Source organism: Labeo rohita, chromosome 7 (genome assembly GCF_022985175.1).
Source record: "Labeo rohita strain BAU-BD-2019 chromosome 7, IGBB_LRoh.1.0, whole genome shotgun sequence".
In the NCBI taxonomy this organism is placed as follows: domain Eukaryota; kingdom Metazoa; phylum Chordata; class Actinopteri; order Cypriniformes; family Cyprinidae; genus Labeo; species Labeo rohita.
The window spans coordinates 13,005,014-13,138,751 of NC_066875.1; the positions used below are offsets into that span (position 1 = coordinate 13,005,014).

The window sequence follows — 133,738 nt, forward strand, 5'->3', positions numbered from 1 at the left end:
GTCACTTTCCAAACCATAACCAGAATGCATTTGGCAATGTTACGAACACATTAAGTCCGAACATGATGGGAAAAGATTGAACTGTCATGCATGCATTCACTTGTCCATTAACAGCTAAGTTTGTGTAAGATGTTGCACTACACGTTGCTGTCATAATACTTATTTCTATGAATAAGTATAAAATGTGTGTGTTGTAGTGTGTATCAGTTTTAAGGTTTGAAAACAAAGTTATGAATGGATTTGGATGGATCTCCATGATCTCTCTTACTTTCACCCAGTGCTGCTGCATCTGGAGGTCCTAAGGAATTTTTATGGTCGGTCACAGGCCAAACCCTTAGGAATCAGTCTCAAGGTGGGTGAAGGGCACAAACTGCATTTTGACCAATGGGAAGTTCTGTCCTTCCCGGGCTTTGTACCAAAGGTGGTTTTTGTGCTCTAAGAGAGGTCTGGCTGTTGTCCTGGCATCTTTATGTAAGGCCTCAGAGAAGAGAACAACTCAGAGTCTTCTGTGAGCCATTTGAGACGACCATAAAAACAGATTGGGAGTTTACATGACGCCAGCGCGTCTTGACCAGTTCCTGTCCTATGCTGACTTCTCACCACAGGGGTGAACCAGTGATAGATCAATATCAATTCAGGAGGACAGAGGACTCTTGTTTTCTGCTGGGACCACTTGAAGCAACAAATGCTTTATCATCACCTTTTGACCAGCCGCAGTCAAACCCATGCAAGAAACACAGTAAAAGACTAATTTACAGTGCTCCCCCTTTTCTGAGACTAGCCACGGAGCAGATGGTCAGTGTAACTGGTGACCAGCTATACATAAATTGGTAATCGAGTAAACACGAAAAGACAGATTTACATTGACACGTCCAGCCTGCAGGGCTCACAGGATCCATCCAGCATGACTCTTATGACCCTTTGGACCTCCACTGTCCCCCTCCTCTCACATTCCTCACGCACATTCTCCCTCTGCCCCATTGAAGAACGCATACAAATGCGCATCACGAATTACATTTACATTACGAATTTGGAAGGACAATTATTTGAGTATTGCTGTTAGAGCAACAATATGCATTAGTAGTATGTTTCTATACTTTTTATATGCTTAGTGTGTTTATTGTAACCTACAAAGCTAACCAATGTGTGTATAACCCGTTAGGTAGACAAAGTTATTAATATGTATGAAAGGTACCCGATGTTTAGTGTTAAATGACAGCTCATTTTATTTCCAAGATGTTGACGTGAATGAAAAGTTGATATAATGTATGATGCTTGCACTATAACACTTATTGAAGAGATTAACAAACTCTTGCAGAAAAGTTGCCTCCACGTGACAGAAAGACATTATGCTAAGGTATGCACAAATGGGCAACTGTATAGGGCGGAGCCCCGCCTTTGCAACCCAAATGATTGGAACACAACTTTATGGGACGGACTTCGTCGGCCCGGTTAAAATCAAAATGTTCCTAACAAACTTTGCCTTTCGCCGCCGCCTTTCGCCCGCCGCCTTTCGCCTTCTCACCGGCGATCCCAGCTTGACCAACTACGCGATTGTACCATCCAGAACTCTACAGAACCAGCTAAAGCTTCGTGGAAGTCTTTACGCCCCGCAACTCCGACTTTCAAAGAACTTCCAGCTCATCACGCTCTGTAACCAAGCAACCAACCGAAGCTTGAACTGACCTAACTGCGTGAAACACCGAACAGCGGAAGCAGCTTGAAACACCCTGTCGGCGTGAACAGCGTGAGACGCTCCCAAAGAGAGAAACACTTCGCCAGCACTCACCTGAGCTCCGAGAGCATCATCCGTGTAACCAAGCAACCAACTGAAGCTTCATCCAGCCTCGCCAACTGTCCAATCACCACTGAAGGCTTCCCAAAGACATCATCCAAAGAACCAGGCAACCAATCAGAAGTGGCGTGATTCCCTCTGCTAAGACGAGCCCGCAGAGGAAGAAAACCCGAACGCATGTAAAACAAGGTCTCCTTAAGGTCTCTTGCTGAACTGGTGCTAAATTTCCTTAAGTAGCTAAAAGATAAATCTCTGCTTTTATGGTTTTCTCAGGTTGCAATTGAAGAACTAGTAACAGATACTAGTAATTTTGGGTTTCCTTTCAATCTCCATAAATTCTCATTCCTTGAACTGTATGCATGTGTGTGTGTTTGTGTGTGTGTGTGTGTGTAATTGTTAGTAGTTTAGTTAATGTATCTTAGAGTAGTTCAATAAATTCTTGTTTCATTGGAAAGAACATTGTCTTGTTTCTCGTGTTCAGAAAGTTACTGCCTGTGCCTAAGATTTTGCTACCTAGCTCATAACAACCTAATACTGTGTTTATATAATAATCCAGTGGCCACGGAAATAATATAAATATTCAGAATTGGTAAGATATGCTAAGTGAAACTTTTCACTGGACGAACAGTTAATAAAGTGTAACCTATTAATTCTGAATCAATTAATTAAGTCGATTCTGAATCATTTGGATTCGATTCCCAATTGAATCAATTAAATTTTATCTAATTACCCTGAATGCACTACATTTATCTGATGGCGTTGGACAGTTTGTTTATGTTAGTTCATCAAGATCCAATCAAAATGTAGCAAACCTATGTTAAGTATTGTGGTCAGGGAGGGCCCCTGCCATAAACTGGGCCCTGGAATGTGCTGTCCACTACAGTGGACTTTGTTTTATTGTGTGTGGGCTCGCCGTTTACTGTGGGTGTCGCGGAGCAGGAACACGACAACGCGGTAATGGCGGCCGCAAAGTTTAATCCACCGCAGGCTCCGGGACACTCTAGTATCGTGATCGCTACTTCGGTGTTGAAACCCGCTGGGGAAAGGTTGGCCGCACCGGAACGCGCTCACGTAATGGCGGCAACGGCGGAGCCCGTTCACAAGATGGCGGCGACAACGACGCTCCGTCATGTCACTGCTGCCACCCCGGTGTCATGCAACTTCACAGCTGTGTTTCCTGAATCAAGTAAGGTCAGAGCTGCTGTTCCTGATTCAAGCAAAGTCAAAGCTACTGTTTCTGATTCAAGCAAAGTCAAAGCTGCTGTTCCTGAGTCAAGCAAAGTCAAAGCTGCTGTTCCTGAGTCAAGCAGGGTCAAAGCTGCTGTTCTTGATTCAAGCAACGTCACAGCTGCTGTTCCTGAGTTAAGCAGGGTCAAAGCTGTGGTTCCTGTATCAAGCAAAGTCAAAGCTGTGGTTCCTGTGTCAAGCAAAGTCAAAGCTGTGGTTCCTGTGTCAAGCAAAGTCAAAGCTGTGGTTCCTGTGTCAAGCAAAGTCAAAGCGGATTTTCCTGAGCCAAGTCAAGCCACAGCTGGTCTTAGTGAACCAAGTCACGTCACAGTTGGTCTTCATGAGCCAAGCCAAGTCACGGCTGTTGTTGCTGGGCCAAGTCTCGCCTCAGCTGGTCATCCAGAGTCAAGTCACGTCTCAGCTGGTCATCCAGAGTCAAGTCACTTCACAGTTGATCTTCATGAGCCAAGTCAAGTCAGAGTTGATCTTCATGAGCCAAGCCAAGTCATGGCTGTTGTTCCTGAGTCAAGTCACGTCTCGTCTGTCTGTCCAGAGCCCCGTCACGCCTCGTCTGACCTCCCAGAGCCCCATTACGTCTCATCTGACCTCCAAGAGCCTCGTCACGTCATGACTGCCAGTTCGATGGCAATCACCATTCTGAGTGTGTGGGTTGCACACTACACTCCAGAGGTCTTGTCGGTCCACAAGTCTGCTCCAGAGGTCTCGTCTGTGCACAAGTCTGCTCCAGAGGTCTCGTCTGTCCACAATTCTGCTCCAGAGGTCTCGTCTGTCCACGAGTTTGCTTCTGAGGCCTCATCTGACCAAGAGTCAGTGCCAGTGCCAGTGCCCCTGGAGGTGGCAGTGCCGGTTGCAGAACCTCCTAAAGGGGTCGCGGATACCACCATCGAGACTCCAAAGGTGGCAGCTTTCGCTGCAAAGCCTCTGGAGGTGGCAGCGTCAACTGCGGCTTCCTCAACGGAGGTGAAGCCTGCCGCAGTTTCCCCAGAGGTGGTGGCTGAGGCTGCGGAACCTCACAAAATGACGCAGCTTGAGTCCCTGAAGGGAAATTGTCTACTTTGAATCTGAAAAGCCAGATTACCCAATTAATGCTACACTAAGAATAGAAAAATAAATGTTTTAATAAATAATCTTTGTAGTCGAATGTGTTTTTTTATTTATTAATAAATTATTCGTAAAACACAAACATGAAAAATATTATTAATTTGATTTAAAATACTGGTACAGTGTAAAATGCAGGGACAGTGTAAGTAAACAGAAAATAAAAACAAACATTTTTTCAGTTAAAAATATTTCATTAAAATATTAAAGGTCAAAATATACATGACCCCACACATTAAAGTCAGTGCCAACATTTTCACATAACAGAAGGTGTTAATAAACCTCCGAATAAATAAATAAATAATAATAAAAAAAAAAATTCAAATGGAATTTTCCATGGTAAAGGAGCTTTTAAAACACTTTGCTAAGCTGCTTATTGCCAGTCAGTGCTTGATATACAAACAGCTTCAGCAGTTATGAGTACAATATCTGAACTGTATAAGAGCTTATCTGATGTTACACACCATTAGTATAATAAGATTGTCAGATTGTTTAGAAGCAAACATTTCGCATACAAATCAACTTCCCTACAGGCTGAATGGTTTGCCCACTGCAGGGAGCCACAAGCCAAGGCGCAGTTAACCTTTGCTTAAGTTGTGGGGGAGCTCCTTTCATCCAGAGACCAAAGGAATTGGAGTGAAGACAGGGCAGGTTCACATCAATAAAGCCTTTACAGCTTATTGCTGGGCAAAAAAAAAAAAAAAAAAAAGAAAGAAAGAAAAAAAGAATTAACCCTGCTGGACCAAAGACAACAAAGATATTGCATTTGAAGAGATGCTTTTTTGTTTTATTAACAATCCAACGCATTTATCCATCTAAATGTTTATACTGATTACATAACATTGCAAATATACAATTTAAATTTACCTCAAAGTCAAAGTGAAGCAGCTGTCAGTGAATATTTTGGACATGGACCAAGCCAAAACCCCACTGTTCCAACAGGATCTGGCTGGAGACACTGAATCTTGACTCTGTATTTTGAACAGTGTCAGTCACATTTGCAATGCAGATGTACATTAAAATATATATGAAACACCAGAAGTTGTGAACTCGAATCTGATAGCACTATATGTGGTGCTACTTTCGGTGGCAAAGCTCCCAACTGTCACCACATTTTGCAGTGTTTGCTACAGGTCTTAGAGATAGTTCAGTTCATCTCACTTGATGCCCCGTGCCTTGTTATGGGTGATTTTAATCATAGTCATTGTAACAAAACACTAAGCCACATTCATCAGTACAAAACTTGTCACACTCGTGGAAATAAGACTCTTGGTTTATGTTATGGATCCATATGAGGGGCATACAGATTCGTTGCTGAGCCCCCTTTAGGCTCTTCTGACCATAGCGTGGTGCACCTGTTTCCAACGTACAAGACTGTGCTGCGAAGGAGAGGCACAGAAATACGAAATTCAAGTATGGAATGAAGATTGTATATTGGCTTTACAAGGATGTTTTGAGTGCACAGACTGGTCTGTTTTTCAAGAATCAATGGACAATATTAATGAGTTAACAGATGTGGCGTGTAGTTATATTTCATTCTGTGTTGAGAATGTGATTGATAGTAAGATGGTTATTTGCCATTCAAACAATAAGCCTTGGTTTAATGCAGAATTGAAAAACCTTCTCAAGAAAAAAAGTGGTGATAAAGTTGCTTATTCTATGGTTAGGAAGGAAATAAGAACTGCTATTGCGAAGGCAAAATATAACTACAAAGAAAAAATAAAATATAAACTTTCACATTCTGATCAAAGGGCAGTGTGGAATGGGATGAAATTAATGACAGGCCTACAGGAATGTAATCGGACTATGGTTTTTTGAAATGGGTACACTTCTAATTGTCACGAATCTGGTCAATGTTCCGCGGTCCGCTCACCACCAGATGTCATTCTCACTCTATCATTACACATTGACTGTTGTTCTAGACCCCGGACTACTATTCCCATCACCCATCACGCTGTTTGCGTCAACACCCGTGACCAATCAGCAGCTCTATAAAAGCCCCGGACTTTCCCCATGCAAGCCTCGAAATATTGAGTTGTTGTTGTGTTCTATTGTTAGCGTTCTCTAGTTTCCTTGTTCCCGAGTTCCTAGTTCCCAGTGTTTTGTTCCCTCGCTGTCGTCTGTCTCGCCGCCTGCCCTTTTGGACTATCGCTTGTTATAAGGATTATTCTCTACGTCTTGCCTGTTATTTACCTGTTTGCTCCTGTTTGACCCTGCCTGTTCGACCATGCATCTGTCTCGTCCCTTAAATAAAGGCTCGCATATGGATCCGCTCGCCTCTCGCCTCTCACTCCCCGTTACAGAATACTCCGTCACTACAGGATCCAGCAGCTTCACCCCCCGGACATTCAGATATGGACACAGACAGAATTCTTTTCAGGATAAAACAGGGACCACGCACACTAGAACAACACATCCGTGAGTTTCTGGCCATTGCTAATCACTCCACCCTCCCGGACTGTATCATTATAGAGATTTTCTGTGATGGCATAAATGAGCCTTTAAAGGCGAGGCTGAGACGCGAGGGCCCGCGCTCATCTCTAGCTGCTTTTCTGGACTTTGCGTTACTGTGTGTGGGCTCTTCATTTACCGTGGGTGTCGCGGATGAGGAGCGCAACGCCACGGGACCGCTTACAAATAAAACTCCACAAAATTACAAAATGACAGCCGCACCGGAGCACGCTCATACCAGGGCGGCGACAACAGAGCCCGTGCACAAAATGGCGGCGACTGCGGTGCCCGTTCACAAGATGGCGGCAGCGCGCGCTCACAAGATGGCGGCGACGGCGGAGCCCGTTCACAAGATGACGGTGAAAACAGAGCTCCGTCACGTCACAGCTGCCATACCAGAGCCATATCAAGTTACAGCTGCGTTCCCTGAGTCAAGTCAAGTTTCCAAGTCAAGTCAAGCTACAGCTGTGTTCCCTGAGTCAAGTCAAGTTTCCAAGTCAAGTCAAGCTACAGCTGCGGTCCCTGAGTCGAGTCAAGTCAAGTTTCCAACTCAAGTCAAGTTGCAGCTGTGTTTCCTGAGTCAAGTCAATTTACAGCTGCATTTCCTGAGTCAAGTCAAGTTTCCAAGTCAAGTCAAGCTACGGCTGCTGTTCCAGGGTCAAGTCAAGCTACAGTCGTCGTTCCTGTGTGAAGTCAGGTTAAAGCTGTGTTTCCAGTGTCAAGTCAAGTCAGAGCTATCGCTCCTGTCTCAAGTCAAGTTACAGCCGTCTTTCCTGAGCCAAGTACTGTCAAGATGGCCGTCATGCCTGAGCCTGTTCACAAGATGGCCGCCTTCCCAGAGCCTGTTCACAAGATGGCCGCCATCCCCAAGCCTGTTCACAAGATGGCCGCTGTCTCCAAGCCATGCCACAAGATGGCCGCCATCCCAGAACTCTCTGCCAGCACTCGGACACCGCCTGTGGTCATGATGGCCCACGTGCTGGATTCACCCCTAATGGCTGTATGGGCAGCTAAAATGGCGCTCCTTCACGTCGCGGCTGCTACCCCAGGGTCAAGTCAAGCTCCAGGGTCAAGTCAGGCTTCCAAGTCCGGTCAAGCTTCCAAGTCCGGTCAAGCAACAGAGTCAAGTCAAGCAACAGAGTCAAGTCAAGCCAAAGCTGCTGTTCTCCATGAGTCAAGCCAAGACACAGCTGTTCCCCATGAATCAAGCCAAGATACAGCTGTTGTTCTCCATGAGTCAGGCCAAAACACAGCTGTCATTCTCCATGAGTCAAGCCAGGACATAGCTGTGCCCCACGAGTCAAGCCAAGTCACAGCTGTGCCCCACGAGTCAAGCCAAGTCACAGCTGTTCCCCACGAGTCAAGTCACATTACAGCTGTTGTTCCTGAGTCAAGCCATGTTGTTCCTGAGTCAAGTCACGTTACAGCTGTTGTTCCTGAGTCAAGTCACGTTACAGCTGATTCCATGAACCAAGCCAAGTTACAGCTGGTCATCACAAACCAAGTCAAGTTACTGCTGATTTTCATGAGCCAAGTCAATTCACTACTGATCTTCACAAGCCAGGTCAAGTCACCGCTGGTCTTCACGTGTCAGATCAAGTCACTGCTGATCTCCATGAGCCAAGTCAAGTCACCGCTGATCTCCATGAGTCAAATCAGGTCACTACTGATCTGCACGAGCCAAGTCAAGTCACTGCTAATCTCCAAGAGTCAAGTCAGTTCACTACTGGTCCTCACAAGCCAGGCCAAGCCACAACCGATTTTCACGAATCAAGTCAAGTCACAGCCAATCTCCACGAACCAAGTCAAACCACAGCTGATCTTCATGAGCCAAGTGAAGTTATTGCTGCTGTTCCAAAGTCAAGTCACGCCCCACCTGACGGCCCAGAGTCAAGTCACGCCCCGCCTGACGGCCCAGAGTCAAGTCACGCCCCGCCTGACGGCCCAGAGTCAAGTCTCGTCCCGCCTGACCTTCCAGAGCCCCGTCATGTCTCGTCTGACATCCCAAGGTCACGGCCTACTATGATGGCCAGCGTGCTGGACCCACCACTCATGTCAATGAGGGCAGCGAACATCTCAGTGGCATCAACATCGCCCAAATCCATCATCAAAAAGGTCCTGCCACCCGCCACTGCTCTTCCCTTAATGGCGGTTGCCATTTGTTGTGTGTGGTCTGCACACTGTGCTCCTGAGGTCACATCTGTTCACAAGTCAGCTCCTGAGGTCACGTCTGCTCACAAGTCAGCTCCTGAGGTCATGCCTGTTCACAAGCTCCAGAGCTCCCGTCTGATCTCAAGCCTGCTCCAGAGCTCCCGTCTGATCTCAAGCCTGCTCCAGAGCCCCCGTCTGATCTCAAACCTGCTCCAGAGCTCCCGTCTGATCTCAAGTCTGCTCCAGACGTCCCGTCTGGTCTCAAGTCTGCTTCAGAAGTCCCGTCTGGTCTCAAGTCTGCTCCAGAGGTCCCGTCTGGTCTCAAGTCTGCTCTTGAGGCCTTCCCCGTCAGAGAAGCTGCGCCAATGCCTCCAGAGGTGTCAGCGTGGACTGTAGAACCTCCTATGGAGGCGGCGTTATCCTTTGGTCTCTCTGCTTCTCTCCCTATTCTCTCTGCTCTCCCCAGGTCCCAGCCCATGACGCAGGTTCCTGCTCTGCCCTGGAGGGCCCCTGCGTCTCCGGCTCCGCCGTGGAGGGCTCCGGCACCTCTTGCTCCACCTCCTCCTCCGCCCTCTAGTCCTTTTGGACTATCACTTGTTATAAGGATTATTCTCTACGTCTTGCCTGTGATTTACCTGTTTGCTCCTGTTTGACCCTGCCTGTTCGACCATGTATCTGTCTCGTCCCTTAAATAAAGGCTCGCATATCGATCCGCTCGCCTCTCGCCTCTCACTCCCCGTTACACTAATATGTGTTTAGCTAATGAACTAAATACATTTTTCTTAAGATTTGATAAGGATGAGGATAATGTCAAGTATGATTTCTTGCAAAGTAGTAACACAGTGTTCAGTATTGATGTTCACACAGTGGCTGGGTTTTTCAAAAAGGAAATAAAAGCCCCGGACCAGATAACATTGTGTTGAAAGCATGTAGTGTACAGTTAAGTGGCATATTCACACAGATTTTTAACATGTCTTTAAAAATTCAAATTGTTCCACAAATCTGGAGACATGCTACAGTTGTTCCTGTGGCGAAATGCAGGACTCCAAAGGTTTTAAATGATTTTTGACCAGTAGCCCTCACCTATCTGGTGATGAAAATATTTGAGAAAATTGTGAGAGTGGAGATATTGAAGCATATAGAAGACAAGTTAGATCCCTTTCAGATTGTGTATAAAGCAGGGAGGGGTGTGGAAGATGCGGTAACTACTCTTGTGCATTTAGTAACTCAACACTTAGAGACCTCAAAAACAAGGGCACGGTTGGCTTTAATTGATTTTTCATCTGCATTCAACACAATTAAGCCACATGTATTAGCTGAGAAGCTTGTTAACTTATTCAACCCGGATCTTAATTTAGTAAGATGGATAGTTATTTTTTTAGTCAATGGTTTACTATCCTCCAAGTTATGCTCTTCTGCTGATTCCCCTCAGGGGTGTGTTCTTTCCCCTTTGCTTTTTATTTTATACACTAATGATTGTAGGAGTACATTTGACAATAGGTATATACTGAACTTGTGGATGAGTATAGACATCTGGGTACAGTGATTGATAATAAAACTAAATTTTGATGCTAATGATGCTTTTGATACTAAGGCCATCTGTAAAAAGGTCCAACAACGTCTGTTTTTCTTACAAAAATGAATTCTTTTAAAGTATGCACAGTGTTAATGACACTGTTTTATTGGAGTTTTATTGAATATGTCATTTCTTACTGTGTTATTGTATGGTTCGATTGTATTAGCTTGTCTGGTAGAAACAGATTGACTAAACTGATTAAGACTGCATCCAAGGTGATTGGAATTGAACAAATATAGCTCTAAAACATTTTTAAAGAACGTGTTCTTAAAAAAGCTCATGTGATAATTAATTGTCTATCTCATCCATTGCATAAAGAGTTTGTTGTCCTCCCATCAGGGTACAGATATAGAGCAATAGCGGGGAGAACAAGGAGGTTTAAGAAGTCATTTATAGCAGCTGCTATTTCTATTTTAAGTCATCTGTAAACATGCTGAATCTGAGGTGTTGGAATTTGAATTGATGATCATTGGAAATCCTATTCATCCCTTTGCCTTTTTTTTTACATTTACATCTGTAAAAATGCTGAATCTGAGGTGCTGGAATTTGAATTGATGATCATTGGAAATCCCAAGAAGAAGGGAACGGAGATGTTACATCGACTGATGTTCGGGGTCTCACTTGGGAGCCCCAATCACCTCTGAGCATTAGAAGAAAAGGCCAATGAAAAAGGGCGAGTGGAATTTGCATGCAAAGCCACTCCCCATACATACAGGTATATAAGATGGTGGCGTGCAGGTTTGTGCTGAGGAGCCGAGACGCATCCCGGCATTCAGCGCAGTTCAAGGTTGTGACATGAGGGACGTAACATTTCCGTTTCCTCCTTCAGGGAACGAGGGTTACATACATAACCAAGACATTCCCTTTCGGTCAGTCACGTTCAACATTACATCAACTGACGTTACTGTGTACAACCTGAACTGTGTTACATAAATTGACGATACAGCCGCTGACAGGCAAGCGTGTCAGAACAGATTATCTCAATTCATAACCTTCCCAATGCCCTGTAAACCAGATGAGTGGGCCTGCCAGGGGTGCAGCAGTTTTCTAAATTGCGCATCTGCACCTGTTGGGGGGGCAGAGGCACAATGACAGAATGTAAGGTCATGTCATTAAAGACAGAAAAACTTGGAAAGATGAAGGAAATTAAGGGAAAACATGGTGGACAGAGCAACTGTGGCAGAATCTGAGACATCGATGCCAGATCTGGACAGAAGAAGATGGTATTCTCTCCACCAGATGCAGTTACAGGCTTCTCCGACAAGTCTGGAATTGCAGGGCAATTGTGGACCTAGAGTTCACCAACGGGGAATAACTGGGAAATCATGCGCACATATCCTATCTAAAGAAATGGCGCAGCAAGCCGAACACTGAGGCAGAGACTCCACCCGAGGATATAAAATCTTGCAAAGGTGTTAGGTGTTGCCCAGCCCGCAGCTCTGCAAATGTCTGCAAGAGAGGCGCCATGACAGAACCACAGAAAGATCCCAAGAGGGGATGCACTCTAGAAGCATTTAAACTCCTCGCACTTCTCAGGAACCTGATGGTGATGGTGATGCTTTCCCAGGGACGTACCATCCACTGCATGATGGTGTGCCACAATAGCAACAACATACACCTTTAAAATGAAGGGGGGACAGCCTCCGCTCCAACTTTTTTCTGCAGGAAGGAAAGCACCATACCAATTGAGCATTTTTGAGGGTCCTCTCGATGAGAAAAACACTACTCAACGAACAGACCCCACTTCAAAGCATAGGCCTGGCTCATAGAGGGGGCTCTAGCTTGAGTGATAGTATCTATCACAGCCTGAGAAATGCCAGAGAGGTCTACTGCATCCTGTCCAGAAGCAAGACGTGCAGGCTCCATCGATCGGGGCACAGTTACCAAATTGTGCCCATCCCCTGAGAAAAAAAGGTCCCTCCTCAGGGGAATTCTCCAGGTAGGGGCTGTCACAAGAAGAGTGAGGACGGCAAACCAGGTCTGCGTGGGCCAAAATGGTCCAACCAACAGAACCTGCTGCTTGTCCTCCCTGATCTTGCACAGTCTGTTCAAGGAGGCTCTCCCGGGAACATGAACGGTACGCAGAGATTTGAGCCACGTTTGACTCCAGAGGAGGGCAAGATGCGACATGCGATGGGAGAGCACTCCCCTTTGGTTGATGTACACTACCATTGCTGCATTGTCAGTCCGGACAAGTACATTCTTGCCTTGCAGCAGCGGATGAAACTGGCAAAGATCAACCAGTACTGCTAGCAACTCAAGGCAATTGATGTGCCACTGCAGACGAGGTCCTGTCCAGGAGCCTGAAGCTGCATGCCTGTAGCATACAGTGCCCCCAGCCTGTCTTGGAAGCATCTGTGGTAACAACAACATGCCTTGACACCTGTACTAAGGGCACACCTGCCCGTAGAAATGCAGGGTCTGAACACGACTGAAAGGCAGCAACAAAACGGGGTAACGCCAATCCAAAGAGTGCCATGGTGTCATGCCCACCTCAGGATCCGGCCATGCAAGTAGTGCTGAAGCAGTCACATATGTAACAGGCCGACCAGCGTATCTGCGGCTACCATATGCCTTTGACACGATGTTTCATGATAACTAATAAAAAAGTACAGTATCTTAGCCACATTAGGAAAATGTTACAAGGATATCATTGAGGTCTGAGACAACGGAATGTTTTTACAAAACATTCTCATAATGTGATGTGTTAACAAAACTAAAACATTCTAACTGCATAATTTTGTGGATGTTTTGAGGATGTTTTTTAGGTAATAGATTATACAATATTCTTACTAAAACACTGATGTTTTATGTTAACTAATGAAGAACAGTATATCGTAATTGCATTACAGTTTTTTTTATGATTGCTTAGGCACAATTTTAAAAACAAGGCTCATTTTGTCACAACACTACACACAATGTACACATCTGCATGCACAAGTAGCAGAACATCTCAGATCTTTTGCAAAACAAAACACTTAATTTAAAACTTTACAATAATTTAACAAAACCCATTTGGTACCATATGGCTGTCACGCACAAACAGGGATGAGACCAGAAGCAGCGGTAAGTTGCAAACCAAGCCAGAGTTTTATTAACAGATTGATAAACAATGGAATGCAAGACTGGAATACATTACCCCCTCCAAGGATCTCATGAACTGTGTAGATTGATGGTTGGTCCAGGACTTCAGGAGGAGGGAGTTCTGCTTCAGCTCTAGTGGTGACTGTGGCAGAGGGAGAAAATGGTTTTAGAAGGGAAACGTGGAAGGTGGGGTGAATGTGATACCTGGGTGGGAGCTGAAGCTGGAATGTCACATCGTTGATCTGCCTCAGGATTCTGAATGGACCTATATAGTGGGGACTCAGCTTGCGACAGGGCAGTCGCAGGTGCAGGTCGCGGGTGGAGAGTCGGATTTGATCCCCTGGTTGGTAAATGGGTGCTGCCGTCCTTCTGGCATCGGCGAAACTCTTGTGTCGGTGAACTGCCCACTGGAGATGATGGTGTATGGAGTCCCACACTCTCTCGCTCTCTCGAAACCAGTGGTCGACAGCTGGAACATTAGGGTGTTAAGCCAGTGGTATCTTGGCGGAGGGAGTTCTGTGCGTACTCGGCCCACGGGAGGAACCTGCTCCAGCTGTGTTGGTCTTCGTGACAGTATGACCGGAGGTAACGTCCCAGCTCTTGGATCTTTCTCTCAGTCTGGCCATTAGTCTGTGGATGGTAACCGGAAAAGAGGTTAACAGAGATACCAAGTAGCTTGAAGAAAGCTTTCCAGACATGAGAGATGAATTGAGGACCCCGGTCCGACACAATCTCCTCCAGGAGACCGAAGTGACAGAATACTTGTTGGAATAGGTGCTCTGCAGTCTCCAGAGCTGTCGGTAGTCCCTTCAAAGGAACAAACTTACAGGATTTAGAAAATCTGTCGACAATGACCAGAACGCATGTGTTACCTTCAGAGTTCAGACAAAATCCACTCCGATGTGGGACCAGGGCCTCTGCGGGATGGGTAGTGGTACCAGTTTTCCTGTTGGTAATTGGCGAGGAGAGTTAGACATGGCACAGACTGAGCAGCTTTGGACGTACCTGATGGTATCACGGTGCATACTGGGCCACCAGTAACGAGTTTGAAGGAGCGAGAGGGTCCGTTTACTGGCTGGGTGTCCAGAGTCTGGACTGGCCCAGAAGGGGGTGACGCTGGGAGCGAGGCACGTAGATCTTTCCTTCTGGGCACTCCGGCGGAGCTGGCTCCTGGAGGGTGGCTTGCTGGATGTTCTGGTCCATGTCCCAAAGGATGGGACTGACTATCAGGTCAGATGGAATAATGAGTTCCGGTTCAGAGGGTGAATTGATGGAGAATTGGCGGGAGAGGGCATCAGCCATAACGTCCTTGGATCCTTGTCAGTAGGTGATCTTGAAATTGAACCTTGTCAAAAAGAGTGCCTAGCGGGCCTGTCTGGGGTTTAAATGTTTGGCTTCTCGTAGATATTGGAGGTTCTTGTGATCTGTGATGATGGTGAATTGATGAGTTGCCCCTTCCAGCCAATGACGCCACTCCTCCAGAGCCAACTTGATGGCCAGTAGTTCCTGATTACCTACGTCGTAATTTTGCTCCGCCAGAGACAGCTTATGGGAGAAGAAGGCACAGGGATGGAGGAGAGAAGACTCGCCGACTGCTTGAGAGAGCACCGCTCCAACTCCGATGGTGGAAGCGTCGACCTCAACCGTAAAGGGAAGTTCAGGATCTGGGTGATGTAATAATGGAGCAGTGCTAAAGATGGTCTTGAGCCGCTGGAAAGCTTTGTGGGCAGCGGGGTTCCAGGTGAGATGTTTTGGCTTGCCCCTCAGGAGGGAGGTTAACGGAGCCGTAATGGAACTGTAGTTCTTGATGAAGCGACGATAGAAACTGGAGAACCCAGGAAACGTTGTAGTTCCTTTACACTGCAAGGTTGGGGCCATTCCAGAATGGTGTTGACCCTTCCCTGGTCCATTTGCACACCCTCAGCATTGATGTTATAACCAAGGAACTGGACGGATGGTTGATGGAACTTGCATTTCTCCAATTTGAGACATAAACTGTGTTCTTTGAGTTTCTGGAGGACCTGCTGGACGTGCTGACAGGTCCAGCTTCGTGAAGGTATTCGCTCCACGAAGCTCTTTGAGGGTGGCGGGGACCAGGGGGAGAGGATAGGGTTGTTGGATGATCTGGGAGTTGAGTTGACGGTAGTCGATGCAGGAACGTAAACCGCCATCCTTCTTGCCCACGAAGAAGAAACTCGAAGCGGCGAGGTGGATGTTTGGATGAATCCTTGTTTCAGCGCTTCCGCTATGTACTCCTCCATCGCCTGGTGCTCTGGGATGGACAGAGGATAGATTCGTCCCTTGGGTAGTTGGACCCCAGGCAGCAGCTCAATGGCACAGTCCCATGGCCGATGAGGTGGAAGATGGGTGGCTGCTTGCTTACTAAACACATCCTGGAATGCCACATACTCCGCTGGGATTTCCGGAGAGATTTCAGGTTCTGGGCTTTCTTTTTTGTCAATGCCAGATGAACTGGAACGGGATGTGGACGAGGTAGGTTGGAAAGACACTGATCATAATACTGAATGACATCACAGGGGTCCCAGCAGAGTTCTGGAAGATGTTGACGAAGCCACGGGCGTCCCAGGACTATGCTTACGGTGGAATCCTCCAGTACCAGAAACCGAATATCCTCTGTGTGAAACAGTCCAACTTGCAGGGTGATGTAGGGTGAAGAGTGACGTACCTTCCCACGCCCAAGTGGTTTTCCCTGGATAGTCTTTACAGAATACACTTGAGAATGGCATTGGCATGAGAGTTGAAGTTGATTTAAGCATTCCTGTGAGATGAAGTTGCCGGAGGAGCCTGAATCAACAGATAGAGAATGTTCAGCAGTATAAAGAGTTACAGGCAACAGGGTAAGATGAGTGGTTTCAACTTCGGACGGAATGGTACTCACCACCGGGCATGGGGGTCTGACAGGGCAGTTGCGGATGAGATGACCTTGATTTCCACAATATAAGCATAAACCCAACAAATTACAGCGATTTCTTTCTGTACGTGAGAGACGAGTGGAGTCCACTTGCATCGGTTCTGGTACTGGATAACAAGCAGCCACCAAGGTGGGCTGAGGAGCGGTTACCGGTGGCTGGCAGGCGGCTAGTCGCTGGGAAACTCTGGTTGTTCGTTGTAAGAAGGACTCCAGTCCAATGGAATCCTCATACAGTGCCATAGCTGCGCGAATCTCTGGAGAGTGTACTTGTTCACCGAAGAAGATCCCTGTTGGAGACGGAACAACTGATCGGAAGTAGTGAGCGTGCTGGTAGCCATGCTGAAAACTTCAGAAAAGTGACTGGTAAACTGTTCAGAGGAGTTAATGATGGGATTATTTGACTTCCAGATCGCCTTTGCCCATTGCAGGGCCTTACCGGTGAGGAGAGATATTAAAAAGGCAACCTTGGCGTTTTCTGACGGGAACTATTGAGGTTGCATATGGATGTATAACCGCTACGCTCAGCTGCCTCACCAGCGAATGTTGCTGGCATGGCCATGGGACAACCTGAGGACGATGGCGGCGTTGGTGCCGGTCGTACAGCCGCCTTGAAGGCATTCACCAGTTCCGTGAGGGGATCGGATGCAGGTGGTGCCTCGGTGCTCATGTTCGGTTTTGGTCTGGTCTTCTGTCATGCACAAATAGGGATGAGACCAGAAGCAGCGATAAGTTGCAAACCAAGCCAGAGTTTTATTAACAGATTGATAAACAACGGAATGCAAGATGGAATGGTGTCTAGGAAATCTTATCTGACAGTCTGACAGGTTGGTGAGTAGAATGAAGTCCGAAGGGGTGAGCAACGTAGCAGCCAGTAGCACTGGAGAGTCCAACGGAGAAATGCATAGGGGTCTGGCGCTAGCGATAGGGATGTGAATGGTAGACCAGACAGATAAGGACTGAGGGAGAGAGTCTTATTTAGGGTGTGGCAGGATGGGATTCAGGTGAACATAATTAGAATTCCAGTGATGAGGAACGGGTGAGCGGTGCTACTTGTGAGGTGGTAGGTGGAAGTGGCTGTGGTGAATGCCTGACAATGGGACACACATGGTTCATACATTTGGATTTTGTTTGAACCACTTACACACTGCTGTGCTTAATCCTAAAGGGCTGTCACACCGACAGAGGCCGCTACCACGATAGTTGATTGACATGAGCATTTTACCTTAGACCAGCTCTCACAGTCCAGTAACTTGTTTTGATGCCAGAGCAGGGATGTAAGTTAGACAAGAATATCTCCGATTGAGCGATTGAGGTGTTGTGTTGCTAGATGTAATAATGAACATAGTGGTCGTCATTTACTCCCGACATCTGAGCTGCTGAAGATGCAGTAGATTATGTTTGTTTGTGAAGGGAATGCGCCTCCCGATCTGCATGTATCCGCGAATCATTCATTATCCAGCTTCACTTACAGCAGAAGTGTGTATAAGCGTCTTTTTATGAATCTTTGCGATCGCCTTTCCTTAAAACGTGGTAGTTAAGAAGTTTAGCAGCTAAATGTGGCTAAAATAAACAAGACCGTCTTTCCACAGAGAGAAGAGAGGGGTGGGGTGATAAGAGCTAATTTGCATTTAAAGGAACAACCCCTTAGAATGAGATGATTTTTGCAGAGCTCATTTTGACAAGGTAAAAAGGGTGTTGTTTTACAAAACCATTGGGAATTTTTAATCAAAGTATATTAGAGACTTTTCATTAAGACCCTAAAGAATCATATCAACTTGGGGAAAATGGGCATCCGATGAACCCTTTAAACACCTGTCACATTTCTAACTTTCTAGTGATACAGTCTGGGTTTGATTTTTCCCTTTTTTGAGATATTATTTAAGAACATGAATATATTGACAAAACACAACACACAAGACAAGTACTGCACCCTGATGAAAGTATTTATTTCTCACCACATTGTAAAATCCTTAAGTACTTTTTTGTGATTAGGCTGCATTTTGCACTGAAAATCTTGAACATATTCTAATTACAATATAGTACACAAACTTTTGTGCAGACAAAAAAATAAAAATAAAAATCATCATCTCTTTGTGTAGCTGGATATGGCCACTTCATCCACATTACAGACAATGTTCTCCCTCGCCAAGGCAGCAAGGGAAGAATCTTCTCGAATGGCGACTTCATCCTTACCCAGACTTGGCTTCTATTAGGTCACACAGGCCTCCTCCATAGCTTGAATGAGGGGTATAGCACCTTCCAGTGCCATGCAAAGCAAAAAAAAAAAAAAAAAAAGGAAAGTAAGGGAGAGTGTTGCGGGAGGTAATTGGAATAATGGAAGCAGTTTCTGGTTGCATTAGTCCAATACCTAGTCTGTCCAATACTTAGTCTGTCTAGAAATAGAAATGTGAGTATGTTCTCTGTGTTGTAAGAACCTATTTTGGCATGCCAGTGGAGGACCACATTCTGTGTGATTGCAGCATATATTGTGATGTTACGACCATGTTGGCCTTGGACATTCAAAATAGCTCTGTGGCCAAACACTTTTCAGTTTTGTTGAAGACAAAAATTCATCTGTTGCCTTTTTATAGTGAGTTCACAGTTAAGCACCTGAGTGTTTGCACACCAGATGACCGTGTTTGATCAATTGGTTCATATGTGTAGTATTTTGGAAAGCAGTGCCTTAAAATGGCAAAGAAGTGATGTTATGTTAGATTTCTGAATCTAATGTAGAGAAGTGTGTTTAGTGTATTGCAAAACAATGCGTGTGTGAGGCTGAGAATGTGCTTATAGTTGTGTAAGCAATCGTAAAAAAAAATTATAAGGATATCTTTGAGGTCTGAGATAACACTTTATTTTACAGTTTCTTAACTAGTTGCTTATTAACATGCATATTACTAGATTATAAGCCATTTATTAGTACTAATTAAGCACATATTAAAGCCTTATTCTACATGACCTTATTCTACATCTCTAATCCTACCCATTACCTAAACTTAACAACTACCCTACTAACTATTAATAAGCAGCAAATTAGGAATTTATTAAGGGAAAAGTCGTAGTTAATAGTGTATAAATGTTCCCTATCCTAAAGTGTTACCGAATGTTTTTATAAAATGTTCTCTTAATGTGATGTGTCAACAAAATTATAACATTTTAACTGCATCATTTTGAGGATGTTGTTTAAAGATTATAAAATATTCTTAATAAAATGTTGCCATAATATTCTAACAACAAATGAAGAACATTCTCACAGACACATTAGGAAAACGTTTTAAGGATATCACTGAGGTCTGACAGAATGTTTTTATAAAATGTACTCACAACGTGATGTGTTAGCAACAGTGTTGGGAGTAACGCGTTACAAAACAACTTTTTGCTGTAACGCATTAATATAACGCATTACTAATCAAATTTGGGTAATAATATTTCTCGTTACAATCTCAGTAACACAAGTTACAACAACATATTTCAACTCAAAATTAAGTGGTGAATTTACCAACACCGCAAAACAGCACCAGAGAAAAAAATCTGCGTGTAAAATAGTTTGTCTATTTCCTGTTGCTGGAATTCGATGGTTAAGATGACTGCCGAGATGGATTCTACATGTGTGAGATGGATACACTCCCGTTGTATTCATTTCATCAGAGAAAAAAAAATAAGAATGCATAAGCAGGTGTAATCTATCTGTGACACCAAACTCTCAACGAGGAGAAATAGCACGAATAACTCCTGGAAACACCTGGACTGGTGCCACTAGCACTAAGCTAACGAAGAGAGCGAGAGAGAGCTGCGGGTCGGGGAGAGAAAGAATGCGGCGGACGAGCGTAGACAAGCAACAAAAAATAAGTTAAACAAAACTTTTTATTGATAAAAAAAAAGTTTTTTTATCAGATAATAGTCTATATATAAAATGAATAAATACGCGAAATATATTTAACTTAAATAGCCTAATTAACAGATTAACAAAACGAAAGGAAAAGAGTGACATATGCTGCTGAGTTTGGTTCATGTTTGTGTGGCGTGGCGCTCTACGAAAGTTCAAAGAAAGAAAAACGAGATAACAGAAATAAAAGTAAACACACTGCAGTTTCGAATGATCTGTATGGCCAAAAATGACTGAGTATTTTGTTGTTGTTGTTGTTGTTGTTGTTTGTTTGTTTCCGTTGTTCGATCGCGCCAGCGCCACACGCGTTGCAGCCTGTTCATAATCAGAATAAAATACAGTCATCCAAACATATTGACTGATTAATTAAAATAGTGCGTACTGCGTAGTACAATCCGTGCCGTTCAGCCTGGCCAAACACATATTTGCTCATGTGAGGATGTTTTCACGCTCGTTAAATACAAAGCCTGGTTTATTAATAATAAATAGTTTAACATTAAAATACATCACGAATATGGACACATTCGTATTGACTTGTTTAGCAACTTATATATTTAATTCTTGTTTTGTTCTGAAAATCGTTCAAAAATGTCTATAGGCTAAGTATTGTGTTTATTGTTTGTACATTATAACATTTCGCTTTATTTACCAGCGTTAATAAATGTAATAATTTTGTGCTTATCTATGTTTAACCTAAACTAAAAGTAACGTAGACCTACTGTAACGTGGTGAAGGAGGGAAGCCAAGCCACGAAGCTATTTGTACAACTCCGGTACTGAAAGAAAATAGCGAGGCAGGAGACAAAGTGGAGGGATGTCCACATTGCACATTTATTCTTAGATACAGACCATACAAGCCAGGTCTCACGGCATATAAACTATTACCTTCGGCAAAATAATAACCGGACAGAACGTTCGGGGTCTGTAGCTTTCACCAGCGTCCACATTACTGGAGTCAAGGAAGTCGACTTGGGGTTAAAGGTGATACGCAGTGACAAAATAAAAAGGGGGCGCCACCGTGTGGCGTCAACTGGTAATGCTCTGCTGTACTCTGGCTGTTACACTACCTAAATATGATTTTATAATTTTATGCTATATAGACCTACCTCATTATCCCACTGGATGTATAATGAGCAGCAATAAATTACATTTTGGTATTTTATAATACCTAATCATACTTCTGTGGTAATTTTGGTGAAAGTAACTCAAAAGTAGTGTAATGCACTACAATTCAGAGACAGTAATATTGTAATGTAACTAATTACTTTTAAAAGATAGTAACTAGTAATTTATAATGTATTACGTTTTGGAAGTAACTTGCCCAACACTGGTTAGCAAAACTATAACATTTTAACTGCATCATTTTAAAGATGTTGTTGAGGTAACAGATAAAACTTTGACACAATATTGCATAAGAAAAAAGAAAGAACGATGCTTTGGAAAAATAATAAATAAATCTGCAGCTATGTATGTATGCTCGTATGTGTTTTAAGCACAGTATTGCTTGGTCTAAAGTGGCAGACGGGCCAATGCAATGATGTTTTTTGCAATGTATCTTGGAAATAGTAGTTGATTTACATCTACAGCGCTAAATACACTTTACAAAAAGGACTACTTTTCCCAGAGCGCACCCTGTGACAAGAAGCTGTTTGTAGCTGTTAGCCATCAACTAATTTTTGCCAACACAGTCTGGAGGTGAAATTTAAACTGCCGTTCAAACTTAGACGATCCTGCTACCTTGATTTTGTCTTTTGGAGCTTTAACACATCAAGGTAAGTTCCCTATCGATACTTCACTCATACTGCGTCTGCTAAGACGCTATGGGGAAAACTCATTTTTCTTTGATGCCTTTTTCAATCACGGAGTGTAACTGCACGCCCATTGGTTCCTGTGACCAAGAAGCCGAAGAAGGAAGAAGCTCAGCCTGCAGCTCACTGCTGTAGAAGAGCCTGTCAGTGGAAGAAGAAGGAATCCTTCCCCTGCTGCTATCCGGTGTGCTAAAAGAGCAAATTTCTGAGCAAATTTACTAACGACGTTGCTGCAAATGTCACGCTGCGAGTGTGTCTCATGCAGGGAATCCTGCATGATGCAGAAGGGCAGTGAGCGTGGCGCCTGTCTGGGCAACGCCCACGCAGACACTGCGCACTCACTGAGAGAGAATGCCTTCACTGAGGACATCATCTCGCTCTTCTCCGCTTCTGGACCACCTTCAACAAAAGCAGCTCTGCTCTCCCATTTCTCCTCTCTCAGTAAAGCTTGGAAAAAGAAACAATAGAGCCACGGAGCTGAGCAACCGGGATTGAGTGATCCCACGCTGGCACCCCGCAGTGCTCTGAAGGTGGCCCGGCCCCATCCCTCTCCTCTCTGCTACGAGCGGATCTGAGAGAATGCGCGTAGCACCTTTGATCTGCAAGTGTGTTTACACGTAAGGATCTTCAGCGCCCCTCTTCTAATGAGTAGTTTGATCTTTTTAGGCAGATTTTAAGAGAATGCTGGCACTAATGATTATTATCATTCACAGCTTCAGGGTTGGACGCGTCTGGGCCACGCCCTCGGGGGCTGACTGCTCTCGCTGTGACAGCAAAGCATTACAGCCTTTCTTACGCCTCCAAGCACCCTGTTCAATTCTGGGTGCTGACGGCAGTGTGTTTGCTGTAATTATAGTTGTGAACACTGGGCTCGTTCAAATAGGTAGTCGTGCCAGAACGTGCACTGGCCATTCAGCAGCTTGCCGCCTTACTCAAAGTCGGAGCCTCTCGCCTTCTAGAACTTCAGTGGATGGAACAGGGTGTGTCCCTGGAAATGGTCTACAGAAAGAAGGTGGTCTCGATGGATGCTTTCAACTCAGTTTAGGGAGCGCTGTGCGATGGCATACCTGCTTTCGGCCACTGGTCGAAAAGGGAAGTCACCTTCGCATCAGCTGCCTGGAAATGCTGGCAGTATGGTTGGGCCTTAACACCTTTGTGCCCGACCTGAGGGGACACCACGTCTTATTCCGCTCGGACAGCATGATGGTAGTGTCCTATATAATTCGCCAGGGCGGTCTCTCAGGGTGGTATGTTTACTTTAAAAGGTTAGGTGGTAATAAACACTTCAGATTGTTATGATTTCTGAATTCTGCACTGTAAAATCCAATAGTTTACCTTACTTAGATATAATTAGTTATCTTTACTTAGATGCTATACTTACTAGGTTTTAGCAAGTTACATCTACTTTCAAGGCAAGTAAAACAATTTACTTACTACTTTGAGTGACGCTTACTTAAAATATTCAAGTAGCCACAAAGGAACCAATGACATTAATAAACCAGTGAGAGGCAGCAGTGCACTAATATGTTGCTAATTTGCAAAATAAAAACAGAAAAAGAAGAAAAGAAAAGTTTTTGAGGTGGGCAATTTTTAATCTGCAATTATTTTTCACTAGTTATATTCACTCATTTCCCAAAGACATCTTGAATGTTGTTTCAATACAACTGAAATATTTGGTAGAACATCATATAAGCTGACTTCATAAATTGATGTTGATTTTCGTAAAATGTGGGTTTTTTTTTTTTTGTCTTTGTTTTTTACTTACCATTATAGTGATTAATGTTCCCTTTGGTTGGGCACTTGGAACTTTGTTTATCTTGTTATAATTTTTTTTTTTTTTTTTTTTTTGATGCAGCAATGCAACATGAAATCATAATTTTTGATTTCAAAGGAAGAAAAATAATAAGTAGATTACTTTTAGAAGGTAATCCACTCATTTTTCTTAATTAATAACTTAATTAATTAGCTAATGTTTTTTAATATATTTATAAATGATCTTTAACAATTTCAATGTTCATTATAAACACCTTGAGAAACTTAATTAGAGTAAGACAATCCTTTGATATTTGTGGTAATGTGCTCTAGTCAAAGTGAGACTTTAACATTCAGCATGTGAATCACAACAATGGTAACAATTCAATTTTATTTATTTTTATTAATTGTGACAATAACTGTTTTATTATTTTCTTTTCTTTTTTTTTTGTTGTGCTACTACTGACACAAAACAGTAAATAAAATTAGCAAATAAAAACAACAAAAACAAAGCAATTGCATAATTTATTCATGCCGCAATGCACTCTGGGAGTCAGTGAGTAGCTATACTAAGTCTAAAGTAAGTCTAAAGTAAAGGATCAAGTCCCCCCTACAGTTCTTTTTTAGTTACTAGAACTCTCGTGTAAGTAAACTATACTAAGCATTTGTCAGTACAATATACTATTCCTATTTCACTTTACTTGGTTTTTTTAAGGCAATCGGTTTGCCTGCTTTTTTTAAGTAAGATCAACTAATTAGATTTTACAGTGTGTCTTTCATAGACGGGTCCTCCTCTCTCAGGTGAACAGAACAATATGGCACCCCCTGTTTGTATGCTTCGGTGGCCGCACCAAGGGCTTCCAGTCATGAAGCAGAGTCTGTCCAAATGGCTAGTTGATGCTATTATGCTGGCATACTCCTCCTTGTGCCTAACATGCCCCATGGAAGTAAGAGCCCACTCGACTAGAGGCGTCGCCTCGTCCTGGGCTTGGTTTAGCTGTGTTTTTATTGCAGTAATTTGTGCAGCAGCTGGCTGGGCCTCTCCATTCACATTTGCCAGGTTCTATAATATGGATGTCCCGGGCTTGCAGGCCCGGGTCCTCTCTGCTTAAGATGGGCTTACTCTTTACAAATCCGGTACTTGGCAGTTGCCTCCTTCCTGTGCGCTCTTGGCCCTCAGGCGAGTTCCGAGGCTGTAGAAATTCCTTGGGACGAATATTTAGGCTGGGCCGACCGCTGTGAGTTTGGCCCTATTGTTTCCTGTGGGTTTCCCTGCAAAATACTCAGCCCCTATGAGCCCCTCTGGTGCTTAGAGCGAGATCAATTATTAGTTGTGATTGAAAAAGGCTTCAGTCATCTGAGAAAAAGGAGTTCCCATTCAGGAACTGCGTCAAAACGCTATGGGGAACGCCTCCAGCGTGACCACGCTCTGAAACACGTGTGCATGCAGTCCAATGGAGAAGCAAAACATCATGGGCAGGGTGGCTCGAGACCAAGCTGTTCTCCCTGAGGAGAAATCCGTTTCACAACATCAAGGTCACGCGGTGATACCTACGTGCCTTGGACATGTGGAGGAAGCCTTGGTTCCTGTCTCAGGGCCCGATGCTAGGAGATCCTTGTCGCCGTGTAATGGATGTGTCTCTCACCGGTTGGGGAGCGGCCATGAGTGGCCACCCTGCCCGTGGTCTGTGGTGTGGCTGCCATCTCACGTGGCACATCAACTGCCTGGAGATGCTGGCCGTGTTTCGGGGAAACACTTTCTCCCGGACCTAATAGACCATGATGTGTTGGTGTGCACCCACAACACAGCGTTGGTCTACCACGTCAACCACCAGGGAGATCTGCGTTCGCGCCCCTTGTACAAGCTGGCGCACCAGATCCTTGTGTGGTCCCAGGACAAACTCCTTTCACTGAGGGCAGTTCATGTCCCTGGGCATCTTATCATGGGAGCAGACATTCTATCGAGGCAGGGGCCGAGGCCTGGGGAATGGATCCTTCACCCCGAGATGGTGAAGCAGGTTTGGAGAGTGTTTAGCCAGGCCCAGGTGGACCTCTTTGCGACTCAGAAGACATCGCAATGTCCCCTTTGGTTCTCTCTGACTCATCCAGCTCCTCCCACACCCCTCTGGGTGGCTCCTCAGTGGGTAGGAACCCCCTGGTTACACGTTTCCTCCGTGGTGCGCTGAGGCCTCTGGCCAGGTGTAGCTTTGCTATGTGGTGATTGGGTTGTTATTCTATAACCTTGAGTCCCCTGATCCCCCCCTCTATTTGGGGTTCAAGGCTCACTCATCTCAAAGTCTGGCGGCTTCCAAGGCCTTCTCATCAGGAGTACCCCTCTCTGACATTTCGATGCTGCGGGTTGTTCCATGCCACTCACTTTCGTGAGATTCTCGGCCTCACATGTATGCCACTCTGGGCTCCTCTGTTCTCTCGTCCTAGCTGTGCTCAGTGATACACACTAGGCAGGAATTTGAAAGTCTGGCGACGTGGGCATATCGTTCCCCATAGCGTTTCGATGCAGCTCGAGTTCCTGAAGGGGAACGTCCCAGGTTACGTATGTAACCATGGTTCCCAGAGACACTGCCAGCTTTGTTGGCACTGAAGAAGTGGAGGTTGTGTCTACAATGTGGATGAGCAATTGTGTGTTTATGTCCTTCATACAAGGGTGAAGGAATTGAGAGGGCAGCCAAGTGTTTGGAGCAAACCCTGGAGTCTTTGTCTGCATATAAAGATATAATTATGTGTACTGCAAGTGTGTATAAATGCTTTTTGTATACAGTATGTTTACTTTAAAAGGTTAAATGGTAATAAACACTTCAGATTGTTATGATTTTTGAATTCTGTTCCCCCCCGTTTGGCTTATCGTTCGTTTTCCAGTCTTTTGTTTCCATTGTGTGTTTATTATGTATCACATTCGACCACAATTCATCCTCCTCCAGCTGAAGCAGGGGGATTTACTGCTTGAGGGATTTACCATCATGTTCCAGCTTGTAGCTCACACCACCAGCTACCCGGACGACGCGCTCTGTGCGTTTTATGACGCCAGCCTAAACCCGTCATGCAGAGCGCCGTCGTCTGAGGACGGCCCTCGAGCGGATTTCGCCGCATTTGTGGAGTGGACACTGGCGAGAAACAGACCCTCGTTCTCCGCCTGTTCCATGGATAATCTCGCCAGTGCCACTCCAGACCCAGAACCCAGCCAGCCACCCCGACCCGCGGAATTCCAGCCAGAGCCCACCGCGACCAGCGTGCCATCGCTGAGAGGAGCGACAGAGCAGCTGATCATCACAGAGCCAGAGTTGCACGAGCCGTCAGATCAGGTGCGTGAGCCGGCCACAATGACCGCGACGGTGGAGGGGTCAGTGGAAAATGAGAGTGCTGAGGACAGCATTACCCACTGCACCACCGCTGAGGGTGAGCTGAATTGGATTTTGGGACATTTTACAAAGAACGATATACCTGATAATAATTCTGAGGATGTTAATACTGGACTCTCTGTAATTTCCGAACTATCTACCTGCTCTGATTACCCACCCACCCACCCACCCTCCCTCCCTCCCTCCCTCCCTCCCTCCCTCAGTTACCTCAGTCTAAGAAGCAAAATGTTTCAGCCATGCCACCACTGCTGCCTGTCAGTCCCTCTGCTCACCCTCAGCCCACCATTTGTGCAGTGGGTTCACCGCAGGTCTGCCAGTCACCATCGGCGTTATGGCTGGAGGATCCCTCATCTCCACCTTCAGCCTCTGAGTCCTGGACTCCACCTCGGCCCTCCGACCCTGCGGCTCCACCCCGTCTCTCAGCTCCCTCGTCTCCACCGTCGCCCGTCGGTCCACCAGCTCCACTGGGCTCCATCGTCCTTTCGGCTCCGCCCCGGTCTGTCGTCATCCCATCTTCGCCTCAGGATTCTACTCCTCCGGCTGCGCCTCGTCGCTCTATCCCACCGGCTCCGTGGAACTCCTCCATCCCTCTGGCACAGCCTCAGCCCTCTGTCGCTCCAGCTGGGCCCTCCGGATCCTCTGTGTCACCAAGGATCATCGGCTCTCCGTCTCCGCCTCGGGCTCTACCACCACCTGCTCCGCCTCCGTCAGTCGGCCCCATGGATTCGCTAGCCTTTCCTCCACCATGGCTCCTCCCTCCATCGGCTCCACCGTGGGATTCCATCATGGCTGCGGTCTGGGTTTCACCTGGCTCCTCCTGCTCCAGCCCCTTCCGGTCACCTCCTTGGCTTCTTCCTCCGTCATCACCTCCATGGAATTTTCCGTCACCACCCTGGACTCTTTTGCCCTCCTCCCGGGAGTCCGTCCTCCGCCGAAGCCCCCTCCTAAGACTTTGTACATTTTGTTTTCCCTGTTTGTTGGCACGAGGATGTGCCTTCCGGGAGGGGGAGGTAATGTCACACCCCTGGACTCTTTAGTTGGTTTCTACCATCATTTCCCCCTGCAGCTCTGTGTGTTTTGGTTTCTCCCTCATTGTCTGCACCTGTGTGTGTTAATCAGTCTGTCTATTTAATGTGTGTGTTCACAAGCTTTGTCGGATGTTAATTTTACCTCCCTGTGTTTCCATTGTTCCTTGTGGATTATTAAAGACTGTTTGTTTCATTACGTCGTTGTTAGTCTGTTCCTGCCTGAAGCGTGACAGTTGGAAAGCTGCCTCTTGCAAAACAGCAGACTGATCTCCAATCTGAAACTACGCTTGACTCCCTGATGCCACCAAAACACTAAATTAAGTAAAATTGTGTGTATTATGTAATTTCTTGACACAGACCTGTCTAACAGGACTTTGTATCATTGTGCAGTTAAACATATTCATATACACATTTCTTTTTATCTTCACATAAATTTTATCACCACCCTTACTTTATCAAATTTAATAATCAATACATTTCTTGCGTTCTCTGAAGATGAAACAAGCGCCTACTAGGGTTAGAGCTCTTAATTTTTTCCTCTTATTTTCTTTCTATATATTTAGACAAGATCCATCCCATGACTCCCATGCATTAGACAGCTGATACACTGAGATATGCTCCTCACAGAGGGAGTCAGGTCAGTGTTAATAATTTGTTTAAAAGTAGAGATGTAACGATTACTGGTTTGATGATAAATTGTGATAAATGTCCCCACAGGTAGTATTACCATTTCTTATTTTAATTATCATTAAAACCATATTCGATTGCCATGATTTGAACAACTGAGGATACATAAATACTGTCCAGCATAAAGCAAGTAACAGTCTCATGTGCACAAAGCATGCAGATTTTGAAGTTTTATTTTGTGTGAAAACATGGCGGAAAAGCTGGGAGGTTTTAAAAGAGTGTTAAAGGAATTATATGAATTATGAAAATGCGTTAAATGAATATATGAATTAATTAATCATATGAATGTATCTCTGAAGGTTCTGATTGTCTTTAGAAAAGGTCATTTATTGGGTACTTTCAATTGGGAGGTAGCTGTCCTGAACTCTAACCCCTAAGTTTCAACTTATGGAAATACTGAAATAATTTTGGCCTTTTATTCCATTGTTGTTTTTAAAAATATCTTAGATTTTTTGATAGATTTTTTCAAAAAGTGAATCCCGCATTTTCATGTCACTACCGAAACAGTATATGTTTTAGTCCATTGGCTGAGACTGATTTTAGTAAATATTTATGTCACCCTCTCTCATAACTAAGATGTTATGATAGTGTTTGGTTCAGTGTATATTCAAACTAATGAATCCTTAACTTTCAAATCAGTATTATTCACCTTTTACCTTTTACAAATAAAAAAGATGCAAAATACAACAAATCTCATAAATTACACTTGAAATATTGTTAAAATTAGAATGATTGATTTACCTCTAAAAAAAAAAAAAAAAAAGCTAAAAATATATTTACAATGTAGATGTGAGCAAAATCTTAATAGGTCAATATAACCCTTCTATTTAAATTATTATTATTAAATTATTATTACTTTAAAATTATTAGTTGTTTCAGTAGTGACAGGTTTGTAGAGAGAAAACATATTCCAAAACTTTCTGAAAATACAATGTGAGAATTAACTGCACAATTACTAGAAATATGTACCTAGGATATTATACAATTTGCATACATACAAAATTTGTTAAAAAATACACTTTGTTCAAGATGTGACTGTTAAAAATGTGTTTGTCATTGAATCATTTATTCAAGAGAGTCTTTTAAAAACACTGATTCACGAAACAACTGAATAACAGTTTAAATGAATCATTAACTCAAACCAGTTTTACAAAAACATTATAACAGTTTTTACCTGTCAGGATCTTACATGTGTGCTCAAACATCATTTATGTACATTATGTGACAGTATATCAGGGTTTAACTCTCGCAAGATAGCAAATTAAGTTTTGCAATTTTGGATATACACTGACCAAAATTATAAACGCAACACTTTTGTTTTTGCCCCCATTTTTAATGAGCTGAACTCAAAGATCTAAGACTTTTTCTATGTACACAAAAGGCCTATTTCTCTTAAATATTGTTCACAAATCTGTCTAAATCTGTGTTAGTGAGCACTTCTCCTTCGCTGAGATAATCCATCCACCTCACAGGTGCGGCATATCAAGATGCTGATTAGACAGATCAGTGCATGATTATTGCACAGGTGTGCCTTAGGCTGGCCACAATAAAAGGCCACTCTGCAGTTTTATCACACAGCACAATGCCACGGATGTCACAAGTTTTGAGGGAGCATGTACTTGGCATGCTGACTGCAGGAATGTCCACCAGAGCTGTTGCCTGTGAACTGAATGTTAATTTCTCTATCATAAGTCGTCTCCAAAGGCGTTTCAGAGAAAATCCTGTACATATATACATGAGTAAATATATAAAAAATAAAATAAAAAGTGTTTTTTTTTTTGTTTGTTTGTTTTTTTTTACTTTTTTTTTATCAATTGTCACTGCTGTAATAAGAATTTGGTAATCATTTTCTTTTATTTTTTGATGTAATGACACATGCAACTTAAAAATGTGTTATATTGCAAACATTTATTTGCCTCGTTATATAGCATGTTATTTGCGTATATATAACAAGGCATATGCGAGAAACTAAAGCGATTAACTAGAGCATGGGAATCTACATCACTGCGCATTGCATTCTGGGTAGCCATGTTTTAGGACAAGCTAAATAGCGTACAATGACAATAAACACAAATCTAGTGGAAAAAACGACTGTATTTGCGTTAATATTTTTAAGAGTTGCTTGCACTTGCTTAGAATAAATGTACTAATATTGGAATCCATTGCGTTCATTTGAGCACTCAGTCGTGTGGCCAGAACACGACACATACACACTCACAGAAATCATACGGCCGCCTTCTACTGTACCACACACAGGACTGAATTAATTTCTCTTTTGCAGTTTTTAATAACTAGGTAGCACTGATATATCTGCCAGATAATAAAATAAACACACCATAGCTAGTTGATCATGTAAGTGAACCACCGCTCTGCACATTTTGTTTGTATCTCAGATGTCTGTTCTATTCAAAAGTAAGTGCCCTGCGAACTTTTTTCTGCCCTGCTTACAGTTTGAAGACAGCGTATATGTTCCATTCAATGAGCATTAAAGTGTGCAAGACATGAATTTAAATTGCCTTTATTCATAGAGGTATATTATGTCACGCTTCTCTAGTAAGTTTAGTATGTGTGTGAAGACGATGCAGGTGGTGGCGTAGCGCAAATCCATGAATGAATATTTCTAAGTAAAATAAATGCTGATGTATTTAATCATATAATTGATATATTTAATCAGATTAAATTACATTTCCAAACGTGTTATTCATAGCGTGAGCACTTACAAATTCACTAGACTTTAGTGTCCGTGTCCGAAAGTCCCAGAATGCCGTGCGTTGCTGACATCACGTTCCCATACTCTGTAGGCTAATACAGTGTTTACTCAAAAAAAAAAAAAAAAATACAGTATTTACTCAAATCACGAAGTGAACTAATAAGAAATGACAACAGCAAATACAATCTGGATTTTGATGCAGCAGGATAGTCAATGCAATCTGAATTTAACAGCTTTATTTCGGCAACTGGCAGCTTTATTTTTAACCCTGTGGAAGTCTCGACAGTTTACGGTTTGCATCCATTTTACACACAAAGTAAATTTCTGCTTATTACTTTCATGTTGACAAAGCTTCCATGTAGTATCCTTGGTGCTTGCTGTGTGGAACATCGAAAAATATTCGGTTAAAAAAAAAAACTATGAAAAAGCCGGACAAAATGCATTTAAAGTCGTTGTATTGTTTTACGCATTTTATTGTGTGAGACGCATGCACGCGAGGGGGTAAGATTTTCACGGGGGGCCAGATTTCAACACAAGTCAGACCAAGGCTACGCACAGGCTATGCATCGAACATGTCAAAGAAATGAAAACAAACACCATGTAAACGATGTTGACTTTGCTTACATGATGGAATATCATACATCTCACAAGTTATTTTGCCAAAAAAACGACATGTATCCAAATTCAGGGTTATTTGGGCTAGATCCCCATACGAAAATCTGATATATGGCAATATATGTAAAACACATATAGAATATGTCCATGTATGGATTACACAGATATACAAAATATATGTCAGATACTTGTACATATATGCAACATATATTTTAAAACATTAAAAAAAATGGCCGCTTTCAAATATGTCACAAATATTTTCCCAAATACACACATATATAGAACAATATATGTCTATATAATACATGTTCATATATGGGCAACAATGTATATGTAAATTAAATATATGTTAAATATAAGTTACATATATTTGAACTAAAAATTCAATGGCAAAATATAAATAGAAAAAACACAATAAGGGTAATGTTTCAAAAACTTTTAATTAACTGATCATCGCAGCTACAAAACACAGTAATATTAACACATTTATTTTAAAGTTATTTACAATGTATTAAAAGGGGTGGTTCCCCAAAAATGAAAATTATGTAATTATTTACTTACCATCATGTTGGTCCAAACCTGTATGAGCTTCTTTCTTCTGCTGACAAAGGATGATATTCTGAAGAATGTTTGTAACCAGACAGTTTTGGGGCTCCAATTACTTCCTTAGTATTTTCCTACCATGGAAGTGGACAGCAATACAAACATTCTTCACAATACCTTCTCGTGTTCAGCAGAAGAAAGAAGCTCATTCAGGTTTGAATCAACTTGATGACAATTAAATAATACAACATTTTTATTTTTGGCTGAAGTAACAGAAAACAATCAAGTGGCAATCAAGTGACAACTACTTTAATTCTGAACTTTTTAAAAAATTTTTGCTAATGCAGTTCAGAGCTCTGCCATTTTGCAGTTTAAGGCTGTACCAATTTGGCCAGAAGTGGATCATCATCACAGCATCTTAAAAAAATGCAGACAATTAAGTTAGAAGCACATTAATCCTAAAAAGGGCAAGACAATGAAGAGAAATCAGAAAATGAATTCATTGCTATTTTCCATCCTCTTAGGACACAAATAATGCAACTTCATTTTTTTTTTTTTTTTTTTTTTTAAACATGACTTTTATTAAAAGCGACCTTCACGTCAGCACTGCATAGAAATCAACATCTGTGAGAAACATTTAGGATTGTTTAGGCCGCACATCATATAAATGTCATCATAAAGTAATATTATCTTATAAAACACATATCGAAATTGAGGTAAAACACTTACTTTCGGTGTTTCCTTGATAAATACTCTGTCTGTCCCGCATCGTGAGTGAAAGGAAATAACGTTATCTCTCTGAGAAGAAGTTTAGGACAGCTCTCGTCTGTTCCGCATCGCGAGTGGAAAAAAATGTCTTTGAGAAAAGTTTAGCGCATACAGCACATTAATATCATTATACAACGATATGATATTACACATTTTGTGCGTAAGATTAAACACTTTAGCCGTTTCTCAATATGCGTTCTTTTCTGTACTTGCGTTCTTGTGGACTTGTGAAACGTCATCAGTTGTCGCCCAAGTACTGTTCCAATTCAAAGTTCACATCTAGTCAAGTACAGTTCAAATCCCCGGATGTGTTCTTGATTCGCCCGTTTTATCAAGGGTGCATCGAGAGCAGACTTGTGCGAACTTGCGGCAGCCATGTATCCCAGAATGCATTTCGCACCAATCAGCAAGCGTCAATGGCGGAGGCGAAAACCCGCAGAATTTTCAAAATATTGTGTCATGAAATGTAGTTTTAAGAGTATTTCAGGCGAGAATGTCATTATTTAAAACTCAAATGTGCGGTTTATTTACAAATACCGCGCCTATATGAAAATTTGTTTCGCCCGTTTTCGGAGATGTGAGTTCCAGGCGAACACCGGGTGCTCAGTGGTCATGCATCCCGCAGAGAGAGCCTCACCACGGCTAGTCCTTCTGATGTTTGCCGCTGGTCCTGACATCTCTGTATTGGTTAATCAAGAGGTATAATTCGTTTTGGGTAAATCTAACAGCTAATTTTTTATCTCGTGAATCTATTATTTATTCCAGGACATATGGAACATATGCTTCATAAATTATTTATCAATCGTAATTCAACGCTGACTTTTTAGCATCCATTTGACTGAATTGTTTGCTTTTGTCTTCATTTCCGATTACATACGTCTCTTATACTTTATACTTATACTTTTATAATGGCTAATATTGTTCATTAAAACTGACATTTAACAAAAAAGGCAGAGTTGTGCTTGTCATGTTTCATTTTAGTATACATCGTATTATACACAGTGCACATATTGCCTAAATCACATATTAATATGTTTTATTTTTTTAAGTGAGTACGAAAAGAGGGTTGTGGTTTATATTTTGAAGAAAACAAAGGCAGTGGTGTTTGATATCACTTCGTTGTATTGTAATGCTTGTACGCGTTGCATGAACCACATTTTTGTCGCTATTAATGTTTAACTGAAACAGAAAAGAGGCAATGGTGTTTGATATATTTTGTTTCTGTAATGTTGTACATTCCCTGAACTACATTTTTGCAGCTATTAATATGGTTAAATGAAAACGAAAAGAGGCAGTGGTGGTTGATATCATATTTCGTCTTATTGTAAATACATACAGTGAAGATGCAACCGCATCTGAACCGCAGTAGAAAAGGCGAGCTGACGGACGTTATTAAGTACGCTGCTGTTCCATTTGCAGAATTACAGGACTTGCGTCCTCCCGTCCTCGGGAGTTCGTACGCCCAAGTCAAACTACGAAGTCCGAACTACGAAGCACGCAAGTCCGAACTTTGCATACTTGGTATTGAGAAACGGCCTTGAAGTCTGGTCAACTTTATGGTAATGAGCTATGACGCGGTTCGGCGGCAACCAATCGGAATGTAGAAGTCCACCTCTTGAGAGGATTCCAGAGAAGGCAGTCCTGTAAAACTTTGGTTCCGACCAATTAGTTCCCAAGCAAAATGATGCGTGGACTAAGGTGTCTGAGATTGTTGATGTTCCTATTAACATTATATATTTTCTGTAAATAAGCGGGAATTGCATATGCTAACTTTAGTGCCAGAGCATGCAAAACAGTGTGGCTGTGTCAATAGAGAAGAAAATAATGATAAATGCCATTAGGCTTAAATATATAAAGACAGTGGCTGTATAGTAAATTGGTTTATTTCGTTAGCAAACGTGGTGTAGTGGAGGGTATACGCAGCTATATGGCATATATCAGTCGGCTTTGCGTATACTCACTTTGAAATCCCCTCTGCTGCGCATCATTCAGTAAGCTAGTGTCCTGCATTAGCCAAAATCATGACAGTGTAGCACATCCAGTCATATGTGAATAAATGCAAATATTCGCTAAAAACACCCAGTAAAGACGCCGGCTTCCTTTGAAATATGTTTGAAGATTGAGCCTGATGCGCTCGCGCCTGCTCAGTCCTCCACCCCAGATGCTGCCTGTTCATGTCAGGGATTGCGGAGAGTCACGTCCAGATGTCAGTAAGTTAAATGTTTGCGTATATACATGTGTATAACTAATGAATATACACTTCTCCAGGCACCACTACACCACTGCATGTAACTACAATTAAATTCAATTTCTTACTTTCAATTTAAAAAAAAAAATCATCAGAAATCAGAAATCAGAAAGAGCTTTATTGCCAAGTGTGTTCACACACAAGGAATTGGTCTTGGTGTTAGGAGCTTCCAGTACAGAAAATACAAACATAGTGCAGACATACATAAAGTTAAGGTAATAATAAACACTAATATTAAAAAAGAATATTAAAAGATGTCCATAGACAGAACTATGAATGTGCATATGTGCTATATACAAAAATTTTGTTAAGTAAATACACATGACCAGTACTGAGGTGTGTTAAGTGTGGTTCAGGTGGGATATGGCTTGGGGGAAAAAACTGTTCTTGTGTCTGGCTGTTTTTGTGCACAGCGCTCTGTAGCGTCGGCCAGAGGGCAACAGTTCAAAGAGAGAGTGGGCTGGGTGTGAGGGGTCCAGAGTGATTTTCTTAGCCCTTTTCCTGACTCTGGAGGTGTAAAGATCATGGAGGTTGGGTAGAGGGATACCAATAATCCTCTCAGCAGCCCTGACTGTCCGTTGTAGTCTTCTGATGTCTCTTTTGGAAGCTGAACCAAACCAAACAGTAATAGAGGAACACAGGACAGACTCAATGATGGCCGAGTAGAACTGTTTTAGCAGCTCTTGTGGCAGGTTGAACTTCCTCAGCTGGCGGAGGAAGTACAGCCTCTGCTGGGCTTTTTTCAGAATAGAGTCAATGTGATTGTCCCACTTCAGGTCCTGAGAGATGTTGGTACCCAGGAATCTGAATGACTCTACTGTAGCCACAGTGCTGTCCATGATGGTGAGTGGGGGGAGAGCAGGGGGGTTCCTCCTGAAGTCTATGATCATCTCCACTGTTTTAAGAATGTTTAGCTCCAGGTTGTTAAGACTGCACCAGACAGCCAGCTGATCAACCTCCTGTCTGTAAGCAGACTCGTCTCCGTCCTTGATGAGGCCGACGACTGTAGTAATCGTCCACAAACTTCAGGAGCTTGACAGAGGAGTCCTTTGAAGTGCAGTCATTTGTGTAGAGAGAGAAGAGCAGTGGGGAGAGAACACAACCCTGTGGGGCACCAGTGCTGGTTGTGGTAGTCCTGGATGTGAGTTTACCCAACCTCACTAGCTGCTGCCTGTCTGTCAAGAAGCTGGTAATCCACTGACAGATGGAGGTGGGCACAGAGAGCTGTGTCAGTTTGTCTGAGAGAAGGTCAGGCATGATGGTATTGAAGGCCGAACTGAAGTCCACAAACAAGATCCTTGCATAATTCCCAGTTCCGTCAAGGTGTTGCAAGATGTAATGCAGTGCCATGTTGACTGCGTCATCCACAGACCTGTTTGCTCTGTAGGCAAACTGAAAAGAATCCAGCAAGGGTCCAGTGATGTCTCTCAGATAGGCCAGGGAGGGAGGGGAGTTGCAGGGGGGGAGGGGGGGAGGGGAGTTGCAGGGGGAGGGGAGTTGCAGGGGGAGGGGGAGGGGAGTTGCAGGGGGAGGGAGGGGAGTTGCAGGGGGAGGGAGGGAGGGGAGTTGCAGGGGGAGGGAGGGAGGGGAGTTGCAGGGGGAGGGGGGGAGGGGAGTTGCAGGGGGGGTGGGTGAATGTGTGAAGTGCAGATCAGAGCGGGAGTCGGGTGTGAGTCTGGGCTTTTCAAACCGGCAGTAGAACACATTCAGATCGTCAGCCACTTGTTGATTCTCCACAGACTGTGGGGGTGGTTTCTTGTACATGGTGATGTTCTTCAGACCAGTCCATACTGACGTTGGATCGTTTGCTAAAAGCTCTTTTTTCAGTTTCTCAGAGTAGTTCTTTTTAGCCACTCTGATCTCCTTTGTTAGTCTGTTCCTGGCCTGGTTATACAAGATTTTATCCCCACATCTGTAAGCGTCCTTATTGGCATGACGAAGCTGTTTGAGTTTCCCTGTAAACCATGGTTTATCATTACTGAATGATAAGAATGTCCTGGTGGGGATGCATATATCCTCACAGAAACTGATATATGAAGTTTACAGTCTCCGTGAGCTCATCCAGATTGATGGTGGCAGCTTCAAAAACACTCCAATCAGTGAGGCAGAAACAGGCTTGTAAATCCTGCTCTGCTTCATTAGTCCATCTTTTAACAGTCCTTAATACAGGTTTAGCTGCTTTCAGTTTCTGCCTGTAGGTTGGTACAAGATGAACCAAACAGTGATCAGAGAGCCCCAAAGCTGCCCGTGGGTCAGAGTGATATGCATCTTTAATTATTGTGTAACAGTGATCTAATATATTACTGTCTCTGGTGGGACATTTAACGTGCTGTCTGTATTTTGGCAGTTCACGGGAAAGGTTTGCTTTGTTAACATCCCCCAGAATAATTAAAGGAGAGTCTGGGTAATGTTGCTTCGTATCAGTAATTTGTTCAGCCAGCTGTTGCATCGCGGCGCTCACACACGCGTCAGGAGGAACGTACACATTCACGAGAATGAAAGAGGAAAACTCCTGGGGCGAATAAAATGGTTTACAGTTTATGAAGAGCGCCTCTAAATTAGAACACATATTTTTCAGAGTTGTTACATCTGAACACCAACTTTCATTTATGTAGAAACATAATCCACCACCTCTCGTTTTCCCCGTTAACTCCGCGATGCGGTCCGATCTGAACAGCTGAAAGCCCGAAATATGCAGTCCGTTGTCCGGAATGCTTTCACTTAACCAGGTTTCAGTGAAGCACAATGCAGCAGATTTTGAAAAGTCCTTGTTTATACGGCTGAGGAGAAGAAGTTCGTCCATTCTGTTAGGAAGGGAACGGAGATTCGCTTGATGTATACTAGGAAGTGCTGTTCGGAAGCCGCGGTCGCGGAGCTGAACCAGGGCGCCGGCGCGCTTCCCTCGTTTGCGCCTGAGCGCGCGTTTGAGTAGGATCGTTGCTCCTCCGACTAGTACATCTAACAAAGCGTCTGAATAATCAAAAAATGGAAAAACATTTTCTGGTGTATGTTGCCTTATGTCCAGTAGTTCGTCTCTGGTAAAACTGACACTAAGAGAATGACTAAAAACAGAACAAACAAACAAACAAAGACAGTAAAAGAATTGGAGAGCTCCACACCACGGCAGCCATACGCGGCGCCATCTTGGACAAAAAAAAATCATGAGGTTAACTTACACCCTACTTGTGGTCAGTCTGCACAAGATCAACATGCTTGTTTGCTTTGCGGCCGCTTTAAATACAAGACCAAGCGTTCGATCGTCAGAGCGTCAACGAATCTTTCTACAGGGTTGTTGGCAGGGCGGCCAGAGCGAATTTTGACGCTCTCGCCGGCCGCGGTGTGAACGCACAGTTATTGTTCCCGTGCGTGTGTGACGAATACACGGAGAGAGAGAAAGAGTGGAGAGGAGCGGTGCGCTGACGAAGAATGTGCCGATTTTTGGAACTTTTACTAAGTTAAAGTTAAGTTTAGACCGGTGACATGCATTCGAGCTGCATGATGATGCTTCGAAGTCTCCGTTTGCTTTAACGAGCTTGTTATTAATAGTGACGTTGCGAGTTTTCGTAGTGCGGGTGCGTGAAGCTGAGGACAGGACTGTTAGAGTTTAGAAAGATATTCTTAACCTTATTAATTAAACAATTAAACTGCATGACATTATACTATAAAATCAATACTAAAATGTTCAGAAAAACATCCTTGTCATTGCACAAGACTTAGTTTTTGGAATTAGCATTTTATGGGTTTTATAATAATTTTACAACTTTTAATGTATGAAATAATAGAAATCCATTAAACTCTGACACCGTTTGAGATAAAGGTATCAAACCAACTGAAAAAATCTCTAAATATTATTCCCTGTCATGCACAAGGCTTGTTTTTTCAGAATATTCCTTTATTGTTTTTATATACAGTGCTGAAACTGTATTTTTAATGTTTAATATGCTGTACCCACTTAAATTCATTAAACTCTGACACCGTTTGAGATAAAGGTATCAAACCAACTGTAAACATCTCTAAATATTATTCCCTGTCATGCACAAGGCTTGTTTTTTCAGAATATTCCTTTATTGTTTTTATATACAGTTATTGTTTTTATATACAGTGCTGAAACTGTATTTTTAATTTATTAATATACTGTACCCACCCTTTAATTTTTTATATATTGTAAACTCTGACACCGTTTGAGATAAAGGTATCAAACCAACTGTAAACATCTCTAAATGTTATTCCCTGTCATGCACAAGACTTGTTTTTTTCAGAATATTCCTTTATTGTTTTTATATACAGTACTGAAACTGTATTTTTGATATATGTAATATACTGTACCCACCTAAATTTATTAAACTCTGACACCGTTTGAGATAAAGGTATCAAACCAACTGTAAACATCTCTAAATGTTATTCCCTGTCATGCACAAGGCTTGTTTTTTCAGAATATTCCTTTATTGTTTTTATATACAGTGCTGAAACTGTATTTTTAATGTTTAATATGCTATACCCACTTACATTCATTAAACTCTGACACCGTTTGAGATAAAGGTATCAAACCAACTGTAAACATCTCTAAATGTTATTCCCTGTCATGCACAAGGCTTGTTTTTTCAGAATATTCCTATATGTAATATATTTGATATATGTAATATACTGTACCCACCTAAATTTATTAAACTCTGACACCGTTTGAGATAAAGGTATCAAACCAACTGTAAACATTTCTAAATGTTATTCCGTGTCTTGCACAAGGCTTGTTTTTTCAGAACATTCCTTTATTGTTTTTATATACAGTACTGAAACTGTATTTTTGATATGTTTAATATACTTTGCCCACTTAAAGAAGATAAGGGTATCAGAACAACTGTAAAATATGCAAATTATTATGCCTTATGATACACAGCGATAATTTGTCAGAATATGCCATTAGTATTTTTCTATATTGACGAAGAGTAGAGATGCAAAAGCCCTTAAGTGCCATTTGAAATTTTCTTTTAAAATGATCATTTGTATCACGCTCCCATATTTACCCATGTGTACAGTACTTCTACTTTAATGGCAATCAATATGTTATTTTATATGCCATTAAAATGAAAGAGCTGAAAATAAAAAATAATGTAACAAATTAAAATAAAAATACCAGTATAAAAAAAAAAAAACGGTCTATAGTATTAGGACAGTTACATAATTATCAGAGAAATATGGTTTTGGAAACAAATTAAATAATCATAAGGTTCTAAATTAAGGGCTTTGTTTGTTTATTTATGTATTTATTATTATGTCTATTATAAATTCAACCCAAAATAAAATAGAAAAGGGGCAATAGAAAAATAAATGTTAAACATCTTTAACTGATATGTAACTAAAAGTACATTTATCACAAACACTAAGAATATATCTGCTAACAGCTATATTTACAGAGTAACATCATTAAAGGAGTTTCTCATAAAACTGTTACTGAAATGTTTGTCAAAAAAGAGAGACCATTTACAAAACGTTGAATATTTTGTAGGGTTTTATTATTATTAATATTTACATTTGTGAATTTGGTTAAAATTATTAATCCACCATCAGATTTTCCATCATCAGTTTATTAACAAGGATTTTTTATTTTATTTTTTGAGGTTCGTTTCACCAGATGAAATTAAAGAGTATATGATCCATTTGTGAGTATATCATGGTTGGAGGAAAGTGCTTAAGCATATTCAATTCTTAGCCATCAAACTGACGTCATCGGAGAGGGAACTCCGTTCCAGACCAGAAATAAATTTTCAGATTAAAGATGAAATGGTTAATGAATAAAGATTACCACAAAAACTTTTTTTCTGTATATTAACTTGCACAGATATATTGTTCACCACAAGAGGACTAATATGTAGAAACAAACTAAATATTTGTAATTTTGAATTCATGGGGACTTAAGTACATTTTATTACCTTAAAAAGACATATTTGTACCTTTTTTTTTTTTTATACATAATGGTATGCCCCTGTGTCAGCTCTGTATCTTTTTAGGTGAAAGTGTAGGAGACTAATTTTCAGAAGCTTTTGCATCTTAGCTCTTCACATATATGTAACCCATTTAAATCTAATAAACTCCTCCACTTTTGGCCTGAATGTAGAAATAAAGTGCAAAATCCATATTAGTATATTTGTAATTATATCATATAATTGCAATATTTACCTCGTATACTGTGGTTTTATTGTTGTGCTATATTTTGTTTCATTTTATTTAATTTACAGTATATTGGTACCCATAACGTTTTCCTGCACTAGAAGACCTTGTCATTAAAACAATTTTCCTGTCTTTGTAAACCATAAAATTCGTAGTATTTTACATTCTCTAAATGACATTCCTTACAATGCACAAGGCCAGTATGTAAATGTAAATGTACATTTGATTTTATTGCCTTTACAATATTTTAATACTTTTATTGCTCTGAATATTTTAATCTATGTTGCACTATGCTTGTTTTGGAAATTATACTCCTCATGTACATTACTCAAACCGTGTAGCCTAAATCATTCAACACAAAGACCTCTAGCAAAATTGCAGAATGAGAGTTGCGGAGTTTAAAAACGGTTGCACTGATCACGCAGGTAGGCAGCCAATAAGGACACATGATTCAATGACGTTTCTATAAAGAAAAAAAAAAACACAGTAGCATCGCGTTCGGGGATTAACATTTAGGTGAATAACGTGTGGACACAGATTGTTTGTTTTGTATTATTATAAGTTTTTTTTTTTTTTTTCGTTTGAAACCCCATTGAAGTTTTCTTCAAATTCAGTTGCGGTCTTTATGGCAAAGTAAGTGTTTTGAGTTATTATACCTTAGCCACCATGCATGAGAAAAAAGGGTATGTCGTTTGTGTTTGCCTCCCGTGAACATCCGACATAAGTGTTATTTAAATAACAAACGTCAAATCTTTCCAAAATAAAAATATATAATGTTACGGTTTTACAACAGTTGGTGACAGCGTGCATGGTACGGTATGTGTGCTTACTTGATCTGCGGATGCACACCGTCAAAGAGAAAGATATGTTTAATAATTTTTAATATAATTCAAATATTGAATGGGTCAAAAACAAACAAATAAAAAAAAAATATATATATATATATATATATATATATATATATATAAATGTCATGATATTGAAGGAGGCCCATTGTTTTTATGAAGTAAACATTGGATGAATCCTTTTAAAATTTCCCAAACTTTTTACTAGAAATATATTGGCTGTCCAATCTTTCAAACTATTTTTGCATATGTAACTTAATAATACAAGACAATAGTTTGCTTCTTGTTGACCAATCCTTTTTCGGATATTACTACATTCTAATAATAGAGTAATCTGAGTTTTGTTTAGGCTATTAATTATAGTAATAATTTTGTGTTTTATCATCCCAATTTTAGAAAATGCCGAAATCTCGAAAAGGACAGGCAGTTGCAAGATCAGACCTCTGGGCTTTAGCTGGAGGTGTAGATGGTGTTGTGCAGAATTTTCTGCTCAGTGAGATTTTACAACACGACATCTCATCGAAGTCTGCAGTTTGGTCCAGTTTGGCACAAAACATATTTCACAGTGACACGTCCAAAAATAGAAAATGGTTATATGTAGTGTGGACCTTCAATAGAAGAAATGTCAGAAGACTAGTTGAAGAGCAGAGCCAAAAAGAAAAAGAAAGTTCTTGCAAGGCAGGTGAAAGCACAGACAATAACATCGAAAGTGGGAATGAAGTGTCCAGTGTGACTCAGAAAGTAAAATTAACAGATTCTGTAGAGCCTGATCACAGAGACAAAAACATTGGAATCTGAGAATAAAAGTGACACAGAAAAGCCAGAAAGACATGTTACCTATGAGAGAAGGGGAGAAAACGACTTACACAAGGCAGATGAAACAGATCTACAACATCTTGATTTTGAGGCAACTGATTGGGCAGAAAGTGAAACAGAAACAAAAAGTGACACAAAACAGCCAGCCAGACTTTTGAGATCTAGGCAAAAGGAAGACACTAAGTCAGATGAAAAAGAAACAGAGGATAGTCATGTTGAGTCAAAAGACAGTGATTATGATATACCGGACAGCATAAAAGGAGAGACTTCTGACAGTGAATCTGACACACTGGTTCAGAAAGACACAGAAAAGGAGAAAACAGAAAGCCTGCAAAAGGAACATGAGACAAAAAGTGACTCTGAAGGGAAAGGATCAGAATCCTCCACTTCCGATGGATCAAGCAAGGCAGCCAGCAATGAAAATAGAAAGTATAGAGAGGTCCCATGCACTGCCGTAAAATTCAGAATTGTAATTTCTCCAAAAGACTGGAAGAAGATTGAACCCATGGAAAACTCCACAACACTTCAAAAACCATGGACCAACATACTGTACCAACAGTTTAGGCGAAAAAATCCTTGCTGTGCTCTTAATTTTACTTATCAACGCATACGTTGTGTAGGCAGCCGGAAGAGACGTGCCCTACCTAAAGGTACAAGCTGTTTGCAAGTTTTCCACTTGTAATGCCCGGTACTGTTTCACAATGCAGAAAAAGCCTAATCGACTTTGTTCCAGCATTACAATGACAGTCAAGCGTACCGGATCAATTTGCCATCTAAAAAAAGAAACACAATTTATGTCACGGAGGCAAGACAAGAAGTGGTCGATCGAGAATAGGTCCCTGTGTAGCGTGACGGAGAACTCAAACGCGGATACACACGAGTGAGCAGGTTAGCCACGCAATTATTCTGAGAACGCTCCAGCAAAGGAGTAGAGATTTCCACCAGGAAACCCGCGTTCTCATACACACACAGAAAGGTATATAAATGTTCCGCCAAGCGGTACTCACGTGAGTTGAGATTGAGAGATGAGGCGACCTACAAAGACGTTCACACATGAACTCAATGTCCGGTGCCGACTGAACCTTACTTCCTGTTTATATACCTGCGGAGATTACTTCCGGGACCTCGTGATCTCACGTGATTCGGTGCGTGTGACAATTTAGGCCGGCAAGCAACATACGGCGAGGAAAATTAGCTAGAGTGATTTCTCAGGGTATAAGTCAGGTCTACTACAAAAGACTAAGATCCACACCTGTTCAAGAGTTGATATCTGGTAACCTGACACAAAGCTTGAACAAAAATATACTAAAGGTTATTGCTCCTGAAGTTAAGAAGAATTTGCAAGTACATGAAAATGTGCTTATGGAGATGCATTTAACACAGCGTATCATTAAAATGTGTGACAGCAACTTCTATGTGTCACCGGAGCGGTCTCTGTGGCTCCCTCTAACCGCCGTCGGCGGGAACCCTCACCGGAGTTCTAACTCACTACGTTTCCCACAATTCCGTACCTGGGGTCCGCCACTTCCGGTTCCGGGTCCCTCCTAGCGCTTCCTCTCTGTCGGCCATTTTAGGCCGCCGGTCGGACGCGCTCACCGCGAAGTTTGGTTAGTTCGACTATCATCCTGAGCGTTTTCATTTCTGGTGTTTTTCTGTTGCCGATTGGACTGCTTTTCTCGTGTTTTGATTCTCTGCTGCCTGCCCCGACCTACCTGCCTGGATTATCGTTTACGTTGTGGATTATCTTCGTTGTACTGTTTGCTGGTGTTGACACTCTGCCTGTTTGACTACGAGTTTGCAATAAATGTCGCATATGGATCCCACGCCTCCCGATCAGTCACTGACCGCACCACAGAAAACTTCGCCACCAATGGATCCAGCAACCGCCCAGGCGACACCATCGGCGAGCCCCGCGACGGTTCATCAAATCACCACCGAGCTGTCTGCTCAGGCCTCAACCCTGATGGCTCACCAGCACCAATTGGATCGTCTCACTGATCTTACGGGACAGCTTGTGCAAGCTCTGCAGGGTCTCCAGCTGACGCCTCCTACCACGCCACCACCCGCGGCGCCACCCGCGATCACACCACCATCGGGGGCGCAGGCGTTTGCCGCCAGTCCGCGTTTGGCGTTTCCTGAAAAATTCGATGGATCGCCCGCCAAATGCAAGGGATTTCTGTTACAGTGCTCACTGTTCGTCAGCCAACAGCCGCATCTATACCCGACGGACGGACCAGCCAACCTTCCCCTCATTTCAGGCTTTCTTGCAACGCTTCAAGGAAGTTTTTCAACCAAGCGCGGAGAGCGGAGAGGCGGGAGAGCAGATCATAGCGCTGAAACAGGGCCGAAGGACCGCAGTGGACTACGCGCTAAGTTTTCGAACCCTCGCGGCTCAGAGCGGGTGGAATGACGGTCCTCTCAAGCGCCATTACAGGAAGGGGCTGAACGCGGAGTTACTAGTGGAGCTGGCCTGTCGGGACGAGGGTTTACCGCTAGAACAATTCATCGACTTATCCATCAGAGTCGACAACATCATGCGCTCACGTAAGCCCTACCGCCAACTCGTCACTATGTCCCCGCCTTTGTCCGCGGCTGATGCGGCGCCCGAACCTATGCAGATTGGGGCCACAACATTATCTGTAGAGGAGCGAGAGAGAAGACTCCGGGGTAATTTATGTCTCTACTGCGGTCAATCCGGGCACATCCGAGCCACCTGCCCCACGCGACCACCACGCCAACGAGCTGCGGTGAGTACTGCAAGTACCTGTCTCCTCTTGTTCTCCCCATGTGACAGTGGCTGCCCTCGACGGACGACCATTAGGTTCTGGCAAGATTCTGCATACCACCACTGATCTCACCCTCCGCATTGCTCCCTATCACCATGAAACCATCCGCCTCTTTGTCATATCATCACCCCACTCACCCATTGTACTAGGATACCCCTGGCTAAACCTCCATGGACCCACCATTGCCTGGAATGACCGGACTATCACCCGTTGGTCACCTTCCTGTCAGCAGCATAGCGTACAGCCTGGGAGCCAGCCTACGCCATCACCCAGCTCTCAATCCACCACCAGCTCCATACCTGCTGAATACCAAGACCTGCTTGAAGCCTGCAAGGGGCCACCCAACTACCTCCTCACCGCCCGGGTGATTGTGCCATCGACCTTATACCCGGGGCAACTCCTCCCAGAGGACGTATCTTCCCACTGTCACAGGCAGAGGCCGCGGCCATGAACACGTACATTCAGGAGGAACTGGCTAAGGGTTTCATCAGGCCTTCTACCTCCCCAGCATCCGCAGGTTTTTTCTTCGTCAAGAAGAAGGACGGAGGCCTCCGGCCATGCATCGATCACCGTGCCCTCAACGAGCTTACCATCAAGTACCGCTACCCCCTTCCTCTGGTTCCTCCAGCCCTGGAGCAGTTACGTTCCGCCAAGATTTTCACAAAACTGGACCTGAGATCTGCCTACAACCTCATCAGGATCCGCTCCGGGGACGAATGGAAGACCGCCTTCTCCAAGACCAGTGGGCATTACGAGTACCTGGTCATGCCCTTCGGCCTGGCAAACAGTCCATCATACTTCCAAGCCTTCGTCAGTGAGGTTTTCCGCGATATGCTGAACCGATGGGTAATTGTCTACATAGATGACATCCTCATTTACTCTAATTCCTACTCTGAACACGTCACCCACGTTCGGGCCACACTACAACGCCTCATCTCTCACCGGCTTTACGCCAAGGAGGAGAAATGTGAGTTCCACCTAGACAAGATCTCCTTCCTGGGCTATATCATCAGCCCAGAGGGCGTCGCCATGGACGAACGCAAGGTCAACGCTGTTATGAACTGGCCGCGCCCAAACACTCTTAAGGAGCTCCAGCGGTTCCTCTGATTTTCAAACTTCTACCGACGTTTCATCCGAAATTTCAGCTCTGTGGCAGCACCACTCACCACCATGACCAAGAGAGGAGCTTCGCGTCTCACATGGTCCCAACCAGCTATCCAGGCCTTTGACGAATTACGTCGTCGTTTCACCACCGCACCCATTCTCCATCATCCCGACCCCGACAAACCCTTTGTTGTTGAGGTGAACACTTCCAGCACCGGGGTCGGGGCGGTGCTCTCGCAACGCCAGGGGGAGCCAGTCAAGATGTTCCCATGTGCATTCTTTTCTCACAAGCTGAGTCCTGCAGAAAAGAACTACGATGTGGGCAACCGAGAATTGCTAGCAATCAAGTTAGCCCTAGAGGAGTGGCGGCACTTGCTCGAGGGCGCCAAACACCCCTTCACCGTCCTCACAGATCATAAAAACCTTGAGTATCTCCGCTCGGCTAAACTCTTAAATCACCGACAGACTCGGTGGGCACTGTTCTTTTCAAGGTTCGACTTCTCCGTCACCTATCGGCCTGGCTCCCAGAACTCCAAGGCCGATGCTCTCTCTCGCCTTCACGAACCCGACCTAACAATCGGCAACCCCGAACCCATCTTACCTCCCTCCATGATAGTAGCCCCCGTGGCTTGGGATATTATGACAGAGATCTCGGAGGCCCAGGTACAAGATCCTACCCCAGCTGAATGCCCACCTAACCTAGTGTACGTCCCGCTCGCCCTCCGACCACGAGTGCTGGCAGAGGTACACAACACCCCCAGCTCAGGCCACCCCAGAATAGAGGTTACTCTGCAGCTGCTGGGCAATCGGTTCTGGTGGCCAGGTCAACGCGCCGACGCTATCCAATACATCAGAAGGTGCACTGTATGCAACATCTCTAAGGTACCTCACCGCCTACCAGCCGGCCTACTACAGCCCTTGCCTGTGCCACAGCGCCCGTGGTCCCATATAGCCATTGACTTTGTCACGGACCTTCCTCCCTCAAATGGCTACACGACCATCCTGTCAATCATTGACCGCTTTTCGAAGGCCTGCCGCTTCATTCCCCTAGCCAAACTCCCCATGGCCATGGAGACAGCGGAATTACTGTGCAACTGGGTATTCCGACTTTATGGGCTCCCAGAAGACATCGTATCTGACCGCGGCCCCCAGTTCTCCTCACGCATCTGGTCCAGTTTCTTCAGCCTCCTCGGAGTGAATGTGAGTCTGACATCGGGATATCATCCTCAAGCTAATGGGCAGGTAGAGAGATTGAACCAGGAGTTGACCCGCTTCCTCCGCACTTACTGCCATAACCAACAGGACACCTGGAGCCGATATCTCTTCTGGGCAGAATACGCCCAGAACTCCTTACGCAAACCCTCCACTCAACTCACCCCCTTTCAATGCATCCTGGGCTTCCAACCGCCTCTGTTTCCCTGGCCCGGCGAACCCTCGGACCTACCCGCGGTCAACTCCTGGCTTCAGCAAAGTGAGGAAACATGGAACCAGGCCCACATCCATCTCCGGAGCGCTATACGCCGCACCAGAGTTCAGGCTGATCGCAGACGTCGTCCTCACCCCCCTATGAACCCGGACAATGGGTGTGGCTCTCCACCCGGGACCTGCGTCTTCGTCTACCATGCAGAAAACTAAGCCCCAGGTACGTGGGTCCTTTCCAGATCATTAGACAAATTACACCTGTTTCATTCAGATTACGACTACCTTCAGAATATCGTATCTCACCCACCTTCCATGTTTCTCTGTTAAAGTCCGCTGACAGTCCGGAAGGAGTGGAGATCCTAGATGAGACCGCCTCACAGGGACCTCCCCCCAACATCATCGACGGCGAGGAGGTCTACCAGGTCAAGGCTATCTTGGATTCCCGGTGCCGGAGAGGTCGCCTCCAGTATCTGGTTGATTGGGAGGGGTTCGGCCCAGAGGAAAGATCCTGGGTCCCCGCTGTGGACATTCTTGACCCCTCCCTCACCGCCGACTTCCACTCATCGCACCCGGATCGACCAGCTCCCCATGGAAGAGGTAGACCCCGGCGCCGGCTACCTCCTCGCGCCAGGAGTCGCTCGCGGGGGGGGGGGGCTCTGTCACCAGAGCGGTCTCTGTGGCTCCCTCTAACCGCCGTCGGCGGGAACCCTCACCGGAGTTCTAACTCACTACGTTTCCCACAATTCCGTACCTGGGGTCCGCCACTTCCGGTTCCGGGTCCCTCCTAGCGCTTCCTCTCTGTCGGCCATTTTAGGCCGCCGGTCGGACGCGCTCACCGCGAAGTTTGGTTAGTTCGACTATCATCCTGAGCGTTTTCATTTCTGGTGTTTTTCTGTTGCCGATTGGACTGCTTTTCCAGTGTTGACACTCTGCCTGTTTGACTACGAGTTTGCAATAAATGTCGCATATGGATCCCACGCCTCCCGATCAGTCACTGACCGCACCACACTATGACATGCCTGGCTACATACAACACTTCCAAGTGAACCCATTTGGTGCTCACCTTTATACCGACGTAGGCCTCAGCATCCTGGTTCATCACCTCAGGGAAAAAACCTGTGTCATTATATCTTGACGCAACAGGAGGTGTTGTGTCAAAGATCCCAGAGCAAAGCAAAAGAGTGCTGTATTATGCACTCACTTTGCCTGGAAGAGGCAGAGATGCTCCACCTCTTCCTGTGTGTGAGATGCTAAGCAATGAACACAGTATTCCACCACTTGCGTTTTGGCTAATGCAGTTTCAGCTGAAACTGTCGAAGTACACCAGGCTCAAAGTTCAAAAGGTGGAAACGGACTACAGCTGGGCCCTAATGCAAGCTGTTGTTCTTGCCTTCAATAGACACAGCATTGACGCATACCTGGAGTGGACCTATGCCGTGTACATGAAGACCAAGACATGGGCAGAGATAAAAGGAATTACTGTTTTGCATCTCTGTTCTGCTCACATCATCAAGGCCGTTAGTGGTAGCATGGGGAAGAAGACTGATGACAAAGGACTAAAAGAGTTCTCCACATTTGTTTTTGCCAGGCTTCAGAACACAGTAAATGTGGATGCAGCAAGTGAAATCTTCAAACACTTTTGTGTTGTGCTCCTGGCCAGACATGAGACTGCAACAGTCCTGCCGTCAGTTTCTTGATGACCTGATTAGAAACAAACAAGAAGCCACAGAAGACCTTACAGATGAAGAATACATTGACATGTGGGAGAATGAAGAAGAAAGAAGGTCAGCCAATACAACTGTGGGCCGATCTCCATATTCAAGGGTGTTCAAAAAAGTATTCGAGGAAGCAAAACACACTGTGGATTCTGAGGAAGATGGAGATGAATATAACAGGAATGTTTACCACTGTCCAGATGTCCCTATTGTCCTAATGAATAATTATATGGGAATCTACCCATTGTGGAGCGGTGCATTTCTGGGAGATTTGAGGAAATATGCATCGGACAAGGACAACACCAGCCACATTTCAGATTCTATCAAGACAAGGGATACCAACTGCCATGTGGAAGCATGGTTCGCCATTGTGAAAAATTCAATTCTTCACAAAAAAAGAAAATCCAGACCGGCAGAATTCATACAGATAATGTATGCATCCCTCAAAGGAAGATACAGAGAGCACATCATTAATCACGATTTACCATAGAACCTCCTAGTGAGGCCAGTGAGGCCAAAGAAGAGTGTGGTGTTTGCTGAGGAAAGCTGGGCTAAACGGGAAGAGCCAGCACCACAAAAAGCTGAACGGTCAAAGTACTATTCGATTCCAAAAAAAGAGCCCAAACCTAAAACCAAAGCTACACCATCCAAGAAGGATGACACAACAGACAGTAACCTGCCGAAAGACAGAAAATTTTGTGACCTGACTGTATCTAAACAGGTAAGTCATGTGACAACATCACATCAATTAATGTACATTTTTGAGACATGCAAATTATTTTCTAAATAACTTCATTATACTGATTGTATAGGTGGAGTTTTTGTGGACATGTCCAGAAACAGAGATTGTTGTGGCAGTGTTCAAATTAGCCTACACTCTGAGACATGCAGACTTCATGACACTAAGACCCCATGAATTTTTAAATGGCGAGGTAGGTCTGTGACAATAGAAAACTTTTAAAAAGTTCACAGTTAATACCACAACACCCAGGTAATCTGGGGTAACACTTTATAATAACGTTTAGTTGTAAGTCATTTATAAGTAATTAGTTAATGATGAAATAATCATTTACAAAACATTCATAAACGATTAATAAGTGATATGCTAACAATGTGTGTATGTTTTGTTAATTCATTTACAAGTAATTAGTTAATTATGAACTAATCATTTACAAAACATGACTATGCATTCATAAATGATTAATAAGTGATATGTTAGTATTTTTATCTATGTTTTGTAGATAAAGTTATAAATCATTTACAAGTGATTAGATAATGATGAACTAATAATTTACAAAACATGACTATACGTTCACAAATGATTATTAAGTAATATACTAAGGATTTACAGATCTGTTGTTTTGTATTTGTAAATAAGTATTTCATCATTAACTAATCACTTATAAATGACATACAACTGAACGTAATTATAAAGTGTTACCAATTTTTGACAATTTGGAGTTTGAACAGCGGCTCAGTTAAACATTCTGTCAATTAAACAATCCTGTCAATTTGATTGTTGTGGCTTCTCAGTTTGTATAAATGTTTGTTACTTTGGTAATGTAATGCTACAGGCCATGGAATGTTACATTTTTTGGCCATTATCTTCACATTTTGTCTGGAAAAATATTTGTCATTGATCCTATGACAGATGACCTTGAACGTTCAAGAAAACCAGAAATTCCAGTAATGCATCACATGTTACACTTCAAATGGTATTGAGCGATTATGGCTATGACCAGTATTTATGATTGTTTTTTTTCCCCCAGACAATACTTCGAAATGAGACTACGCAGGCTGGCAAAAGAGGACTGGACAAAGATAAAATGGCAGCCTGACTCCATAACCCACACATTCCAAAAGGATGGCACCAGTTGTGGGGTGTTTGTGATGGAGGTATTACCAAGAAAGAGAAAAATATTTTCGAAAGAAAGAAAGAAAAAGGAAGGAAGGAAGAAAGAAAGAAAGAAAGAAAGAAAGAAAGAAAGAAAGAAAGAAAGAAAGAAAAAAAAGGACGAAAGGAAGAAAGAAAGAAAGAAAGAAAGAAAGAAAGAAAGAAAGAAAGAAAGAAAGAAAGAAAGAAAGGAAGGAAGAAAGAAAAAAAGAAAGAAAGGAAGGAAGGAAAGGAAAGGAAGAAAGAAAGGAAGGAAGAAAGAAAAAAAGAAAGAAAGGAAGGAAGGAAAGGAAAGGAAGAAAGAAAGGAAGAAAGAAAGAAAGAAAGAAAGAAAGAAAGAAAGAAAGAAAGGAAAGAAAGGAAGAAAGAAAGGAAGGAAGGAAGAATGAAAGAGAAAGGAAGGAAGGAAGAAAGAAAGAAAGAAAGAAAGGAAGGAAGGAAGGAAGGAAGGAAGGAAGAAAGAAAGAAAGAAAGAAAGAAAAAGGAAGGAAGAAAGAAAGAAAGAAAAAGGAAGGATTCCTTTGTTAGAAATGCTGTTTTTGTGGTCTATGTACTCCATTTCTAAATATAAAATTTTCTATTTCTTAAATCATATAGATGGCAAAACAAACAGTTTTACAATTTCCAGAAATTCCCAAAGACTTTGCCAAGAAAAGAAATGGCTGCATTCTTGCTTTCTGCCTCAGGTGATGTGAAGAAACATTATACAATAGAAGTGAAATATTGTATTACAAATTTTTTTTTTTTTTTTTTCTGTTAAGATTTTTTTTTTTTTCTTTTATTATAGATTCAATAGATGAACTCCGTGGGTTGTGTGGACTAAACCAGCTTCCACAAAGCAAGAAGACTGCAGACACAGCCGTTAACTGGGTAAATGGCATTTTTATTTTATTAATTAAAATCTGTTAAATAAAGTTACACCTCTGGAATTTTTAGATTTCTGAAATTTAAAATTAGCTTTCTTGTTTTTGTCAAGGCTGTAGTGAATTATGTAGGCTATTTGAAATATTTTAAAGGTTTATGAAAAAAATCATTGTGGAATCGCTTGTGCTTTTAAAAAAATCGATGTCAAAACGTGTCTGGTTTTTTAGCCTATAAAAAAGAAGTCGCTGCTGCAGGATCACTCTATTTTATATTAATAATAGGTTTGCACAACTTTTTAAATCAGCATTGCTCAAACCAAAACCAGTTTTCGTAAGCATATGAAGTTAAAAGAAGGTAAACACACACAAGGTGTCTAAAATGTAGATATCGCGTTAGAAAGACGATCGGTTACTCACACTTCGGACCTGTGTTAACAACGCTTAAGTACATGTAGAAACGTGTTACATAAAATTTTGTAAAAACCGTTTTTGGCTTATTATTAGAACCAATTTAATAATTAATAATGTAGGATTTAAGAACATTTAAAATATTATGGGTCTTTTATTACACGCTACAATTTACTTTTATCTGAAAGTTTAGCCTGTCACTGCGCTATCAAATGTACACATTCAGTTGATGCAAAGCTGTGTAAAACTGAACACAATAGAGTTTGTTGTTAGTAATAAACTGTATTGTTAAATTAACTGTTTATAGTAGGCCTAAACATTATTAATGTAGTCTTTTCAGGCCGTTTTACTGTCTATGCGGCAAAAGATACTGTGGTCCAGTCCGCAAAGGATAAGCGGCGTACTGTTGGATGGACTTTGACATTCGTTTATTTGGGAGATTTTATGTTTAAGATTCATTCAGTGTTTATATATTCTCTCTACTTATTAAATGCTTATTTTTCATTCACTTTTTAATTTACGTATTTGATATTTTATATTATTCACAGCGGTGTGGGTGCCTGGAAAAGTGGGTATACTCTCAATTTATTTAAGGTATTGTTTTCGTTATAATGTACTGATTCAAATTAGTAATCAATAAGTAATTATTATTTTACCACTCTGCACACCTCCCCTGAGGCATTTCTGTCACTAGCCAAGTTTCCACCCAGTTTATTTGTTTTGTTATGTTATCGACAAAGAGAATATATGTAAAACGCCTGTTTTCACCCAACTGGCTTTTTACCAATAAAATGGTGTGCGTGATGACGTCATCCCTAAAAAACGAATTGTTGCACAAGTTTTGGTGTACTGCAAAAAAAAAAAAAAAAAAAAAAAAAAAAAAAAGTTTTAGACTGTTTTGGAAATAGGAATGTTAATTTCGGTGTTTTAAATTCTCCTAACCGACAACAGACTGTCGTTAAGCCATAATTAACCGTTAACCGACAAGATTATGTTAAATTACAATTAAATTACGTGGCTGTAACCCATTAAAATATCAAAATTTGTTTTAGAGAAATTAATTTTATACATGCAAAAAGCAGCATACACAACAGAACGTGAGGATTCACATGGCCACATCACCCACCTGCAGCGCTGCGAACGGAGAAAAACACTATATATATATATATATATATATACATATATATATACATATATATATATATATATAATAAATAAATAGGCTTATAACTAAGAACTCAGAACAAAACAAGACCGAAATTTAAGCTAACGAGCCAAAACGAATTAATGTAAAATTTTGTAATTTTTGTACAAAATGAACAAATTTTAACTTGTAACGTGCTAAATGAACATCAAACTAAGATATGTATATTCGAATGGTAACTTGTCTTTTAGTATACATATAGGCTATATTTAACAAACAATGAGGAAATTTATTTACTATGTTCTACAGACAAACATGTAGAAACTCAGAGAAAGAAGGGTCACTGAAGACCTTATTGAAGCTTTTCATCTCCATAGCTTATGAGCAGGAGGCATGGTTTAATTTTCAAGTGAAGAGCATCAAAACCATTTTTAAGGCAATAGCTAACTTGTTTAATAAAGCTTCAAATGTTGCGTCTTATATATTATCCTTAATACTCTTTTTGACTTACAACTTAAATTTATTTTGACCTACAACTTATTTTCAAATTTATTGCAGCTATGATTTGTTGAATAATGCTAAAACAGAGATCTAACCTTGAAAAGAAACCTTTGTTGGTAAAACACGATAATAAATAAAAGACAAAAAAAGTTTAACATAAATGTAACCATTGATGAAAACATGTAGTATAGGCTATATTTAACAAACAATGAGGAAATTTATTACTATGTTCTACAGACAAACATTTAGAAACTCAGAGAAAGAACAGTCACTGAAGACCAAAGATTGAAGCTTTTCATCTCCATAGCTTATGAGCAGGAGACATGGTTAGTACGGGGAAAGGAAGGGCTAAGCACATACCTGTAGACATAATAATAATGAAAACAAGCAAAAATTGTTGGTATATGTATATATGTATATTAATGATATATGAATGCCACAATAATCTGAAAACAAAATGAATAAAAATACATGATTTAAGACTATGTTTGTATTGTATGTCTGTATACAGTACCTCTGCTCTCTTAGTAAACATTCACAGGCGCTAAAGGCACATCCAAGTATTGCAATGTTTATTTGTAGTCTCTAAAGAGCAGTTAAGCGCATTGCATTTTAAAAACCAGGCAATTTCATGACATTAATGACACGTCAGGTCGTCACGTGGGTTACTCATCCTGTAAGGCGCTCAATGCACAAGACGTTCGGTTAGATATTCGATTAGCCGGTCGGTCAGTCGGACACTTGATTTTGGCACGCAGTACACGCCATAAACTCACCTCTACTTCATAAACTTTGTTTTTCATGGATGCCTGGACTCTACCCCTAATTTAACCCGGTATCACGCCAAGACGTGACAATCACGTTGGTCCACTTGGAAAACGTGTAAATGTCACGATTTAACCCCCTCAGATGTGAAACTTACACGTTTGCGTTAACATGTCCAGTGGAGAAATACCCAGATGTTTACACGCAATAGCCGTAAAAATCATAAAAGCCACGACCTATTTTGTTTTCATTAAACCGATCAAAATGGAATATTGCTGTATTGAGGATCACTGAATATACAAGTCCACGTTAAGAAACTAGACAAACGTGACCTACGCATTTTTTTTTTATATTCTTAAGGTGAAAATTATTAATATGCCCTGATCCACGCTGAAAAAAAAAATCATGTAAATGTCACGTTTTAATAAAGTAAAACCTTACTGTCATATGAATAAAACATACAAGCAGAGGCTTGATTTCGTTTCTTTTCTTGCTTCCCCAGCTACTTGACACCTAGTTTAGGCGAAAGATACGCTAAAACAATGTAATAAATCGATGTTAACCGTAACGTTTTAATTACTGAACCTAGTTCTGTTGCTTAGCAACTACGGAAACAACTCCAATATCTTACGTACGTGCCGCCTTAGTGCTTACAGATTAGGAGACATTAGTATGTGTTCACTGCATTTGTAATGTTATACTTTCAGTTCAGAGAAGAAAGATGTTGCTGTGTTGGGTAGAATATATTAATAGTGCAAACCCTCTCCAAAAGTGAGAACTACACGACAGAAAATACCCGGATGGCATTACGTGACATCACCACAATTTGCTAAAGTTTAATTTAAAGAAGGAAAAAAAACCTGAATAGCTATTTTACAGGATTAATACCATCAAATGTGAAACTTGCATGTTTTTCCAGCTGTGGAAATTCAGGGAAAATACCCGCTAATGCCCGTTAATGATGGCATTAAAAACTCCCCCTTGCAGTCTCGACTGCCTCGAGAAGCGTCTAGCTGCAGTCTGCGGTGGACATCCAACCCCGCCCACATCCAAGTGCGACGTCACAAACCACGCCCGTGTCGAAATACGTCACATACATTCATTTTGAAACAGGAAGTTTCGTATTGTTTGCTAACTGCTAAAAAAAAAGTTGATGATAAAGACATTTATAATGTTTCAAAAAATTTCTATTTCAGATAAATGCTGTTCTTCTGAACTTTCTATTCATCAAAGAAACCTGAAAAAATCTATAAATGTCTTTATCATATTGCCCTGTGGGTAAGTAAAAAGTATGTCTTTGTGTATAAAACAGTGTATAAAAAAATCTGCACGTTCATTCAGCATTCATTTTATGTCGTCGTAAGAACGTAAGAATCAGTGGACCGTGTGTGTGTATCTCTGTCTGTCTGTATACATACATGTGTACGTGTGTGTATACATACATAACAAATACATATATGCATGCATGTGTGAATAGATCTATCTACGTCTTATGGCATAAAATTAATGTTGAATCAATGTACAATTTTTTTATACCCTGCCCTACACATAACAGTCATCTTACCCACTCAGACACATACACTTCAACCCTCTCACACATATATACTTACCTGGCCCCCCCACACAAAACACTCACATACACATCTTTAATGATAAACACAGACCACTCTACCCATGCACAGCAACTCAGATGAGCATCATTTCACTATGTCTTGCTGGATAAGTCTGTGTATGACACAAATTATCTTCTGTATTAATGGAAAGTTCACATAATGTGTCAATGTTTTTGTGCATTCTACACATTTTCAGTCCAAGCCTGGTGCAGGGCAGTTCTGCTGGGTTAAGGGTCCCTGCTGCAGTTTTACCAGTGAAGAAAATTACTCATTATAGTTCATTTGGAGGACCACATAAGCCATGCAGTGCTGCATGGAGGTATGGCAAGAGCATTTCTCTAGATATTGATGTAGATAAATATATATAAATCATACATATGTTTGTATGTAGAATGATGAGGTAGCCTAAATGATGAGGTGAATACTTTTTAGTGGACACATATACCTTCCAACACATGTATTCTCTATTTTTAACAGGAGCGCAAAGAGGACATAAAGTGGAAGTTTGCAAAGGTCCATTGTGGTGCTGGAAACAGAGTCACTGTGAGTTCTGCCTTTCTACAGATGGACAGTAAAAATCAACAGAATGCCATCAAAGACTACTGGGGGGCAGAATCGGATGAAGCAAGAGATGTCTTTTTATTCATCTTTGAGTATCTGGAGAAACTGGACACATTTCATATCAAGTTGTGATGAACAAGGCCTGAAAGTCAATGTTACTTATTTAAACTATCAAAGCAATCAGCCTCTATTTAGCATATGTATGTGTAATCTACTGCAAATGGAGAACTGCTGATTCTGTCATTCAGATGTTAACACTTTATGATAAGTGAAACACATCTTTAAAAAAAATAATTGACAATTATACAATACCAACAATTTTACATACTTTTACAATACCAAAATCGATCTGTTCCCTTTAAATTTGATACATTTAAAATTCGATCCTAAAATCAATCGTAATAAATGTGAATTTATCTCATTACATAAATGAACAAGGTAAGGTTTAAAGGTTTTTATTAATAATTAACCTAATGTAGTCAATGCAAGAGTATTATAGGCTGTCATGATGACGAAATCAGCTCCGTATATTAGACATATTATATATGTTATGCACTGGTCAAGAACACAAAGCTGAGGATCCAAGTGCAGTTGTTTATTCAAGGATATATCCAAAATCGTAGTCAAGATAATAGACAAAGGTCATAACAAAACCAAGAAAGGAAGAACCAGGAAACCAGAACTAGAAAACACAGTACGACAATGCAAGACTTCACCCGGAGGAACTGAAAACACCAGGCTTATATAGACAGAGATAATGACACAACGAAAAACAGCTGTGAACAATCAGTACTGAGATATGGCAAAGGATATTGGGACATGAAGTTCGTTAGGCAGAAACAGTCTGGGATGAAGTGCTCTCTAGTGGACAACCAGGGCACTCCAGCTAGTCATTGTAACAATATATATTAGATTTAAGTTGTACATCCTTTACAGTCCTTTACACAAATAAGAAAACGTGTATTAGTAAAACGGACAATGACCTATTATTTTATATAGATCCCCGAAACGGGCGTGACTTTAGACGTCACATGTGGATGTGGGTGGGGTTAGATGTCCACCACAGGCTGCAGCGAGCCCTACTTTGCCCTACTTGACTTCCTCTGTTTCGGACTTCATCAAGCAGGTAAGACATGTTGATACTAATCTGTACAACAACGTAATTTTACCTTATACCAGTTGCCATTTGCCTTGTTTACAGTTTTTCCTTTTTTTCTTGTTGGTACTATGTTGGTACTCTTGGTACAAAAATCCTAACTGATCACACTTAACTAGCTAGTCTTTCTTTCAAAACCTGATCTCATGCTTTCGTTTTAGTTGTACGTATTTTCGTTTGACATAATCATTGTTTCAAAACACAAGATCATTGTAATATGTAATGAGAACATTTGTTTTAATCACCAAAACACATCAGTATGATCTAATTTCAGTTTAGTATTTTTAACAGTTAGTTAAGATGCCACGTTTAAAAATACAATTACAGTAACTTACCTAAATTACATTATTGACATAAATGCATATTTTTGTAATGGCATTTAGTGTGTTATGAAAAGGTGTTACAAGAAGATAACTTAAGATATTAACTTGAGGTTTCATGCTAGAAGAGTTTGCTGCCAGTACAGTAAATGGTATCACTATACCAGTTATAGTATAGTTATAGTAATGTGGCAGTCTCTACCATGGTAATCTGTTTGGCATGCGTACATGCTGTAATGTAAAATGCTGACTGAGCTGGACATCGGTGCGGCAGAAGATGCTATGTTCCATGCAAACCTGCTTCTGGCTCAAATGAAAGTGACTATCTTTAGTTATACAGCAGTCTGCTCATTTTGCAAATAAATGAGATTCATACAGTAAGTAGAATGGTAGAAAACCCTTTGCTGTTGTGTTGTATGTCGTGTTCACATGTAATATTGACTTTCTGTCATGCATGGAAAGTCAAGATGAGAAAATAACATCATCTAACCGCAAGAGTAAATTTTGGTGGATTGAGAGACTGTAAAGGGCGTCCACTGCTGAAAAAAAAGAGCAGAAGCAGAGAAACATGTATGTGTTCTTCAGCTACAGGTTGGTCTTAGCCTGTATCCTGTATTTTGAATGGGTGGGGGTGGAGCCAGGCTAGGTTGGTCTGTGTCTTCTCTGGTTAAATCACCTGTAAATGTATCACTGTTTTTGACTGTAACAATCCCCACACATCTGATTTTTTTTTGTTGTCATTCCAGGATGCCAATGCCCCCTTGCTAGTAATATTTCCAGACAAATGTTTTCAGCATTACATTAATGACAGTGCATTCACATGGGGTGTCAACATCAACGCCTCTCATTTACTTTAAATGGAGGGACGTCAAGTGTTGCCGAGGTCCGTTGCGCCACGTCACTGGCGTTGCTTGTGGCAGAAGTTGAAAGCTTTTCAAGCTGCTATGCAGGCATCAGCCAATCAATTATGCAAATATGCTAGTGCAGACGCTAGCCAATTGCATTCATGCAACACCAGAAAAGTAATGTGATTGGCTGCTGTCACTATGATGGTCACGTCAGCACCAAGCTTCAGCCATGCCTTCCGTCAAGCGTTGATGCTGATGCACTGTGTGAATGTATCGTGAGTGATGTTGTAACATTACAGTAGTTATTTTTATTTGCCTGCATGCTGCCAGAGTACCATGACCGTGATGGAACAAAATTTGTCTCAACACTTACTTGGTAGAATGACTTCTTATTGTCATTGTTTGTTGTTAAATTAACAGGAAAAGAAAGGAATGTTTGTTACTTCACTGTATTGTAGCCCAGTAGTTTAGTCTTTCCAGAACCACAATGGAGTCTTTGTAGAACCACAAAGGAGCTTTTTTCATGTTCCTCTTTCAGACAGTGAGATGCAGAAACTGAAGGAGATTAAGAAGCTTCAGAAGGTCCTTTAACACCATCATCGTGGAGCTTGCGCCAGTCTGCAGCCCACGATGAATAGCAGAAAGCAAGCCCCTACCACCTGGACTGCTTGTTGTTTTCCAGAATGGTCGAGGAAAAGAAATGCAGTCAGCGCTCTTCTCCTGCCATCATTCGTTGCAGAAACTGCATGCCAGAAGAGTGGCTGTGTGTGGAGTGTGATTTATTTTGCCACAAAAAAATGGCACTTCATAACAGGGAGTCTTGCATCGATGGATTTTACAGGCCTATTCCACCAACGGTGTGCTGTATGAAAGAAAATGGCAGATATACACTGAAAAATCAAGGTACTGCTCTGATTATTTTGGTCAATTAGTTTGTGTGTGTGAACTTAGTCTTTGTAGGACTTGCCCAGTTTGTAGTTTGTCGTGCAGAATGTGTCAGTCACAATGGACACCTGACAGAAGTGAACTCATAAGAAGTGGGTATTGGCCAGCGTCTGTAAATGCTGACATGCTGTTTTCAGTGGATGTGTTCAGTACATTTGAGGTGATAAAAACTGTCGCGGGCGCCACCTCGGCTGCACGGGGCGCTTCTGCTGCACAAACGTATCCCCTGTTCCTGCAGAAGGAGCTTCAGGTAGCCACAAACATCCATTTCTACTGCACTGACATCTCGTGCAAGTACTGGCCCTATCTTCAGAAGACTTCAGTTTCTATGCCTGAACTGAGCCCTCTTCTTCAAATGAGGCCGTTCCTGTCTGTCATGCATGCCAAGGCCTATTCAACTAAGTGAGAGGTATTGTCTTTATTATGCCATTTACTATTGCTATTTAATTTAGTTATTGATAATGGGAATGCACAATTTATATCTTTGCCAAACTGAGATTGGTGGATCCCTAACTGCAGTTGTCATGACAACTTTGTTTCACACATTTGTTAGATTGTCTGGAGTGGTAGGAATCAGGAGGGTGCTGGCGCAACTGCAGAAGAAGAGGTGGAAATGGTGAACAGTTTCCTCTCTCGTTGTGCCCTCACAACCAAATACATGACCAAATCTGGTATGTGATCCTGCTTTATTACATTCATAAACATGTTCTTTCAGTTATTCTTTCAATAGTCTTTTGTTTCTTTGGTCATTCCTTCTTTATATGCAAATACAGAAGAGAAAGCTTTATTTTAATAAAATAAAATTTGAATTTGAATAGGCTGCCCAGTAACATTGAATATGTTTTCAAAAAGCTTGCGATGACATGCTGACTGTACACGCAATTGGGTGGAACAGGCGCAAGCATGATGGCCTTCATCTTTCATTGTCCAGCAGATATGTCAAGGTATTGACCATATTACGCAGAATTAAGTTCCTGTTGTACCACCCAACCGCCTCACCCCCTTTAAAAAAAAAAATCTAGTCCAAGATGTCAAAGGCATTTGTTTGTTTGCATTTTCATTGTAGACAGTCCAAAAGGCTAAGGCTGAGTCTCAGAGACTGGAGAACCTGTGCCGTGAACTTGGGTGTCCTGAGAACATGGTGCAGCAGTGGGTATATGACGTCAGACAGTGGGCCACTGATGTTGCAGTAATGACGTTCAAAATAATAGGCTATTTACAGTTACAGCATACACTCAAAAAATGTTGGTTGTGTGTGTGTGTGTGGTAGTGTGCACACTTGGATGGGTTAAATGCAGAGCACAAATTATGAGTATGGGTAACCATATTTGGCCACACGTCCTTTCCTTCATGTTAGGTTGACTTGAAACAATTACTCTTTGACTTAACTTCATGTTTTTTTTTCAGATTTAAATAAAGTTTCAATCAAGTAATCCAACCAGCCTGTTTCATAAAACAAGTTTAGCAAATAAGCCAGTTTTATTTCAGTTAGTCTGACTTATTGTCAGTTGATTTGGTTCAAAATAAGACAGACTAACTGAAATAAGCCTGGCTTATTTAGTAAACTTGTTTTTCACCGAAGGGGCCAAACTGGAAAAGTAAACGTTGAAATATGTATAATATAATATAGTGTTGATTTAAGCATTTTGTAGGAAGATGAGAAAATGGAGAGAATCTTGACCTTGTGCTTGGGGTGAACATTACGATGTCAATGGATATCATGTTTTAGGTGATTTAGCCACTGTAGCAAACTGCACATAGAACATCACTGGACATACTCAGGAAAATCTGTGGTATCAAGTCTCTATGCCTGTAACTTACTCAGGCTGAAATGGCTCTGCTCCAAATGCCTTGTAGTGGACAGCACATTCCAGGGCCCAGTTTATGGGGGGGCATCCCTTACCATAATAGTGGACAGAGGTTTGTTACATTTTGATTGGATTTTGGTTAACTAACATAAGCAAACTGTCCAATGCCATCAGATAAAGATGCCAGGACAACAGTCAGACACCTCTTAGAGGGAAAGAAGACCTTTGGTACAAAGCCTGGGAAGGACAGAACTTCCTATTGGTCAAAATGCAGTTTGTGCCCTCCACCCAGCTTGAGACTGATTCCTAAGGTTTTGGCCTGTGACCGATCCAGATGCAGCAGCAGTGAGTGAAACAAAGAGAGATCATGGAGATCTATGCAAATCCATTCATAACTAGGTTTTCAAACCTTAAAACTGATGCACACTACAACACACACATCTTATACATCTTATATCAGAGACATAAGTATTCTTAGTGACAGATGTGTAGTGCAACATCTTACACAAACTCAGCTGTTAATGGACAAATGAATGCATGCATGACAGTTCAGTCTTTTCCCATCATGTGGACTTAATGTGTTCTGTAACATTGCCAAATGCATTCTGGTTATGGTTTGGAAAGTGAGAAATGCACCGGTAAAACTTTACACTTTTCTAACCCTGTGTTTGGACTATGCAAATAAATTCCACAGGAGGAAAGAAGGGTGGGCCACCACGTGTCCCCCACTCTGATGGAACCAGCCAATCACAGCACGGAAATGGAGAAGCGCCAAATTGCAATCTCCTCCTCATTGGAAAGGGATAAACGTACATTGTTCTAAGTCTCCTGTTCAGAGAGACAGTAACAGATACACAGTTCTGAGTCTGAGTCCTGTGAAGGAAAAGGCACAAACAGGACAACCTCCATTCTGAGTCTCCGGCCTGCAAAGGTGAGACAATAGCAGAAACAACAAGGTTCTGAGTCTGCCGCCCATCAAGGAAAGGACTATAACAGAACAACGTTCTGAATCTCCAGCCTGTTACCAGGAATGCAGCAACAGAAACACCCCGTTCTGAGTCTCCGGCACATCCAAGAGACACTAACAGATCAACCAGTTCTGAGGCTGCGACCCACAAGGGTGAGACAACAACAGATACCAAGTCCGAGTGAGGCAGCAACAGACACATTCCCACATTCTGAGCCTCCAGCCTGCGAGAAAAGAGATAATCTACATTCAGAGTCTTCGTCCAGCAAGACAACAACAGATGCAGCATCCTGAGTCTCCATCTTAGGGAGACAAAGCGGATTGACCAAGTTCTGAGTCTCTAGCCCAGAGAGGCAGAAGACACACAGACATTTGCAATAAGGTTAAGCCCTGGTGAGCAAGGGCCACACTCTAGGGCCACATCTGTGTGTTCCAGATCTTAGGACCCTTTGGTGCTCCAGGAGATCAGCATACTACAGCGCTTCATGTTCAAGGCTGTCGAAACGGATTCCTGCTCCTTCCCCCACTGTACGGCCACCAGCGCAACCACACTTAACTACAGCGAATGTAAATATCACTTCCAAACCTTTTGGCATTGTTGTATATTATCAGTATATGATTTTCTAATTTTCATTAGGTATTATATAGCTGATTGCAGTTGATAACAAATCTTACACGTATTTGTTTGATGCATAATAAGGTTCTTCACCTTATTTGTTTCAGAGTAGAACAGTTTATCTTTCCAGATAACGTAGCGCTGATATAGCGACACCCAACATAATCACTTGCTTTTTATGCATCTTATGCACTTTATTCCTTTTTCATTCATGGTATTCATTTAGTAGTTGTTGATTACTCTTGTCTATCTTTTGTTAACAAACTCTATTTTATTACATCTTGTGTCTTCCTTGTGTTGATAATACAGTAAGAGGTTCTACAAGTTAGAGATCCCACCAATCTTTCTTATGTGATGTACTCATAACCACATATTAATTAACACATGATCCAAGAATCATATCGTCAGCTGTGATACGAGTACTCATCACTACTCTATTTCACCTCCCTAGGTTGGCGAAAGCAAAATTCACTACGTTAATTGGTGTCCCTGGGTGGGCGAAAATGAAATTCACTACAGCCTTATAACTAACAATTCAGTAATACTGTATCAGAAATGTAAACTGACTATCTCTTAAGAATGGGTTATTTATTCATGCTTGTCTTTTTCCAAGATTCCATGGATCCCAGACAGGATGACCAACACACCCTTCAGCGGTCAATAGAACATGTGTGCCTAAGTGTCTATAAAAAAAGCAAGCCTCTATAATCAAACAGGTATGTTGTTGACTTATCTATTTATTGTATTTACAGACTCGCAAATCTCTTGATTGGATTTTATGTTTCTGTCATGTGTTTGGAAATTATAGACCGCAACAAGATTCAACAATTGCGGTGATGGAAATTTAGGGAAGAGAAAAGAAAACTCTGAAGCAATCAAACGATACAATAAGCAAGTGCCAGAGGAGGAGGGCATAAATGAGGAGATGGTGGAGAGCCGACTCTCTGTGGTGGGCCAAGGCAGTGGGGAGGAAAGTCTAATATGGCCATGGGAGGTTCACAGAACTGGTATGGAATAACTTCTGTGAGGGTGAGGGATTACTTTGAGCAAACAGATGTTGATGCAACTTAATGGGCATGTATGCTATACAACTGTATTGTAGCTTACAGATCAATCCTGTTGACTGGCTCATTTGTATGACTTTAGAATCCACAAACATCCTCACTAAGAAGATCATCTTCGATGTCAAAGATGCAGCTGCAAGAAGAGAAGATCCTTATTCTTAGGGAGATGAGATAGCACCTACCTCAGAGGGCTGGCTGACGGCATTAGGAAGCTGATCACAGAAATGTCTGGAGGAAACCGTGGTAAGAACATAGAATAACACTATAGAGGTGCCATGTTTGAAATGCTGTTATAATGCTTTTCAGATATGGAAATGTATGGCAGCTATCTTAACTGGGTCTGGGTCTAAATGGGTAAGAATTAATGTGTTCCATTACTTCCATTAATGTGTGCCTCCTTTTCTTTTTACATTTCCTCCTAGGTAGTTTAAAGGGATAGTTCACCCAAAAATGAAAATTTGATGTTTATCTGCTTACCCTACCCTTAATCTTTGAGAGTAAAAGAAACATACACAAACAAAACCAAATTAAACCCTGGGACACTGATGTCCTAAGACACGAAACGATCGGTTTGTGCGAGAAACTGAACAGTGTTTATATCATTTTTTACCTCTGATTCACCGCTACGTCCTACTGTCCTGAGCTCTTGCACAGCATCTGGCGTGTGACGTGTACATGCTCTGGCGTAGTATACGCAAACGCCGGAAGCGCGTACACAGACAGTGTACATATGTCACACATTTTTTTTTACTCTCAAATATTTGGTAGCCATTGACTGCCATTATATGACTGACAGACTGCAACAGTTTGAGTTAAAAATCTTCATTTGTGTTCTACTGAAGAAACAAAGTCACCTACATCTTGGATGCCCTGGACCTCTATAGCCTGAAGACTAGTCCAAGGAGATACTGGATGAGAATAAAGGACTTGAATACGAGAGGACAATGATTTTGAAGATGTCTAATTTGTGAATTTGTTTCTGTATTGCTTGCCTGATTATTTCTTGGAGTATTTCTTTGGGTGGTTTTGGACAATACTTATTTTAATAGTTAGTCTCCCTCATTTCTTTTTAAATACCATTGCCTTAATAGCGATGAGTCAGATTTATTTCAGTGTGACGAGACACTTGCCCCACGAGACGAGACGAGACCCGAGACTGGGTTCACGAGAATGAGACAAGACAAGATTTTTAAACTTTTCCTAGGAAATCCTCAATGATGAAATATATAGGGAAAACAGTCTTTTATTCAACTGAAAAAGACAAAATGCAAAAAAATGTAGGTGCATTTTGAACTTTAACTTAAACTTCCATTTTAATTAATTATATGCACTAATAAATTCACGATTCTGGATAAATTGAGATTCCCAGTTGTTTTTAATAAATAGACCATGATTCTCTCACGATTCAGGAGAAAAAAGATTAGAAAACTAAACAAAATAATGTAATTTACTAGTGGTTCTGGCAAACTGTTCATTCCTTAAGTCTTTTAAAAACATATATTCATTAAAAAAAAAAAAGTGTCTCATTTCATTAAGACTTGTTTAACTATTGAAATCTCCTGAATGAATGATTCAATGACATACTTTTTTTAAATGGGCAGTTGTCGCCACCTCCTGGTGGAAGAGGATAAGTATGGAGATAAAATAATGCCATAAAGATTTGCATGTGAAGAGTAGGTTGTGCAAGTGTACATAAGACTGTAAGGGTAAATTAAATTTGCATGCGCAAGAGAAGCTTTGTAAAAGTGTAAATCGCGTTTCAAGCGTAAGAAAAAATGATTTGCAGCATTTTACTGTTACTCGTAAGTGTAATTCATGCATTGTGAAACTGCAGCTTCATGCTTTCGCAAAATAAATAGGCTCTGCATTCTTCTGACTTCCATTTCTCCGCGCTTACACTTTTGGCACGTTCTTTTCACTAAAATACGGTCAAAAGCACTGCAAGCCTGTGAACAGTGATTTGCACACGAAAACAACAGTTTAAAGAACTGCAAAACGGATTGACTGCGTAGAACCAATCTGTATGTGTAAAAAACAAACTGTTGCAAATGTCTTGTGTATGTAGGACACAAAGTTGCCAAAATAATCCGATATGTACAGCTCCGTCTTTCTTTTATCTGCGCTTACACTTTTGGCACGATTCTCTCACTCACTGAGTTTTGCAAGCATGAGGGGGAGGGCGGGTCCACCACATTTTTGTAGCCAATCAAATGAGACTCTCGCGGACTCCATTTACTCTTATCTGATTGGTTCAATAAACACATCACATGCCAAATCATTTATCTTCATTTAGTTCTCGCTGCCGGTGGAATGGTACTTTTAATGTAGACATACATTAAAAATAAAATAAAAACACGATATAAGTTGTGTACCAGGCTATGTGTTCATCCTGAATTTCGAGCTGTGTCCTTTTCCTCCTCAACAGGCAATATATAGTTTACTGTAATATTGTAATTTTGATGATACTTAATACTAAAACTGCCACGGGGTATATTTTACCCGTGGCTGTTTTTAAATGTAGCCTACATAACAGACTTTGAATAAAACATTCATGTCTCCTAGTCATTGACTAAAATGACTGGGAGACTAAAATGGTGTAATTTACAATCCTCTAAAAATGGTTTAGATAAAAAAGATCAAAAAACGTGGCATTTATATTATGCATATATTTTCGTGCTGTCATTATCTTGCTACTTATGTTTTAATTGTAACTACATTGCTAGGTCAAAATTAGTAAGAAGGCGATTTATGGATGCTGAAGAGCATAGAAGCACTAAATGCCATTAGTCTGAGTCAGCATCTGACAGCTCATCTGACTGTGATATTTAGATGTTTCTTTATGAAAACAGTGGCATAATACACTGAAATAAAACGTTCTTTAGGCGTATAAAAACGGTAGTCGTGCTTGGGTAAAATTTACCCGCTGGAGGTTTTTAGGTGTACAGCGACCCCTGGCGGTGCTAGTGTTAAACATGTCCTAGTATCAGCACTAGCAGCATAATTTGTAATTTATAATAACATGCATAATTTCACCTGTCTGCTGATCAGGGACGACTCAAAATTTGGTTCAAGATAGTGAATATAATATTTATTTATTTATTTTTTTCACTTTAACGTTATAATTTAAGGGGATTTTACAATTTTTTTTTTTCAAAATCTTCAAAAATTTCAAAGTATACAATTGAGTGTTAAATACAACAAACAGAGATATGGTCTGGAAAATCATCAAATTCAGATTTATGTAGCTTTATTGTTATAGTAAAAAAGGTTTTACAAAAAGTATAGCACTCTGATATTATTGTTGAGCATTGTCACATATCACTTTGTAATGTTTAACATCAGCTATATATTAGGCTATATTATATGATATATGCATTTCAATATAAAGCCAAACCAATCCAATAATGTTAACACCAGCTAGCAATTCAGGATGAACACATGAGAGTCTAGCCTAATGGTACACACCTTATAAAGTATCATGTTTTAATTAAGTTGTTGTTTATTTATTTATTTTAACGTATGTGTACATTAAAAGTACCATTCCACCAGAAGCGAGCGGCAGCGAGAACTAAATGAAGATAAATGATTTGGCGTGTGATGTGTTTATTGAACCAATCAGATAAGAGTAAATGGAGTCCGCGAGAGTCTCATTTGATTGGCTACAAAAATGCGGGGGACCCGCCCTCCGCCTCACGCTTGCAAAACTCAGCGAGTGAGAGAATCGTGCCAAAAGTGTAAGCACAGATAAAAGAAAGACGGAGCTGTACATATCGGATTATTTCAGCAACTTTGTGCCCTACATACACAACAAGTCATTTAGAAATTTGCAAGTTTGTTTTTACACATACAGATTGGTTCTACGCAGTCAATCCGTTTTGCAGCTCTTTAAACTGTTGTTTTCGTGTGCAAATCACTGTTCACAGGCTTGCAGTGCTTTTGGCCGTATTTTAGCGAAAAGAACGTGCCAAAAGTGTAAGCGCGGAGAAATGGAAGTCAGAAGAATGCAGATCGTATTTATTTTGCTAAAGCATGAAGCTGCAGTTTCACAATACATGAATTACACTTACGAGTAACAGTAAAATGCTGCAAATCTTTTTTTTTTTTACGCTTGAAACACGATTTACACTTTTACAAAGCTTCTCTTGCGCATGCAAATTTAATTTACGCTTACAGTCTTATGTACACTTGCACAACACGTACTCTTCACATGCAAATCGTTATGGCATTATTTTATCTCCATAATAAGCGTTACTATACATACAAGTCTTAAGACACTTTCGTTTTGATCGCTACTGTAATAATAAGTGTTTATACCCAAACTATAAACTTTTATCCCAGTACTTCTATTATTTAAATGTCTGTAACACAGAAATAATGATTATAATGTGGTTGAAAAGACTGTTTGTGTTGCTCTTTCTGCCTTCACATTTACCCCGAAACGTGCTTCTCATGCTCCACTGACACTCGTGATGTGAAACAGTCCTAATACACATAGCTAAATCGTTGACATTCAGGAATAAGATCGCAGAATAAGATTTCAAGGATTAATTAGGCAGCTCTAATGTAAACACTGCAAAATGTTTTGGGAGGATATCGTCACAAGATCTCGCGAGACACAGATCGTCACATCCCTAGTGTCAGATAAAGATGAAGAGTGCCCACCACCCCCGTAACTGCTAAATACTGATGTACTTAGCAATGGCTATATAAATAAAAGCTGTGTAGTGTACTTTTTGCTGTTATGTTTTATCTGCTCTGTATGCTAGGCCTAATTGTTCCAGCTGTACCACATTTAAACACTCATAGTCTGACAATGAGTAGTTGAATGACTAACACCAAGACTACTTTATGGATATTACAGCAACTACATTACATTGCGTTAGACTAATACAAAATGCTGTTTTTGTTGAAGCTCATCCAAATACAGACGTGACAGGTGGAAATTTGTAGTATAAATGTCTCAGAGCTGATTCTGTCCTAAATATGGTCATTGTTTACATTTACATTTACATTTAGTTATTTAGCAGACTTCAGCGACTTATTTAATGACTTACAAATGAGGACAATGGAAGCAATCAAAATCAACTAGAGCAATGATATGCACATGCTATAACAAGTCTCACTTAACACGTCTCACTTAACACAGTATATGTAGCATGTGTTTTTTTTAATTATATAATAAATACAAATAAAACACAAAGCTAGTGTTTTTTTTTTTGTTTTTGTTTTTTTGTTATTTTTAAAGAAAACAAGCAGTAAATGAATAGAGTGCAAGTCTGAAAGGGACTTTTTTTTAAGAATAGAGTTAAAATAGAATAGTCAACATAGATGCTGTAAATAACTGTGTCTTACATGTGATATACGCATGTCTCATGTCTTAGCTTTAGCATAATTGTCCAGCCATTTTACCACCATGTTGTTCAGTGTTCAGAAGTCTATTAACATCTTACTATGGCCGTGGTGGGCTTGTTAACTTACTGTTAACTGTGAGGTACTTAGATACAGACTGCTTGTGCTAAGCTACCTAGGTATTTAATAAATGTTATAAATATTTATGTAATATCATTCTGACCAACCAGCTTCTTACTACAAGTTTGTTTTATTGAACAGTTCAATTAAGCTCAAATAAGAAACAGTGCAAATTTAAGTGACCAAATTCAAGACCAACTATGGTGACAGCATTGTGTGAGGTGGGGCTGATGGGTGCACACCATTTACATTAGAAAATGTTGGAATAGGACACGTATTGATACAGGGATTGGTAACAAACTGATTTGTCAAATTTGAAACCCCTAGCTGGTTCTGTGTTTACAGAAGGTGGAGCCACAGATCTGAAAAAATTGATTTCTAGGAGGAATAACAAGGTCTTAGGTTTAATACCCCCCAAATGCACATAGGTCAAACAGGCCTTTGTATTGGTCACACCAGATAATAAGGACTGCCTTGCTCATCTTTAAAATATGCCATTCAAGATAACAAGGAACTTTCAAATTCAACAAATAAGTGTGTCTTTATGCTCTATATTACATATGTTTCCATTGCTAATATGTGACCCCTGCTGAGGCCTGTCTGATCCATGCAGTTCATAGGCATGATATTAAGCTTAGACCTAGGGTAGACCCCATTGCGTACAGCGCCCCAGCCTGTCTTGGAAGCATTTGTTGTGACAACAGTGCGTCTGGACGCTTGTTCCAAGGGCAACTCTGGCTGTAGAAACAAAATGTCTCCCCAAGGGCTGAATTTTTTGCAACACAAAGGTGTGACGTTCACACGATACGTGCCTTGACACCATGCCCATCTCGGGACTCGGATATGAAGCCAGTGCTGCAGCGGTCTTATATGCATCAAGCCCAGTGGTGTGACTCCGGCTGAGGATGCCATGTGCCCCAGGAGCCTCTGGAAATATTTCAGGGGAGCCGCTGTTCTGAATCTGAGTGCTCTTACATACCTCAGCACTGACTGTGCACTGTCTTGGGAAAGAGGTGCAGTCATATTCACTGAGTCGAGGAAAGATATACTCTGTGCTGGGGAGAGTTTGCTCTTTTCCCTGTTGACCCAAAGTCCCAATCAGGCTAGATGGTTGAGACCGACATCCCTGTTGGTGCAAACCAATTTTTGTGAGTGTGCTAGGATAAGCCAGTCGTCGAGATAATTAAGAATGTGTATGCCCACTTCCCTGAGAGGGGCATGGGCAGCCTCCACGACCTTCGTAAAAACACGGGGCGACAGGGATAGGCCGAAAGGGAGAACCTTGTACTGATAAGCCCGACCTTCGAAGGCAAACCGCAGGAACAGCCTGTGTCTTGGAAGGATCGAGACATGAAAGTACGTGTTCTTCAAGTCTATTGCCACAAACCAGTCTTGAACCCTGACACGTGAGGATGTGTTTAAGGGTTAAAATTTTGAATGGGAGCTTGTGAAGAGCCGATTTAAAATCCTCAGATCTAAGATTGGTTTGAGTCCACCACCCTTCTCGGGGGCTGTAAAACCACTGCTTAATTTCGGCTGAGGGGACAGGCTCTATCGCATCCTTCGCCAGAAGAACTGCAATCTCTGCCCAGAGGACTGTAGCATTCTCGCCTTGAACTGAGGTGAATGCCACTGTACTTGGTCGGACGTCTTGCAAATTGAATTGCGTAGCCAACTCGAATGGTCCTGAGAAGCCAGCGATAGGGACTGGGATCTAAAAAGCTCTCTGCTAGGGGTCTCAAAGGAGTTACACCTGACGTACCTGGAGTGGGGGGATTATGGCTGGTTGGAACAAAATATCCTGTGGCTGGAGATGAAAAGTTTTGCTTGCTGAATTCGTTCGGTAAGAACCGGTCAAAGGATCGTTCGTGCCCAGAAGATCGTCTGAACGAATTCGACGTTTCAGAACATGAGGGAACACAAGACGTGTACCATGACATGTTCTGGTTGGAGAAGACGGCGTCCGACCGTCCTGTGGAAGGCCAGGAACGCTGTGAATAAGGCACAGAGAAGAAGGAAATTGCTCTTTTATACAGCCGGGATGGAGCCGAATCCAACGCTCGTCCCCTCGTTGAGTGTGGATCCTGGCAGGTCAACTGGTCCCTCTCCTCTGGGCTGCCTGTCTCAGGAACACTTTGAAGCCTGAGAGGCAGCTTCCTTGTAGCCTGTGGACGGCCTGGTGGTGCCACCTTCCTACAAGAACTAGACCGTTGGGCGGGTCTACCTGCAGGACCGACTTGTTGCGGGGCCTGAGCTGTTCTGGCAGGTACGTCAAGGCATGATGTGTTTGATGGCCTCCATCTGCTTTTTCACCGTGGAGAACTGCTAAGAAACTCTTCCATGGTGTCGCTGAAGTGACCAACCTGAGAAATGGGAGCGTCGAGAAAGCGAACTTTCTTAGCATCTCGCATCTCGGTCAGGTTTAGCCACAGGTGGCGCTCCTGGACCATCAATGTGGACATCGCCCTCCCCAGAGCCTGCGCTGTGACCTTCGTAGCTCGAGAGAGCAGTCGGTTGCAGAACGCAGTTCCTGCAGCAGCTCTGGATTGGGAACACCCTTGTGCAGATCTTTTAATACCTTGGCCTGGTAAACCTGCAGGATTGCCATGGCATGCAGGGCAGACACAGCCCAAGAATGCTAATTTGTCTTTCAATGCGTCAGATTCAACCTGAGATTCAAAACAATTCATCCTTGGCCCAGGTGAGAAAGATACCTGTCAGCTAGACACACAGAAAACAAGTGAAGGGTCTTTGGCTGAACAGACATACAGGCATTTGCCATTGTTTGTGCAAAAATATAATTTTTGCTTCTTCCATTTGCCCAAGGCATAACATGATCAACAGTGGGCCCTAAAAAGCGTTAGGACATTCTGAATAAAACTGAATTAGATACAAAATATCACCAAGTGGCTGAATTATTTTAAAGAAAGGGCATAAAGTACACTTTTCAAACAAAAAAATGTTATAAATTGAAATCTGCAATGTTTTAAATTCTAAAATAAGAAAGTAATGTCATGCCCGGTTTGGATAGAAAAACGTACTTTTTTAAATAAACAAGAACAAAAAAAGAATAGAGTGATGCAATGTAGTGAGAAAGAAGAAAGACAGAAAATACAAGAGAGGAAGTAGGAAGAACCGGAACCGGGAATTCAACCGGACCCGGGAACACTTCCCATAACACCCGATGTACTCAGTGCATCGTCAGAAGAATGGCATCTATGCTAATATTAGTCTGTTTCTCTCTTATTCCGAGGTCACATTAACCACCAGATCCAGTCCGTATCCAGATCAAATGGTCACTGCAGTCCCCCGGATCCAGTCCGAACCCAGCCCAGATGGTGGATCAGCACCTAGAGACGACCTCTACAGCCCTGAATGTCAGCGGAGTCCACATCAACTAGATGAGCCCCAGAGACGGATCCACAGTGAAGACCACATCACCTAGACGGCTGTCGGCACAAGACCACGGGAACTTTGGCCAGAGGAGAACTGGGCCCCCGACAGAGCCTGGTTTCTCCCAAGGTTTTTTTCTCCATTTGTCACCGATGGAGTTTTGGTTCCTTGCCGCTGTCGCCTCTGGCTTGCTTAGTTGGGGACACTTTCTCTTAACACAATATTGCATTTTATTTTATTGTTTTTGATTAACTACCTTTACCTAAAAAGTGAGTGTTTACTGTTGCCTTTGGCATTGTTGATGTACTGTTTCCTATTTAATACTGTACAGCCACCTTGTCAGAATTCTGTATTGTTAAAGGCGGTATATAAATAAAGGTGACTTGACTTGACTTGAAGACTGTGACCTTGTAGAAACACTCCTCACTGTGAAGTTCTGGAGTATGATTAACAGTTATAAACACCGTAGTAATGGACGGAATTAACTATCTGACAATCTGAAATCAAATAGACCTGTGCATTAAGGGATGCAGAGTAAATTCAGAGTAACATAACTACAGGAGCAACAAGTATGTGGTGGCTGAATATATTTAGCAGCATCAACAGATAAAATACATCATGCATTATTATTAAATATTTATTAATTTAATTAAGCTTCTAAATTGTGGTGTGCCGATTACTCATCAGAGTGAAAATGCCATCTGTTATGGTTCAAATCAGTGGAACTGAATGGAAGAACTCAATTTACCAACTTTATGACATTTAACTTGGTGTGACTTTCACTAACCATTAGCTAGGAGAAATGAAAAGTCCATCTGTGTGCCTGCCAGCATCATTATATGTACTGTGCATGTACATGTTTGCAGAGGATCTGGAACAATCCACTGACTAATGGGACAAAAAGAAGATGACTGTTAACATTAATAGAAAACAATAGTAAAAATAGCTATTCATTGCACTAAAAAAAAAAAAAAAAAAAAAGAGAGAGAATTTTTACACCTCATTTCAGACATCCACAGCCAAGAACAGAGCCAGTGACCTCAGAATGTTCACACTGGTTTCCTGTTTCTTCTCACAAACACACCCCACATTACAGCCAGTTATAACTTCAGACTCTCCTTTCTGCAGCTGCAAAAGCTAACGCAGTGTCTTATACAGTCATTTATTCAGTACAGACTTCATTTGTATAGTCTCGCTTGTTGCCACAACTGTGAGATGCATATTTGTAAAAACGTATTTAAAGTAGACAGCCTACACTATGCAGTAAAGGCAAGGCCAGGTGCATTCACACCTTTACTCACCCAGATTTAACTTTGGATTGTTAAATCTAACCCAGATTTAACAATTGTCTGGTTTGCTTAATTTGTGTCAAGTGTGTTTACAATTCCTTTGACTATAGAAAAACAAATGAAGCCCAGACTTCAATTCCTGTGGAAGCATATAGGCAGCAAAATTCATTTTGAAATGTATAATGCAAAATGACAATGAAATATGTAAAATGGCAATGCATTTCTATATTTAAATTTTCCCATACATATATGCAACATTTAATGCAAAATGAAAATTTAAATTCAGTTATATAATTTACACATGCCATTTAATTATCTAGGAAAGCGAACTGGCTCCTCAGTTGTCATCACATCTTTTAAAACGCGTTTCTGTGATTTGCTGAAACGAGGTTATGTATGTCAGTGTCCATCTGAATTGTTGTACTTTTTAGTTCTTTTTTTTATCTTTTCTTTCTACGATTACTATGTTGGTATTAAAAGGTAATCTGTAAGATTTTAATAGATAAATGCCACTATTTATAGGAGATAGGTGCCTGTTATTTTGAAATAAGTTTTCTCCTGCTTTGACTAGACAGGAAGTTTCTGTTTTGGTTTTACTTTGGCATATACTCATTTCTGAAGCTTGTGAAGTTGATCAAATACTCCTACAATAAATGAAAGTTTCCCACATTGTCCCTAGACTGGGATGTAACAGTGACTGTGACCTAATCTAATGTTTGTTCTGTTTAGATCAATCAGACTTATTAATGTACATCCATAATGCACACCTAGAGACTCAAGTGACTTCTACAAGAGGAACATCCTGTCCGCTGACATTTAAGCAGAGGGCAGTGACCCAGAGGTGGCCCAACCCCCCCACTTGGCCCTCTAAATTATTCATGCTTCTAACATTTACACGGCAAATCCCTCTCCCAACACATGCCTGTTCACGCTCCAGTTGGGGCATCTCATTACACAGTTCTGGATTTATTAAGCCTGGACGCAACTGGGCATGTTTAATTTGACATGTTTCTTGTACAACAGAAAAAACATTTAGTTACTTTCATACATGTAAAAATAAACCATATCTAATAAAAAGGTGCATCCTGGAAAATTAAAAATGAAACTAAAATATCTTTGAGTATATATATTTTTTCTAAATGTCAGGGTCACGTGATATTAATAGAGCCACTGTTTAGGTCAGAATCATCTTTGGGGGTTTTTCAAGTCAATCTCTCCATGAGCAAAGGCACAGTGCTCACGGGGCAGAGGGCATCCTTGGGGATGGTGGGTGTGGAACCAGCAAAGCCGGGTCTTCAGGGCACCTGAGGGAGGGGGTCTGCGCTTGGAGGTCACCCTAGAGCTTTGTGCCAGTGTATGCACCCTCCAGTCCCGAATAAAGACCCTTCCACCCTCCACTATGGAAAAAGAAACAGAAGCAGAAACAAAAGTCAGATATGAATGTCTTTACAACTTACTTGCAAGACTTAATAAATGAAAACCAGATAAGACTGTCAACTTAAGGGAACTCTTTTGAAGGGGTAATATTTTGTGGGGATTAAGTTTGTCTATAATGTTCACAAAAGCAGTATTTTCTTAGGAGCTAAGGAGCTTATATTAATCCTGTCCAAGCACATTCACACTTCGATATGGATGCTGTTCATCATCTTAAATTAACAGGGAATGGGGTCCATAAGCCAGGACTCAAACTCTGGACCCCCGAACAGAGGTGTAAAGTATTTGAGTAAATGTAATCAATTACTGTACTTGAGTATCTTTTTGAATATTTTGTAGTTTTACTGAGTATCAAAAAAATATTAGCAACTTCTACTCTCTACTTCACTACAGTTTTGAATGACTATCTATACCTTTTACTCCGCTACATTTAAAATCAGTTTTGCTGTTACACATTACATTTTGCATGGCACCTAGATTTTTCTGCAGCAGTTTATTTCCGCTACAAAATATGTGATACTGCCTACTACAGGGTACATAGTAGTACACATCTTATGTGTTTTGTCTATACACACCCAAAGTTGTGAATCAGTTATTTTATATATATATATATATATATATATACATACACACTGTTAAACTCAAATACTCTAAGACTTTTACTCAAGTTGCTTTGGAATTGGTGACTTGTAATTTATAGTGGAGAAATTTTCACTGTAAGGTGTCTGTGCCAACCGGAAGTATGGTTTTCAGGTACTTTGGGAACACTTACTTTCCTGCGATTTTGTCAACTTGATTGCATAGATACTATATAAACTGAACTGAGCTGGATGATGACATCTCTGATGACTTCAATGATGATCTACCTTTAACTAAAAAATGTCTCGGTTACGTATGGTGACCCTCGTTCCTTGATGGAGGGAACGGAGACTTTGTGTCGACTGTATGACACTAGGCATCGCTCTTGGGAGCCCAAACACCTCTGACATCATGAGAAAAGGCCAATGAAATTGTTGGCATGAAGGACACAATGTCTGCATTCCCTCCATCAGGAAACAAGGGTTACCAGACGTTCTGTCGTTCATCCCGACGTTGTGTCGAGTGTACGACACTTGGGGTCCCTATACTAAACGCCACAACTGTCAGACTGTATCACGAGTGTATGGGGGCACAGATATTAACAAGCCAACGTGTTAGAATAAAGCAACCCCCCCTGGTTGAGTGGGCTCACACTCCCAGTGGGCAGGGTAGACCCAGATTGTGCCCTTCCCCTGAGGGAGGAGATCCCTCCTCAGAGGAATGCGCCAGGGAGGAGTTGATGACAGGAGCACAAGTTCTGAGAACCAGGTCCTGTTGGGCCAGTATAGCTGAGGGGATAGGCTTCATCACACCCTTTGCCAGGAGGGTTGCGACTTCCACTTGAAGGACCGCAGCATTCTCGCCCTGAACCGAATTTGTAAGAGAATGCCACTGAACTTGAGCAGAAGCCTCGCAAACTGAATTGTGTAGCCGAGCCAGGTGGTCCTGAGAAGCCAACGGGCTCTGTTAGCAGTCTCAGAGGAACTACATCCGACATACTGAATGAAGGCTGAATGAAGCGAAAGGCGCTGTGATGAGAAGCCCCAAGGAACACTGAGTGCCTTGCCAATATGTGGAGACACCAGGTGAGCGCCCAACACATCCTGGTATGAGTCTCAGTGTCTGGCCGTCTCATGGAGGGCCATAGCGCTATAAGATAACCGAGAGTAGGAGAATATTGCTCTTACTGACCTTGTGGTGGCTGTCTGCCAGAGGACAGATGGCCGGAATGGGGCCAGATCCACCTCTCGTCCCTGCATTGAGAGTGGATCCAGGTAGGTCAGTTGGCCTGTCTTCCTGGAGTTGCTCGTCTCAGGAACACTTCAAAATCTATCAAGGATTCTTGGTAGCCTGCTGATGAGGTGGAGTTATCACCTTCCTGTGAGAACTTTGACCACTGGGCGGGTCTGGTTGCAGGCCCGGCTACTAAGGGCCTCAGCAGGTCTTGCAGGGGGCTGTCCTCAGTGACGAGCAAGATATATAGAGGCAAGATATATTGATGGCCTCTGCCTGCTTCTCCACCATTCTGCTTGGGAAACCTCCGTATGGCCCCTCGCTGGATCCCCATCGAGGGTGGTGAAGGAGGAGGAGTTGGTATATCGCGTTCTGGCTGAAAACAGAGCCTTCCGCTATTTCGTCAACTTCTCGTGCACCTCCGGGAAAACAGGCACTGGGAACAAGCTTGACGGTCATTACCCAGATGTCTATTGTCCAGCCGTGAAGGTATTTTGTAGTGGTATTTTATGAAGCGTGTTATAGTTAATGTTATCGTTAGGTAATAGACAGTTATACTATAATTGCAGTTATAATGTGAGAAACACCACAATAGCGAGCATAACCAGTTATACTATAATTGCAGTTATAATGTGAGAAACACCACAATAGCGAGCATAACCTGATACCAGTTGTCATATTTTTAAGTTTTTAGTCTTTCTGCAATCTTTCTCTCCCTGTAGGAGGTTGAATGAGTTTCAGTAAAGACTGCATTCAAGAAATACAATAAAGATTTATGCTGAATGCTATTGGTTGCCTTGTGTTTTTTTTTAAACATTATTTTAAACTTTTCTATTGGGTTAAATGCCATATTTGCTTGCCTTCTGTAATGTCCAAATACACATTCAAATGTATTTAACCCTAAATACTACACTAACTGTAATGTAAATACTAAGCATATTAGAAAATGTTATCTTTTAAATGGTCATTCATGGATCATTATTGCACATGTTATTTAGTACAAAAAACTCCTCAAAATATTAACTAAATAGAATTGAACTATATATTGCAATTGTTTAACTGAAAAAAAAGTTACACTTAAGATGTTTGGTCACATTTGACTGTCAAGGAGTATGAGAACATATTAATGCTGTCTATTTATCACTCCCCAGAATAAGATGTGATCGCAAAGCGTAGAGTAGTAATCAATACACAATCAATGCACAGTATGTGTTAATAATTACTCGAAAATGTTGCAAATATAGTGAAACTGCTGTCTATCCTACTTAAACCCATTCAAACATATTGACAGCACGGAGCTGTTTGGAACTATTGAGAGCTTCATGAACCACGTGCGGTGGCCAGATCAAAGCGTGTCACAACTCTTTGATTCTCAAACAAAAAGAGCATAATGAATCACACTTTGGCAGTTGTAGTTTTTATGTGTGCTGAAAAAAAGTAGAAGCAGTGAAAGAGGAAGGAATAAGAGCTGTTTTAATGCCACATCACCTTGATTTCATGTCGAATTTTTATTGGCTGGTCAGTAAACGTAGATCCTTACTCGCTTCCTATTGCTCTCCACTGACGCACATTGCTGCGGCCTCCTACCCGAAGTAGAAGGACTTGAGCGAGAAGCAGTCGAAGTGAGCCACGGCTTGTCATAAAAGCACACGACTCATGAGCAGAGTGTAATCATGGTCATGTTCTTGCAAACAGAACATGAACCATCAACGAGCGCTGCTTCAGTGTGACCATGGCACAACACTGAACATAACGATCGTGTCAATCGTTTGGGGGGAGGTAAAGCGGCAACCGGAAGGGCACGGAAGGAAAGGCATGTTTATCAACACACAATCCCAACCGTGCCAGCTCTTTTAGAGAAATTACTCTTTTAAGAGGAAGATTGCTCTTCAAGATCACAATTGAAGCACCCAGGGGAACTCTCACAATACTTATCTGTGTTTGGGAAGGGAGAGGCCGCTGCCTGTGCCATAGATCCAACAAAGAAGTGGTGAATGGTGCTGCTTCTCACAGAGAGACGCTGCATTCGGCTCTGAAGAATAGAATAAGTAAGCAGATGCTACGCTGGCCTATTTATACCTGGATGTCCGGGGCATGGCCAGCTATGCAAATTCTGCACACCTAATTTCATTTGCCTTTTCTCATGATGTCAGAGGTGTTTGGGCTCCCAAGAGTGACCCCTAGTGTCATATACTCGACACAACGTCAGAGTGAACGACAGAAAGGGAACTGAGTGTTTACTGTTGTCTTTTTTGCATTATTGACACTCTTTTCCTATTTAATACTGTAAAGCTATTTTGACACAGTCTGTATTGTTAAAAGCGCTATATAAATAAGGGTGGCTTGATTTGACTTTTTACACCTCCACTGCAACAGCGCTACATGTCGGCATGCTGCCTACTGGCGCCAACAATATTCTTGAATCGAGATGCATTTACTTGAGAAGCAAAATGTTAATATTAAGTCTTATTTTCTGGAAAAAAAATCTAAATATTTCCTTTAAACAAGAAAAATATCTGACAGTGGGGCACAAAAAAAGAAAAAAAAAAAGTTTTGCCTTTGAATTAAGATTATTTTTCTTGCTCTATTGGCAGATATTTTTTTCCTGTTTTAAAGAGGACATGCCCATTTTCCACAAGTTGATATGATTCTTCAGGGTCTTCATGAAATGTCTGTAAAATACTTTGATTAAAATTCCTCAAATGACCCTTTGCAGGGAGTTTGACAGTCAATCTGATCAATCGTAACTCAGAAACTTTTTTGTCTGATAAACGAACCAGATAGGAAAGTAGATTAATCTCGGTGGACTTGACCTTAAAAATGGTGTGTACTGATGTCTTTCTGCGATTGAAACAAGATATAATCTAATGTTCATGCATGTTTATTGCATGCTTTAACTATTAAAAAAGGAAGAGATGATCGGTTCATGTGCCACTTGAACTGAGGCGCTACAACGTTTGAAAGTTTCCTGCTTTGTCTTGTCTGTCAGCATGCTGTAGTTTCCTATTTGCTCCGCGATGTATTTTTCACTGCACTGATGTGTGGGATGAGATTGCCACTGCACTCACTAAATTAGATAGTTTCAGACTCAAACAGCCTATAATAAACTTGCTGCATTTTCTTTTCAGCTTTTCTGAGGCGGCAAAAATGCCAGGAAAAAAAAAATAAAAAAGTAAAAATTTAATCCGATGACCCCTTAACTAAAACTGTGTATTCTGTATTCAGTATTCTGTTTTTTTTTTTTTTAGAAAACAAGACTTAATATCTTAAGTCATTTCGCTTATGTAAACGCATCTTGATTCAAGAATGTTTAGATATTTATTAGAAAACAAGACAAAAATACTAAATTAGAAAATAATTTTTGCAGTATTTTTTTTTTTTTTTTTTTACCTGGCATGCACAGAGCTAGAATAGGGCTAAATACCTCTGAACACCTGGTGGTTGTTTTTCAGTAGAGTCTGGAGACCGCCACACTCTTTCTTTAGTGCTTGCAGAGAAGACTGGTCCAGGAGGTTGACTACTTCATTAATCAAAAAACTACCTAAAAAGGCAAGGAGATGGAGTGAGGAGGATTAGAGGAGGAGAAGCCACAGCAGAAGAAGTGGCTTGCACTGATAAAAATCATTTTGTGGTAAAGTAAATACTACATTAAAAACAAATGTAATTTCTACATTCAATAATTTAGTGCAGGCTAGAATAAAAAAAAAGTAAATTCTATACTAGTACACAATTAAAGCTAGTAGAAATTAAAGTTTGAACTTATAAGCATATTATACTTGGAATTGTTAGTTATGTTTACAATGATTCTTTAAGTAATCAAAGTAATGATCCAGTTTTTCCCATTATGCACTGGGGCATGAATAATTAAAAAGGTTACATTTTTCACTGTTTTCGAATTGTATTTACACTATTTTATGGTTGCTTTTGTTGTTAGGTTTAGTAACTTACTGTTTTGTGACACCTACTCAAAACGACCCATTTATACTCAAACACTATCCACTGATTGTTACCGTCATTGTGTATGGTGTACTAAGTATTGAGGTCTCTGTGTTCATTTGAGTTAAAATTCTATTGTGGACATATTAAAAGGATAACAAGCTGTCTGCTTGCTTACATGTTTGTAAGTGAACCATGTGTTTTAAAAGCATACTTTGTTTTGTTGTGCTACATTGTTAAAGTAAATTTTATTTCACCGAGTGAAATGTACTTGAATGTTGCAGATTTAACTTAAAATAATTAAGTAGAAATTACTTATCAAAGTCTAACCGGCAACTTTAAATTTACTTATTAATTATACTTAATGTTTAAATTTACTTAGTTATATAAATTTTACTTAATTCAGTTTCTTTCAATAATAAATTGTACTTAAAATCTATGTGTGCAAAAACTTGCAAAATAAAAAAAGTAAATCTTACTTACGTTTTTTTTTTTTTTTTTTTTTTCAGTGTACTATTTATCATAATTATCAGAGTTTGGAGAGATAATCTACAGTGAGGCAGCCATTACTACAAAATAAGCAGACAGGCTGACTGTACATTATTCCACTTATGACGTGACTAATGAATAAAATAATAAAAAAAAAATTAATTTCAATTATTATTTGAGAAGGAAAAGACTGAATTGCTGACAAAGACATAGAAACTAGAATATAAGCACTCATGTAAACTGACAAAAACTAGTTTGCACTTCAAATAAGTTCTTGTTACCCCCAAAGGCACAGAATGTTTCTATATACAATCAACAAGCATACTTTTCAGGCACACTTAGAAGCAGCATCTAAAATCCCTCCTAGTACTCAAGGAACACATTTTACATGAGACTGTATGGAATCTACAGACCGAAGTTGTATTGCCATAGCAACCAGGAGCAGACACATAGGTTGTGAGAACTGATGTGCTGCAGAGACCTTTTCGTGACCAGTGCTCAGTGAACGCAATCTCTGATGGCTTGACCCACAAGTTCATCTGCAGATTCAGTGAATGTCAATTTGGGTGTGTTGAAGCACATCTAATAGATATACAACTGTCCTAACCTTAAGCTAGCACATACATCTCTTCTCAAGCATAATGATCCTCTAATGCTCTTCAGAAGTCTATACACATTTTAATCTCTACTAAAAGTTTAAGTCCACGCATTGGTGAGTAGGAAAACGTGCATATTTCGTAGTGAACAAAATATGTTCACTTATTTTGATAGGTTGAAAATGAAGGAATTGTACTTACAGTTGGCAATATGACCAGGCAACAGACATAAGTCCAATATCATAGATGCAAGACAACACTGCATCTTAAGTTGTGATACAACATCTAGTACAAATGTAATAATACATTTTGGGTCTTCCACCAGAGAGAATAAGGCAAATGTAAATTAATAGTGGGAGAATAGCTGAGTTTTGTTTGCAATTATACAGCCAAAAGAACAGAAAACAGAGAAAAAACAACCATGTACTCTGGGTGCACCCTCTAAATCACTTTGACAATAATCAAATCAAGTAATTTTTCTGGGGAAGTCTGCATATATAGATAACCTGTTTATTCTTTCAGTTCAATTTGGTGAACTAATTCAACTAGTTTAGCCCTCTAATAAAGAGTTTTACTAGTTTAACTAGTTCACCAAAAAGAACTGGTTCAAACAAATGATTTGTTTGTGAACCAGCCATCACTCCAAACTATTTGCCTGAGGCTATGAATTACAGGTAATAATGTTTTAAATAATTTTATAATTAAATAATTAAATAATGTGCAGTTTCCTGCACAGGCTGATCAGACCTGCACAGACCTTAATAGTTAGGGTTAGGGTTTACAAACAATAATATTCATAAAAAATATTATTTAACCAGGGTTACATTATATATTTGTATTTGCCTGCACTTAATAAAGAGTTTTACTGCTAATGCTTCCTACTGCTTACTACAAATTTCTTTACAGTTTAAATTTAAATGCATTAATTTGGTGCATTCTGAGAGCAAAATTAAGACCTTAAATGTGTTCAGTGTTCAATTGGAAAAGAATGAAAAAATGTCTCTGCTTTAACTTGGACTTGTGGACTCGTCTTTTTAGTTGTGACAGCATCACAGTCCACCTTGCATTCACAATAGCTAAGTTTCCATCCACTTTCTGCATACTGTTATTTTGTTGTTCTGTTATCAACGTTAAAACGTCTAAAGGTTCTCCAGCAGGGTTTCTACATATATGAACGAGTGAAATTTAAGACTTTTTAAGACCTTTTAATACCACTTTTTTATATGAAATTTAAGACCTAAATTTGTAATGGAAATACACATATTACATACATATATGTAATATTTAATGTGTTTAATGTAAAAAGAAAAATAAATTTCATCGCTGTCATAAATTATATTTATTACTAAGATATATAATAAACTTTTCATATCAGCAGATAATATTCCCCAGTAAAAGTACCACATCACCGAGATTTCTGGTGGTGTAAACAATTTATTCTGAAGCAATATTTTCATCAGTGTTCTATCAGCTTTTACATACTTAAATCTGCATAATTTTATTTACTTTTATAAAGGCCTATTTTTTTTTCTTTTGGAATGTATGCATCACCTTCCATGTCAAATTATTACAATTTATCAGTAAATAACACCATGTCCAGCCCGTTTCCAGCTAATTGGCCTTCTACCAATAAAATGGAAAGAATGTGTTCTCTATATATGTTCTACATATATGAACGAGTGAAATTTAAGACTTTTTAAGACCTTTTAATACCACTTTTTTATATGAAATTTAAGACCTAAATTTGTAATGGAAATACACATATTACATACATATATGTAATATTTAATGTGTTTAATGTAAAAAGAAAAATAAATTTCATCGCTGTCATAAATTATATTTATTACTAAGATATATAATAAACTTTTCATATCAGCAGATAATATTCCCCCGTAAAAGTACCACATCACCGAGATTTCTGGTGGTGTAGACAATTTATTCTGAAGCAATATTTCATTCAGTGGGGATAGGGGAGGGGTCTCTGTCAGAGATTTGTTTATAGAAATACTGTAGAGTATAAAAACATTGCCACATTCAACTAAATATTTTAAAATACAGGCTAAGTGTCACTAATTAAACAAGTATATACTTAGTTACTTGTCAGCTTCCACATGTGTGCTTCTTGTAAACAACTACTGGATATGCATATAAACACTCTTTTAATAAACAGAACAGAATAATCATGGCTGATAGTAAGACATGCAAATGTAAAAGAAAACCAAACCGGACACAAGAACAGCTGTTACTTCTTGCCCAACTTGTCAATGAAAACAAGAATATAATCAAAGGAAAATTTAGAGTTGGGATAACCTCCAAAACCAAAAAAGATGCGTAGGAAAACGTGTGTGCAAATAAATGTGGTGCATCTCTAAAATGTTTACATTCTGAGTCAGATTTGCTAGCAATAGTAATTTTAGCCCTGCCAAAAAAAAAAAAAAAAAAAAACTAGAGAAAACAATAGAAACCGTCACAGATTTTTTTTTTGTTAATGTTTTTACTGGTTGTAATGGGAAGCTGTAATTTTTAATGGTAGTTGTAATGGTGCCTGTTGGTCTCTACTGGTAATTGGTCACCTATATAATCAAAGGAAATAATACCCCCACGATTAAAGTGATACATTTTAAAAAGCTCATTATCATCAAATATTTCTAAAATGTTTACATTTTGAGGCTGATTGCTGGCAACAGCCATTTTTGGATAGTTTGGGATTTGGTCTTAGTGACTTAGGAGTCCTCTTCACTACTCCTAACGTTTCACAGATTTAGGAGCTAGTTTTAATGCTAAAACGCTTTGTAAAATACTCTTGGAGCAAAAATTTAGGAGTCCTAAATTTAAGACTGACACGCCCATGATTTTTAAGATTTTCATCTTTCTCCTAAGTTATGAGCTACTCTTAGCCTTAAGATGTTTTGCGAATACGGGCCCAGAAATATAAGAAGATGATGGCTAAGTGGTAAGAATGATACAGTAAAATTCTCAGTCTTGCATGTAGGAACAATCTTTAAAGCATACCATTTAACGCAGAACCTGATTTTACCAAGTACGACATGTTCCTGGATCAACATTTGTTTACCCTGGAACAACATTGTGATTAATCAATCAGATTTGAAAAAAAACTGTTTAAAGTTTTTGTGAAGTTTACGCTTACAATCAGTGTTTGGTGCTTGTACATCAGTGTCATTCATCTATCATATCCTCTGATTCAAGGGGATTACTCATGGGTAAGGTTAGGTTTAGGTGCAGGGATGTGGTCAAGATTACATTTTTGTATTAAAATGTTGTTCCAGGATCAACAAAATATGTTGACTCAGGAACACATCTAACTCAGCAAAATCAGGACGTGCACCATTTAACATGCAGTGAAGCGTGTTGTGTTTAGACATGGCAGAGAACACAGGGATTTATATGTTCAGATCATTTTAAGCAAAAAATTTCAGGGTTTCGAGACTCCAAAAGGATGTCATTTACAATGAAATTAAAGAACTTTGGGCTAAAATGCTCTGAAAATAACAATAACATCAAAACAATCAAAAACAACTAGCCACTTTTCCACTATCGGGCTGAACCATTCTCTTTGCTTAACCATTCCATTCCATGCCGATCGGGGCCAGTCAGCACGGATGCGGTTTCATCTTCCACTGTGGTGCCGATAATGGAACTCTTTGGAATGGAAATACAAATGCGTCAGTCGTTGCCTTGGTAACGCAATTGTAATGTAAACAGCGATATGGACGATGATTAGATATTTCTGTTTTTGGGACTCTAAATAACACAAAAAAATAACTCTTGGCACAAAAAAAAAAATAGATAGTGGAAAAGCGGCTAAACTATGTAAAGAGAAACAGTGCTTTAATGTGAACTACACCACAAACATGGCTGCTGCATGTAGTCTTTTATGTGAGACCATATTTATTTGCATTAAAGCCATTTTTCTCAACAGAAAGTTTCTAGAGAACACACTTGAGAAATTGTATTGATAAAAGGTGTTTCCATCAGCTAAATATTTTGAAGTATTAAACATTTTAAAAAAAAAAAAAAATAAAAAAAAAAATCCTTTGATGGAAACTTTGTTTAGTTAGCTAAAATCTGTAGCTATATATTTATATAGTTAACATATTTCAAACTCAAATCAGTACTTTTTAGGGGTGTAACAATACACCAATGCCATGGTTCGGTTCAGTTTATGGTTTTGGAGCCACAGTTTGCTTCGATTCTGTTTGCTTTGGGGGTAAGGTTCATAACATGGCACCAGCAATGCTAAAGAACACTAGATTCACTTTAACTTATAATAATAATAATAATAATAATAATAATAATAATAATAATAATAATAATAGTTCCTTTTGTTCATGTTAAATAATAGACTTTAAAATTATTGCTTTGTAAAGTGTTGCCAAAAGATCTATTGCCTTAAATTTAAATAAAATAAATAACGTCTAAATAATGCAAACAAGTCATTGGATACCCGAATAATAAGAAAATTATTTTAATCAATTATGTAATAACTCAATCTAACTCTCGGGAATCACAAGCTGAAAGCGCATTGAAAACAGTCTCTTAGTGCGCCAGTACATTATGGGTTAATAGCTTGAATGTTTAAATTGGCATGAATTAAAATGACGTACAAGTTACAATTCCGCCAACTGTCCAAAATGCGCAGTAGTCTTGTATTGCAGCGTGCAGTTTGCTTGCAGAGCAAATTAAAAAGTGGGTATTATGTAAGGTCATTTGTGCATTTTGAGAGAGTGGGAGAAGATGCATACCACTCAATCCCAATTACTCACACGTTTTGTGAAATTCCGTCTCACAGAAAGTTTTAGAATGACTGATCTGCTCTGATAATGTTTGAATTCAACCTACATGCTACAGAGCATTAATGTTTGTGGGACTTTGTAACAGCACGCTGAAAACATCAGCTAAACTCTATTCAGAACATTCTTTTTTACAATAGTGCTCTCATTATAATGTTATCTTTATGACAGTACTTATTAATGTTCTACATTTCTGTTTTGAGCTGCGCGTACTGAAGAAGGCCAGTGCAAGGAAGAAATTTGATATAGCAGGTTTTTTAACAATGGGATTTAACTCATCAGATTTGTCTCATATACAGTAGAATAAACTTCATTATTTATACTACATAACGTTAATGTTATTAATATTATAGGCTATCTGCACAACATTCCCCAAATGCACAAGTGAATTTGCCTTCTGCACTGCTCCGAATGTGTAACTGTTGACGACTGGTTAGGACAATAATTAAGGGTATACAATTAAACAACTACATATTTCCTTAAAAAATAATAATATACAGAATTGAATAACAAGTGCTACTGAATAGTATGAGCAGCTATTACATACATATATATATATATATATATAAATCCCGCATGTGTTTTGACGCCGACAAAGGGATCCACCCATTCACCCTCCTCTTGACGTAATCAGCACATAATCAGGGGGTAATCTTGTCAGAAGTGGTACCAGGTGTAAACAGTATGTGTCTCCATTGTCCATTTGTGATCTGATCGACCAAAACGCATCTTAATACCAAATGTAAACAGGGGACGGCAGGGGACGGGGTAGGCCAGAGTATTACGGTAACATTTTGTGAGTGGTGTATCGCGTTTTTTCGGTTTGGTTTGAATACTGTCACACCCCTAGTACTTTTAGTCTAATTATTTACTTCTGTGGGAGGTAGCTGTGTAATAAACAGGATAATGTACATCCAGCTGGATGTTATCACAAAATAAACTCCTTCAGGGTGATATAAGACCTAATCACCTTGTAGGGTAGAAATGCTTGGATCAGTTCAAATGTCACCCGAATCCGCTATTAAAATTAATTCTTCCATCCACCCACCTGAACCTATGATTTTCTCTGATTTAGATATCTGTACCCATCCCCCACAAAATGTCAAATTGCAATTATTCTAATTCTCAGTGGCCACGTTCACACTGTCAGTTTTTGGGATTGACAACCGCATTTACTTACAGGCATGAGTCTCGAAATGTCCCGTTCACACAGCAGCTCACAGTCGCTTTTCGAATATTGTCTGTATAAACATGCAACAGGAGTCAAGCTCGTATTCCTAACGAGTAACCATAGCGACAGTGACCAAAGCAATATCAAAGATGACGACGTCTGTAAAACTGAAAGTATTACCACTTTCTGACATGACAAGAGTCCAATCAAGCCGCAAGTTCATCCATCAAATCATCATTAACGACAGCAGCTTTTAAATATTAGCGTACAGCAGAGCATTTGAGCCGCACACTGAACACAAAACTGACGGGAGGGAGTGGCTCCGGTGGAGACTGGATATAAAATTTTCAGATGACACACAGCTCAATACTCCATCACTGTAAGTTAGCAAAACCACACATGAAAGCACGCAACACGTGCTTTCCTAACGAGTAACCATAGCGACAGTGTGGCTCTCTTGCACTGAATGACGTGACAGACAACTAGTTGTCCAGTCCTGTTCCGTTCACACAGCACGTGTGTTCAGAGAATGCGGTTGTGAGTCCTGAAAATTTATGGGTATGAGTTTGGTTATAGAATACGGTTGTCACACCCGTAAATAACCGTACTGCAGGGGTGCCCAACCCTTTTCCTGGAGATCTACCTTCCTGCAGAGTTTAGTTCCAACCCTGATCAAACACACCTGTCTGTAATTATCAAGTGCTCCTTCAGATCCTAATTAGTTGGTTCGGGTGTGTTTGATCAGGGTTGGAGCTGAACTCTGCACGAAGGTAGATCTCCAGGAACAGGGTTTAGCACCCCTGCCATACTGTGTGTGAACGTAACCGTATTAAGGACTCAAATACAGTATTGACAACCGTATTCTGCTGCTGCGTGAAAGTGGCCAGTGTTAAGTATGATGACATGGCAGGCATGTCCAGAGGGGTAGAGCCCTTCACGAGAGGGCCCGAGACACTCAGGCCCTAGCCCGGCCCTTGTCCGACAGAATTCTCAGTCAGAGTCCGGCCTGAGTCTGTATTTTTTTTCCCTTCTTCCAAAACAGCTTATACTACTGTTTCAGCTATTAAAATAGTTCAGTTTTGTATAAAATGGCAAAGTGATTATATTTTGTTTAGTTAATTTAGAAAAAAAAAATCTGGAGCATTTTTTATTTGCTAAATGTAAGGTTTTTTTTTTTTATGTAAAGACCAAGTGGCCAGTGGCAAACAGTGAGTTGATCATAGCCTATGTTTGATCAATTTAGCCTTCTCAAATTATCACGACTTGCCTAAAATAAATCTATAGATATAAAACAGCTCAAGCATATCACAATATTATATTAAACGCTTAACCTATATACATGTGTGGAGAGTGAAAGCTGAAGCACGCTTTACAGGACATGGAGATGCCAGCACAATCACTTGCATTGGAAACATTTCAGAATACGCCATCATTTTTGCTCATAAAGGTAAGCGTAATACATTGTTCCAAACTATAAAGGGTCTACTTTTATTTGTGTGCACTCACAATATCAAAAAAACATTGTGCTTTTATAAAACAAAGAAAAAAAAACAGGATGTGCGTTCTGCAGGAGCGCTTCTGGTAAACCGAAACTCAGCAAATAGCCTACTTGCCTTACTAACTTGATAAATAAATCTATAGAGAGCTTTGAATTACTATTTTAAAATGAAATTATTCAAATTGAAAATAAAAGCTCTTACATTATAAAATCCTTAATCCATCTAGATGCATCTCTCTCTAAAGGCGCATTACAATAAGGAGATGGCGAGTCAGGATCATCAACTTCGTTTTTGCGATACTTACTCAGAAAACACTAGTTTATTAATAAATAATTAAAATATCACCTTACTATTTACCCCCGACACATTCATGGTAATTACTTTTGCCGGTGCTTTGCGGCAAGCTTTAGCCTATTGCGTGCACTTGAACGCGGATCTCTTTCAGCTTTCAGTTAAAGGCATGCTCACTGCTGCTTCTTCTGACAGGACACTAAACACCGTCCAAGCCGGTCATCACAGTCGCGGTAACCTGGTCTCGTTTGTGTTGTTTCCATCAGCGTGGCAATTTTTTTTCATCACCATTAATGGGTGTCTAAAATATAAAACTAAATAAAGCTGCGAGCAGCAACGATGGGCCCTCGCCGCCAGCGCATCCGCAACCCTGGTGCCATCAGAAAAACGGTGCCCAGCGGGCACATGCATTGACAGTAACCCTGTGGCAGTTTGGATTGAAGGGTCACAGCAATGAAAGGGTTAAAAGCAAAGTGCTTGTAAGTCATTCTGATAAACTAATAATGAGCTGAAAAAGATTCCTTATCCTATGAGGTCATCTTGTGTTCATCCTTGGTATTACAGTGTTCATCTGCTAGTTTACAAGCGTGATATTTTAAATGTTTCTGCGATCTCTGAAAACATGATAAACATATTTCCTAACAATGACTTGTTTTTCCATATGTAAAAAGTTGTGAAGATTTAGCATAATGCACTGTAAATGCACTCCGTCTCTCTCTCTCACACACGCACACACATACACACAAGCACTCAGGCACAAACCACCCCTCCTTCACACACAGAGTTAGAGAGAGTTAGAGTGAGAGCAGATGTTTAACAGTTTTTTAATTTTCTATTTTTAGTAGAGTATTTTATATCGATGGAACTAAGCATTTATTACTCAGAATGACTAGTTCTATGTATGTAAAAACAAATTTGAAGTGTTTGGTTGCTGCATTTTAAAGTTATGGTTATGTTTTTTACTGCTACTTTAATAAATCATCATAAATCAACCATTCAAGATATCCCAAATCCACTCACAATTTAACATCTTCAGTATGTTGGCATCATGTTGACAAAGTTTGGTGTAAATTCATTGTTTTTTGTAGGAGTAGTATTCATTCATTCACAGCTATATTTTTCCAAAAGTCCACATTCAAATCAAAATAGCAGACTTCCTGTTGGTCGCAGCTAATGGATGCAAATTAGAAAGTTGTCCGGCTTGATGAGAACAATATACATACCGAGTTTGGTATCTGTACCTTAAACTAACCCCCCGACTTTTGACAAAAGGTGGCGCTATAGAGTGCCTCCTCCACGCCCATTTATGAGCCTTTGCCAGTATCTAACTCTCATTAATACTGATGTGTGTGTTGAGTTTCATGAAAATCTAAGCTTATTAAGTGCCCCAAAAGCATAGAAAACAAATGTTAAAGTTTGACTAATGACATAGAGTGCGAAAGTTGTTCAACTTGATGAGTTCTATATGTGTACCGAGTTTCATATGTGTACGTGCAAGTATGTGTGCTATATGACCCTCCAAATTCCAGGGGGTGCTGTAGAGTCCCCTTGCCACGCCCATGTACCAGTCTCTGCCCGGTCCTAATGGCCGCAGATTCCAAGGTGTGTGCCAAATTTCAAGAGTTTTTGAGCATGTTACGGGCCCCAAAACCTTGACGAAAAATAAGAAGCATAATAATAATAACATAGCTGCAAGCAGCGATGGACGGGCCCTCGCCGCCAGCGCATCCGCAACCCTGGTGCCATCAGAAAAATGGTGCCCAGCGGGCACATGCATTGACAGTAACCCTGTACCAGCTTGGATTGAAGGGTCACAGCAATAAAAGGGTTAAAAGCAAAGTGCTTTTAAGTCATTCTGAAACAATGAGACTGAGATGGGATTAGAGTTAAAAAGATTCCTTATCCTATGAGGTCATCTTGTGTTCATCCTTGGTATTACAGTGTTCATCTGCTAGTTTACAAGTGTGATATTTTAAATGTTTCTGCGATCTCTGAAAACATGATAAACATATTTCCTAACAATGACTTGTTTTTCCATATGTAAAAAGTTGTGAAGATTTAGCATAATGCACTGTAAATGCACACTGTCTCTCTCTCTCACACACGCACACATACACACAAGCACTCAGGCACAAACCACCCCTCCCCCACACACAGAGTTAGAGCGAGAGAGTTAGAGTGAGAGCAGATGTTTAACAGTTTTTTAATTTTCTATTTTTAGTAGAGTATTTTATATCGATGGAACTAAGCATTTATTACTCAGAATGACTAGTTCTATGTATGTAAAAAAAAATTTGAAGTGTTTGGTTGCTGCATTTTAAAGTTATGGTTATGTTTTTTACTGCTACTTTAATAAATCATCATAAATCAACCATTCAAGATATCCCAAATCCACTCACAATTTAACATCTTCAGTATGTTGGCATCATGTTGACAAAGTTTGGTGTAAATTCATTGTTTTTTGTAAGAGTAGTATTCATTCATTCACAGCTATATTTTTCCAAAAATCCATATTCAAATCAAAATAGCAGACTTCCTGTTGGTCGCAGCTAATGGATGTAAATTAGAAAGTTGTCCGGCTTGATGAGTTCTATATACATACTGAGTTTGGTGTCTGTAGCTTAAACTAACTCCCCCACTTTTGACAAAAGATGGCGCTATAGAGCACCTCCTCCACACCCATTGATGAGCTTTTGCCAGTGTCTAACTATCATAAATACTGATGTGTGTGTTGAGTTTCATGAAAATCTAAGCTTATTAAGTGGCCCAAAAACACAGGAAACAAATGTTAAAGTTTGACACGTTGCCATGGCAATAGCATTTAATGTATCAACAACCCCTTTACAGATTCTGATCAGCCGTGTTTTGACATTATTCTGATGAAGTTTGAAGCAAATCGGGTAAAAATAACCATGTGATATCAAAGCATTTTTAAAAGAGACACACTTCCTGTTGTCAGTTGGTGGCGCTATAACTTTGACTCCTAATAGTCACATCAACCTGATCGGCATCACACATCGAACAAACCCCTGAAGTTTCATCAGAATCAGATAATGTGTGCAATAGTTATTAGCCATTTCCTGTTTCTCATTTCTCGCCATAATTTTAATGCCTCGCCATGGCCAAACCGTTCGAGATATCTAAAATCCCCTCACAATTTTTTTTATCCCCAATGTCTTGAGATCAGGTTGACCGAGTTTGGTGGCAATTGGTTAAAAAACCTAGGACTAGTATATCAAATTCCAGAGCATGCGTTTTTGACAAAACCCAGAATAACCAACTTCCTGTTGGGATTAGCTAATGACATAGAGAGCGAAAGTTTTTCAGACTGATGAGTTCTATATGTGTACCGAATTTCATATGTGTAAGTGCAAGTATGTGTGCTATATGACCCTCTAAATTCCAGGGGGCGCTGTAGAGTCCCCTTGCCACACCGGTGTACCATTCTCTGCCCGGCTCTAATGGCCGCAGATTCCAAGGTGTGTGCCAATTTTCAAGAGTTTTTGAGCATGTTAAGGGCCCCAAAACCCCCCCAAAACCTTGACAAAAAATAATAATAAAGAAGAATAATCCTTCGAAAAACAATAGGGCTCTCGCCCTTTCAGAGCTCGGGCCCTAATAATAACAAAGAATCCTAAGGAAAACAATAGGGCCTTCGCCCTTTTAGGGCTCGGGCCCTAATAATCCTTAGGGGATCAATAGGGCCTTCGCCCTTTTAGGGCTTCGGGCCCTAATAATCCTTAGAAAAACAATAGGGCCTTCGCCCTTTTATGGCTCTGGCCCTAATAATAATCCTTAGGGGATCAATAGGGCTTTCGCCCTTTTATGGCTCGTTAAATTTCATCTAACAGTAGGGGGGGGGACAATAAACATAAAATTTCTCAAGAGTAATTACTGAAGGGGACACAAATAATACAGCCAAAATTGTACTTTTAAGGACAGATATGTGTACACAGCATGTTTAAATATGAGTTTGGTTCATAGGTTCATCACGCGGTCATATTATAATTATAATATGGCAACACCTTCTCACTCCCAACATTTGTGAACATATAGTGATGTTTTGTAAATTATTAGTTCATCATTATCTAATCACTTGTAAATGAGTTATAACTTAATCTACAAAGCATAGATAAAAAAATACTAATATATCACTTATTAATCGTTTATGAATGCATAGTCATGTTTTGTAAATGATTAGTTAATAATTATCTAATTACTTGTAAATTACTTGTAAATGAATTAATAAAACATACTCAAATTGTTAGCATATCACTTAGTAATCTTTTATAAATGTTTGTAAATGATTATTTCATCATTAACTAATTGCTTATAAATGACTTACAACTGAACGTTATTATAAAGTGTTTCCCACTTTGTTCTACATTTGTTCTACAAAGTTACTTATAGTTAGTAGAATGTCTAAACTGGACTATCAAAATAAAGTGTAACCATTAGTCTTAGTAAGTAACGTGTGCAAACAGCATCAAAAGCCACATAATGACACTCAGCTACTGCGAACAGTAGTATCACAGTACAGGCATAGTAATTCTCAGTCCGTTTAGTCAATGAAATAAACTAGACCAATTAGGAGGTACCGAAACCTATTCTATGCGCGAATGCACAGATCAACAGGTGAGAAATCCCCCCACTGCGAAGAGCAGAACAGCATAAACAAATAATCCTCCTTTAGATTTAGATGAATAAAACAGCAAAAAGCTACTTATCAATCCGTACGCTTCCAACTGCGCTGGAATACAACCTGCGTTTATATTATTTAACTACATACACAGCACCGGAATACAACCTGTAAAAGAATATCAACTAGTAATTTAGAATAATATAAACAACCAACCACTTACCTAAAATAGAGCAAAAAAGGGAAAAAAAAATACCGCAATCCTTGAATGGGTAATATTCCAATATCAGCGTGCACACGCAGATATTCTGAACTGGTTTCAGAAGAGGCGAGAAAGGCAAAGATGATTGGAAGATTGAAGGTGCTTGGTTCACCCGGATGTGCTATAGCCAACCAACCACTCAGTGTCAGTCACCTGACTTTGTTTACATTAGGTCTCGGGCGGGAAGCAGAATGGCGTCATTTAAGGTAAGACCGTGGTGACGGTCTGAGTGAGGTCGAAATTGATTGTGTTGAATATAGGGGCATCTATTTTTTAGATATTCAACCGCAGCAAGCCCACTGATCTGCCAAATAACGTCATATTGAGCAACACCCAACACATCGGTAGGTCTACAATATTAGCCTAACATCAGTTCACACACAGGCTTATCCCCGTGTTAGTGGGTGACAAGATACAGTAAACTAAGCTTAGTAACCTTATAAACGCTTATAGAAAAATGCATCAGATATCATCATTTTTTGTCATGATTAATTTATTAATGATCCAGCATCATCTGTATTAAAGAGAAAGAATCACTTCACCCAATGTTTAAAGTGAAAAAAAAAAAAACAGCCTAAGTTACTTACACATATCTACTGAAGAACTTTGCGCTCTCCCACTCGTGAGTGCATCAGTAAAGGAGGGGAAAGCAGGCAGTGGACCAAACCACTGTTAGGTAAGGAAGGAGGGACTTTTTCTTTTTCTGAACTTAAAAAGTTTTTTTGCGTTTATATTACTTAACTACATACACAGTTATTTTAAGTATATGTCCATTATATTATTTACAATACACAGAGTTGCTTGTAATGATATTTTAAGGGGGGACAACCCTCAGATAGAAGGAGTCCTGTCTCCCCTGTGATTTACGTCTATGTCTACGTCTACGTCTATGTCCAGCAACAACATTGTGGTCAATAAAACAAAATGCATATGAATTATAATTAATATGCAATAGAATTATTCTTACCTCCTGTGTTCCAAGCATCACCACAATTGCTGCTCTCCGTGTTCTTCTCAGTCAGACTCAGCAAGGCCTTTGCTACCCTTAGAACCACTGCATCCACAAAATCCCTTGGAAGGGCTGCGCAGTTCCTAATGGTCTGTGTCTTTTCTCTTGGTTGGAAGCCATTTACCCAGTCTTTCACTGGGGTTGAGATATTCTGTCCATTGTCGTTGTGATCAGGTCTATAATGGCCATGTTTATTGACATTCATACTGACCCCTGAGCTTGTGAATAAAGCTTCACGCCTCCTGATATAATCACTTCGCCGCTTCTCTACCAGAGCCTCTTCGGCCTCTCTGTACCTCCTTCCTTTGCCTATTATGCACACCTGCAAAAGAGAAGGACATGGCAGAATGAGGCTTACAGAGATTCTGAATAGCGTGGCTAGTTTTGACCTTATTTTTACATCAGCAGTTCTTGAATGCCTCTCAACCAGATTTTTCTGCACAAGGTGGTAACTGACCATATGCACGGAGCATTCTTTAAAACTTCCGCATAATAATGAGCCAGCTCGTAAATGTCTGGTGTAGCTCATTTTATATGTGCTATAGACCAATTTTGAGTAGACATCACAGTGACATCACTTGCAGCTGCACGCACATAGTGGTTGCAGAAAAAGTTAAATGGGTAAAATCCATGGAATAAGAGAAAAAAAAATATTTCTGTGCCTTTTGATGTCAAAATTGGAATGCAAATAATTTTTATAGAATACTGTTGTCAAAGACGCCATTTGAAGCTAAACGCAGACGTTTAAACAGACATACTATGGATAAAAACTGCTATGATTACTCTACTTTTAAAGCATAAATTTGATTTAAACAATAGATCTACATAATATTCACATAAGCTGTTCATACGGGATGTATTGTATTAGCCCTACAGTAACAGAATGAAATATTATTTAAATCTATTACTATTAACGTTTTTACATAACTTTTTTTTATTTTATCTCACAATTTTGACTTTTTTTACCCTTACAAATGCAAGAGTATATCTCCTAATTCAGACTTTATAACTCGATTTAACAAAAATTAAGCATTCTGGGTTCAGGCAGGCCTTGTAGTCAAGCTCCGCTATCAGCTGATTGAAAAATTTAAAACCCAGCCCCTATTAGCTTACCCGATTCCTATGCACTCATTTCATTGTCATTGTTGCATGCTCTGTTGGGTTTTTTTTTGTGCTGCTCTCCTATTCTTAAAATGGGAGCGTTACCCCTGAAGCTGCTGCCATTTCCCTGTCTTGGCTTTCATGGAGCTCATGAAAATGACAGGGAATTTCGAACAGAGCCATACGCCAAATGTAACTTTGCAAACATGCCAATAAAATTGATTTAAAAAGTTATCTATTGTGTTCTTTGACTTAAGAGGTCCTGACTGAAGAAGTGAGTTTGTTGTGGGGTATGATCTCGGAATTGCAAAAATAAAATCAGAATTTACAAATATAAAATCAAATTGAGCTTTTTTTATTCTTTTATTCCATGGCTCCATAGACTGCCACATGAACCGCCCACAAAAAAAAACACCATCCTTTTTCGGATCTGTAAGACTATCCCACTATCTAACGTCAATTTCGTTAAATAACAGTGCTTATCGCTGGGTGACAAGCTCTTGTAATATGTGAATAACATTTTGAAAATTACATCAATATAATCTATACTCTTTTTAAATCTAAGTATTTTGTACCGTATCCATGTAATTCTCTAGCCGTAAAGGCTATTTCTCTAAGGTTTTCTGCAACCATGCTGCGTGTGCATCCCAAATGTTTACAAACGGATAATTAGCCTGTATATAGGTGGAGACTCGAGACTACTCTCCTGCCTCATTCTTATCAGAAACCGAGAAAAATAATAATTCACTTTTCGTTCATAAAGACGACATGAAAAAAATATTTTTCACAGAAAACAACAACTTTTTAAGATGAAAATAACATGAAATTACCCTTATAACCAGAACATAGGCGCAGTAGAGTATCACTCATTGGCTGCAGCTGCCATTTGAACTCCCATAGTTTTTCATATCTTGCTTTTTGATTTATTATAAAATTACTAGTATAACAGATTTTAGTACTTTTACCGCACTGAAGTATATAGTATAGCAAGTGCAGAAAGTCATTAAAATACATACATAAATAAGCTCAGACACAAACAGCCTGTAAGGATGAATTACTTAAATAATAATAACTACATAACTTAATAACTACATCCTTTTACATACATTCAATAAGTTTTATCTTGAACTGTAAAAGCTATTAAATAGCCTATATTCAACCAACACAAACTTGTTACTGCTGTAGTTTTGTTACCCTGAATTTAGTCTGAATCATTTTAATAGACAGCTCTGTTTTTGACATCGGCTTGTCAGATGTTTCGGTCAGTTATTACTGTGAATCATATCAAATGACTCGCGCATATTTAGTGGATTTACTCATGTGATTTTTTTTACACTAGCGTTTGTCATTCTTGGAATGGTATACATGGACGTTTGGTCCTCTTAGACAAACAAAACTTTTCTTTGAATTGTGAATGGATTATGTAGAGAAAACGAGCAAAGGACACTCCTATTACAACACAGTACAGTTGACCGGAAATGACTGAGCTGGCCTGTCTAAAACAAGGAAGTAATGCAGTCAATTGAGATTGCCTGTGAAAAGCACATATTTACACTAGGGGTCTGCGATAATGGCAAACAAATGGTTAGCTTACAGAAGTAACAGAAATCAACTTTTTCAATAAGTTTAAACTGATTTTTATCTTTAAGGATATTTTTTATCTTCATAAGGCCATTTTTTCTAGACTAATTAAATCTATGCATCATCTTTTGTATCAAAGTCTTACATTTAAACAATTTGAATAGTATAAGGACACTACAGGGCTGTTACCAATTAAATCAAATTATCAACAAAATGTGCCTTTGCAATGCAGAGGTGGAACAGAAACTGCATTTGAAGTGGCATTTAGATGCATTAACACAAGATACATCATGCAGCTCAGAGGGAACATGAATGCATTTAACTTGCAGTTACAAATAATATTTTGTATAAATGTTTTAAAAACAAAACATTGAATACTGATATTTGAAATATACTTTAAAGTGGACATATCATGAAAATCTGACTTTTTCTGTGTTTAAGTTCTATAAATGGGTCCCCGGTGCATCTACCAACCCTTTAACTTTGTTTTGGTAAGCCTTTCAACCGTGTGTGAAAAAATGAGCCACTCAAATTTTACACCCCGTGACATAGTAAAAGGCACCTCTTCACACCCCTTAATCTGCACATTTCCACCCGTGGTGTCACCATTCTGTTTTTGCAAGCGACAACGGTTTATCAGTCCTAAGGACAGGAAAGTCTGAGGAAAGCATGATAACTGACTGCACAGACAAGTACAGAACACCATTTAGATTCCCAGCGTCAGAGGAGACCCGTGGATTTATTTATTTATTTACTGTATATTACGCTGCTCCCACACAGATCTGATATAAACATGCAGTTTCTTTACCAGCTGTTTTCATTCACTGACATAACCAACTGTTTTTGTAACTCATGGGTCTTTAACATAAACTTGTGTGTATCTGACAGTTTAAGCGCAATAAGACACGAAAGAAAACTTAGTTTAGTACTTGCATGACATGTGAGAGCCGCTTTCTGTGTGCATGCTTCAGATATGTTCACTCAGGAAACTGTATATCAGAAGTTGTAAATAATATGTCTTGAAAATGCATGATTTTAGCACAATAGACATAATAATCAAAACCAAACAGATGTTTTTGGCAGAGTATCTGATGTATAAGCTGTAAAGGCACAGACCTATTCTGGAAAAGGGGGCAGGGAGCAGCAGCTAATGTGTATTTAAAGAGGCATGCACAAAAACAGCGTGTTTCTGTTTCCACTCAAAATAGGCATTTCAAAATTGTATAATAAATTATCTGTGGAGTATTTTTAGCCGAAACCTCACAGACACATTCTGGGGACAACTGAGACTTATATTATATATCGTAAAAAGGGGCATAATAGGTCACCTTTAAATATAAAATTATAACTGCCAGTAGGAGACCACAAGTCACTGCATGAGTAAGTCATTGAACCATTCATTCAACCAATTCATTCAAAACGCTGATTCATTCAGGAAGGAAACATTAACTGTCTTAAAGGGATAGATGACCCAAAAGAAAATTTGCTGTCAAGTCATTGTTTATATGTAAGAAGATGAGCTGAAGACTAGTTTATTCACTTTATATATGCTTTAGACATATAAAACATTTATGTTTCACATAATTTTTGGGTGCTTTAATAATATAATTGTGAATACATTTTGTCATTACGTGATTATGTAAACAAACTACTTAATTCACAGAAACTACATTTATAGAAACCAAATGTCCAAAAGAACCAATTTGCGGGGATTTCCCTGTTTGCCTGAGGCTACTGATTACAGGTAATAATGTTGTAAATAATGTTCAGTTTCTTGCAGACAGATTGTTTTGCTTCATAAGACCTCAATATACTGTCAGGAGCCAGGGGTATTCATTTTGTGTTCCTTGATATGCTTTTTTTACTCTCAAAAATGGGCAGCTGTTGACTTCCATTTTATGAATCACCAAGGACCACGGTTTCAGCTAAAAATCTTAACTGTTCCACCGAAGAAAAAAAAAAGTCACCTACATCTTGAACTCTATATGCATTTTAATAGACTAAATCATGTAGTGAAAGTATGCACTCTAAATGCACACACACACACACACACACAAACACACAAATTAGTTTAACATGACGTAGTGTATGCTTGTACTCTCTGGCTGTGTGATACATGACCAACCTACACGTTTAGTGGAGGGTATCCTCAGACAGTCCTCCTCTGTGTAAAAGCCACACAATGTGCTGACATCAGTGACGAAGTCAATGTACTCCTTATACTGAGATTTCTTACATTGTCTGCGTTGGTACCTCCCACAGAAGTCAAAAAAGCAGCATGGAAGCACAAAGTAGCGGCATGAGTAAGATGATCTAGAGGAGACAGGATAGGATAGAGGACATAATAACAATTAATACAATTAAGTAAAAACTACAAATCTACAAAAAAAATCTAATGTTTTAAGGAAATAGGAAAAATATGAAAAAAAAAAAAAATTCTGTGAGTGATTCACTAGTGAGTTGGACCCTTCTAGAGTAGCTGAGTTTGACCTCATTTCAAACACTACATAGAATTCTGGTGATGTCGGTCCTTCATGTGAACAACTAACTACAGTCAGTAAATGCGTCACAAATCTAGCCGGTGACCTTCAGTCCACTCACCACCAGATGTCACCCTCTCACTCCATTGACAATCACATTACACTGACTGTTGCACCACACCCTGGACTACGTTCCCCATCAATCAATGCACTGATCACTTGCATCCAATCAGAGACTCTATAAAAGCCTTGGACTTTCCCTTGCCATTCATGGAGTATTGTATTGTGTTTAGCAACTTTACAGAGCCACCTTGTCTATTCTTAGCCTAGTTCTATCGTGTTTCTAGTCAGTTAATCCTTGTCTTGTTTTCTAGCCTTGTTACATCGTTTTGTCTGTTTCACTGCCTGCCCTTTGGATCTCTAGCCTGTCTTATCGGATTACCCCTTTTGCCTAGCCCCTTGGATTACGTTCGCCGTTGACCGACCCTCGCCTGTTCTGGATTACACTTTTGTCTTGCTCTTACTACCTGTTTGCCGATGTCTGACCCTGCCTGTTTTTGACCATGTCTCTTCACAATAAAGTTATGTAGATGGATCTGCCCGCTTCCCGTCTCCCTCACTTTGTAACAACATGTTTAATGAAATGTCTCAGTGGTATTATAGGTCACTCATATATACTATTGCTTTACCATTATTCTCTTATTGTGAGCATTGTAAGCATCTCTATGATATGTAATCACTTTCACAAGAGTCCATTCTGAGTATCTTCTGGTCTGGATATTTAATTTTTTTGCTTGAATTACCAATGATACATCCAAGACGGTAAAAAACATTAAAGACATTCCCTGCATATGAGAGATGATAAGCACTGTCAAAGTGAAACACGTAAAACCTTGTCTCCTCAATGGTCTCTTGACAAGTCTTCATTTTAAAGTATTAGTTGACCCTCCACTTGTTCCAAATCTGTATGGTGCTCATCAATTGTTTGAATACCATTTTTCAAAATATTTTCATTTGTGTTTAACAGAAGAATTGAACTCATGTAGATTTGAAACAAGTTGAGTGTGAGTAAATGATGAGAGAATTTTCATTCTGGAAGTGAGCTAACCCTTTAGGTTTCTCTTAATACAGAAAAAAAACAATATTTAGAACAACATTAATAACAAAATCAGAGTGGCATATTATCTGTGACAAATTCAGTTCACCAAGACACCAAGTTTTGCATTACATTACAGAGACAGTATATTACTACTTTTTTACAATTTAAAATACCTGTATCTTAAAATTTATTCCTGTGATGAAAATGCTGAACACTTCAGTTTGCAGTGTCACATGACCATTCAGAAAACTTTGTAATATGCTGATCTGGCACTTCAGAAACATTTCTTAATATAAATGTTGAAACACCAGTACATGATTTTTGTTCAGATGTCTTCTCAACACTAGTGCTAGATGTCATATGCTGATTACTTGCCTGGCTGCTATTACAGGGATCCATGGTGTAAGCTCATCTGAGTGGTTTCCAATCAGCCAATCTGTGGTGGGGAAGAGGAAGTCATTGCTGGGTGTGATGGCATTTTCCTGCAAAAGATGAGATCACCCTGTTACAGGCTAATCAGTTTGTTAGATGAACATGGTGTTACAGACACACACCCATATCACTTGTACCATCAATATTTATTAATATATTTATTAATTTATATTCTATTTACTGTATTAACCCACTTTCCTTCATTAAAGAACTGTAATTTCCTGTTTGACCGAGTATTTGTTTTGCATCTAGTACCTCCTGTGGTGTCCTTCTGAGTGTTTCTCTTTCTGAAATATATATTTGGCGGTTACATAGTACATGTTCTAGTGAGTCCTCCTCCTGACAACACTCACACAGACATGTTGGATGTTTTCCAATGAGATGTAACGTCTTATTTATTCTTGTGTGACCCACTTTTAACCTTGATATTATATTTTCCTCCTTGGTACTTTGCCCCGTCATCCTCATCCTTCCCACTTCCTTCTGGATGGTATTAACTGCTGGTGATTTTAATATCCATGTTCTTATATTTGTTCTGTGAATAATTTACTTTTCTGAGATGACTAAACAACAGCTTTTGCTGTCTTCTCCGGGGAAAAAACAGCAGAAAGAGCCTGTTAATGAAGCACTGCGTGCCATTACAAGCTAAAGCTACAGTTCAGCGTGATTTCGGAAATTTTTAAGGAGGAATTTTTACCAATTGCTGACATAATTGGATTTTTGGAGAAAAAGATGAGACTGATCATTAATAATTTTGATAATATTCAGACAGCTGTTCGGAAAGTTAAGCAAGACTCGGCCAAAGTTAACCTAATCGTAGATATACTTCAAGATAAAATGGTGATACTGGAGGGTAAAAGTCGCCAGTGTAACATTACGAGAGTTGGTAGCGACCCTCTAGGATTCACGCAAACTCAGTTACCCCCGTGGATCCCGTCACTTAAAAATAGATCGATCTTGATAGACAGGGCGCATTGCCCTACTTAAGATGATGCAGTGTAAGAAATTAGATGGAGGTCTGTCATTTCCTAATTTTGAATTATATCTTTTATCTTTTTTTTTTTCAAATAAATAGACTGGGTTAATTCAGATTCTTTGGTTCCATGGCGAGTTCTGGAGGTGAATATGATCCGTCCTGTTTGATTACAAGATCTCCCCTTTTTAGGTATTTCAAAATCCTTAAAGAAAACTTACAGACAAATTATTGAATATTCATTTGATGCATGGAAAAAGGTTGAGAAAATTACAAGTGGCCTTTTGCATATACTAAGACAACTCCATTATGGCATAATAATTGTTTATGCACTGGTAACAAACACTTTGTTTTTAAAGCCTGGTCTGATGCTGGTGTTCATACATTGAATGACATTTATTGTGATAACGGCCTCAGATCGTTTCAGGACTTAGGTGCAGATGGATTTTCTTTCCTTTTATATTTAAAGGGGTCATCGGATGCTAAGTTCACTTTTACATGTTTGAACATTAATGTGTGTTGGCAGTGTATGTACAAATCTACTCTACAATGATAAAAATCCATGCAGTGGTTTTTAATTAATGTGTAAAAATAATATCCCCTTTTTCAAATCAAACCATTCTCAGATACCTGTCATTGTGGCGTCACGCAGACAGAGGCTGCTCCCACGATAGTTGATTGACATGAGCGTCTTACCTAAGATCAGTTGTAACAGTCTAACCTCCATGTTTTGATGCCGGAGCAGGGATGTAAGTTAGACAAGAATTGAGCGATTAAGGTGTTGTGTTGCTGGATGTAATAATGAACGTAGTGGTCGTCATTTACTCCCGACATCTGAGCTGCTGAAGATGCAGTGGATTATGTTTGTTTGTGAATGGAAAACGCCTCCTAATCTACATATATCCATCTATGTTCGCGTGAATCATTCATGATCCAGCTTCACTTAAATCAGAAGTGAGTATAAGAAAAACTCCAATCGTATTTTCTCCCTCAACTTCAAAAATCATTTCATCACTGCAGAAGTCCTGACCCAGCCTTTGCCAATTGAACATGCAAAGAAGATCAAACACCCTTAACAAAAAAACACAGCGTGTGTCAAAAAAACAGCGATATAAGGCAATTTTGAAGTTGAGGGAGAACATGAGATGGGAATTTTTCGACATACCGTAACTGTCATTAACTGGAAAAAAGTTCAAGACGAGCGTTTGACATTAAAAAGTATATAAATTGTATTATTTTTATGAAAATATTAGTTTCGCTAGATTTACAACCACATTTGGGATAGTTTTAAGCTGCATTTAAACTGCATTTTGGAAGTTCAAAATCGGGGCACCATACCAGTCCATCATATGGAGAAAAATCTTGAAATGTTTTCCTAAAAAAACAATTTCTTTATGGCTGAAGACAGAAAGACATGAACATCCTGGATGACAAGGGGTGAGTACATTATCTGTCAATTTTTGTTCTGGAAGTGGACTTCTCCTTTAAGCCTCTCATTAAAAAAAACACAACTTGACCCGAAAGAACTAGAGAATTACAGACTGATCTTGAATCTCCCTTTTCTTTCAAAATGTACTATCCTCACAATAATGTTCCTTCTTAGAGAAAAATGGTATCTGTAAGAATTTCCAGTCAGAATTTAGACCGTATCATAGTACTGAGACTGCTCTCATTAGAGATACAAACGACCTGCTCTTATCACCTGATCATGGTTGTATCTCTCTATTAGTGCTAACGGTTCTTAGCGCTGTGTTCTTTTGAACGGACTAGAATATTTTGTTGGCATTAGTGGAAGTACTTTGGCATGGTTCAAATCGTACTTATCTGACCGCCATCAATTTGTGGTATCATATCGATCACAAGTGCAGTACAGAGTACCTCAAGGCTCAGTACTAGCGCCGATACTTTACACGCTTTACATGTTACCCTTGGGAGATATCATCAGAAAACATGGTGTTAGCTTTCACTGTTATGCTGATGATACTCAGCTCTATATTTCTTCGTGGCCTGGTCAAACATACCAATTTCAAAAACTAACAAAATGCATAGTTGATATAAAAAAACTGGATGCACATAATTTCTTACTGCTAAATGCTGAAAAAAAAAAAAAAACAGGTGTTGATTATTGGATTTAAAACCTCTGCATGTAATAACCTAGAACAATGTCTAACACTTGATGGCTGCTCTGTAAATTCTTCATCATCAGTTAGGAACCTAGGTGTGCTATTTAATAGCAATCTTTCCTCCAAAAGCCACATTTCTAACATTTGTAAAACTGCATTTTTTCTATCTCAAAAATGTAAATCTAAATTACGACCAGTGCTCTCAATGTCAAATGCGGAAACGTTAATTCATGCATTCATGACCTCAAGGTTACATTATTGTAATGTTTTATTGGGTGGTTGCCTTAAATAAACAAACTCTAGCTGGTCCAAAATGCAGCAGCTAGAGCTCCTTACTAGAACCAAGATGTAACATCTTTCCCAAAAAGACTCATGGCTGTATTAGATCAAAAGGGTGCTTCTACTAAATACTGAGCAAAGGGTCTGAATACTTAGGACCATGTGATATTTCAGTTTTTCTTTTTTAATAAATCTGCAAAAATGTCAACAATTCTGTGTTTTTCTGTCAATATGGGGTGTTGTGTATACATTAATGAGAAAAAAAATGAACTTAAATTATTTTAGCAAATGGCTGCAATATAACAAAGAGTGAAAAATTTAAGGGGGTCTGAATACTTTCTGTACCTACTGTATATATATATATATATACACACATACATATATACATATACATATATACACATACATATATACATATACAGATATATATATACATACACACACATACACACACACACACACACACACACACACACATATATATATATATATATATATATATTAGGGATGTCATAATATTATTATAAGTACAACATCCACGTTTCAATACGCGCTTGTGAATTGCATTTTTTTGGTTTTGCATTGAAATAATTTTCTTGTTTTATTTCTCTCGAAATTTGCTGTGTGTGCCTGTGATTTCACATGCTAAGATGAGGAAACGCCTCCCCGTTTGAAAAGGCAACACTTGCAGAGCATCTTCCCTTCTAATGAAATGCAATGATAAGCCTTTCTAAACTTGTTGTCCAACAAAAGAAAACATTATAACTTATTTTTACTTCACAGCATCATTCGAGTGTTTGAAATAACTTCCTTTTGTGATCTAATGTGGCTTCTTATCATACAATAAGGCAGACAATATTCTACTGCATGTCGATTAGCAATGGCTTACAAATATACTTAATCATTATGAAAATACCCGAGATGGCTTAAAGAACACAGATAAACCATATATTATTGCAGACTGTTTATTGTTCTTATATTTCATCATTCAAAACATTTAACGTTTCATCTTTTTATTGAGTTACAGCAATAGCGATGCCTTTATCCATATTAGAGATTTCCTGGCTGGAACGTCATCAGTGTTATTTCTTTGACACATATTTTGATTTTCTGCTGGATTTATTGCATTTTGGGAAAAAATAATCAGTTTTTATAATAAATCTTTGAAAAATCAAAATCTAGATTTGAATTTTTTATGTTATTATAACCTAAAGATGCTATGTGAAAGTTTAAAACAGAAAATAGTGGTTTTCATCTTCCCACCTTCTTGGTAAAGAAAACACATTTTTACTCTAATTAATCAAAATGGATTTATAGCGTTTTGGAAAAGAGCTCCTCATATATATATATATATATATATAGCCATTCCAGGACTCTCCACTTCTTAGATTTTAGCCAGTCCTTGGTGGATTTGCTGGTATGCTTTGGGTCATTGTCATGTTGCAGTGTCCAGTTCCGCTTCAGCTTTAATTTTTTTACAGATGGTTTCACATGTTCTTCAAGCACCCTCTGATACACAGTAGAATTCATGATGGATTCTATGATGGTGAGCTGGCCAGGTCCTGCTGCAGCAAAGCATCCCCAAACCAAGATACTGCCACCTCCATGCTTCACAGTTGGTATGAGGTTCTTTTCTTGAAAGGCTGTATTTGGTTTACGCTAAATATGTCTTCTGTTCTGGTGTCCAAATAATTCAATTTTAGACTCATCTGTCCAAAGAACATTATTCCAGAAGTCATGGTCTTTGTCTACGTTCACTCTGGCAAACTTCAGTCTGGCCTTAATGTTTCTCTTAGAGAGCAAAGGTTTCCTCCCTGCACACCTCCCATGAAAGTCAAACTTGTGTAGTCTCTTTCTGATACTAGAGTCATGCACTTTCACATCGACAGTAGCCAGAGCCTGCTGTAGTTCCTGTGATGACATTTTAGGATTTTTGATGACTTCTTTGAGCATCTTGCGGTCTGCTCTGCGGGTGAATTTGCTTGGACGGCCAGACCTGGGCATGGTGGCAGTTGTTTTGAATGTCCTCCACTTGTAAACAATTTTCCGGATGGTGGAATGGCTGATGTCAAATTCTTTTGAGATCTTTTTAAATCCCTTACCAGACTCATAAGCGGCCACGATCTTCTTTCTGAGGGCATCAGACAGCTCTTTAGATCTCACCATGGCGCTCACTTCAACAGTCAGGAGCACACCAAACTAAATCTGAGGTTTAAATAGGGCAAGCCTCCTTTACAATGCTGGGTAACGATGTACTGATCATGTGCACCTGACGTGATACACCTGTGTGTGATTTTAACCATTTTAAGTGGGGGTGTCCTAATTTATTCCTCACCAGAAATTGCATTCGGTTTAAATTACATTTCACAGAAAGTTTTAAAAAGGCTTTTCTTATTTAATTGTTTAGTTTATTATTTGGATCCCTGAGTATCATTAAAATTGATATTAAACATCCATATGTCCAAATATAGGTAAAAAATAGAAAATTAAAAAACTATTAAACATCTGATCTCACTCTAACTCTCTCACTCTAACTCTGTGTCGAGGGATGGGATTAACTGTCTGTATGTGTGTGTAAGTGTGACTGGGGGTAATTGAGTGGCTGTGTGTGTGTGTGTGTGTGTGTGTGTGTGTGTGTGAGAGAGAGAGAGAAAGAGAGAGAGAGAGAGAGAGAGAGAGAGAGTGCATTTAAAGTGCATTATCCTAACTCTTCACAACTTTTTACACATGAAAAACAAGTCATTCTTAGGAAATATGTTTATCATGTTTTCGGAGACTGCAAAAACATTTAAAATATCACACATTTAAACTAGCAGATGAAGACTGTAATACCAAGGATGAACACAAGATGACCTCATAGGATAAGGAATCTTTTTCAGCTCATTCTCAGTCTGTCAGAATGATGTAAAAGAATTTTGCTTTTAACCCTTTCATTGCTGTAACACTTCAATCCAAACTGCCACAGGGTTACTGTCAATGCATGCGCCCGCTGGGCACCGGTATAAAAATATGAAATAAGTTTTCCCTAGCTTTTAAACAGTAAGATTAAAAGAGAAAAGAAATCAATTTAAAATTTGAAATTATCCGAATGAGTGGTGCAGGTATGATGTCAGAACCCGGAAGACTAATTGTCCGCTGATTCCTTTAAAGAGGTCATCGGATGCTAAGTTCACTTTTACATGTTGTTTGAACATTAATGTGTGTTGGCAGTGTATGTACAAACCAACCTTTAATGATAAAAATCCATGCAGTGGTTTTTAATTAATCTGTAAAAATAATATTCCCTTTTTCAAATCGAGCCATTCTCAGATGCCTGTCGTTGTGACGTCACACTGACAAAGGCAGCTCGCACGATAGTTGATTGACATGACAAGTATATTATAGACTTTTCATTAAGACCCTAAAGAATCATATCAACTTGTGGAAAATGGGCATCTGATGACCCCTTTAAGATTTTCCTATGGGGTTTTATAATGGTATTTTTCAGTTGATGATTAAAACAAAGCCTGTGGTAAACTGCACACACTTATATCCCAAACCGTCTTTTTAAGACACTTATTAGAAACATAAATTTTCAAAAATACACATAACTGCTTTGAAATTTGCATATAGGCGTATGCAGCAAAACATCAACGTATTGTCAAGTTATGTTTACCACAGGCTTTACTGCATTCCCACTATTATCCATCAAACAAATTTGACTAATTTCATCACTCGCTTTTAGACTATAACCGCGAGTGCAGCACGTTTACTAGAGTTTTCTTTTTTCTTTTCTCTTGAACCAGCAAACTGGCTATTAAGCCTCTCGTTAAAAAAAGACAGACCAATCTCAAATCTCCCTTTTTTGTCAAAGATACTAGAAGTAGTAATATCATCACAACTATGTTCCTTCTTAGAGAAAAATGGTATCTGTGAGGATTTCCAGTCAGGATTTAGACCGTATCATAATACTGAGACTGCTCTGAGACTAAGTTACAAATGACCTGCTCTTGTCATCCGATCCATCTGAGCCATGTGGTGCATGAGCGCCACTTGGGGCTGATCTTTACGGTAATGAAGGATGCAGATAAGGTCCCAGTCTCCGCCACTGGCCTGTTCAGACCCATGGTTGAGGGTTTTGCCGAGCACTTCACCGCTGCTCAGAAGTCGTCCCAAGCCATGCAACACTTCTTGCCGAAGCGTTCCAGCTCTGAAGCTGCTTCCAGGCGTCCCAAGTCTGTGCCAACTCAGTAGCCCACGAAGCCTGTACTTGCCGACATCCGGCCAGCCAAGATGTTAAATAATGTGTAAATTATACACATTCAGCAATTTCTTCATCTTCAGAATGTGATTTTACCATGTTTACCATGTTAGCTCTTTACACTCTTTAAACTCTTTGTCAAACATTTTAAAATGTTGATTACATCACAGTGAAATCTTCAACACTCATTGACATAATTTCCACTTTTAGCATTGCATAGAAATTGGAGGAAGAATTTACAACCGGTAATAGTGAAAATTGCTTTTAAACTGCATGGTTTAAAGCATAACATGCAACATTCATCCAAGAAATTTAACATCTATGTGCCATTGAAAAAAGCCACTCACATTTCAGATTAGGGATGTAACGATATGAAAATTTCTGATCACGATTATAGTGACCAAAATGATCACGATTATCAGTATTATCACTGTATTGTTAAAATGTACTGAAAATGTTCAAAATATACTGACACATAAATCACTTCACCAAGTTTTATATTTAAAATCAACAAACAACAAATAAAATGACTTTTTATTTGCATAATCACTAAAACAACAACAGTAGCCTACCAATGATATCCGAATTTTAAATGACAACATGACTGACAACAGTTTAACTACAACAGTTTAAAGGGGTCATCGGATGCCCATTTTCCACAAGTTGATATGATTCTTTAGGGTCTTAATGAAAAGTCACTAATATACATTGATTAAAATTTTTCAATGGTTTTGTAAAACAACACCCTTTTTACCTTGCCAAAATCAGCTCTGCAAAAATCATCTCATTCTAAGGGGTTGTTCCTTTAAATGCAAATGAGCTCTGCTCACCCCACCCCTCTCTTCTCTCTGTGGAAAGACGGTCTTGTTTACATTAGCCGCATTTAGCCACATTTAGCCGCTAAACTTCCTAAAACTTCCTTAAAAAACACTGCATGGATTTTTATCATTATAGGGTAGATTTGTACATACACTGCCAACACACATTAATGTTCAAACAGCATGAAAAAGTGAACTTAGCATCCGATGACCCCTTTAACTAATAGCATGTTCAAATACTGAATGCAACTTTTCAAATAAAGCTGAAAAAGTTTCATGAAAAGATAAACCTCACATTTCAGCCTTTAAATAAAGAATTGATTTAATAAATTATTATATGTATTTTATCTGTTCTATAACTAATCTAGATAACTGGTCTGAACTGTTTAAATGTATAGAATCCACTTAAGTTTGTTTTTATCAATCGGTCAGAATTTATGCTACAGCAGGGCATGCAAATTCTGTCTGTTTTTTGGCCAGACAAAAATGGCATACAAGCTGAATGTAAATGTAAGTCTCTGTAAATCCAATGTATGACACTAGATGGCGCTTAAGGAAAAGCTGAATTACAGCTGTTTCCGTGAACAAAAGGAGCATTGCGTCATGAACACTACTTTAGATATTACATGGAGTGAAGGTAAAAACAAAATGCCATCGAATCTTTTCTGAAGACAATCAGAACCTTCAGAGGTACATTCATATAATTACATTCATATAATTAATTAACATTAATAATGTTTCTGCCGGTGGGTGCCCAACCCTCAATTGCGAAGTGAAACATACAGGCTGCAAATACATTAGTTACCAAATAATACACACATTCTTTCTTTGAGGGTTGCGCTTCACTAAATAAAATGATTTAATAAATACCTGTTTACAATAAGCACTTATTCGTGCACACACAGGACAATGTATGAGGGTGCACACTTAATATCTGAGGGATCACAAAGTTATGATCACTATATTTATGGGAGAGGAAACCCGCTGCAAGCTGAGAGGATTTGTGCTGCCACCGTCCCATACAATAATGCACTCTTGACCTTTACCATTAAAATAACACCAAAAACGGCTTCAAATGAACTATGAAGACGAGAATAAAGTCATAAAATTTGCAGTGCATTTCTTATTGCTTAAAATGAACGGAGACTATCTCGTGTTTTTCCGTGGGTGCTCGATTATTTCCGTAGGGATTGGCACCTATTGCCCTTAGCTCTTATTTAAAACATCCGCCGTCTTTCCACACAAAACAAAACTACTCTGCATGCCGAGACTTACAAATGAGACTTACTTAAAACTATGCTTTATGCTGTACGGTATTTATTTATCATTAGTTGTTCAAATCGTGGTAATCAAATACGGTTTTAATGATAACTTTAGACAGTCGGAACAACTCTTTGTTTGCTTCGGTGGCTGCACCAAGGGTCACCTGTTTACTAAGCAGAGACTTCCTAAGTGGATAGTTAGCGCTATTACACTAGCTTACTCTTCCTTGGTCATGTAATGCCTATTGGAGTGTACTATAAGTCCACTCCACCAGAGGCATCACCTTTTCTAGCGGTCTAGTGATGTGTCCATTGCAGAGATTGTGCGGCGGCTGGCTGGGCCTCGCTGTCCACATTTGCTAGGTTTTACAACCTGGACGTCCCTGCCTTGCAGGCGAGGGTACTTTCTGCATAGCGGTTGCACGCCATATGCAGGACCAGTTCTGAGCAGGGTTTTTCTGGAGTGTCAAGGTTGTACGAGTCTTCTGGAACGATAACCCAGGCCAGGCATGTTTAGCCGATTTTTGCCCTAAGGGGAATTTTTCTAGCATACTTGTCCCCCCGGGCCTCTTAGGTGCTTAAGGCAAGTTATATATTTTGTCGTTCTTCTACCATAGCATGTAGCTGCATGACTCGCTTCAGTTGAAGTAACCTGAGGATCCTATGGCGAAATGCCCACTTATATAGCCAAATGGCCCTGCCCATTCTGGCAGGCTTCGTGGCCATAGGTTCGTGCAGCTCTGCTGCTGAGCCATTGGTTCGTTTTTAATATACTGCACAAACCAATGGTCATGCAGTCACACTGTGTTATTGAAAAAAGGCTTCAGTTTAGGAGAAAAAAGGAATTTTTCCCATAGTGTCTTAGCAAGGGGGGTTATAAACAGGCCAGAAAATAGCTTATTACTTCTAAATTAAGAAGTTTTTGATGTAAAAATATTGATAACATAAGTGGACCACAGTGAACAGTACAAAACAAAAAACAAAGGCAGTTTATGACCCCTTTGATGATTTTTAATAGAATATGTGACCCTGGATCACAAAACCAGTCATAAGGGTCATTTTTTTCAAAATTAAGATTTATACATCAGCTGAATAAATAAGCTTTCCACTGATGTGTGGTTTGTTATGATAGGACAATATTTGGCCGAGATACAACTATTTAAAAAATCAGGAATATGAGGGTGCAAAAAAATCTAAATATTGAGAAAATTACCTTTAAAGTTCTTCAAATAATGTTCTTAATGCATATGACTAATCAAAAATTAAGTTTTCATACATTTACAGTAGGAATTTTACAAAATATCTTCATGGAACGTGATCTTTACTTAATTTCCTAATGATTTTTGCCATAAAAAAAAAAAATCAATAATTTTAACCCATACAATGTATTTTTGGCTATTGCTAAAAAAAAATCCCCAGCGACTTAAGACTGGTTTTGTGGTTCAGGGTCACATATATTAAACTGGTAAACTGGTACAGTTAACACAGCAATGTAAAGAATGTTCCCTTTCGATACTACACTTGTACTGCGTCGCTAGACGCTATGGGAAAAAGTCATTTTTTCTCCTTAACTGAAGCCTTTTTTTAATAACGCAGTGAAACTGTACGGACATTGGATCATGCAGAGAAACGAAACAAACCAATGGCGACGAAGCCCGCCAGAAAGGGCGGGGCCATACGGCTATATAAGCGGCCGTTCCGCCATAGGATCCTCAGATTTCTTCTCCTTCATCGACGGACTACAAGATCTTCGCTCTTCGAGACAGAAGCCTTCGCCGTAGAAAAGCCTCGCAGCAGATTCGGGATCTCTTTGCACTACTGACTCGCCGCCTCCTTTTTCGCTTGACGGCAACTGCAGCCGCATTCTCTCTCCCCTGCCGCCATCTGGCGATCTAAAAGAGCTTTTATAAAAGAGCAAATTTAACGCCGTTGTTTCAAATGCCACGCCATTTCTGTAGCTTGTGCAAGGCTCCCTTAAACGCCGCTGACGGTCACGGCGAGTGCGTTTCCTGCCTGGGGAAATCCCACGCAGAAGCCGCGCTCAACGAGACGGAATGTCCTTATTGTGAGGATGTGAGTCTCGCCTCTCTGTGCTCGCGGATAGCGTTGTTTTCAGAACGTGACTCCGCCACCTGCGCCCTCCCGTTTCCTTCAGCGGGGCAGAGGATCAAAGCGCTCCGAGTTGAGTGAGCTCACGTCGGCCCAGCCCCCGCGTGCCTCACCTTCTCCACAAAGAGAGGATTCTCCTGTCCTCTTTGCCCGCCCAGACCTGTGTCCCTCTGCAGCTGCAAGCGATCTGGTCTCCTTTGGCGGGAGCGAGGATGACATGCTGGACAGCATGTCACTGGCTGCTTCAGACACGGAGGAGCTGTCGGGCTCTGTCAATGACCCCGCCCCCCCTGCCGTCCGCTGACACCGGCGGTCCCAGGACTGGAACTGGCATGGACGCCGAACTCTTCCGTGTCCTGACCAGAGCTGTGGATGAGCTGGGTCTGGAGTGGTCTCCTCCGGAGGAGCCCTCACGCAGCCGCCTGGATGAGTGGTTCTTGCCAGGGCGTAGTCAGGCCCCTCGCCAATGGGCCTCTCTGTTCTTTCCAGAGGTCCACAAGGAACTCACCAGGTCATGGCACACAGAGTAGCATACTTGGTCTTCCTCCGCCCTCACTTCTGTCGACGGCGCCGAAGACAGAATCAGTGGCCGCCCATCTCTGCCCGCCCACTGCCATTGGTTGGAAGGCTAGAGCTTCCCACCCGTCCAAGCCGTGTGTGCGCTACTAGGGCCACAGCCCAGGCGATACGCAGGACCATGGCCAGTTTGGTCGTGCTTGAGTGCCATCTATGGCTCATGCTGACGGAGACCAAGGATGCGGATAAGGTCCCCTTCCTTGACGCCCCCGGTCTCCCCAACGGGCCTGTTTGGACCTGCTGTTGAAGGTTTCGCCAAGCGCTTCTCTGCAGCTCAGAAGATGTCCCAAGTAGGGCTGTGCAAATAATCGCATGCGATTATGATGCGCATCTCTTCAGTAATGCCGGTTCCGTGATTAGTCGTAAATTTCCATCACGTGCAGTCAGACGCATTCATTATGGAGCGGCACAAAGAGCCGAAAGAGCTGAAATTCACTGACAAGCCGCGCAATATCGCGTTCATTATCGCCTGCGATAATGAATGCGATATTGCGTGGCTTGTCAGTGAATTTCGGCTCTTTGTAGTGAGTGCCGCTCCATAATGAATGCGTCTGACTGCACGTGATGGAAATTTACGACTAATCACGGAACCGGCATTACTGAAGAGATGCGCATCATAATCGCATGCGATTATTTGCACAGCCCTAGTCCCAAGCCATGCAACACTTCCTGCCGAAACGCTCCAGCTCTGCAGCTGCTTCCGGCCGCCCCAAGTCCGCGCCGCCTCAGCAGCCTGTGAAACTTGCTCCAGCCGCCGCCACTGCTTCAGCTCAGCCAGCCAAGCCTGAGCCTAGACAGCGCTCCCACCTGGCCAGACGCTACCCCTTCCTGAAGCATCAGGGACCCCGACCCAAGCTGGTGCTGGATCAGGCGCCCCCACCGTTGTCCTGATCTCCGGGACAGGAAGAGGAGGGGGCAAAGTCTCGCAGGCCAACCCCCAAAAGGCCTCTGTTATGCCTCCAAGCACCCCGCATGGTTCTGGGTGCCGAGAACGTTGTGTTTTGTGTAAAATCTGTTGTGAACACTGGGCCCGTTCAACTTGCACCCACGCAATCAGTCGCTGTTATAGCGAACAAAATAAAACACAAACATTTTCAAAAAGAGAGCAAATTTCCTCTTCTACCTGTAAAAGGTGTCTCGCCTCATCCAAACGGCCAGCTACTCGAACCAATCCTGGCCACTCGGGCAGAGGCCTGGCAGGCCTCTGAGTGCTAAGTGAGGACACACACAGAGCCCAGAGCGAGCCAGGATTCTACAGCCGTCACTTCCTCGTCCCCAAAAAGGATGGAGGCCTGCGGCCCATCCTCGGTCTGAGACACTTGAATCGGTCCATCATGAAACGGCCGTTCAAGATGATCACATTGAAGCAGATCCTCTCGCACATACGCCCAAGGGACTGGTTCTTTTCTCTGGATCTGAAGGACGCTTACTTTCACATCCAGATAGCCCCCCATCACAGATGATTCTTGAGATTCTCCTTTGAGGGGGTGGCTTATCAATACACAGTCCTGCCCTTCGGCTTGTCCCTGGCTCCCCGTACATTTACGAAGTGCATGGACCCTAAGACTCCATCTTTCCCCTCTGAGACAAAGGGGAATCCGGATCCTCAATTACCTCGACGACTGGCTCGTTCTAGCCCAGTCGGAGGCGGAGCTGTTATCCCACAGGTCACTCCTTCTCAGCCACTTGGAATGCCTGGGACTTAAGGTCAATTTGGCCAAGAGGGCACTGCACCCCAGCCAACGAATCTTGTTTCTGGGAGCAGTTTTCAACTCGACCCAGATGAGGGCAATAGTCATGCCAGATCGAGCTCTGGCAATACAGCAGCTCACAGCCTCATTCAAAATCGGAGCCTCTCACCCCCTCAAAATGTTTCAGAAAATGCTAGGCCTCAGCATCCCCAGTGCTAAAGTTAGGCTTGCTTTGTATGTGGCCCCTTCAGTATTGGCTGAAACCACGGGTTCCATCTCATGTGTGGCGTCACGGACACTTGCGTATCAGGGTGGACCAGGCCTGTGTAGAAGCCCTGACCCCCTGGAAGAACTCGCAATGGATGGAGAGGGATGTACCCCTGGGTATGGTCTGAGGGAGGAAGGTGGTCACGACAGATGCTTCCAACACGGGTTGGGGAGCTCTGTATGATGGCAAACCAGCTTTCAGCCTTTGGACGAAAGCACAGGCAGGGGTTCACATCAACTGCCTAGAGATGCTGGCAGTGTGTCGAGCCCTTCAGTTCTTCTTGCCAGATCTGAAAAGACACCACGTGCTGGGCCGCTGGTCCACAGCATGACGGTGATGTCCTATATAAATCCACAGGGGGCACTTTCCTCCAAGCGCCTTTTCACTTTAGTGGAGGGCCTTTTGGAGTGGGCTCAGCTCAACCTTTGTTTGCTGAGGGCAACGCACGTGCCAGGCAGGCTGAACCAGGGTGCGGATATACTATCACGAAGTAACGTCCCCTCTGGGGAGTGGACGCTTCATCCACGGGCGGTCCAGAAGATCTGGGAGATCTTTGGCAAGGCGGAGGTCGACCTCTTTGCCTCAGAAGACAACTCTCATTGCCCAATGTACTATTCGAAGAACAGGGACGTGTTGGCCCACAATTGGCCCAACCTCCTGCTTTTCCCCCGACGTCCTTGATCCCTCAAGTACTCAAGCGAGTCAGGGAACAGAAACACAAGCTCCTTCTGGTGGCCCCTCTCTGGAATGAAACCAACATTGGTTTTCGGAGCTGTGCCAGCTGCTCGTAGCAGCCCCCTGGCCCATTCCCCTGAGACGAGACTTCCTCTCTCAGGCGAACGGGACAATATGGCACCCCCAGCCCAAGCTGTGGGCCCTGCACCTCTGGTGTCTGGACGGGAGTCTATGAACCTCTCAGAGAGTATTCTGAACACTATCTCTCAAGCTAGAGCTCCGTCTACAAGACGCCTCTACGCTCTTAAGTGGTCTGTCTTTTCTGCCTGGTGCTCAACCCGCGGCGAAGACCCAGCCTCCTGTGACATATCGGTGATATTGTCTTTTCTACAAGAGCTGTTGGATAAGGGACGCTCCCCTTCCACGCTTAAGGTCTATGTGAATTTAATTGATGTTCAACAAATAAATGTATATAATACAGAGAAACAAATGATAAAGCTTGGCTTATTGAATATCAGGTCCCTTTCTACAAAAGCACATTTTGTAAATGATATGATCACTGATCAAACCCTATGTGCTCTGTTTGATAGAAACCTGGCTAAAACCAGATGATGACATTATTTTAAACGAGTTAACTGTTATAAACATGAGCCGCGTCCAAAAGGTAAAGGGGGAGGGGTTGTTACAATTTATAGCAATATTTGGAGGAAGGGCTTCAAGCATAACTTGTTTGAAGTAATGGTGCTTCATACAATCATGTTTGTACTGGCTACTGTATACAGGCCACCAGGGCATTATACAGACTTTATTAAAGAATTTGCTGTTTTTTTTATCTGAGTTAGTGCTGGCTGCAGATAAAGTCTTAATTGTTGGTGATTTTAATATCCATGTTAATAATGAAAAAGATGCATTGGGATCAGCATTTATAGACATTCTGAACTTCATTGGGGTTAGACAACATCTTTCAGGACCTACTCATTCTCAAAATCATACTCTAGATTTAATACTGTCACATGGAACTGATGTTAAAAAATAAAAAATAAAAAAGGACTCAACTTTCTTTATAAAAAGGGAGATGTTACTATCAATGACACTGCATAAAGTTTCAGTTAATATATTACCTCTAGATGAGTGCCTGGCCCATACATGTCCCAGATTTTTCTTTTGCGAATGTCCATGCCCTTTCCAGGATGCTGAAAACCCAAGAATAAATGACTAAGTTAGGCCATAGTTGATTTAATCAAAACATAACAGCGTACATCACAGGGGCTGTGTATAACTCCCTTTAAGCCTCGAAGGAAGTAGTAAAATTTCTAATCTCTTGTCTAATTAAAAGTTACAGAACACTGATGGATTCTCGTTGTATTTTTTTAATTTACACCAGGGGTGTCCAAAGTCCGGGTGATGGATGAATTTTGGCCCGCAGCTTGTCTAATATGTACAGGTGCATCTCAAAAAATTAGAATATCATGAAAAAGTTCATTTTTTGTTTGCAACTTATTTCAAAAACTAAAACTTTAATATATTCTAGATTCATTACATGTAAAATAAAACTTTTCTAAAGTTTTTTGTTTTAATTTTGAAGATTAGAGCTTAATCATGAGAGTCAAAATATTAGAATATTTCCTAAGACCAAAACACTGATTTGCAAAACAGAAAAGTTCACGTTCTTTAAAGTAAGTTCATTTATGCACTCATTACTTGCTCCTAGCACAAATTACAGCATCAGGTGTGGCATGGAAACGATCAGCCTGTGGCACTGCTGAGGCGCTACTGAACTTTCAGCTCCTCTGTATGTTGTTGGGTCGACTGTTTCTCATCTTTCTTTTGAAAATATCTCATAGAAATATCCCATAGATTCTCAGTGGGGTTCAGGTCAGGCATGTTGGCTGGCCAATCAAGCACAGTAATATCATAGTCAGCAAACCACTTGGAAGTGGTTTTGGCACTGTGGGCAGGTGCTAAAGTCCTGGTGGAAAAGGAAATCAGCATCTCCATAAAGCTTGTCAGCAGATGGAAGCATAAAGTGCTCCAAAATCTCCTGGTAGATGGCTACATTGACTTTGGACTTGATAAAACACAGTGGACAAGCACCAGCAGATGTCACAACACCCCAAATCATCACTGGACTTCAAGCAGCTTGGATTCTGTGTCTCTCCAGTCCTCCTCCAGACATTGGGATCATGATTTCAACATGAAATGCAAAATATATTTTTTTCTGAAAAGAGAACTTTGGACCACTGAGCAACAGTCCAGTTCATTTTCTCCTTAGCCCAGGTAAGATGCTTCTGACGTTGTTTCGGTTTCAGAAGTGTGGTGACTCTAGATGCACTGACTCCAGCTACAGTCCACTCCTTGTGAAGCTCTCCCAAGTGTTTGAATCAGCTTTGCTTGACAGTATTCTCAAGCTTGCGGTCATCCCTGTTGCATGTGCACCTTTTCCCACCCAATGTTTACCTTCCAATCAACTTTGCATTTAATACGCTTTGATACAGCACTCTGTAAACAGCCACCCCGTTCAGTAATGACCTTCTGTTACTTACCCTCTTTGTGGAGGGTGTCAGTGATTGTCTTCTGGACCATTGCCAAGTCAGCAGCCTTCCCCATTATTGTGGTTTCAAAGAACAAGAGATACCTGGAATTTATACTGCAGGGATGGACATTTAATGAAACTCAGATGTAAATATTCTAATATTTTGAGATACTGGATTTTTCACTTTCATGACCAGTAAGCTCTAATCATCAAAATAAAAAAAATAAAAAATAAAAAAAACTTTAAAATGTTTTACTTTACATGTAATGAATCTAGAATATATGAAAGTTTCAGTTTTTAAAATAAGTTACAAACAAAAAAGCAACTTTTTCATGATAATCTAATTTTTTGAGATGCATCTTTTCATACTTACAGGGGTGTTGTGGCCTGCGAAGCATAATTTACAAACCATGCAGTTTCACAATGTCAGCAGTGGCGTATGGGACAATCCTGCAGCCCCTGTGGTGCGTCGGGGCCCTACCCCTTTGGGGGGCACTACTGTAGGACATTCTAAGAGGCATTCACAAATCACACAGAACGTGTTTTTGCTTTGAAAATGCAAAATGTGGCAGTGAAATATTGAAGAAAAAAAAAGTAAGGTCTCTCTTTTTTTTTTTTTTTTTAACTTTTAAACTTAATTTGACTTGAGTGCCGGATTTTTGGAACTCTGTGTCATGCTCAATACTAGGGTTGGACAATAACTTAATATCAATATATATCACAATATAGATGTTTTCAATAACGGTGATATGATTTTTAAAAACATTTCTGATATTTCGATATATATTACCAGTTCTGTGGCATTTGACTTCGTTGAATAAACATGAGCACTGCACATTTCAAAATCAAACCTGGCACGGGTATTTTATATGAATGCATCTCTGAAGGGAACTGACTGTCTTCACAAAAGTTTCAATGGCATTTTCATTTAATCTGATAAAGCAGCGTTCATGAGCAGAGCTGCTTTGATTACAGCCATTACTGAGAAAACTGCTGTTTGATAATATCTGTGCTAAAAGCGCCTCCTGCTGGCAGAGAATGAATTTGCATTTTCAATAAGCCCATCTCCAGCAAAATGTTTTTGTTTTTGCTCACTTTTTTCTTGGGGCACTTTTCATATTCTTTATCCTGGTTGAAGCACTTTTGTTTCAGTCTAAATAATCAGCCTACACTACCAGTCATACATTTTTGAAGAGTAAGATTTTTATTTTTATTTTTTTAAGAATTCTCTTCTCCTCACCAAGCCTGCATTTATTTTATCCAAAATACAGCAAAATCAGTAATATTTTGAAATATTTTTACTATTTAAAATAACTGCTTTCTATTTTAATATTTTTTAAAAATGTAATTTATTCCTGCAATCAAAGCTAAATTTTCAGCAATTTCTCTAGTCGCAAACAAGATGCGCTTTCTGCATACACAGCCTTCTTCAGGATACGGTATCCTGAAGAAGGCTGTGTATGCCGAAACGCGTAGATCTACACTTTTAATTGTTTTAATGATTTAGCCCAGTCCATTAAAGGCTTTTTTTTTTCTACACGAGTGCCTTGGAATATTTCGTTTTTCAGTTGAAATTTACCTCCATATGTCCAAAGAGCACCGCTGATTTACTGAAGAGACCAGTGCAGCACTCTTGGCCTTCGTTATTTTGTTAAGATACGCTTTCTGTTTTCAAAAAAAAAAAAAAAACGAAACTGTGTACGCTTGTCTTACAGACATGAAAAATATATCTATAGAGAAGCGAAAAGTCTACTTTCAAATGAACCAATTCAAATGGAAAACAAATATTCTTAGATTCTGTAATCCATATGAACCATGCATACAGGCGCATCCGCTGCCACGGACATGACGAGTCAGTGTCGCTGATTGCAGCACTTAAGCCAAAAACAAAAAGAACTAGCTCATCAATAAATTATTAACTTAATGCAGCCTCCTTACTGTTTTCCCTGACACATTCATAATCATTACTTGTGCTGTGGTAAGTTTTATGTGTGTGCTTGAACACTTATTAGGCTATGTAGACATCATAAGTCTCATTATTACGATTTAAATGGTTGATTAACAAACGTGATTCAACTAATCGTTTAAGATAAACAACTACTAGAAAAATATTTAGTCGAGGGCAGCCCTAGTAATTTCCCTACTGTATTGTGAAGCAAAATAATATACCTATGAAATCATTTTCAATTATTAGGTTGGCTTGAGAAAGCCAACTTACTGAAATGCTATTTAAACTGTTTATTATTCTTCTTCTGAGACTAAATCTGTCGACACTAACTCCTCCTAGAGCTTTAACTCTACAAACTCCAAACTCAGCTGAGGACTTCAGACTGATCTGACCGAGTGTGCTATATCTTTTCTAACTGATCGGACTCACGGTTTTCCTAAAAAATGCAGATTAAAACTGGGAAAAATCCTATAGACTTACACTGACAGAATGTTCAAATGAGCCAACACTATTCAAACTCCAACTGATAAAACTCCCAGAATCCCTTGAGACTCAAACTTCCCTTCTATGTGCTATTTCTAATCCATTCAAACTCATTCAAACTAACTTGTTAATCATGCTATAAACCTACTAATCATGCTAGAATCATGCTAACCTAACAACATGTTAGTAACATGCTAATCATGCTAGAAGCATGGTAGTAACTTGTTAATCATGCTAGAATAATGCTAACAACATGCTAGTAACTTGCAAATCATGTTAACAACATGGTAGCAACATGCTAATCATGATAAAATAATGTTAACAACAAGTTAGTAACATGTTAATAATGCTAGAAACAGGCTAGCAACATGCTAGTAACATACTAATCACACTAACAACATGCTAGTGGTTTGCTAATTATGCTAGAATCATGCTGACAACATGTTAGTAACATGCTAGTCAAGCTATAAACATGCTAATCATGCTAAAACATGCTAGTAACTTGCTAATCATGCTAGCAACATGCTTACAACTTGCTAGTAACTTGCTAATCATGCTAACAACATGCTAGTAACTTGCTAATCATGCTAGAAACATGCTAGCAACATGTTAGTAACTTGCTAATTATGCTAGAAACTTGCTAGCAACTTGCTAACAAAATGCTAGCAACTTGCTAATCATGCTAGAAACATGCTAGCAACTTGCTAATCATGCTAGAAACATGCTAGCAACATGCTAACAACTTGCTAATCATGTTAGAAACATGCTAGCAACATGCTAATCATGTTAAAAACTTGCTAATCATAACAACATACTGGTAACGTGTTAATTATGTTAGTAACATATTAACAACATGATATCTATCATCTATCTATCTGTCTGTAACTGTATTGCCTTCAAAACAGTCAAACTTTAACCTTTTAAAACTACTTTAAACTTCAAACTATTTCAGACTGAAAACCATCAAACTTCAAACTTTTTTTCTTAAAACTTAACTCTTTAAATTTTTTTAACTTTTTAGACTTTTTAAACTTAGAAAAATGCTAGCAACATGCTAGTAACTTGCTAATCATGCTAGCAACATGCTTGCAATTTGCTAGTAACTTGCTAATCATGCTAACAACTTGCTAATCATGTTAGAAACATGTTAACAACTTGCTAATCATGCTAGAAACATGCTAGCAATTGCCAATCATGCTAACAACTTGGTAACCATGCTAGAAACATGCTAGCAACATGCAAATCATGTTAAAAACATGCTAGTAACTTGCTAATCATAACAACATGCTGGTTACATGTTAATTATGTTAGTAACATTAACAACATGTCTATCTATCTATCTATCTGTCTGTATGTAACTGTATTGCCTTCAAAACAGTCAAACTTCAACCTTTTAAAACCTTTTACTTTAAACTTCAAACTATTTTAGACTTCAAACTTTTTTCTTAAAACTTAACTCTTTAAACTTTTTAAACTTTTTAGACTTTTTAAACTTAGAAACATGCTTGCAACTTGCTAGTAACTTGCTAATCATGTTAAAAGCATGTTAGCAACATGCTAGTAACTTGCTAGCAAAATGTTATTAACTTGCTAATCATGCTAGAAACATGCTAACAACTTGCTAATCATACGTGAAACATGCTAGCAACATGTTAACAACTTGCTAATCACGTTAGAAACATGCTAGCAACTTGCCAATCATGCTAGAAACATGCTAGTAACTTGCTAATCATTATTATAACAACGTGCTGGTTAATTATGTTAATTATGTTAGTAACATATTAACAACATGATATCTATCTATCTTTCTATCTGTCTGTCTGTACTGTCTTCAAAACATTCAAACTTTAACCTTTTAAAACTACTTTAAACTTCAAACTATTTTAGACCAGACTGAAAACCATAAAAACTTAATTTTTTTCTTAAAACTTCTTAATTTTTTTAACTTTTCAAACTTTTTAAACTTTTCAAATTTTTTGAAACTTTCTGGTCCGGCTTTCTCAAGCCAACTTAAAGTTTGTCTTGACAAACTTTTTTTATCTAGTTTTACAGTGCAATTTTTTCCAATATATGGTTATTACTGCCATATGAATATTAATAATATAAAACTTTTATTATATTCTAATTTGTGACCCTGGACCACAAAAACTGTCGTAAGTAGCATGGGTATATTTGTAGCAATAGCCAAGAACACACTGTATGGGTCAAAATTATCGATTTTTCTTTTACGCCAAAAATCATTTGGGTATGGGGGGGAAGGAGCCAGAGTTGGTGCGGGAGGTTGAGAGGTACCGACTAGAGATAGTCGGGCTCGCCTCCACGCACATCTCGGGCTCTGGAATCCAACTCCTCGAAAGGGGATGGACTCTTCACTATTCTGGAGTCGCCTGCGGTGAGAGGAGGCGGGCTGGTGTGGGCTTGCTTATAGCCCCCCAGCTTAGCCGCCATGTGTTGGAGTTTACCCCGGTGGACGAGAGGGTCATTTCCCTGCGCCTTCGGGTTGGGGATAGGTCTCTCATGGTCGTTTGTGCCTACGGGCCGAATAGCAGTGTAGAGTACCCGGCCTTTCTGGAGTCACTGGGAGGGGTGCTGGAAAGCTCTCTGACCGGGGACTCCGCTGTTCTACTGGGGGACTTCAACGCTCACGTGGGCGATTCTAGTGATACCTGGAGGGGCGTGATTGGGAGGAACGGTCCCCCTGATCTGAACCCGAGTGGTGTTTTGTTGTTGGACTTCTGTGCTAGTCACGGTTTGTCCATAACGAACACCATGTTCGAGCATAAGGGTGTCCATCAGTACACGTGGTACCAGGACACCCTGGGGCGGAGGTCGATGATCGACTTTGTGGTTGTTTCGTCTGACCTCCGGCCGTTTGTCTTGGACACTCGGGTGAAGAGAGGGGCGGAGCAGTCAACTGATCACCACCTGGTGGTGAGTTGGATCCGTTGGCAGGGGAGGAAGCTGGACAGACTCGGCAGGCCCAAATGTACTGTGAGGGTCTGTTGGGAAAGCTTGGCAGAGCCCCCTGTCAGAGAGGTTTTCAACTCTCATCTCCGGCAGAGCTTTAACCAGATTCCGAGGGAGGATGGAGACATTGAGTCCGAGTGGACTATGTTCTCCGCCTCCATTGTCAACGCGGCTGTTCGGAGCTGTGGCTGTAGGGTCTCTGGTGCCTCTCGTGGCGGCAACCCCCGAACCCGGTGGTGGACATCGGAAGTAAGGGATGCCGTCAGGCTGAAGAAGGAGTCCTATCGAGCCTGGTTGGTTCGTGGGACTCCAGAAGCAGCTGAGAGGTACCGGTGGGCCAAGCGGACGGCAGCCCGGGTGGTTGTGGAGGCAAAAACTCGGGTCTGGGAAAAGTTCGGCGAGGCCATGGAGAAGGACTATCGGTCGGCCTCGAAGAGATTCTGGCAAACCGTCCGGCGCCTCAGGAGGGGGAAGCAGTGCCCTACCAACACTGTGTACAGTGGGGGTGGGAATCTGCTGACCTCAACTGGGGACATTGTCGGGCGGTGGAAGGAATACTTTGAGGATCTCCTCAATTCCGTCAACACGCCTTCCATTGAGGAAGACAATAACACGTCTTCCATTGAGGAAGCAGAGGCCGGGGGTTCAGAGGCGGACTCGACCATCGAAGTTGCCGAGGTAGTTGAGAAGCTGCCCGGTGGCAAGGCCCCGGGGGTGGATGAGATCCGCCCTGAGTACCTAAAGTCTCTGGATGTTGTAGGGCTGTCTTGGTTGACACGCCTTTGCAACATCGCGTGGAGTCTGGGGACAGTGCCTCTGGATTGGCAGACCGGGGTGGTGGCCCCTCTTTTTAAGAAGGGGGACCAGAGAGTGTGTTCCAACTATAGGGGGATCACACTTCTCAACCTCCCCGGGAAGGTCTACGCCAGGGTACTGGAGAGGAGAATTCGTCCGATAGTCGAACCTCGGATTCAAGAGGAACAATGCGGTTTTCGTCCTGGTCGTGGAACAATGGACCAGCTCTATACCCTCTTTAGGGTGCTGGAGGGTTCATGGGAGTTTGCTCAACCAGTCCACATGTGTTTTGTGGATCTGGAGAAGGCATTCCACCGTGTCCCTCGCGGTGTCCTGTGGAGGGTGCTCTGGGAGTATGGGGTCCGGGGTCCTTTGTTAAGGGCTGTCCGGTCCCTGTATGACCGGAGCAGGAGTCTGGTTCGCATTGCTGGCAGTAAGTCGGACCTGTTCCCGGTGCGTGTTGGACTCAGGCAGGGCTGCCCTTTGTCACCGGTCCCATTATTTTTATGGACAGGATTTCTAGGCGCAGCCAGGGGCCGGAGGGGGTCTGGTTTGGGGACCACAGGATCTCATCTCTGCTTTTTGCGGACGATGTTGTCCTGTTGGCTTCCTCGAACCAGGACCTACAGCGGGCACTGGGGCGGTTTGCAGTTCAGTGTGAAGCGGCTGGGATGGGAATCAGCACCTCTAAGTCTGAGGTCATGGTTCTCAGTCGGAAAAGGGTGGCTTGTCCTCTTCAGGTTGGTGGGGAGTCCCTGCCCCAGGTGGAGGAGTTTAAGTATCTACGGTTTTGTTCACGAGTAAGGGAAGGATGGAGCGGGAGATCGACAGACGGATCGGTGCAGCTTCTGCAGTAATGCGGTCGCTGTACCGGTCTGTCGTGGTGAAGAAAGAGCTGAGCTGTAAGGCGAAGCTCTCGATTTACCGGTCGATCTACGTTCCTACTCTCACCTATGGTCATGAGCTTTGGGTCATGACCGAAAGGAGTTTTCTCCGTAGGGTGGCTGGGCACTCCCTTAGAGATAGGGTGAGGAGCTCGGTCACTCGGGAGGAGCTCCCAGTAGACCTGCTGCTCCTTCACATCGAGAGAGGCCAGTTGAGATGGCTCGGGCATCTGTTCCGGATGCCTCCTGGACGCCTCCCTGGGGAGGTGTTCCAGTCATGTCCCACGGGGAGGAGGCCCCGGGGAAGACCCAGGACACGCTGAAGGGACTATGTCTCTCGGCTGGCCTGGGAACGCCTCGGTGTTCCGCCGGAAGAGCTGGAGGAAGTGTCTGGGGAGAGGGAAGTCTGGGCGTCTCTGCTTAGACTGCTGCCCCCGCGACCCGGTCCCGGATAAGCGGGTGAAAATGGATGGATGGATGGATCATTTGGGTATTAAGTAAAGATCATGTTCCATGAAGATATTCTGTAAATTTCCTACCGTAAATATACCAATACTTATTTTTTAAATTAGTAATTTGCATTGCTAAGAACTTCATTTGGACAACTTTAAAGGCGATTCTCTCTCTCTCTCTCTGTATATATGTATATGTATATATGTATATATATATATATATATTTTTTTTTTTTTTTTTTTTTTTTTTTTTTTTTGCACCCTCAAATTTCAGATATTCAAATAGTTGTATCTCGTCCATATATTGTCCTATCCTGACAAACCATACATCAGCAAAAGGCATGATTTACGTAATGTATAAATCTAAATGGCAAAAAATTGACCCTTATGACTGGTTTTGTGGTCCAGGGTCCCCTTTAAAGTTCAGGTCAATTCACTGACTTTTTTCTTAGATAAGAACATGGGTTGGAGCTCTTAATTTTGAACTCTCAAAATTTTCCCACCTGGAGACCTCGAGGTCCACCCACCAGAGTTTAGCTCCAACTCCAATTAAACACACCTTAACCAGCTAATCAAGCTCTTACTAGGCATACTATACACTTCTCAGCATGTGTGTTGAGGCAAATTGGAGCTAAACTCTGCAGGAGTTTGACAGAGCTTGGGCACCCCTGCTATAGTGATATCACTTTAATGTAATTTTTAAAAATCAATTTTCTTACTGCAAGACGTGAGCTTGAGTATTGAGCTTACTGTTAAATAAAATATATAGACCAGGGGCCTATGACAGATGTTTGTGTATTATTATTGTTGAAGGACCCTCCTATTGCTAAAATAACAATCAAATCAGAGCAATGTCTCTTTTGCCTCCGCATTCATAGACTAAGTATTTATTCCTGCAGATTTCAGTCATCCTAAGAAGCCATATCAAATATGTCCATGTAGCAGTAAAAACATGAGTGAACAATTTGATGACTCTTTTGCATTGCCAAAGGTTTTTATTTATTTATTTAATTAATAAGCACTCCCTTAAACGATCTTACTTGTCTCAATCTGCTCAATCTTGGTGACGTCAGTGCCCTAAACAATGTTATAATATTACACTTCCAGAGATGAAGGATCAGATGATGGAAGTTACTAAAGAGATGAAGTCCAATGACAGTCGGTTTTATGCACAGTGAGCAAACAGTTGAACTGCGCTCGCTTTTCTAAATGCAGGAAGGCTACATTATTCCTGCAATCTGAACATACAAGGGGTGATCAAAAGTTCGGAGACTATGCCCATAATAAACAACGGAAAACAGATGTTAGTCTGGTTGTGTAATGATGTATTATAGCGCTCCTGACATGACAGACAAAATGTAAACTACAAGGCAGGCTGCATTATTCATGCTATCTAAACATACAAGGAGTGAGCTAAAGTTTAGACTATGCCCATGATAAACAACGGAAAACAGACGTTAGTCTGCAGTATAGCGCTCCTGACCTGACAGACAGCTCTCGTTAAACCCGTTAAGTGAAAGCCGTCTCACTTCAAAGGGGTCCTATTATGCTCATTTACAAAGTCTTAATTTTGTTTTGGGGGTGTACTAGAACATGCTTTCATGCTTGGTGGTTTGAAAAACGCATTATTTTTCACATAATTTACATTATTACAATACTTTTCTCCCAGCCTGGCCTGCCTTCCGAAAAACAAAATTTATTGTGATTGGTTAGCTGTCCCACTGCGTTGCGATTGGCAAACAGCTTAGACAGTGTTTCGGTACTGCCAATCAGCAAGTTCCGTGTACAACTGTTAACGCAAGCTAGATTAAAGTGATTCTTACGTTTTAAATATTAATATTTTTCTTACCAAAACGCATCGATTAATAACACACAACCACGACAATATATTACATTATCTGAGTTATTATTATTATGATTTTCATTATAATAAAGTATATTTATAATACAGTGCCTTTATCAGTGCTTAGATTACTATGAAATATGTTGTGTGCCTTATTCTGTGTAAGAAGCCACATCATCTCACATAAGATTTATTTCAAACACTCGACTGATGTTATGAAGTGAGTTTGGAGTAAAAACATGTTATTAAATGTGGTATTTTCACATGCTTTCAGATGTACTACCTACACAGAGCCGTAGTTCACTGAGAATGTAAACAGTCAGTATCGTAAACGATTTCTTTCGATTTCATAATGTGGGATTACAAATTTAAGAATTTGTTTAAAATATGCTGATCCTTTGCTAGGTTCCAATATAACAACATGGACTGAAAAAGTTATGTATATTGTGACAGTCTAAGAGCAGGCAGCCCAGGCCCTGAGACAGTAACCTTTTGTCTTTATGCAGTTCCTGAACATCTGGCAGGTTTTCCCAAGTTAAGTGTGAATTCTAAGCTCAAGGTACAACTGTGCCTTTTGTTTAAGCACCTATGCATTTGAATGACACTTGTATGCTAAATAGATCAAGGCACACACACGTACACCCCCACCCACCCACACACACACAGAGAGAGCAGTCTGGCAGTGTGGATTTAAGGGTTACAGCAATGAAATGTTTACAGTATAAGATCAACACTCAGACACACACACACGGAACGAAAAATATATGAAACTTTGGCAACACTTTACCATGCAGTTTCATTTGATATTCTAATTATTTAAACTGAGCAGTAAACGGGCAGACTCAAAAGATTTCTTATACTATCAGTGAGAGAGGTTAGGATATAGAAAATATTTAATGATTTTTTTCTTCAAAAATTAGAAAAAAAAAAAAAAAAAAGGATTTTAATGCTCTTTAAGCATTTATTCAATAATTGTGTAAAAGTATTCTGACAGTACAGTACATATCAACTGATTTTATGCATTATTTTTTATTCTGATACACTGAGCTCAACAGGATTAGACTTAAAAAGATTCATTATTCTATGGTCTCTCTGGTGGTCATTCCTGGTATTACAGTCTTCATCAGCCAGGTTATGATGTATGATAGTTTTATTGATTTTGGGGCCGCTAAGCAAGATAAAATGTTGAAACTAACCATGTTTCCTAAGAATGACTTGTTCTCCATATGTAAAAAGTTTTGAAGAGTTAGCATAATGCATTTTAAAGGTATAAGAAAATTACTGTTACATTTTTACTGTGACTTTAATAAATCGCTGTATAAACACCGTTCAAAATATCCACAATCCGCTCGCAATTTAGCATCTTTAGTATCTTGGCATCATGTTGACAAAGTTCGGTGTGAACTACTTACACCTGCTTCGAGGAGTATGAATTTATTTACAGCCAGATTTTTCCCAAAATCCACATTCAAATAAAAATGATTTCCTGTTGGTCACAGCTAATGGGTGTAAATTAGAAAGTTGTCTGGCTTGATGAGAACAATATAGATACCAATTTTGGTGTCTGTAGCTAAAACTAAGCCCCCCACTTTTGACAAAGGTGGCGCTATAGAGCACCTTGTCCACGCCCAGCTTTTGCCAGTGTCTAACTATCATTAATACTGATGTGTGTGTTGAGTTTCATGAAAATCTAAGCTTATTAAGTGCCCCAAAAACACAGGAAACAAATGCTAAAGTTTGACATGTTGCCATGGCAACAGCATTTAATGTATCAATGACCCCTTTACAGATTCTCATCAGCCGTGTTTTGACATTATTCTGATGAAGTTTGAAGCAAATCGAATAAAATTAAGATGCTGAATTTAAAGCATTTTGAAAATGACATGTTTCCTGCTGTCAGTTGGTGGCGCTATAACTTTGACTCCTAATAGTCACAACTATGTG

The 133,738-nt window shown here is 40.5% G+C and overlaps 1 protein-coding gene and 1 long non-coding RNA gene across 2 annotated transcripts; one reads left to right on the plus strand and one right to left on the minus strand.

Moving 5' to 3' along the window:
* The first annotated feature begins 63,209 nt into the window (after positions 1-63,209).
* On the plus strand, positions 63,210-67,207 carry LOC127168861 (uncharacterized). The gene is made up of 3 exons (XR_007828149.1): positions 63,210-64,969; positions 65,632-65,734; positions 65,827-67,207. It is a non-coding gene; the product is annotated as an uncharacterized LOC127168861 (long non-coding RNA).
* Positions 67,208-68,452: 1,245 nt separating this feature from the next.
* On the minus strand, positions 68,453-121,351 carry trmt44 (tRNA methyltransferase 44 homolog). The gene is made up of 6 exons (XM_051115956.1): positions 121,011-121,351; positions 104,819-104,925; positions 102,994-103,177; positions 98,141-98,504; positions 82,904-83,020; positions 68,453-77,630 (listed from the first exon to the last, which is right to left on the minus strand). The coding sequence occupies exons 1-6, from the start codon at positions 121,065-121,067 to the stop codon at positions 77,419-77,421; spliced, it is 1,041 nt and encodes a 346-aa protein (XP_050971913.1). The 5' UTR covers positions 121,068-121,351; the 3' UTR covers positions 68,453-77,418.
* Positions 121,352-133,738: the final 12,387 nt, after the last annotated feature.

What these genes read in the sequence shown, in the direction of transcription:
- trmt44 (XM_051115956.1), bottom strand. Translation starts at nt 121,067, where the DNA reads ATGGACATTCGCAAAAGAAAAATCTGGGACATGTATGGGCCAGGCACT. An exon ending in ATCCCTGTAATAGCAGCCAG is followed by an intron (nt 103,178 to 104,818) that starts GCAAGTAATCAG and finishes TGTCTCCTCTAG; the next exon opens with ATCATCTTACTCATGCCGCT. An exon ending in CAACCACCAGGTGTTCAGAG is followed by an intron (nt 77,631 to 82,903) that starts GTATTTAGCCCT and finishes CTTTTTCCATAG; the next exon opens with TGGAGGGTGGAAGGGTCTTT.